Here is a 142,868-nt window from a genome sequence, read left to right as displayed (position 1 = left end):
GGGCTCCTGCTTCCAGTTACTGCAACTTTGCTATTACATCCTGGTTTGCGGACTGATACCTCTCATGGGGGTGGTGCTATATTATAGTGTAACTAGGTTTTCAGCTTGATTCTATTCTACTTCTAACAGATTCAGAAGTTAAATTGTAAGAACCCCAAGAACATAGTCTTTCTTGAGTAAAATGAAGAAATTACATGTGAAAATGTATTCGGTTCAGTTCAGTCACTCAGTTGTGTCCGATTCTTTGCGACCCCATGAACTGCAGCATGGCAGGCCTCCCTGTCCATCACCAAATCCTGGAGTCCACCCAAACCCATGTCCATTGAGTGGATGATGCAATCCAACCATCTCATCCTCTGTCATCCTCTTCTCCTCCTGCCCTCAATCTTTCTCAGCATCGGGGTCTTTTCCAATGAGTCAACTCTTCGCATCAGGTGGCCAAAGTATTGGAGTTTCAGCTTCAGCATCAGTCCTTCCAATGAACACCCAGGACTGATCTCCTTTAGGATGGACTGGTTGGATCTCCTTGCTGTCCAAGAGACCCTCAAGAGTCTTCTCCAACACCACAGTTCAAAAGCATCAATTCTTTGGTGCTCAGCTTTCTTCACAGTCCAACTCTCACATCCATACATGACCACTGGAAAAACCATAGCCTTGACTAGACGGACCTTTGCTGGCAAAGTAATGTCTCTGCTTTTTAATATGCTGTCTAGTTTGGTCATAACTTTCCTTCCAGCAAGTAAGCGTCTTTTCATTTCATGGCTGCAATCACCATCTGCAGTGATTTTGGAGCTCAGAAAAATAAAGTCAGCCACTGTTTCCACTGTTTCCCCATCTATTTGCCATGCAGTGATGGGACTGGATGCCATGATCCTAGTTTTCTGAATGTTGAGCTTTAAGCCAACTTTCTCACTCTCCTTTTTCACTTTCATCAAGAGGCTCTTTAGTTCTTTACTTTTCATTAAATCTGGGGATAATTTCCTGAACTCTTGTATGTACTGGAGGAGGGCATGGCAACCCTCTCCAGCATTCTTGCCTGGAAAATCCCATGGACAGAGAAGCCTGGTGGGCTACAGTCCATAGGGTCACAAAGAGTTGGACATGACTGAAGCAAGTTAGTGTGCATGCACACACACACGCAACTGTGCCCCATAGACATTAGAATCAGACTGCTGTGGTTTATTCTCACTGAACTGGGAGATCAGTGGCACCATCTGATTTCCTAAGGGAAAATCACGTTGTAGACTAAAACCTATGGAAAAATTGACACAGTCATCAGCATTATCATAATGGAATTCAGGTTTTGCTTTTCCCTTTATTGTCAACCTCTGGGTCATATAGCATAAATAGATCCTTACTTGCATCCAAGTTGGAAGTCATAAGGCTTCCATTTCTTTAGTCATTTTATGAGCCATAGTTTGAATAGATACCTATTAAATCTTTTTATCATCAAGCTTTCTAAAGATGATTGTTCTGGTCACTGCCTCTGACTGTTCTTTTTGGGATCCTGGGTAAGTCATTCCTCTTATTTGGGCTTCAGTTTCTCTATCTAGAATCTTGCTGAAGCCATGACCAGCCCCAGGTCATTCTACAGTGGGTCATTTCTTTGCCTCAGTGCTGCAGAGCTTTGGATTTTTAAAGTAATTTCTTCTTTTACTTCAAATCTGAGTCATTTAGCGTTTATACATTGATGAGAGAACTTTTACATTGAAGGATTGAAATTTTGGGCTTAGAAAATGATGCTATGTTAAGGCAAGGCCTTAGAGTGGTAGAGAAACAAAGAGACTATTCCAAGGATTCTTAACCTGGCATCCAGGATAGAATACATTGGGTCCTGAGTGTGGATTGGGGAAAATCACATCTTTATTTTCACTAATTCATAATTGAAATAATTTAGTCTGAATGAAACAAAACCATAGCAGTATTAGCAGTACTGTACTTGTGACAGTCACTGATAGAAATCACAGGTAATTTCATAACAACACTGCAATTGCTGCAGACATGCTGATACAGTTTGTATTCATTACTAGGAGATCTTGTTATTTAATGTGTTAATAAAGAGATACATTCAAAATAAAAGAAATACATTCATTACTGTGTCATACATTTTTAAAATTTGGGAGACTTCTCTTGCAGTCTAATGGTTAAGACTTCAGACTCCCAGTGGAGGGGACATGGGTTTGATCCCTGGTTGGGGAATTAAGATCCCACAAGCTACCAAAAAAGTTTTTATAATTATTTCAGTATAATAGGTTTCCTCTGTAAACCAATGTCATATCCTCTATAGTTATTTTATGCATTTAAAAGCATTATTCTGAGAAAGGATCTATAGGTTTTTCCACACTGCTAAAGGAGTCCTTGGTACAATGAAAGATTAAGAACTTCTGCTTTAATCAAAAATAAATACTGTTAGTGGTGGGGTTTTTTGTTGTTGTTGTTGTTCTTTTTAACTTATTTATTTTTTAATTGAAGGATAATTGCTTTACAGAATTTTGTTGGTTTCTGCCAAACATCAACTAGTGGGCTTTAAACCATTGAATAAAATAAGACTCCATGAGTCCACACTGATATAAATAAGTAAATGAATCATTACATAAATGTAGCAGAAGTGAAAGTTTTTCTATCAGTAGTTGGACAATGAATAAATATGAATGCTAAAACCAGTGAGTGGAAGTTTGTTGAGTAGCAGGATATTTACCAGGCAAAGTATCTTTCCATAAACTATTTAACAGTTACAAAGAAAGTGGAGGAACCTCATTAACACCACATTAACCAAGTCATCAAACCTACATCACTGATATTGGAACAAATTGACTGCAGGTACCTCTTAATAAGAAGCACTGGGGACATAATATCACTTCAGTGGTAATCCTGACAAAATGCACAAACTGAATCTAATAGTGAGGAAATGTCAGACAAACCCAAATTGAGGGCCATTTTATAAAATAACTGGCCTGTACTCTACAAAAATGTCAAGGTCAGGAAACAAAAAGAAAGGCTGAGGAACTGATCCAGATTAAAAGAGACAAAAGAGACATGACAAGTAAATGCAGTGTATGACCCTTAGATTTAATCCCAAACCCAGAAAAACACATAGCTCTACATAGTATTTTTAGGACAATTGACAAAATTGTCCATGGACTGTAAATTGGATAATAGTATTGTATCAGCATTAAATGTTCTCATTTTTATACATACACACTGGTTACATAAGAGAATGACTTTGTTCCTAATAAATAACACACTGATGTATATAGGGGTAAAAGTGTGTATTTCTAAGTCTCAAATGGTTTAGGAAAAAATACATGTATTTATAAGTCTATATGTAAAGAGAGACTAATACAGTAAGTGGAAAAAATAGAAACAATTTTAAAATTTAGATAAAGGACTTAAGGGAGTTCCTTCTACTATACTTGAAATTTTTCTTCAAGTTTGAAATTACATTGCTTTATAACAATTGTCCCACCCTCACTTTGAAGAGGTGAAAACAGATTTTGGAAGAAGACTGCTCAAGGTCACACAATAAGTTAGTGATAGAGTTAGGGCCAAAACTCAGATATCCAGATGTCAGTCCTCTTTTTACACCAACTGAATTGTTTGGTATTTGTGTTGGATGACAAAGGTTGAACCACCCCCTTTTTTACTTCTCTTTTTAGTTTCTTGGTTCCTTAGAGCTAGTTCCTTCTACTAGAGAACCAAAGTAACATAACTAAATGCCTCTTTCAGTTCCTTCATGATTAGGCAAGGATCAATCTGAAGTTTTTGAGCTGGGTTATCTCTCCTCTTGTAGGTTTAATATCTTTCTTATTGCCAACCATTTTCTGTACATGGTAGGCTTCTTTTATGTGGTATTATTTGAATCCCCCTCCTCCACAACAGAGTGAGGGTGTTTTATTGTTTAAATTTATTGTTTGATTGTTTAAGCGGCCCTTTCCATAGGCCGCTCCATTTTAAAGTTCTCTTTAATATTGATGGTGGTGGTTTAGTTGCTAAGCTGTGTCCCACTCTTGCAACCCTGTAGACTGTAGTCCACCAGGCTTCTCTGTCCTTGGGCTTTTCCAGGCAAGAATACCGAAGTGGTTTGCCATTTCCTTCTCCAAGGGATCTTCCTGACTCAAGGAACCCAAGTCTCCTGTATTGCAGGTGGATTCTTTACCAACTGAGCCACCAAGGAAGCCCTCTTTAAATCTTGTGTTTTCATTTCTGTTGTTCTAAGACTCAGTTTCCTTAATTGGTGGAGAGTTAAGACAAAATATGCTAAAAAAGGGGGGAATATTGCATTCAGAATTATAAAATACAGAGATTAATCACAATTATAGATGGTGGAGGCCATTTACCAGTCTTGCTAGTTATTGAGTAAATCAGCTTTATCAAAAAATTAAGAAACCAGATCTATCATTTTCCATGTAAATCAGTGTAAATCAGCTATTTGTCATCAGTTTGGGGATGCCTTGTCTCCAAGTGAGATAATGGAAAATATTAATTAACAATTAAATGTCAACAGTTTCATATGGCTCAACCTGATGGCAAGTGTATTATTAAGGGAGTGGTGTGTTTTCCCTTCTCTTAGGGAACTGGTAGAAAAATGGAGATAGTTCATGTGGTATCTGCTCTTGAATCTGTAACTTCTCACTTACTTTTCCTACCCTGGCTGTCCCTCTGTCCTGTCACTCTGTGAGATTCCTGCTAGTCTTCAGGTTCCCCCAGATTTCCATCTTGGCTTATATTAGCTTCTGCCACCTGAGGTCCATCCAGTAGTTCATAGAGTTGAAATATCAGAAGCAGTTGGTTCAGTCTCCTTATACTTGAGATGAGGAAACAGAGCTAATATCATAAAGCTGATATCTCAGAAGTATGGCATGAATGCAATATCCTGACTCTCAAGACAGTGGTCTTTCTATCTCAATATCCATGTTCTACCTTTTATTTTCTACAGCCCAGTTTTTGGACGTAGGCCCGTCAATCTCTCCCTCAGTTTCTCCTCCCCTTATTTTTTTCTTAGCTCTCAATTCTTGTCAGTCACCTGGATCTTCTTTATTTCCTCGTTTTTGCCTTTTTATCATTCAAGAGAAACTTTAGCTTGTGCATTCTATCTTTCTCTTTCCATTTTTGCCATTGATGAATGGTGAAAAAATAATTGTATTTTCTTAATTTTTACTTCCTGGAGTGATACCATGGGGAGTAGCTGGGACAGTTTTAAGATAATGAAAGATATCCTTGTGTATTTGTGTGTCTAATGTGTATTATTTTATACTTATGAAATATTTTTAAAGTAATTTAAGAAAAACTGTGGTTGATAATACCTTTCTTTACAATAAAAATTACCATAGCCCAATGAAACAATCAAAAGGACTTAGAATATTATTTTTTTTTAATGAATGTGTGATGTTTTGTTAAGTTTCACAGAGTAGAGTTTGAATTGCCTTTTGATTCTGCTGAAAATGTACCCTATCTTTTTTCCTAAAATTTTGAATTCTTTATTTGAAAAGACCTTTGGGAATCATGTTCAAGGAAACAGAGTAAAATATCAAGGAAAGAATTATTTAGCATGAGGGAAGGTAGAAGACTTCAGGGTAAGAATAAGACTTCGGGTCCTAAGAATACTGTAGCAATTTTTAAAGAGCAGAGCAGACTCAGTTGCTTTCTTATAATTCATATATTTTTAAGACAGTTCAGCTAGAGACTCAGCCAATAAGTAGAAAAACTTGGGAGTGAATGTTTGGTATGTGAATCTGGTACATTAAGGAGTATCTCAGGTTTTCTCTACCTTTAAAGACTTAGTTGTGGGTAAGAAGTACGCTGTGAACACCTTAGCCAGCATCCGCATCTTACAGCCCAGAAATTTGGTTTTGTGTACTTTACCTACTTTGGGACAAATTGGCCTTCTATTGGTAGGTATGGGCTTCCCTTGTGGCTCAGCTGGTAAAGGATTCGCCTGCAATGCGGGAGACCTGGATTCGATCCTTGGCTTGGGAAGATTCCCTGGAGAAGGGAATGGCTACCCACTTCAGTATTCTGGCCTGGAGAATTCCATGGACTATCCATGGGGTCACAAAGAGTCAGACACGACTGAGTGACTTTCACTTTCACTTTTCATTGATAGGTATGCCTTATGTGAGATACTGTTTCATCCTAGAGACTGGATAAGCACTGACTGATAGATGTAAGACATCAATGGAAGCTTTACTCTCTTTTTTAAAAAACATTTTTATTTATTTATTAGTTTTTGGCTGTGCTGAGTCTGTGTTGCTGTGAGGGCTTCTCATTGCAGTGGCCCCTCTTGTTGCGGAGCATGGGCTCTAGGACACATGGGCTTTAGGAGTTGCAGTACTGGGGTTCAGTAGTTGTGGCTCCTGGGCTCTAGAGAGTATAAGGTCAGTAGTTGTGGTGCGTGAGCTTAGTTGCTCCACAGCATGTGGGATCTTCCTGAACCAGGGATTGAACCAGAGTCTCCTGTGTTGGCAGGCAGATTCTTTATCACTGAGCCACGAGGGAAACCCTGGAAGCTTTACTCTTAAAGAGAGAGGTGGGTGTTTACATTTTATTCCTTCTGCCTTGTAGCTTTTCTAGAAGTGATCTTTGGGTTTCTTTTATTAGTTAATTTCCTACTCCCACCCCCAACCCATCTTTTTATGTGTAAACTAGAGTACATCATGAGAAACACTGCGCTGGAAGAAGCACAAGCTGGAATCAAGATTGCCGGGAGAAATATCAATAACCTCAGATATGCAGATGACACCACGCTTATGGCAGAAAGTGAAGAGGAACTAAAGAGCCTCCTGATGAAAGTGAAAGAGGAGAGTGAGAAAGTTGGCTTAAAGCTCAACATTCAGAAAACTAAGATCATGGCATCTGGCCCCATCACTTCATGGGAAATAGATGGGGAAACAGTGAAAACAGTGTCAGACTTTATTTTTTGGGGCTCCAAAATCATGGCAGATGGTGACTGCAGCCATGTTATGAAAAGATGCTTACTCCTTGGAAGAAAAGTTATGACCAACCTAGATAGCATATTCAAAAGCAGAGACATTACTTTGCCAACAAAGGTCCATCTAGTCAAGGCTATGGTTTTTCCAGTAGTCATGTATGGATGTGAGAGTTGGACTGTGAAGAAGGCTGAGCGCCGAAGAATTGATGCTTTTGAACTGTGGTGTTGGAGAAGACTCTTGAGAGTCCCTTGGACTGCAAGGAGATCCAACCAGTCCATTCTGAAGGAGATCAGTCCTGGGTGTTCATTGGAAGGAATAATGCTAAAGCTGAAGCTCCCAATACTTTGGTCACCTCATGCAGAGTTGACTCATTGGAAAAGACTCTGATGCTGGGAGGGATTGGGGGCAGGAGGAGAAGGGGACGACAGAGGATGAGATGGCTGGATGGCATCACCAACTCGATGGACGTGAGTTTGAATGAACTCCGGGAGCTGGTGATGGACAGGGAGGCCTGGCGTGCTGCAATTCATGGGGTCACAAAGAGTCGGACGCAACTGAGCTACTGAACTGACTGACTGCCTGAAGTCTTTGTTGAAAGCAATTTATGTCAAAGTTGTACAATTTTCTTTGGAAAATAACGATGGGTATGTATCAGTGGTCTCTTTTCCTTTCATCGGCCTGTTATTTATATAGTTGGTAAAACATAGAAGAGAAAGACCTCTTAATCTGGAGCTAAGGAAGTTACAATCGATAACTGTGAGTGAGTTTTAGAGACTTAATGATTCTGTCTTAATAAAGTAACAACTCTAATTCCCTTATTTTATCCCTATGAACTTGCAGAGTTTTCTCCAACTATCAGCTGTTCGTATTGGATAGCCAGAACTGAAAAAATGAAGACTGATTCCAGGCTGTATTCACAATTATATAGTGAAGCTGAATGTGACACACACATTACCAAGTTTCTTATCAAATATAAAAGTCACTTTATCAAATATAAATCACTGCATTGAATATATTTTCAAATATAAAAGAGTCATGCTTATTACTCATGCCTCTGTTCTGCAAGTATTTCCTATAAATACAGTGGCCAATACATTAAAAATATTTCTCATTTTGGCCTTTTTTTATTAATAATTATTTTTTTTAGAAAGGCTAAAGTGAGAAAAAATTTTCTTTTATTTGTTGAATTTGCTCCAGGACTCCAGAAAAAAGAGTGTTACTGATAAACTTTAAAGTGACTCACCACTGACTACCCTTTCAGATTTCTTCTTGACTGAAGAGCTTGGTTGATGAGCTTGACTTAAAACCTACATCCATTCTACTTGGTCAGTACTTATCAGTCTCTTAAAATGTGTTTCAGATGCTCTTCTCTTCATAAAAATGTCCTAATAAGATGGCCAAGATGCTCTTGTTCTTCTCTTCTAGTCATCCGTGAACACACAAAACATATCAGTGTTTCCCAAGCCAGCCAGTTGCTTGAGATATTAGTAGGTGTTCTGGGTGAAATACACTTAATAAACACTGTATATTATATCCCTTACTTGGAGATGATTCATGTTATGAATAATTATGAATGAATATTAAAGTCTCTGAGAACATCTTCAGTAAAAGAAATCTGCTTAATTTTGTTTAGCCCATTGTACTCAGTAAATACTTTATGACTTGCAAGTTGTAATTCAAATGTTACTTTTCACATGAAGGCTTTCATGACTCCCACAGGCAGCAGCCAGTGTATCTACCACTGAATTCACATAGCTTGAAGTTATACTATAAAAATGCTGTAAAAATTTTGTTTCTCTTAATACTATAGGCTTCCCTGGTGGCTCAGAGGTTAAAGCGTCTGCTTCCAATGCGAGAGACCTGGGTTCAATCCCTTGGTCGGGAAGACCCCCTGGAGAAGGAAAATGGCAACCCACTCCAGTATTCTTGCCTGGAGAATCCCATGGATGGAGGAGCCTGGTAGGCTACAGTCCACGGGGTCGCAAATGATGTGATCTTTGTATTGTTAGCTTAAAGCTCATTCAGACTTAATTAAGGGAATTTACTAGTTATCAACTAATAAACCAAAGTTTGGTCCTCAGTGTTGAGGCTCAGTGATGTTACTAAAGACCTAGTTTCTTTCCATTTCTTCTTCTAAAATATTTGATTTTCCAAAGTTTCCTCTTTCATAATCTCAGTATGGATGTAGCGGTTTCTAAGAGGGCTGCATGTGCTTCCTTCATCTCTAGTGGGACGAGGACATCTCTTACGTAAGCTCCTTCAGAATAACAAGGAAGCATCTTTCCCAGAAGCCCCAGCAAAGGTTTTTCATATCTCACCGGCCTGAATCGAGATGACTTGTCCATCACTGAACTGATCAATGTCCATGGAGATAGCATGTGCTATGCTTAAGCCAAATAGGGTCTATCCTGGTTTTGAGTGTGAAGCTTCCTTTAGTGATTATATGTAAGAGAATATGGGCAACTCTTTCTAAGGGGAAGGAGGAGTAAGTACTGGGCAGTCAAAGCCAGTAAAAATCCATTACATGATGCTTAACATATTCCATTACTTCTCTATTAAGTTATACCTAATTAGTATAATCATTCTGTATTAACTTTGTTCACACAAACACTTGTACAGAAATGTTCATAGTATCAGTATTCATAATAACCAAAAATTAGAAAAAACCCAAGTGTCTGTTAGCTAATGAATGGATCAACAAATGTGGTATATCCATACAGTGGGATGATATTCAGAAATAAAAAAGAATGAAGTACCAGTACTAGCTACAACATGGATAAAACTTGAAAACATTATGATAAATTTAAGAAGCCAATCACAAAAGGCAACATAATGTATGATTCCATTTATATGAAATGTCTAGAATAAGCAGAACCATAGGGACAGAAAGTAGATTAATGGTCACCAGAGACCAGAGGAAGGGGGAAAAGGGAAATGGTTGCTAATAGGTACAAGAGTTCCTTTGGGGATGATGACAATGTTCTGGAATTAAATAGTGGTAATGCTTGCACAACATTGTGAATATATTCAAAAGCACCAAATTACACCGTTTACATTTAAACTGTCAATTTTTATGGTATGTGAATTATATAAATTAAAAATATGTTTTCATATATACCTTGAAGTTAGGAGCTCATTTTCCTATTTGTGTTTTCAATGACCACCCACTGCCAACCCCAGTGTCTTACACATAGCAGATACTCAAAAAATATTTGAATCGTCATTCAGTCACTTAGTTGCTCTGACTCCTTGTGACCCCATAGACTGGAGCACACCAGATTTCCCCGTCCTTCACCATCTCCCGGAGCTTGTTCAAACTCATGTCCATTGAATTGGTGATGTCATCCAACCATCTTATCTTCTGTCATCCCCTTCTCCTACCTTCAATCTTTCCCAGCATTAGGGTCTTTTGCAATGAGTTGGCTCTTCGCATCAGGTGGCCACAGTACTGGAGTTTCAGCTTTAGCATCAGTCCTTCCAATGAATATTCAAGGTTGATTTCCTTTAGGGATTGGCTGGTTTGGTCTCTGGGGTCCAAGGGACCCTCAAGAGTCTTCTCCAACACCACAGTTTGAAAGCATCAATTCTTCGGTGCTCAGCCTTCTTTATGGTCCAACTCTCACATCCATACATAACTACTAGAAAAACCATAGCTTTGACTATACAGACCTTTGTCAGCAAAGTGATGTCTCTGCTTTTTAATATGCTGTCTAGGTGTGTCATAGTTTTTCTTCCAAGGAGCAAGTGTCTTTTAATCACCATCCACAGTGATTTTGGGGCCCAAGAAAATAAAGTTGGTCACTGTTTCCGTTGTTTCCCCATCTATATGCCATGAAGTGATGGGACTAGATGCCATGATCCTAGTTTTTAGAATGTTGAGTTTTAAGCCAGCTTTTTCACTCTCCTCTTTCACCTTCATCAAGATGCTCTTTAGCTCCTCTTCATTTTCTACCATAAGGGTGGTGTTATTTGCATATCTGAGATTATTGCTATTTCTCCTGGCAATCTAGATTCTGGCTTGTGATTCATCCAGCCTGGCATTTCATATGATGTACTCTGCATATAAGTTAAATAAGCAGGGTGACAATATACAGCCTTGATGTTCTCCTTTCCCAATTTGGAACCAGTCCATTGTTCTATGTCCGGTTCTAACTGTTGCTTCTTGACCTCCATACAGGTTTCTCAGGAGGCAGGTTAGGTCATCTGGTATTCCCATCTCTCTAAGAATTTTCCAGTTTGTTGTGATACACACTGTAAAAGGCTTTAGGGTAGTCAATGAGGCAGAAGTAGATGTTTTTGTGGACCTCTCTTGCTTTTCTATGATCCAATGGATGTTGGCAATTTGATCTCTGGTTCCTCTGCCTTTTCTAAATTCAGCTTGAACATCTGGAAGTTCTCGGTTCATGTACTGTTGAAGCCTAGCTTGGAGGATTTTGAGCATTACCTTGCTAGCATGTGAAATGAGTGCAATTGTGCAGTAGTTTGAACATTCTTTGGCATCTCCCTTCTTTGGGATTGGAATGAAAACTGACCCTGAATAAGTGGAAAACTAAATTGAAATAACTGACTATGTTTTTATCTTTAGGCTCCAGAAAGTTGCTTCGTTCTCTCCGTAAATTAGCAATGCAGCTAGCATGAGTGCAGATCGACATCCTCACAATGAACAAGTATATTGTATTCAAAGATTTGTCTTCACTTTTGTTGCTTTATTTCATGATTTGTCACCTTTAACAGAGACTTTTCGGTTAAATACCATTACAGAACTGAGCTGGTTAGTCCATGTTCTCTTCACTTCCACAGTGTTTATTTTCCTGATTTACTTGTAAAAATTGCTTTCATTAACTTTCAGCTTTGAGAGCAAAGAATTTAACTGGGTCACTGAATTTGTTTTGTCTGAATATGGTTTATAATATTTATATTGCTTTTCAAAACCATTACCTTGAGTTTGTTTCCTCCTCAGAGGGCTTTAATCATATTAGCACCATTCAAGTTAATCGTCTTTGTACTTGACTCCATAAAGGTGGAATGTGGAGGAACCCATATGTACAGGTGGAATTATTTCTTCAGATCATGAACCTGAAGATAGGGAATATCACAAACAAATTTATTTCCAAGGTTCTTTCTGGTTTTACTTAAACTAGCTGCTCTACCTTTTCTGTCTCATCCCAGGTTATGTGATATATGGAGCCTGTTTATCTCTGCCATTTAGAAGCATTAATTTTCATAGCCCTTTCGTCTTGAGGGTTCGGTGGAGGATATTAGCCAGCAGATTTTGCTGGTTTTGAAGATTTCCAAGAAGCGTTCTGAAATAACTGTCCTTCTACCTGTGAATATTGCTTTTAAAAACTGACAGCCCCATGGCCAGTAAATGTCTCCTTTTTTTTTTTTTTCTTATTTAGCTAGAGAAGTACACTTTTATCATTTTCTCCAAATTTCTTTTTTTTTTTTTTACAAATTTCAATTCCATATAAAAATGGAAAGAATAGTACAACATCCATGCCATCATTTAAATTTATGAATTGATAACATTAATATTTGTTTTATTTGCTAAGATGTGTATATATGCATATATCTTAAAAATATATACATCCATACCTTAAAAAATATGATTTTATGATCCTTTCAGAAGTAAGTTGCACATTGTAGACATCATGGCATTTTCTTAATTTTATTTCTTAAGTTTATTTATTTGGCTGTGTCACCTTCTAGCTGCGGCTCATAGCTCTCAGGCTCAGTAGCTGTGGCGCTCAGGTTTAGTTGCCCCACAACTTCTGGGATCTTAGTTTCTAGACTAAGGGGCACACCTGCAGTCCCCTGCATTGGAAGGCAGATTTTTAACCCCTGAACCACCAGGAAACTCGAGCGTTTTTCATTTCTTTATTTCCCTTTATTCTAGAACAATTCCCCACCCTTTTTTTTTCTTTATGACATTGCCATTTTTGGAGAGGTAAGGTCTCAATTTGGATTATTCAGATTATTTCTTTATGACTAAAGTTAAACATTTTCAGCAAAAGTACTACATAAGTAGCCAGCGTTCTTTAAGAATCAGTGTGCTCAAGACGTGATCCAGCACTTGCCCCATCCTGTTTTCCTTCCTACCTCTTCTTCCGTAGCCATTAGCTCATTCACAAGCATTTACTGAAACAGCCTGGTCTACTCCGTCTTGTCTTTAGTCCTTCCCCAACTTAATTTTTTTTCCTCCTGTATACAGAAATAAAATTACTGGAGTGGAAAGGTTAGATTCTTGAACATAATAGACTGAAAATTCCCATGTAGACCTTAGGAAATTATATTAAAGCCATCATTTCACTAATGATTCTGAGGCCTGGAAGCCACAACTATTGAAATGAAGGCTTTCAAGAGATCAAAGCAGTGGCTCAAGTTATCAGTACCTATGGAATACCAGAAGTTTCACACTGTTATTAAATAAGCATATTTTAGGAGGGAAAAAAAAACCTAGCTAATCTACTTGGTGATTCATTTTTGGGGTAAAATTTTATTATTTTTATTTTGTTTCTTCTTTGGTTTTGGGCTACAGATGCTTTTCTAAACACAGTAGATGTCTTATCATTAGAGTTGAAGCAAGTTTTAATATTTTTTTTTTCTTTCCTCCTTCCTGCTTTGTATAATTGGTCATACTTCAACCTCTCTTTTTATTCCTCCACAAAGAGCTACTATTAGTGGTCTGTTTTCTTCCTACTCTCTTCTTTTTGGGGAATATGGTTGAGCGATGCTTTCTGGTTTCTTGATGAAGATGAAGGTGATTGGTGCTTGATAGCCTGTTTGGCCTCCCTGTCCTCCTTATCTTTCTTAAAAATATCTGCAAAAGATGGGTCCTTAGTTCTCAAAACATTTTGCCATTTCTCCCCTGGAGTGAAATTGGTTGCATTGGTTGATACGGGAATCCCTGAGGAATGCTCTGAATTTGTTAGTAACTGCTTTGATTCCTCATTCTCTAATTTTCATAGAAAACATAGAATCCAAAGACACATAAATGAAAAGATAATTCCTATCTTGAAGGACAGAATGATTGCTCTTAAAAGGTTTTGCACATTACAAAGAGCATACAGATGAACAATGTCTGTCTTTGCACTTTTGTTTATTTTTTTGTTTTCTTGTTTTTGAGATGAGGCAACAATTTGTTGTTCAGTCACTAAGACTCTACAATCCCATGAATTATAGCACACTGGGCTTCCTTGTCCTTCACTATCTCCCTCAGTTTTCTCAGACTCATGTCCTTTGAGTCCATAATGCCATCCAACCATCTCATCCTCTGTTACCCCCTTCTCCTCCTGCCCTCAATCTTTCCCAGCATCAGGGTCTTTTCCAATGAGTCAGTTCTTCGCATCAGGTGGCCAAAGTATTGGCGCCTCAGTTTCAGCATATTCCAGTGAATATTCAGGGTTGATTTCCTTTAGGATTGACTGGTTTGATCCCCTTGCTGTTCAAGGAACTGTCAAGATACTTGAAAAGAAATGGTAGTTTGGTCACTAGAATAGGAGGGGATGAAATCCTGACTAAGGGATAGCATATGAAAAGGCACAGGAATGTAACATAAGAGCATATATTTAGAGAACAGTGAATAATCCTCTTTGGAGGAAAATGTCATCATTGGCCTCAGGCTATTTATCTACACTTTTTGGGGGGGCTGCAGAGCATGGGGGGTCTTAATTCCCCTGTGCCACACTGTGCTGTGCTTAGTTACTCAGTCATGCCTGACTCTCTGTGATTCCCATAGGCTGTACCTCACCGGGCTCTTCTGTCCATGGAGATTCTCCAGGCAAGAGTACTGGAATGGGTTGCCATGCCCTCCTCCAGGGGATCTTCTCAACCCCAGGATTGAACTCAGGTATCCCAAAGTGCAGGTGGATTCTCTACCATCTGAGGTGCCAGGGAAGCCCCTTAATTCCCCTGAAGTGAAGTGAAAGTCACTTAGCCGTGTCTGACTCTTTGTGACCCTGTGGACTATACAGTCCATGGAATTCTCTAAGCCAGAATACTGGAGTGGGTTGCCATTTCCTTCTCCAGGGGATCTTCCCAACCGAGGGATCGAACCCAGGTCTCTCACATTGCAGGCAGATTCTTTACCAGCTGAGCCACAAGGGAAGCCCCTTAATTCCTCTACCAGGGATTAAGTCTGTGCCCCTGGCTCATGCCACCTACAGTAGAAGCATGGCATAGAGTCCTAACCACTGAATCACTAGGGAATTCCCAATTTTTTTTTTTTTCCAATACAGTGGCCAGCACAAAGATAACCAGGCACATGAGGAGAAAAGATACTATGAGGAAGGAGAGAAATAATAGATAATAGAAACAGACCCAAAGGAACTCTGATGTTACAATGAGTGGGCAGACAACTATAAAACAACTCTGTTTACTATGTTCCAGAAGATAAAAGTTATACTTGAACAATTTGGCAGAGAACTAGAAACTATAAAAAGTGACATTAGCAGATTTGTAAATGAACAAAGTAGAAACTCTAGACGGAGACATGGTGAGCACTTAAATTTGGAGGATCAGAGGGATTCAAGTCTGGTGACCTTGTTGGTTCTGTAAGTCCAAGAAGACATACAGAGAAAAAGAGAGAAGAGAAAGCATGTGACCCCAGGGAAACAAAGATGCATGGAGAGAAAGCTACCTATTTTCCAGTTTGACCTCTTCCCACTACAACTGATGCCACAATAAGTATCTTTGTACACGTACTTACTGGCATTTTTATGTACTGACATTTTTATTTCTATAAAAAAGATCCCATATACTGTGTTAAAAGGATATATTACATTTTAAAAGATACTGCCATATTAGTTTCCCAAATAGTCATAGTACTTGTTATTTCCCCCAGCAGTGTATGAGAGTTCCCATCTCCCCATATTCTTTCCAGTACTGAATGATATCAATGTTTTGATATATTACCAATCTGAGGAGTTAAAAATAGTATATTAAAAGTCTATTTTTTTTGTTGTTTTATAGTTTTTTGTTTTTTTTTTCCTTCGCCATGCAGCATGTGAGATCTTAGTTTTATGCACTTCCAGGGAAGTCCATAAAAGTCTATTTTCCATAAAGAAAAACATAATCAATGGAATAGAATAGAATCCAGAAATAAATCTTTGCATAGATGTTCAAAACGTTTTCAGTAAGGATGTCAAGATCTTTCAATGGAGAAAATGGTCTTTTCAACAAACAGTTTTAGGGAAACTGGATACCCTCGTGCAACACACTCTTACCTAATAACATATACAAAAATTAACTCAAAATGGATCAAAGACCTAAATGAAAGAACTAAAACTATAAAACTCTCAGGAGAAATAAGCAGAGGAAAAATTTCATGTCACTGGATTTGGTAACAATATCTTGGATATGATGAGAAAAGGGAACTCTATTATGCTGTTAATGGGAATGTAAATTGATACAGCCACTATGGAGAATGGTATGGAGATTTCTTTAAAAACTAAGAATAAAGCTGCTATATGACCCAGCAATCCCACTACTGGGCATCTACCCTGAGAAAACCACAATTCTGAAAGACACATGTACCCCAGTGTTCATTGCAGCACTATTTACAAGAGCCAGGACATGGAAGCAACCTAGATGTCCATAGACAGATGAATGGATAAAGAAGTTGTGGTACATATACACAATGGAATATTACTCAGTCATTAAAAGGAATGAATTCGAGTCAGTTCTAGCGAGGTGGATGAAACTAGACCCTGTTATACAGAGTGAGTTAAGTCAGAAAGAGAGAAACAAATATTGTATATTAATACACATATATATGGAATCTAGAAAGATGGTACTGATGAACCTATTTGTAGGGCAGCAGTAGAGACACCGGAGAAGGCAATGGCACCCCACTCCATTACTCTTGCCTGGAGAATCCCATGGACAGAGGAGCCTGGTGGGCTGCAGTCCATGGGGTCTCAAAGAGTCGAACACGACTGAGCAACTTCCCTTTCACTTTTCACTTTCATGCATTGGAGAAGGAAATGGCAACCCACTCCACTGTTCTTGCCTGGAGAATCCCAGGGACGGGGGAATCTGGTGGGCTTCCATCTATGGGGTCTCACAGAGTCGGACACGACTGAAGTGACTTAGCAGCAGCAGCAGCAGCAGTAGAGACACAGACAGATAAAACAGCCTTGACACAGCAGGGGAAGGAAAGTGAAAGTGAAGTCGCTCAGTCGTGTCCAACTCTTTGCCACCCCATAGACTGTAGCCTACTAGGCTCCTCTGTCCATGGGAGTTTCCAAGCAATAATACTGGAGTGGATTGCCATTTCCTTCTCCAGGGGATCTTCCAAACCTAGGGCTCGAACCCTGGTCTCCCGCAGGACAGGACAAATTGAGAAAGCACATGACCAAATATAAAATAGATAGCCAGTGGGAATTTGCTGTAAGACACTGGGAGCTGCTCAGTGTGGTCAAAATAATCATCATCATCATCATAATTTTTTAAAAATAAAATGAATCTATTTTGTTTTTCTCTGACTACGAGTAAAGTTGACCATCTTCTGTTTTTTGTTGTTGTTTCGTTTTTTAACATTTCCATTTCATCTTTAATAAACCACCTGTTCTTATTCTTTGCCCAGTTTTTTCCTGTTTATCATTTTGTTATTAATTCATAGGAGTTATTTTTAATTAATGACATTAACCTTCTGTCCAGGAGGATTTTCCTTCCATTTTATTTAGTTTGTGGTGTCTTTGGTATCCAAAAATCTCACAAAATGGTACCATGGCCCCACTACCAATATAAGGTGAATTTAGTATGGTGGGGCTTCCCTCATAGCTCAGTTGGTAAAGAATCTGCCTGCAATCCAAGAGACCCAGGTTTGACTCCTAGGTCGGGAAGATCCCCTGGAGAAGGAAATGGCAACCCACTCCAGTATTCTTGCCTAGAGAATCCCCATGGACAGAGGAGCCTGGCAGGCTACAGTCCATGGGATTGCAAGAGTCAGACACGACTTAGCAACTAACCCACCACTACCACAGTGTGGTGGGAGGTGGGGAAAACAGTTCACATAAAACATGATGCTGGCTAGAAAATTTAATGGGTGTCTACTGTATGAAATGTTATAAAGATATGGCCTTTCTAGCAAACAACTCGGAGAAGGCAATGGCACCCCACTCCAGTACTCTTGCCTGGAAAATTCCATGGATGGAGGAGCCTGGTAGGCTGCAGTCCATGGGGTGGCACAGAGTCAGACACGACTGAGCAACTTCACTTTCACTTTTCACTTTCATGCATTGGAGAAGGAAATGGCAACCCACTCCAGTGTTTTTGCCTGGAGAATCCCAGGGACGGGGGAGCCTGGTGTGCTGCTGTCTATGGGGTCGCACAGAGTCGGACACGACTAAAGTGACTTAGCAGCAGCAGCAGCAGCAAACAACTGCAAGGAAATGACAGAAGGCACTGGATATGGGTGCTGTTATTGACCTTAGTCATGGTTTACTTGTTACCATTCTCCATAGTTTCCTCTAATTGTTTATTTATTCAACAAATATTTATTAAGCAGCTATAATGTACCAAGCTCTGTATTATAACAGAATACAAAAAATAATTTAGATGTGGGTCCTGCTTTTGAGAGGCTCATGCTGTATTTGGGGAGGTGGAAATGTTAAATTACCAGTAGGTGCAAAAAAAATGTTAAATTACCATGAGCATCACACTAGAAAGACAATGATGCCTCAGGCTAACAAGCTGTAGACAGAAGAAATGAATGAGAGACTTCCCTGGTGGTCCAGTGGTTAAGAATCTGCCTTGCAATGCAGGCTCCGTGGGTTCAGTCCCTGGTCTGGGAAGATCCCACATGCTGTGGGGCAAAGCCTGTGCACCACAACTAAACAGTCCATGTGGCCAACAAAAGATCCCACATGACTCAAAGGAGATACCTTGTGCCAAAAAACAGTGAGTGGATCTGTGTTACATTTTAAAGGTAAAACTGAAAGAACTTATTGATCATTGGACATAGGTATCAGGAAAAGAGGGATCAGAGATGATCCTAGGTTTGGGGCCTGAATAATTGTGAATAATATCCAGGAGAGTCTTCATATGTATCAGTTCAGTTCAGTTCAGTCGCTCAGTTGTGTCCAACTCTTTGTGACCCAATGAATTGCAGCACGTCAGGCCTCCCTGTCCATCACCATCTCCCGGAGTTCACTCAAACTCACGTCCATGGAGTCCGTGATGCCATCCAGCCATCTCATCCTCTGTTGTCCCCTTCTCCTCCTGCCCCCAATCCCTCCCAGCATCACAGTCTTTTCCAATGAGTCAACTCTTCTCATGAGGTGACCAAAGTATTGGAGTTTCAGCTTTAGCATCAGTCCTTCCAATGAACACCCAGGGCTGATCTCCTTCAGAATGGACTGGTTGGATCTCCTTGCATTCCAAGGGACTCTCAAGAGTCTTCTCCAACACCACAGTTCAAAAGCATCAATTCTTCGGCACTCAGCTTTCTTCACAGTCCAACTCTCACATCCATACATGACTACTGGAAAAACCATAGCCTTGACTAGATGGACTTTGTTGGCAAAGTAATGTCTCTGTTTTTCAATATGCTATCTAGGCTGGTCATAACTTTTCTTCCAAGGAGTAAGCATCTTTTCATAATATGGCTGCAATCATCATCTGCCATGATTTTGGAGCCCCCAAAAATAAAGTCCGACATTGTTTCCACTGTTTCCCCATCTATTTCCCACGAAGTGATGGGACCAGATGCCATGATCTTCGTTTTCTGAATGTTGAGCTTTAAGCCAACTTTTTCACTCTCTACTTTCACCTTCATCAAGAGGCTTTTTAGTTCCTCTTCACTTTCTGCCATAAGGGTGGTGTCATCTGCATATCTGAGGTTATTGATATTTCTCCCAGCAATCTTGATTCCAGCTTGTGTTTCTTCCAGTCCAGTGTTTCTCATGATGTACTCTGCATAGAAGTTAAATAAGCAGGGTGACAATAGACAGCCTTGACGTACTCCTTTTCCTATTTGGAACCAATCTGTTGTTCCATGTCCAGTTCTAACTGTTGCTTCCTGTCCTGCATACAGATTTCTCAAGAGGCAAGTAAGGTGGTCTGGTATTTCCATCTCTTGAAGAATTTCCCACAGTTTATTGTGATCCACACAGTCAAAGGCTTTGGCATAGTCAATAAAGCAAAAATAGATGTTTTTCTGGAACTCTCTTGCTTTTCCCATATTTATTTATTACGTTTGGCTACGCTGGGGCCTTTGTTGCTGTGTGCAGGCTTTCTCCAGTTGTTGAGAGTGGGGGCCACTCTCTAGCTGGGGTGCTTGGCCTTCTGTTGCAGTGGCTTCTTTTATTGCCGAGCACAGGATCTATGGCACATGGGCTTAGTTGCCCCACGGCATGTGGAAGCATCCTGGACCTGGGATTGAACCAGTGTCCCCTGCATTGCAAGGCAGATTCTTAACCACTGGACCACCAGGGAAGCTCCCAGAAGAGTCTTATACTGAGTTGGAGGAGACTGAAGTAGATAGAGGTTTTAAGGAGAAGTGAAGAGTTCTTTTTTTTTGGCCACTCCAGGAACTTGAAGATGGAACCTGGCCCAGCAGTGAAAGCACCAACTCCTAACCACTGGACCAGCAGGGAAGTCCCAAGAGTTCTATTTTAGATATGTTAAATCTGAGATGTCTGCTAGACATCCAGTGAATTTTCAAGTGTATATTTAATATATGAACTGGAAGGTCGGGGAGACAGGCAAGACTGGATTATAAATCAAGTGGTAAATGGCAGTATTTAAAGCTATCAGACTGATAGGGCAGAGTATGTGTAGAGTAGAAAAGAGCCAAAGAGAGAACCAATCTTTAGAAGTTACAAAGAGGAAGAGGAGGACCCAACCAAGATGACTGAGGGGTGGCCATGGGGGCAAGAAGAAAACGAGGAGAATGAAGTGTCCTAGAAGTCAACAAAAGAAATTACTTCAAGCAGGGAGTAATTAGCAGTGTCGAACAGTGTTGAGAGGATAAGATGAAGGTAGAGATGGAGGTTATAATGACCTGCTTTAGTAGAATGGTGGGGATAAAACCTAGGTTTGAATGAATTGGAGAGAAAATAAAGATGAGAAAGTAAAGATAGCAAATAGAGACAAACCCTTTGAGTGGTTCTGTAAAGAATTAGGATAGCTGGGAGGGGAGGTAGGTCAGGGAAAACTTTGGAAAAAACAACAAAAAAAAGAATAGAAACAACTTTTGAATAGGTTGCATTAGGTACAAAATTATAAAGATGCAAAAGGGTAAACAGTGAAAAGTCTCACTCCCATACCTTTTCCCCAGCTCAGTGTTTCCCCTCCTCATTCCAATGTTTCCATTCTCTTTGGAATCCTTCTGGAGATATTCTGTGTTTGTACAAGCAAATATACATATATTCTTCCACTTTCCCTCCTTTTAAACAAATTCACAAATGGTAGCTCATTCTACACACTGTTTCTGTCTCTCACTATTCTATTTCTCAGCATATCTTGGAGATTGTTCCATTTAGGTACACAAAAAGGCCTTCCACTTACTTTGCTTGTGGTTGCATTGTGTTGTTTTACCATATTTATTCGTTCAACCCCCTAGTGATTCCTGTTGATGAATATTTAGATTGTTTTCAATCTTTTGCTATTACAAAACTGCAATGAATAATTTTATATATAAGTCTTTTCACATGTGTGGCAATATATCTATAGGGTAAAATTATTTAGAGGAATTGTTGAGTCAAAGGATAAGTACATTTGTGAGTTTGATAGATATGGTTCCAAAAGACTTCAATATAATTTGTACTGATATCTCTACCACCAGCAATGACAAGAGTATTTGTTTCCCTCTATCATGTTATTAATTTTTTTTATGTTTGCCAATCTAGTTAATGAAACATGGTTTTTTAGTGTATTTTAAATTTTCATTTATTTCTTTTAAGTGAGGTTGAATATAGTCTCAAAAAATTTAAAGCTATTTGTATTTCTTTTTCCTTGAATTGTCTCTTCTTATCCATTTTATCTTTTTTCATCTTTCTAAAGGATTATTGGTCTTATTGTCAGAGCTCTGAATATATTAGGCACATTAGCCTTCTCTTTGTGATATGAACTGCAAATATGTCTTTTCAATTTATGTTGATTTTTCTCTGAAGAAATTTTTTTTTACACAGTTGAATTTTTCTGAGTTTTGTGTCATACTTTGAAAACCATCCCCGCCCCCAAAGTTTTTGTTTCTTTTGTTTTAATTTCCCAGGAGAGTTTTTCAAGTATGGGAAAGGAGATTCTGGAGCGTGTTCACATGATTTCAATAGAAAGGTAGAAATTGATAATGCAGGAGAGATTAAGGAAAATTTCAGGAGCAAAGTCTATAACTAGGCTAAAGGAAACGTGAAACAACGCCTAAATGGGACGACTGGTCTTTAATAAGAACAGGACACCCCTGAGAATATGGGTGCTGATGCAGATATAGGTTGGTGGATTTGGTGGTGAGAGGATGAGAAGGTTCTTATCTGGTTGCCATGTTTTCCCAGTGGCATAAAGGCAAATTTATTAGCTAGGTGCAGAGCAGAAAAAGATGTTAGGGCTTGAGGGCAGTTGAATATTTAGAAGACTCAGAGGCCTTACTGGATTAGATGTTCTAGTTCGTGTTCATTTTCCCCACCTTGGAACAAAAGATAATTTATTTAAAATTTTTGTTGGTATAATGATTCAATCTGATGGAATGACTTTGTTTCCCTTTGAAACCTTTATGTTTGGAGAATGCTTCATATAATTACATTAGTATAATTAACTTGGCACCAATGTGTTACGCGTGGGTTCCTAGCAGTGTGGGCTTGTCTTCAAGAGGTGTTGGGGCTCATTCTTTGGACAACTGGAAACTCTTCACAAATAATTCATTTTCTATACTTACCACACAGCTGCTAAAAGCTTAACAGCTAGGGCTTGAGTTATTTGCCTTGTTTTGTTCACTTGGCATATGTCCCTAAAGAGATAATTTGATTGGATTGATCTGCCATTACTCAGGACTGAGTTGTGCGTTCTTGTTTTTTGTTTTTCGTTCTACCTCTGTTTATTGGAGAAGGAAATGGCAACACACTCCAGGATTCTTGCCTGGAGAATCCCAGGGACGGGGGAGCCTGGTGGGCTGCTGTTTATGGGGTCGCACAGAGTTGGACACGACTGAAGCGACTTAGCAGCAGCAGCAGCAGCAGCACCTCTGTTTATTGCTATCAACCCATCTCCCTCTACCAGCTCATGCTTGCATGCTCAGTGGTGTGACCCCATAAACTTCAGCTCACTAGGCTCTTCTGTCCATGGGATTTCCCAAGCAAGAATACTGGAGTGGGTTGCCGTTCCCGTCTCCAGTGAATTCTGCTTTTGAACGCTAAACTACTGCTACTGCCTCAGTGGCAATTGACTAGCCTGTATATAGCTGCCTTCGACTTGTGTCTTGGCCTCTGGTTAATCAGTTGTGATAGCAGAGTATATTTCATTCAAAACAGATTGTATGAGTCATATCATTTGAGCAGGAAAGGACAGTTTGGATCATTTTGCTTAGAAAGGGTCCAAGTACCTGGCAAGCCCAAATGGCTGCATGGACTCCTTCAGCCCTTCCAATAAATTGTTCAGATCCTTTGTTTCAGTAATTAATTCTACAAGGAATCTAACTTGAGAAAATAATCCTTAGCAGGCAGTATAGCGAAATGGTTAAGAGTCAGATAAACTTAGAATTGGATCACAAACAGTGATGAGTAAGCATCTCCTAGAGTTTTATTTCTGTGGCTCTCATCATCACTATGCAATTAAAAAACGAAAGAACCTGGGACTTCCCTGGTGGCCCAGGGAGTAAGAGTCTGCCTGCCAGTGCAGAGGACATGGGTTCGGTCCCTGGTCTGGGAAGATTCCAAATCTCGCAGAAGGACTAAGCCCGTGTGCTACAACTATTGAACCCGAGCTCTAGAGTCAGCAAATCACAACTACTGAACGTATGCTCCACAGCTACTGAAGCCTACATACTCTAGGGCCTGTGCTCCACGCCGAGAGAAGTCACCACAATGAGAAGCCCGAGCACTGCAACAGAGTCGTCCCTGCCCTCTGCAACGAGAGGAAGGCCTGCGCGCAGCAAAGACCTAGCACATCAAAAATAAATTAATAAGTAATTTCAAACACAAACAGAAAACCCAAAAAACCCTACCACATCTCCATGGGGATGTAATTCACATACCATAAAATTCACTCATTTAAAGTGTAAAATTTAATGATTTTAACATATTCACAGACTTGTGCAACAAGAAGCACTTTTGAAATATTCTCATCTTCCACAAAAGAACCTCCAGTCCATTTATCACTCCCATCCAATAAAACCCTGCTGCTGCTGCTGCTGCTGCTGCTAAGTCATTTCAGTCGTCTCCAACTCTGTGCCACCCCATAGATGGCAGCCCACCAGGCTCCCCCGTCCCTCGGATTCTCCAGGCAAGAACACTGGAGTGGGTTGCCATTTCCTTCTCCAATACATGAAAGTGAAAAGTGAAAGTGAAGTCACTCAGTCGTGTCCGACTCTTTGCAACCCCATGGACTGCATGCAGCCCACCAGGCTCCTTGTCCATGGGACTTTCCAGGCAAGAGTACTGGAGTGGGGTGCCATTGCCTTCTCCGAATAAAACCCTATACAATCACTAAATTTTTGTCTTTATGGACTTGTCTATTCTGGACTTTTCATATAGAGGAATTATGCTACGTGATCTTTTTTGACTGGATTCTCTCATTTAACACAATGTTTTGAAGTTCATCCAAGTTGTAGCATACACCAGTACTTGAGTCCTTTGAATTGCTCAATTATAATTCCATTGCTTGAATAAACCACTTTCACTGATCCACTTATCAGTTGATGAACATTTGAATTGTTTCCACTTTTTGGCTATTACGGATAATCCTGCTGTGAACATCCATGTACATTTCTTTTTATATAAGTATTTGTGTTCAGTTCAGTTCAGTTCAGTCGCTCCGTCATGTCCGACTCTTTGCGACCCCATGAATCGCAGCACGCCAGGCCTCCTTGTCCATCACCATTTCCCAGAGTTCACTCAGACTCACGTCCATCAAGTCCATGATGCCATCCAGCTGTCTCATCCTCGGTTGTCCCCTTCTCCTCCTGCCCCCAATCCCTCCCAGCATCAGAGTCTTTTCCAATGAGTCAACTCTTCGCATGAGGTGCCCAAAGTACTGGAGTTTCAGCTTTAGCATCATTCCTTCCAAAGAACATCCAGGACTGATCTCCTTTAGAATGGACTGGTTGGATCTCCTTGCAGTCCAAGGGACTCTCAAGAGTCTTCTCCAACACCACAGTTCAAAAGCATCAATTCTTCGGCACTCAGCTTTCTTCACAGTCCAACTCTCACATCCATACATGACCACTGGAAAAACCATAGCCTTGACTAGACGGACTTTAGTCGGCAAAGTAATGTTTCTGCTTTTGAATATGCTATCTAGGTTGGTCATAACTTTTCTTCCAAGGAGCAAGCGTCTTTTAATTTCATGGCTGCAGTCACCATCTGCAGTGATTTTGGAGCCCCCCAAAATAAAGTCTGACACTGTTTCCACTGTTTCCCCATCTATTTCCCATGAAGTGATAGGACCGGATGCCATGATCTTCGTTTTCTGAATGTTGAGCTTTAAGCCAACTTTTTCGCTCTCCTCTTTCACTTTCATCAAGAGGCTTTTTAGCTCCTCTTCACTTTCTGCCAGAAGGGGGGTGTCATCTGCATATCCGAGGTTATTGATACTTCTCCCAGCAATCTTGATTCCAGCTTGTGCTTCTTCCAGTCCAGCGTTTCTCATGATGTACTCTGCATAGAAGTTAAATAAGCAGGGTGACAATAGACAGCCTTGACGTACTCCTTTTCCTATTTGGAACCAATCTGTTGTTCCATGTCCAGTTCTAACTGTTGCTTCCTGACCTGCATACAGATTTCTCAAGAGGCAGGTCAGGTGGTCTGGTATTCCCATCTCTTTCAGAATTTTCCACAGTTTATTGTGATCCACACAGTCAAAGGCTTTGGCATAGTCAATAAAGCAGAAATAGATGTTTTTCTGGAACTCTCTTGCTTTTTCCATGATGATCCAGTGGATGTTGGCAATTTGATCTCTGGTTTCTCTGCCTTTTCTAAAACCAGCTTGAACATCAGGGGGTTCACGGTTCACGTATTCCTGAAGCCTGGCTTGGAGAATTTTGAGCATTACTTTACTAGCATGTGAGATGGGTGCAATTGTGCAGTAGTTTGAGCATTCTTTGGCATTGCCTTTCTTTGGGGTTGGAATGAAAACTGACCTTTTCCAGTCCTGTGGCCACTGCTGAGTTTTCCTAATTTGCTGGCATATTGAGTGCAGCACTTTCACAGCATCATCTTTCAGGATTTGAAACAGCTCAACTGGAATTCCATCACCTCGACTAGCTTTGTTCATAGTGATGCTTTCTAAGGCCCACTTGACTTCACATTCCAAGATGTCTGGCTCTAGATTACACATGATCACATCATCATGATTATCTGGGTCAGATATATTTTTGTTTCTCTTGGATATATCTTTGGAAGTGAAATGGCTAAGCTGTAGGTTATTCCTATGCTTGGCTTTTTGAAGAATTGCCAAACTGTTTTCCAAATTCTGAACCATTTTGTATTCCCGCCTGCAACATATGAGGGTTCCAATTTCTTCAACCCTCACCAACACTTGCAAATATTTGTCTTTTGTATTATATGCATGTTAGCGGGTATGAAGTAGTTTCTCACTGTGGTTTTGATTTGCATTTCTCTAATGACTAATGATTCTTGAGTACCTTTCTATGTTTTTTTAAATAAATTTTATTTATTTTTTAAAATTTATTTATTTTTTAATTGAAGGATAAATGCTTTACAGAATTTTTCTGTTTTCTGTCAAACCTCAACATGAATCAGCCATAGGTAATTTTATTTTGTTTTATTTTATAAATTTACTTATTTACTGGCTGCATGGCCCAGCATGTGGGATCCCCAACCAGGCATCAAACCAACATCCGCTGCATTGAAAGTGCAGAGCTTTAACCACTGAGCCATCAGGGAAGTCCCACCTTTTTACATTTTTACTGACCATTTACATATCTTCCTGGGAGAAATGACTATTCAAGTCCTCTGTCCATTTGGAAAACAATGAGCTTTTTTTTTTTTCACCATTGAGTTATAAAGCTTTTAAAAATATATATTCTAGATACAAGTCTCTTATCAGATTCATAAAAATTTTTCTCCCATATGGTAGGTTGTCTTTTTGTTTTCTTGATGGTATCATTTGCAGCTAAATGTTTTTAATTGTGATACAGTCCAATTTCTCTGTTTTTTTTCTTTTGTTGTTTGTCTTCTCAATATTTTGAATCCTCTCCTCTCAGTCTCTCTTGAACCTACTCCAAAACCAGGCTTTTGCCCTTACCACTCCACCAAAATTGCTCTTGGTCAGGCCACCTGTGACCTCCATGTTGTCAATCCAACAGTCAAGACTCAGACTTCATTCTTTATGACAAAGCTCTTGCCTCCTCCTTCTTGAAATACCTGTTTTATCCACTAGACTTCCAGGTCACTACACTCTCTTGGTTTTCTCCTACCGCACTCACTGACGGCTCCTTTCAGTCTAGGATTCAGACCTTCTCTATTTTTACTCTATTGGTGATTTCATCCAGCCTGATGGCTTCAAATATCATCTATATGCTGACAGCTCCTTGACTGGTATCTTTGTCCCAAACTCTCTGCCTAAAACATTCTTCCCGCAGGGAGCTCAGTTCGGTGCTCTGTGATGACCTAGAGGGGTCATCTGATGGGGGAGAAGGGGGGAGGGAGGCTCAAGAGGGAAGGGCTGCATGTACACACATAGATGATTCACTCTGGTGTACAGCAGAAATTAACACCACATTGTGAAGCAACTACGTGCTTGCTTCAGTCCAGCTCTTTGCGATCCTACAAACTGTAGCCCACCAGGCTCCTCTGTGCGTGGAATTCTCCAGGCAAGAATACTGGAGTAGGTTGCCATGCCTTCCTTCAGGAGATCTTCCCAACCTAGGGATCGAACTCAGTCTCCCCCATTGCAGGCAGATTCTTTACTGTCTGAGCCACCAGGGAGGTCTAAGAATACTCAAGTGGGTCGCTATCCCCTCTCCAGGAGATCTTCCTGACCCAGGAATTGAACTTGCATTGTAGGCAGACTCTTTACCAGCTGAGCTACCAGGGAAGCCCGAAGCAATTATACTCCAATTTAAAAACAAAACATCCTTCCCTCAGATATACACATTACTGATAACCTGCGATGGACTGAATTGTGTTGTCCCCCCAACCCGTATTTATATGTTGAAGCCCCAACCCCCAGTATACTATTTGGAGATAGGGCGTTAATGAAGGTAATTAAGGTTGAATGAGGTCATAAAGGTGGACCCCGATAAAACAAAGTTAATGTCCACATGAGAAGAGATACCTGAGCACCACCTCCCTCCCTCTCTCTCTCCTCCCCTCTCTGTCTCCTTGTGCACACAGAACAAGACGGCTACATTCCACAGGCCAGGAAGAACTCTCCTCAGAACTGGACCATGCTTATTCCCTGATCTCTGATTTCCAGCCTCCAGAATTCGAAAAAAATGAATGTCTATTGTTTAAGCCACCCAACCTATGGTGTTTTGTTATGGCAGCCTGAATTGATTAACACACACCACTTTCTCCAGGTTTTTGCTCAGATGTTGCTTTCTCAGTGAGGCATTTCCTCACCATCCTGTTTAAAGTTACAATCCCATCTATCCCCAGCTATCTTTCCCTCTTTCCTGCTTTATTTTTCTCCAATGAATCATTTGGCATATTATAACTATACTTTAATTATTTTTTATTGTCTAGCTCCCATCACTAAAATGTCAGTTTTTAACAGTAGAGACTTTTGTCCATTTTGTTCACCCCTGTTTCCTTAATACTAAAACTAGGGCCAGGCAAATCATAGCCTTTTAAAAAATAAATGAATGTTAAAAAAAGATACATGTCAAGACACTTAAAAAAAATGAAATAAAATCTTTTCTATCACCAAAATAAATGTGTAGTAAAATAAATACCTGATGAATGACCAAGGTGGGAAAATATGGATGAATGATTGCCATCGTAGTTTGAGAATATATAATGAAATTCAGTATATTAAATAGGGATAACATCAAATTGGCTACTTCTGTGAAAATTAGCATTCAGGCCTTCACGGTTATGTCTTCGGAACTGTTAATTAACAGCTTCATCAGTTAACAAAATTCCTTCCCTCATGACCCTTGCAAGCCAGAGTGGGAGCTGAGATGGTCTTTACACCAACGCTGTATAAACATAGCCCTCTCCTAGAACATTGCACTTTTATGTTTCATTAAACACCAAGTGTACATTGGTGGCTTTGTTGGGAGATCCTCTTCAAAGCTGTGTGAGCCATTGCTGGCATTACTGTGCCCTCCTGTTTTTTATTGAATATCCAAATGAAAATGTTTGAATATGGGAGTACCAGCTTAAATGTTCTCTTTGTTTTGTTTTGTTTTTCTTTTAGTCAAGATATCTATGTTTCATCTTGGTCATTATACTTCGGTGATATAAGATAGATTTCTTTTTGCTAATGCTTTATGGCAGTTCTTTGTATATGGGATGAGAAGGTCATCAACAGTTAGAAAGACCACCAGTGAAAGACATGACCGCATTATTCTGATGATGGAACTCTGCATGGACGCATTAGTATAAAGAAGTTATACTAGTAGTCATTGCAGTAGGAACTGTAAGTAACAGAAGAAAAGTAACTGATTCAACTCTCAGTCATTCCTAAATCAATGGATACTCTGGCTAACTTTCATCAGAGTGTATACTTATTACAGAATTTGTATAAGCCGCTTTGGTTGCAGTCAGATAGATCATGCTTGATACCTTCTAGGATAACATGGTACTTTATTTATATTTTTAAATTAGCTTTTATTGGATCATAGTTGTTTTACAATGTTGCATTAGTTTCTGTTGTACAGCAAAGTGAATCAGCAATAGGTATCTCCTCCTTTTGGATTATATAACATATATCTCCTCTTTTTTGGATTTCCTTCCCATTTAGGTCATTATACAGCATCAATTAGAGTTCCTTGTGCTATACAGCAAGTTCTAGTTAGTTATCTATTTTATACATAATAGTGTACATATGTCAACCCCATTCTTCCAAATCATGGTGGCCCCTCCCCCGCTCTATATCTTTACATTCATTCTTTATATCTGTGTCTCTACTTCTACTTTGCAAAAAAGTTAATCTATATCATTTTTCTAGATTCCACATATAAGTGAGATTATAGAGTATTTAACATAATATCTTAGATGTACTGTTTTCACCGAGAATGACTTTAACAGTTCTATTGTAAATTTCCACATAAGTCGCTTCAGTCGTGTCCGCCTCTGTGCGACCCCATAGATGGCAGCCCACCAGGCTCCCCCGTCCCTGGGCTTCTCCAGGCAAGTACACTGGAGTGGCTTGTCATTTCCTTCTCCAGTGCATGAAAGTAAAAAGTCAAAGTGAAGTCGCTCAGTCGTGTCCAACTCCTAGCGACCCCATGGACGGGAGCCCACCAGGCTCCTCCGCCCATGGGGTTTTCCAGGCAAGAGTACTGGAGTGGGGTGCCATTGCCTTCTCTGAAATTTCCACAGCAAGATAAAATAAAAATTTGTTTAAAAGAATCTGCTGACTTGTTGACATCATAATAATGGCATTTGTACCCATAGCCCTCTGAGTATTATATAAATACTATACAGTTTCAGGTATTTTGCTCTGGGTTTTACTATTCTATGTATCATGTATCACCCAATTCCTCTGTTATCACTTGGACTTTCTAATGTTTTGAATGACAATCTCTCTCAAGGGGACCCTCAAGTATTTATTTATTTATTTGCGGCTGCACGGGGTCTTCGTTGCTGTGCATGGGTTTTCTGTAGTTGCAGTGAGTGAGGGCTACTCTTTGTTGCAGCGTGTGGGCCTCTCATTGCAGCGGTTTCTCCTGTTGCAGAGCACAAATTTCAGAGCTCCCAGGCTTTGGTAGTTGTGAATGGAGTCTTCCCGGACCAGGGACCGAACTGGTGTCCTCTGGTTTGGCAGGCGGATTCTGAACCACTGGACCACCAGGGAAGGCCCAAGGGAGCCCTTCTAATTACAGAATCTGTACCTAGCATTCTTGGGTTTGCTGGTTCAGTATGAACATGAAGTGACTAGTCTATGGATCTACTTGTCTCATGGAATGTATATTTCCTGTGTTTTCCATCTGCCAAATTGAAGCAGCATTTGGACCAGAAGATGCTACTATCCTTCTTCTTGTTTACTGTCTTTCTGAGTAGAACCTCTTGTTTAAATTTGGTTTGGTCAATGGGCATTATTAGAAGGGTTTTTTTTAGAAGGTTTTTTTTTTTTTTTAATTCAGTATAACTGATGATTCCACAACAAAGAAAAGAATCCTCCGAACTGCAGAGAATGAGATGGCATACCTTCAAGTCTTGAATAGTAAGTGTCATGAGAAGTCCATCTTTAGTCATTCTGCAGATCGATCACTTCTCTGAATTTGTCACTCACTAGCATTTACTGAACACCTTTGTGGTGGCTACTTGCAAATGCTGGAAAGCCGAGTCAATAAGCTAAGATCCTTGCCCTCATGGAGCTCACGGAGTGCCAACTACTACTATGTGCGATAATGCTATAATAGAGGAACATATATGTTTTAATATTATGTGAAAAATGATTTAGGGAATGACATCACTATAATATTTTTAGAGATATAAAATGTTGGGAGCAAATCATTCTTGGGTTTAGGATTCTCCATTTTGTTTGTTATTAGATATTTACTAAAACATATTTTAACGCCTCTTGAATGCTAGGAGTTGTCCTTGAAGAAAAATTAGATGTGGTCTCTGCCTCCATTGAAGGAGACAGACAGACATTAAACAAATAGAGAATTAGTTATTTTCAAAACTAAGAAGAGAAGTTCAAGGTGTCTTGCAAAACTATAGGGAATTTAGATAAAAGGAAAGCCACTAAGTCTATTGTATGTTATCTATTGCTATATAACAAATAATTTCCAAAATTAGAAACTTCAGACAAAAATTAACATCTGTTATTCCACAGAATTTATGTGGGTGAGGAGCTCAGGAGTGTCTGAGTAGTGTGGCTCTGAGACTGCCACGAGTTTACAGGCAACATGTCAGTCAGAACTGCGGTTATCTGAGACTTAACTGAGGCAAAAAGAGCCAATTCCAAGATGGCTCGTTCAGCTGGTTGTTGGCAGGAGGCCTCAGTTCTTCGCCTCATGGACTACTTTATAGAGTTGCTCGTCTCCAAGACATAGCCATTAGTTTTTTTCTGGGAAGAGTGATCCAAGAGAGAGTAACGCAGAAGCTACAAATCTCTTATGACTTGCCTCAGAAATCCTATACCTTTATTTCCACACTATCCTACTGGTTCCAGAGGTCATCCCTGTCAGCGTGGGAGGGGGCATGACTACCAGGAGGTAAGACTATTGAAGATCATCATGGAGGCTGACTGCCCCCTGTATGAATCTCCAAATGCAAGGTTGCTGAAATCAGACTTTCAGAAGAACCCAGTGTAACCATTTTATAAACAGCCTCTGTTTGTTTTACTCGAGTAAGGTCTTACACAACTGCATGTCAGTAGAGGACTAGCATGCTCCTGCTCCCTACCTTCCCTGGTGGGTCATACAGTAAAGATTCTGCCTGCGATGCGGGAGACCCGGGTTCGATCCCTGAGTGGGGAAGATCCCCTGGAGAAGGAAATGGCAACCCACTCCAGTATTCTTGCCTAGGAAGTTCCATGGACAGAGGACCCTGGTGGGCTACAGTCCATGGGTTCGCAAAGAGTTGGACACACCTAAGCAACTAACACACACCTCTTCCTACCTTTCTGCCCCACTATCTTCCAGAAATGTTCATAGAGTACCTACCATCACTAGAAGCTCAGTTTTGTGCAGTTCAGAAAGATATAAAGACAGAATATTTACTCTCAAGATACTCATGTTCTAGTGGAAGGAAACTCATAGTACAAATGTGATAATGGAAGCGTGAACAATTAGGTTGAAAAATAAATATCTGAGTCAGGACTTCCCTGGTGGTCCAGTGGTTAGGACACCATGCTCTCCCAGTGCAGGGGACCCAGGTTCAATCCCTGCTCAAGAAACTATATCCATCATGTCACAACTAAGACCTGATGCAGCCAAATAAAAAATAAATGTTAAAAGAATATGTATCTGAGTAGAATAGGGGTCAACAAACCATGCACTTAATTTAATCTATTGCCTTTTTTTGTAAGTAAAATTTTGTTGCAAGACAACCCATCCCATTTGTCTCTTGTTTATGGTTGCTTCTACACTGCAATAGTAGGGTTGTTTCTTTGGGACAGAGACCTTATATAGCACTCTCTTTGCCCTTGGCCTGTAAAACCTAAAATATTTACTATCTGATTCTTTATAGAAAATATTTGCCAACCCTAGGTTAGAGAAATTAGAGGCTGCTTCCTAAGGAGGTGATATTTGAGATGAGGCTTGGGGGAGCCACAGGAGTCCTTCGGCTGAAGGGAGCAGCATGAAATAAGTTATGAAGGGATGTTTCCTAATACATTGGAGAGGAGTCTTTATTAGAGCAAGACCACACTAGGTTAACCCCTGTCTCAGTCACTGCAGCTTCCGACTATAGGAACGGAAGGAACAAAACACTGATGGGGAAACACAAGGCCCAACACTAAGGTGGCACTATAGCTTACAGCCTCACATGTCCCTCCTCCTCATGTACAAGCGTGAAGCAAAGTTTTAACGGTGAATTGTAGGCCTCTCTTTACTTTCAGTTAAACTGAGTTTTAATCACACTGAGTTTGGGCCCCAACTTAGACGGAATAGAGGGGTCTGAAGAAAGGAGAACCCCTAGAATCCCAATTTTGTTGACCACAATGAAGATGAGATGTTTCACATCTCCTAGGGAGAAAGACAGGAGGTATGTAGAAGGCAAAGAAGTGAAGAAGTGAAGTCAGTCAGTCGTGTCCAAATCTTTTCGACCCCATGGACTGTAGCCTACCGGGCTCCTCTGTCCATGGGGTTCTCCAGGCAAGAATACTGGAGTGGGTTGCCATTTCCTTCTCCAGAGGATCTTCCCGACCCAGGGATTGAGCCCGGATCTTACACATTGTAGTCAGATGCTTTACCATCTGAGCCACAAAGGAAGCCCCTGTAGAAGGCAAAGTAACAGACAAAACTATACATCTGAAAATCTGAAGGCAAAAAAGAGTCATGGGGCTTCCCTGGTGATCCAGTAGTTAAGAATCCTCCTGCCAATGAGGAAACATGAGTTTGATCTCTGGTCAGTTTGATCCCTAAGATCCCACATGCCACAGGACAACTAAGCCCATGAGCCGCAACTTGGTCTGCATGCCCCCGAGTCTGTGCTCCACCAAAGAGAGTCACCACCATGAGAAACCCTCACACCGCAACTAGAGAGTGGCCCCGATTGCCACAACTAGAGAGAACGTGACATAGATATAAATATATCTAGATATAAATACTGGAGAAGGCAATGGCACCCCACTCCAGTACTCTTGCCTGGAAAATTCCATGGACGGAGGAGCCTGGTAGGCTGCAGTCCATGGGGTCGTACAGAGTCGGACAGGACTGAGAGGCTTCACTTTCCCTTTTCATTTTCATGCATTGGAGAAGGAAATGGCAGCCCACTGCAGGGTTCTTGCCTAGAGAATCCCAGGGACGGGGGAGCCTGGTGGGCTGCCGTCTATGGGGTCGCACAGAGTCGGACACGACTGAAGCGACTTAGCAGCAGCAGATATAAATATATAAACAACTAATTAAAGCAGAAACAAAGTGGAAGAAAGAGCAAGAATTAATTGAGAGACACTAGAATTGGTGTTTATCACAATTAGAGGGGGAAAAGGGAAGAAAAGATAAAGAATTAAACACTTTAAAAGTTGCTGTAAATATTAAGTGAGAACTCAGAAAAGCACAGTTCTCACCATCATTCATTCATTAGGGGACTATGCCACTGCCTGAACAAAGCTTGTAAGTGGCGCCTATGATTCAAATCATCCCAGGCCATCACAGAAGACCTTGTCTCTTTTAAGGAAGGTTGACCCCTCTGTATATCTCTCAATAACAGGTGTTTTAGAAAATTGCCTAAGATTTCCTCTTACTGAACTATGCCTGTGCGCATTCTCACCAAAGTCTCAATGCTATACTATCTTAATTCAACATTTGCCTTTGCACTCTGGATGGGGCGTTCATACCCCTTGTTGTTGTTCAGTTGCTCAGTCATGTCCGACTCCTTGAGACCCTATGGACTGCGGCACGCCAGGCTTCCCTGTCCTTCTCCATCTCCCAGAGTTTGCTCAAATTCATGTCCACTGAGTCGGGATATTCATATCCCAGATTGCCTAGTATTTGGCCATTTGGCTTTCATCAGATGGCCTTAGACCTGCTCTTTTAGGTCTGCTCTTACGGAACCCAATCCTAGCCTTTAAGCCAGCTGGCCTTTGGCCCTGACCCCTCCCTCAGAAGGAGAGTCTAGCAACTGGGAAGAACCACTTCCACTTTATCTTCTAATGATAACTGCCAATTACAAACACAGCTGATTTGTTACATTTATTACTAGTAGGTCCATGGGCAAGTTGGTGTCAATTATACTGCTGAAAACATGCTGAACATTCTTTTATTACCTCTCAGCAATAGTAGAAGGAAGACAACTTGACTTAATAGAACGCATGCAGACTTTGAGAGTAGCTTTCTAGGTCTGGGTACCAGAGAGAGGGAGATGGGTGGAGGTGGGGAGATGGGCAACCCCCGTCCTTAAGACTCCTTACTTATCCAGGGCACCCAGACTCCCTCACCCTCTTCTCCCTCAACATACAGGACTTGAAGGGTCCCTTACCCACTCCAGTCTGACCTCCACCATTCCAGAGCAAGCTGGACCAGATGTGCCTGTGAGTGAGCTCTGATCATGCAACGGAGGTGATATCCTTAAGAGAGGGCAAGCAACAACAGGAAAGGAACCCGTCTCTGTTCCTCTGGGACAGCAAAGCTGCCTGCTGTTCAGCATCTTCCAGATTGCTACTTGAGAAATAAACTTCTTTTTTCTGTTTTTTTAAAAGAGAAAAGAACGTAGACTCTTGATTTAGGGTGGAATTTGAATATTAGCTCTTACATTTAATACTCCTGTGAACTGATTAAATCCCTTTAATGTCTATTAGCTTCATAAGTGTAAAGTAAGATTGTTATATACTTCACAGCACTGTTCTAAGTAAAGAAACTAGGTATACTTGGCATATAGTGGACAATCAATTTTAAATAATAGCCATTATGTTTCTAAAATTGAATACATTGGTTTTAAATTAAAATTACAACTTGGGCCTTTTTCCTGTCACACACACATGCGCACACACACACATACACACACAAATCCCAAACCAAAACTGTGTTTAGAGCATTCCCTGTGATCTCTAAGATCAGGTTTCTAAGTTACTGAGGTTTTCTTTATGCCCGTATTGGAGAGACTAACAGTTTGAAATCAGAAGAACTAAAAAGAAAAGAAATAAAGAACTTTTGATGGGAAAAAGCATATCTGGCTGAATTGTGTTAACAGAAAATTACTAAGGTAATTCAGTTTTCAACGAAGATAATTTATCCAACAATTTAGGACATCTGTAGGGAAACTGAGGATACTGGAGATAGTGAAAAGGAATATTGAACTGTCTTTAAAAAGCCAATACAACTCACTTCCAGGAAAAACCCTCAGATTAACCTATTTGCTCCTACTTTACACACAATGCTAATAAACATAGTTATCTGGTTTCCTAGGACACAGATTAGGAAAAGGACTGTCAAAGCCAGGAGCCTAGGAAGTAGCAAGAGGTACTATCTAACAATTTAACAAAGGAAGGGGGAGAAGCCAGAAAGAAAATTATTAGAAGTACATCAAAGAACACAAAGACACGCCAGCCTTGGGTAACTTGGGGTAGAGCAAAGAGCCTGGCGTTTTTTAATATTTCCCAAGACCGCTCAGTGGTAAAGAATCCACCTGCCAATACAGAAGAAGCAAGAGATGTGGGTTTGACCAGTGCGGGAGGAGGAAGTGGCAACACACTCCAGTATTCTTGCCTGGAGAATTCCACCCAGAGGAGCCTGGTGGGCTGCTGTCCATGGGGCTGCACAGAGTCGGACCCGACCGAGCACAGTAGCACAAGATGCGTTACTGCAAACTCTGCTTCTTAATGCCAGTGGAGACCACGAGAAGAGCTTGGAGTGTATCTGCTGTGTGTTTCAGGAAGGCAAGCATCTATTTTATTTAAAATAATATTTTATTAAAGGCAGATTTTTTAACATCTTGTACTTAAAAGGATTCATTTAGTTAATTAATTTATTCAGAAAACTAATTCAGAATTTTCACATTCTCTAAAGGTGTTAGAGAAATGAAGCTTTTCTAAATTGTAACAGCAGGGCTTCCCTATTGGCTCAGTGGTAAAGAATCTGTCTGCCAGTGCAGGAGACACAGCTTTGATCCCTCATCTGGGAAGATTCCACATGCCTTGGAGCAACTAAGTCCATACACCGCAACTACTGAACCTGTTCTCTTTGGAGCCTGAGCGCCACAACTACTGAAGCCCACGCGCCCTAGAGCCCATGCTCTGCCACAGAAGCCACCACAGTGAGAAACCCGCTGGCCACACTAGACAGTGCTGCCCACCACGGCTGGAGCAAAGCCTGCACGGCAGTGAAGACCCAGCACAGCCCAATATAAATAAATTTAAAAAAATTTTTTTAACTGTTAAAAAAATACACTGTAATAGCAAAGTGAGAGTAAATACACATCTGTTTACATTGACAGGTCTTCTAAATGTGTCTTTAGATCTGGTTGGTTGCTTTGACCCTCCCCCTCCCCCCAAGCAAGAGAGAATAAATAATGCATTCCTCTAGAAGCTGACTAACAGTAAAAGTGTAACAAGTTCCCATTGGTATGCCCAGCCCTGTAGAAGAGAAAAAGAGTAGAAAATAGGAAAGTTATGAGACACCAAGTTCTGAGTTCCCAAGGATTAAAGGATGATCATACAAACAAACCCACAATGTAAATTATTTGTACTGCTAAATAACATGAATCTATACAAATTAGCAAAGATTATATACAAGAACAATTTCTAAGCCTAATGTGGTTTAGTTGCTAGCTTGTGTCCGACTCTTGCGACCCCATGGACTGTAGCCCACCAGACTCCTTTGCTCATGGGATTTTCCGGACAAGAATACTGGAGTGGAATACTGGAATGGTTGCCATTTCCTTCTCCAGAGGATCTTCCCAATCCAGGGATCAAACCTGAGTCTCCTGCATTGCAGGCAATTTCTTTACCAACTGAGCCACCAGGGAAGCCCTCTAAACCTAATACATATAAGCTATTGCTTAAGAACCCAGTGACATTATGAAGTCCATCAATGCTCTTGTTCTCACCCTCTGAGATACCTCTGTGGCTCTTAGGGTTATTTGTTATTCAAGGCTCAAAGTAGGTTGAAAGCAGAAGGTTCTACAAGGCTACCAGGAACTCATGAGTATGTCCGCTTTTCTTCCTTGCTGTCCAAGACCTCAGGGTCTTTCTTTCCTGCTTCACTCAGTAAGAGCAGGACTCTTCCAGACACAGTGAAGGAATCACCCAAGCACATGGCAGGTCGGTCAGGGCTGCAGTCTGTTACCTGTCCTCCCTCCCACCTACTCCAGGGCAAACCCCCATGAGAGCTGGTACCTTGTGTGCCTTGCGTACAGCACTGGGCTGGCATGTAGTAATATCCAAGCATTTCTTGAATGAACATGATAGAGTGGCAAAGAGAGCTTAAGGTACTTGAAGCCTTCTTTTGGAAAGCTTTTCCCAGGAATAAGGACATGACCTGGGGACGTATAGGCTATTCAGGGAGTACTAAGCAATGTACAACAATCTGTAATGGAACTATACGCCCCCAAATGAACTCAGACAAGTTTCCAAATCCAGGAAAAGGCATCTAGGGAAAATGCTTTTGTTATCATGCTAGTTTTTCTTTGGGACTGATCATTTACGTTTCATAACAAAAATTTGGCTTTGGGCAGCTTCATTCATTAAAGAAGAACATCTTGATTTTGGAGAACAGAAAACCGTTTCCTTGTTTTGCTGTTCAGTAGGGCAGAATGTTTAGACTGGCTGTCTTTTTTATAGAAGTAACTTAGCATACCCAAATGTCTATGTACACAACTGTTATGCTGCTGGAAGTGACAAGAGAAAACAATCCAGGTAGAAATGAACAGGAAAAGATGTTTAGGTTCCCTATTCTGTGAAGAGTAACGTAGGGAAATGAAAGTGGACTGAGGAGAGGAAGAGAAATGGGAGCTGAAGAAACAGCCAAGAATCAGGAAGAGAGATTGCAAAACAGGCCCCCTTTAGCCCGAAGTGCATCTTGTATTTGCTTCTTTCTCTGGCTTTTGGCTGTTTGGAGGCGCCAGGCGTGCATGGCCACACAGCACACCCTCGACCTCTCCTGGTCACAGTCTGTCATGAGTCACACCCTGGAGCGCTGAGCAAAGAGCAAAGAGCTGGGCTCGGGGAGGAAGACAGTGCCTGACCCAGTGTCCACTACTTCAAGGAACGGGCATAAGGTGGCAGCACTGGTAGTGCCTGCAGGTGCTGTGGAGAGAAACTTGGCCTAGGGCCAGCTGGGCTTGAGCTGCTAAGTTCCAGGGAAAAGATGGAAAAGGGGAACTCTTTAAAAGGCCTCCGTAGCAGGGTAGTTAGCAATGGAAGCAAAAAGCCTTCTTCTAGGGGAGCGGTGGCACCCAGGAGCTCCCCGGGAAGGAATGGGGGAGGAGGTCACATTGCTTGACACCCGCACATCTGTAAAAAGAACAACTGCCATTTAAGAGGAAGGAGCAAGACGGATCGATGAACAACATGGATGGACCTTGCAAACATGGGAAGGGAAACAAGCCAATCATGAAAGACCTACATTGTACAGTTTCACCTATATGAAACGTCCAACATAGACAAATCTACAGAGACAGAAGGCAGATTAGTGGTTACCTAGGACCTGAGGCTGGGGGCAAAGAATGGTGCTGGTGGTTTAGTCACTAAGTCGTGTCTGACTCTTGTGACCCCATGGACTGTAGCCCGCCAGGCTCCTCTGTCCATGGGATTTCCCAGGCAAGAATACTGGAGTAGATTGCCATTTCCTTCTCCAGGGGATCTTCCCAACCCAGGGGTCCATCCTGGGTCTCCTGCACTGCAGGTGGTCTCTGGTATTATTGCAGGCAGGCAAAGAGGGGGTGACCGCTAAAGGGTATGGGATTTCTTCTTAGGGTGATGAAATGTTCTAAAATTGATTGTGGTGATGGTTGTGCAACTTTGAATAAGCTAAAAGCCATTGAATCGTGCACTTCAATGGATGAACTGTAATGAAACCTCAATAACGCTGTTACTAAAAAAAAAAGAAGAAGAAGAAGAAGACGATTTAGTTAAAAACCAGAGAGGACATCTGAGTGCATTCTTAACCATTCTCTCCCTCCCTGGTCTTTGAATATGGAAGACTTCAGTAGGGATGAGAGAAATTCCTTTACCTGGAATCCCCCATCTCTAAGTCAGTGCCTCTTAAACTTTAATTTGCATACAAATCACGTGGGGATCTTGTCAAAATGCAGATTCTGTTTCAGAAGGTCTGAAGTGGAGCCCAAGACTATGTATTTCTAAGAAGCGCCTAGGTATGCTGGCTTGGAATTACACTTTAAATCGTTGCTGTTGTTTTAGTCACCAAGTCCTTTGTAAGTCACCGTTTCCTTTTCCAGGGCATCTTCCCAACCCAGGGAAAAAACCCCCATCTCCTGCTGGCAGGCGGATTCTTTACCGCTGAGCCACCAGGGAAGCCCCACACTTTGAATAGAGAGACTCTAAGAGACTTCATGAAATTATATGTACTCTTTGATTGGGATCAGTGGTATGTCTGCTCTGTATGAAGTTAAAATGCCAGGTAAATTTTTTATTTTGACCTCATTTTTACTTGTTAGAGGCAAAATATATATATGATGCTTCTAACAACAGTTAATACAGGTATGTTGAATAAAGTACATTACTAACATTATGGGGTTTATTATCTTTTTCTTTATGGGCTTCCCTGGTGGCTCAGTGGTAAGTAACCCGCTTGTCAATGCAGGAGACACAGGGTAGACATGGATTTGATCCCTGGGTCAGGAAGATCCCCTGGAGAAGGAAATGGCAACCCACTCCAATATTCTTGCCTGGGAAATCAAGCATGATCTGTTTTTCATTGATAAGTTCAGGATTTGGAATTTGTAAGAGGGCTGGGTTTGAATCCTGGCTCTATCATTTATCAGTGTCATGGCCTTGAACTATCTGTGTTTCAGTTTATTTGTTTATAGAATGGAAATACTAATACCTATCTCAGCGCATTTTTGTGAGTCACTCTTGAGATAACCACTATTATTGTCATCAAATCTGTGTGAGGTGAGAGAGCTACCCCACTTTCCTTTTCACATCTGCACACTCTGTATTTTCTTTTAAATCTCCTAAATCTTGAAATTTTAGTTGTGTGGGAGATGCTTCTCTAAGATTATTTTTCTTCATCTGCTTGAAGAAGGTGTTGTTTAGAACTCTAGTAAAATCCATATGGAAAATAATTTTTAATACATAGATGTGTGTTTTCTTTTTTGTATGGGGAGATTATTGGTTCTGATATTAAGAGACCCAAAGTAAAAGTTCAGGATATTTAGTTTAATAAGGAATTTTGGTCTCCCCAATTCTCAAGTGCAAAGCTGAAATAATTCAACCACAATGGCTTTTGTTTTGGGGAAAAGGAATTTTCAAGCTGTTACTCAATTTCACTTTAGGGCTTCTGTTGTTTTCCTTTTCCTTTACAGGTACAGCAGGCAAGTTCTTCTAATGCCTGGTCCTCAGGGAAGCCTACAGAGAGAGGCAATTCGGGAAATCCTGCTTTAGAGCAGAGCTGCTTCTTAGTAGCTCCCTATGGAAGAGGGATTCTTGCAAATGACATGACATCACAGGCACACAACTTGGGCTAGAGTGAGGACTGCTGCTTCTCCCTCTTGTAGTACTCTGATCTGGGAGGTCCGTGGACTACAGTATTAGGTGAGCGCCCGGGTGCCTTGTTCTCCCATGTTATACTTGGGCTACTATCTGATTGTTAGTAGTAGGAGGCTCGGAGAAGGCAATGGCCACAGTACTCTTGCCTGGAAAATCCCTGCAGTCCATGGGGTCGCTAAGAGTCGGACACGACTGGGCGACTGAACAACAGCATAATCAACAGCACAACTGAGCGACTTCACTTTCACTCTTCACTTTCACGCATTGGAGAAGGAAATGGCAACCCACTCCAGTGTTCTTGCCTGGAGAATCCCAGGGATGGGGGGAGCCTGGTGGGCTGCCGTCTATGGGGTCGCACAGAGTCTGACACGACTGAAGTGACTTAGCAGCAGCAGCAGGAGGAGGCTGCCCAGTGAATTTGCTTTCTTTTGTTTTTATATTCTTTTGACTTTTAGGCTGACTTTATCTCCTGGATTTTCCTGGTTTTTGGAAGAATATGTAGCAAATACTAATTGTCACTGGAAAGTTCCTGGTATGCAACATTAGCGAAATTCATTCCTTAGTGATAAATAATTCTTTTTTTTTTTTTTTTTTTGTAAATTTAGCCTCTTGCCAACACCTACTATCACTGTGTACTCAGCATTACCTATATGAAGACCTAAGCAGTATGTAGACTTAAAAATATGTTTCCTTCTCTGTTTTTTCAATTATAGAAGACTCTAATGGTGTCAGCTGGTAAATGTTTAGAGTTTAAGGTAAACAGCACTCTAATTTTTGTAAATGCTGTAATAGAAAACTGGTTTTGGAGATGTGAAAAACAAATTAAAATTTTTGTTTTATGGAGAATTATGTTGAAAACATAGTTTCAAATTTGGAGAAGGAAACAAGGGGTTCTACCACTTCAGTGCAGCTTTGAATATTTAGGATTTCTTCTGTTAACTGTTCTGCTTTATGTCACTGTTGCATGAGGGGCTCAGAAAGGCTGAACTAGAAACACCAGCCCCCTGGAAGGGACAGTCACGTGTTCATGGAGTGAGGAAGTGCTAGCTGCTGGCTGGGGATTTCCCAGGTCACTAATTTTGAAAAACCCCCTAAACAGTGATCTTAATGACCAAATTCTTCTCTTCAATAGCAAGGATCAAAAGGTTGGAAATCTGCATCCTGTTTCCTCATCTAGCACCAGGGTTCTGGTGAAGAGTTACCCTGGGGTGGACTCTAAGTTGACCTGTTCTTTCCTTTCTCATCTGGCCAATTAAGGACATTATTTGGTTTGGTGCATCTTAGCCATTCATTTTGGTGGACAGTTGTTTCTCTTATTAAAGGCCAAAGACCATTCTAAACCCAGAGTCAGCCAAATAGGTAAAACAAATATCTCATAATTCCACATACATGCCTTAGGAGGACTGGACTCCAATCTATACAGGAATCACAGGCAAAAGCACTGTGACGTACAGGAGCCTGAGCTCTGAGTGCAGCCAGTGTGGCATAGATTGCGCCTTGTGGACATTTTTGTGCCGTTTAGTCCAAGTACAATTGCCCATTGTGAGAGTCTATGTGACCCTGAAACAAAAAGACAGAAGCAGAGGAGGAGCAGGAGGAGAGAAATTATCTCCATTCTCTTCTCCTCTGGGGGAAAAATGACTAAAATATAACCTGAGTGTAAGAGCATTAGTAATATTAATATCTTTGATAATTAGGCCAGTGATCTCAAAGTACTTTTAAAATCCACTATTTTCTTTGTACTCACCAAAGTCTCTTTAAGGCCCCACAGAATGGGAATAACCATGTCTTAAGTTTCTCCCTGTTTCTCTTTATTCATCAACGTTCTTGCAAAATGAGGGATTTTGCTCTGAGTGTTAGAAACTCATAAATTTTGAAGGAAAAAGGTATATACTATTTTGGAGGTAGATAATATCTTTCCTGTTAGAGATCATCCTACACGGTGTTTACGGGATGAACAAAAGTAGTGTATATTACAGTGTTGTACATCACAGCAGGGTAACTGTCAGAGAACCTTCCACTTACTGTAAACTGAATGAGAGGATTGGCATCCAAAATAAAAAAAGTGGAAACTTCCAGACTGGTTTCAAAGCATCACAGTGAAAAGACAGTCATTTGACTCATGGAAAACCTGTGCCCTGATGCTTCAGAGTGTACAGGGTCCACATGATTAGATTTTGTGAGTCTGAAATCTTGATCATTGCCGTCTATAAATGGATACAGCCTTTTGGAAATCTGACTTAGAATGAAAGTCTGGACCTTTATCTCCAATGATGAGATACTCTCAAACTGTAGGTAGGCTCTTTGCCTTGAATATTAGGTAGTTTGTTCTCCTTTAACTTTTTGTCTTCCCTTTCCACCCCCAATCACTCCTAAGAATTACACTTCTAAGAGAGTTTTTGTTGTCTTTGTAGTACCTCATTCCTGTAAATTCCTTCTTATCCATGTTTTTGTTCTGTTTCAAGTAGTTTGGGAAATGGCAGTGTAGAATGTATTTGATATAACCCTAGTCCTGATCAGGATTTGTGTATATATATGTTTATACAGGGAAAGACTAGGTTAGATAGTACAATGTATACAGTGGTGAAGTATTTACTAAATTAACTCATAATCAATTAGCAGATCACTCACAGGCAGTTAAAAAGTGATGTCAGTGAACAGTTATGGCTCACCATGTTTGCTTGTTTGCTATTGCTTTAGTCCTAGCACCATTGCTATGGCAGGGCTCTCCTCTGAATTTTATTGTGGGACTTTAGAAATGTCTCCTGCCAACGATAGCATTCATAAGTATTCTAGGAGATAGTTAAAGCAAGGAACAAGTTACTTAGTGTGGTTTAAAATATGGTTTTATACTGACATTATTGGCAATAGTCATAATATTAATTTCTAGTTGAAAAAATAAAACGCTTACAGGAATTTGGAGCCTAAATAGAGGACCCTTTTGGGTGGAAATTGGGTCAGAACAGCACATGCAACTCAAGGATTGCTGAAGAAGGGCAAGCACATAGAGTGAAGTTGCTTCATCATGAAAGGTGAATATTCATTTTATAGACTGTGTGTCCTTGGTGAAGTTTATAAAATGGTTTCTACCTAAACTCCCTGTAATAGTTACCACTTGTGCTCATAATGGATTACTAAAAATTTCAGTAGCCAATCAGGTTGTGACCTCCTTAGCTCTAAGCGTCTTCCTAGAAAATATCTTTCTTTAAAAAATAATTGGATTTATTTACTTATTTATTTTTGGTTGCGCTGGGTCTTCATTGCTGCGCATGGACTTTCTCTAGTTGTGGCAAGCAGGGGTTACTCTTTGGTGCAGTGCATGGGCTTCTCTTCTCGGTGGCTTTTCTTGTGGCTGAGCACAGGCTCCAGGCTCGGGGCTTCAGTAGTTGCAGGACATGGGCTCAGTAATTGTGGTACATGGGCTTAGTTGCTCTGTGGCTTGTGGAATATTCAAAGACTTGCATTGGCAGGTGGATTCTTATCCACTGCACCACTAGGGAAGTCCTAGAGAATATCTTAGGAAGGTTATGTAGTATCTGAGTTCTCCTATGTTTTCATCGTGAAAACATGGCTGTAGTCATAAAAAACCAGAGTACGTGAGAGTCGACTAGAATCCTTCTTTTCTAGCTATGTTGGACTTCCAACTTTAGCTGGACTAAAGCAGAACAACATCAGTCATGAACTCCCAAGTTTTGTAGAACGGACTGCCATATTTTTAGGTAACTGTCATTGCCTGGGGGAAAAAATACTTAAATGAGTTCTTGGACTTTGTTCTGAGGTCAAAAGTGACCTCACATTAAAAAATGGGTATTTTATATCATGATCTCGGTGTCTGGGGCAAAAATCGTACCTAATGTTGTGTGATATAATGTACTCTTTTGCTTGAACAGAGTTTGTGGATGGATTCTATTAAACAAAATACATTGTGGTGGAGAGGAGCGTGCGTGAGTGTGTGTGTGTGTGTGTGTCTCATTATTTCAGTTTTTAAATGGCCTTTTGGGTAGGCTTGGTGCAGTGTGTCAGGTTGTTTTACTTTTGTCTCCTGTTCTCTCTATAGCAAGACTGGAAGAACAACACCACACTCATACCCGAGCCAATTGGAACCAACCTGCTCGTCTCCACCCCCAGCCCCTCTGTAGCTTTATTTCAATGTTGTTAAATTTCAGGGCAGAAAGTGATAATTTGGAAAAGTGCCAAAACTGACTGTAATTTTTCCTGGCAGCTTTCCCTTGGTGTCACTGGTAAGTTCTGCATTTCACTGGAGTACCACACCACTGCTACTACAATACTCCACAGCAGACTTTCTCAATTGGTCCACTCTCATCTTCGGAAGAAGCCATTTTTCGGTAGGGATAGATGGATTTACACTCTCTTAAAGCTAGTTGGAATGCTTTCCCTTAAGGGCCATTCACTTCCTGCCTTATGCCTTGTAAGTTCTTTTGGCTTTTCCTTGATGCTTACATAAAAAGCCTGGGATGATCATGCTGGAGTATTCTCTCGAGGTGGCTGAGTTGCACACTTGCTGCTCTAGCCTCCCCTCATGTTTCAAAGGACTGTATGCCCTGCCTCATTCCATTTTGTCCGTGCTCACTGGGTTTTTCCTTTACTTTCCACCTCTCTTCTACAGATTTGTGTCGGAGCAAAAGACTCCATTCCAGATCCATTCCAGAGTTGCTATGAGAAACTTCCCCACTCTCTGACTTTTTTTTTCTCCTATCTCAGTAAAATGGCAGTGTAAGAAAGCTCTGTGCAATCAGGGTTGAAATAAATACCCACCTAGAATATTTGATTTTCTTTCTGATATTCTTCTCCATTCTCAACTTTCAAAAATTTCCCTTACAATCATTTTACATGTGTGAAATATTCTAGACTGGTTTTTAAAGAATAAAGCAGAACAAAAGCAGCCTGTATTGGTTTAATATGGGAAGTCAAAGAAAACAGACTTTTCCTGTTCCTGAGCAATGCCTTCAGTATTAAAACTGGTGACCTTATCTTTCTTTGGTAGTGTTGTGAGTGTGTTGTTAGTGTGTTGTTTAGTTCTCCAAATCTAAAAACAGCTTTGTGTAATAGGTGCTAAATACAAAACTGTCCTGTGTCTTCTGATGGACTATAAAGTGGCTTTCAAACTTCTTTGTAAGTAGGTTTTTCGTATATGCACTGTTTCTGTGTCAACCTTCAAGGAGGCTCAGCAGAAATGCCCAAATTCCTGATATGCTTAGTGGTTTTATAAAACTCCAGTCTGCAATGGTTTGTCTTAAATTAGTATTAATACTTTTGCACTATCTTCTGCAAAAGAATCGTCAGCAAGCTCACCAATGAGACAGGTGGATAAGGAGAATGAATATATTAGTCTGAGAGAATTGGTGCCTTTCTCCTCATGTTAGATTGACTTTGAGTCTTTGCTTTGTTTGAAATCTACCACAATCCAGATCAGCCTGGACCTTTATTTTATCTTATTTTACATTTCAGTTTTGGGGTAGGTGATGGTGAGGCTAATTCTTTTTTATAGTGGTACAAAAAAAGCAAGTTGACTTATACTTAAGGTTTTTCTTTTTTTTTTTTTTTGCAGGGCTCCTCTTCTGGTGAAAAAAAAGACTCATTCAGAAATTAACATTTCTCCAAATGTGTTCTTTCTTATTGTGAAAGATAAATTCCTTCAAGTTGTTTATTTTAAAAGTTTAAAATGAATGGCAAAAGGATCGAGACAAGCAGTTGCTGAGCCACGACCATGCTTGATACCTCTGGACTTGCTCCTTTGGAATTCTAGGTGCTGGGCAAGGGCAATTTTACCAGGGTCTGTTGAGAGCGCCACTCGGACTCCGTTCCATTTTTCTCGGTGGCGATCCAGTTCGTATCTTACAGCTCCCGCCTGGAAGCCGGCAATATAATGAATTGCCTTGACTCTTGCTTCAATCCACTTTCCTCGCTTAATATGCAGCCCAAAGTTTTGCAGCTCGCTGTCAGATGGTAGTGCTAGACTTTCACACTGCTTCCAAAGCCTCCACTGGGGCTGTTTCGGAACACGGAGTTACAAACTTTAAGAAACAGACCGCTCCAGACGGAAATCCACGCCAGGCTTTGAGCTCTGCTTCTGGCTTCCGTCAACTGACATAGTTGCCCTTTTGCTCAAACTCGCAGCTCCAGTTCTCACTCGGGAGAGCTCTGCTGGGTGTCTGCTTGCTTCGCCGCGACGGAGACGCGTGCAGGGCCACCACCCGGCGCTCCATCCGATTTCCCCGCGTCTTAGTTCAGAACCTAGACAAACCCTCACTTGGTCCCTGGACTTAAACGTTTTCCTTCAAAAAAAAAAAATTGTAGAAAAGAAAGAGCCGGGCCCAATCTTTTGTTTATTGAATTTTGTATTTCGGACACTTAGGGGAAGCAAATAGCCAGAAAGGAAAGGCGGTCCACCTTGCAAACGCTTCCATCTCTTAGCAAAGCCTCCAGGCCTGGGTTCCACATTTTGCAGTTGAGTGCGTGGATTTTAATAGGTTGCTCCCTTACTCTCAGGCCCAATCCATGCACACCATGCAGCCAGATTAAATGAGAGCACATCCTCTGCCATTTTCAGTCGGTTTGTCCTGGCAGCCCTGCCCCCTTCCCTGGCTGCGGCAGCAGCGGGAGTTAATGCTGCGCGCAGAAAACTCCGCCTTATCCTCCGGGCCGGAGATCCAGTCCACGTTTGCCAAGTGCCGTGCGGTCGGGGACGGCGATAAGAACTCTCTCGTGAGGGAGCCAGCGAGACTTTAGTCCGGTTTCCATGTCAACGATTCAGTCCATATTTGCCATCAGGCTGTTGGTGGCACTGGAGCTTTCGTGCGGGTAGCGCTGTCCTAGTCCTAGTTCTCCAATCTGCGCCGGGATTCCTGAGCTGCCAGGGTGTGGGGTTAAAAGGCAGGGACCGTGGGGGAGAAAACTCCACCAACTGGAGGACCCACAGTCCCAAACCAGGGTCTTGGAGCTCGGGCCAGCCACGTGCCCAGCTCCTCCCCTCCCCCCCTTTCCCGCTGCCATTGCCCCTCGGGAAAGCTAATGGGCCAGTTTCTAAGAAAGTTCCCGTCCACTCGGCTGTCCCTGGGACAGTGATGTGGGCTCTAGAGGTAGCCGTGGAAGTGAATCCTAAAGGATTTGAAATTTAAAAAAAGAAAAAAAAAGGTGGGAAAGGGGAAATCCTAAATTACCTCCTTCAACCCAAGTAGATAGATTTTTGTGCACTTTATTGCTAGATAAAGATGGTGGCTGTTTTCAAAACAGCGTGCCCACGTGTCAGAAAGGGATTTTGGCATTTTCCAAATTTCACAGCCATTGAAGAAGGGGGATGAGGGCTTCCTCTGGAGGCAAATTCATTCTGGCTTCCAGATTTTCACTGGGCTCCAGGTTTCTCATTACACTCCAGCTCTGAGGGAAATGGCAGGGTAATTGCATATAAAAAATTCTTCATTTGTGTGCAGGACTCAGGACTGTTTGCCAGCTCAGAGGCAGTTGATTAAATAGCCAAGCTCCATTTCTGAGGCAGCCTATAATTTGGTTTCTAGGACCTGATGCACCAGGAGAGTTGTTGCCCCTGAGGACTGTGAATGAAAGGAGGGCACTGGTCCATTCCAGTCAGTCAGATTCTGGTAGGCTGGTTTGGTTCTTGGCTTGAGGGGAAGAAAACACCACTCTTAGAGTCTTAAGAAGTTTGTGCCTTTTTAGTGTAAGATGATATTAGGTTTTCTGGGGGTTAAGAATGAGTTCAGGTTTGGGGAATTATTCAGTGACCAGTGAGTGGCACAGCCAAAAAAACTCCAGGGGCCTGTGGAATCTGGAAATTCTAAGGTAATGGTTCTGTGGCCATGAAGCATCTATTTACAGTATTTAAGTGGGGATGAAGCCCTGGTGTCTAATGACTAGCTGACCTAGCATCTCTCAAGGCAGCCCTGGGCTTCGTGAGGAGCCGGTATCCCCTCTGGCCTGTGTAGCTGGTCATGTCAGAGCATTCTAAGTCAGTCAGAGGAGGACAAGGCTGCTGCTGAGATGTGGTGGAGCCTGTGAATCTAGAATTTTCTGTGTATACCTCCAGTTCACTCAGCATCTCTTGGAATGTAACAGTAAACTTTAATGATTCCTTACAATGAAGGACAGAAAAACAAATTTAGGCTGCATCTGTTTTCTGAGTGAGGTGTTAGACTGCACCTTTTCTCTCTTTTTAAGGAGAAAACGGTTCCCTCTATTTGGTCATCCCTCTTCGGCAGGGGTTCCTTTGAACACTCGGGTTCCACCAGTCCCTGGAGTCTCTTCTGTGGTCTGTTACAGTCTTACGGGTACTGTTTTTGGAGACTGGGGATCTTGGTCATTGTGGGCAAAGGTGGGGCTTGTGTCTTCCTCCAAGAAGGCGGTCATATGTCCCCAAAATATCTTCAGGGGTGACCATTTTATATCAGTTGAGATGACCAGCTTTGATCTCAAACCCATTCTGATGTTCTGATCCCACTGTTGTATATGGCACCACTTTTCTTTTTATTACTATTATTTCTAACGCTAAGTAGACAAGGGCAGCACTGGGGACTCTACTACTTTTTAGTCACCCTCCACTGCCCTTGTCTTTGTGATAGGCTAAGTGACAGGCCAGTCCCCTACGCTGTCTTATAACTCTGTAAAATGGGGACAATGGACTTCATGCTCCTAGTAAGTGATAGGCTAAGTGATAGGCCGGTCCCCTTCGCTGTCTTATGAGTCTGTAAAATGGGGATCAGGAACTTCATGCCCCCAGGGCCTGTGAGAACCGGCTAATGAGGGCAGAGAGTGGGAAAACGGAAAGTCTGAAACAATGATCTGTCATTCCACGCAGCTTGCAAAGAGGATACAACGTAAAGCTCAGCTGGGTCTTTGGAGCAGGTCCGCAAAAGGCTTTGAAGAAGGAAAAGTGCCGCGGAGATGCTAAGTAGCGGCCAAGAGACCAGGCCCGCTGCCAGGGGGGGTCAGGCCTGGGCCGAGGCGGCCGCGGTCTCGGGCTCTGGCCAATTTTGCAGCCGCGAGTAAAGTTCACGCTGCCCGCGGCGCGAAGGGGACCGACCTGGATAGGGAGGCCAGGAGGGAGGCGGCGCGCAGGCTCCGGAGAGGCTCGAGCTCCGGGCCGGGTTTTCCCCGAAGCCTTCGGCGGCGGCGCTGCCGAGCGAGAGCGGCAGAGCGCTTGCCGCCGCCGCCGCCGCCGCCGCGGCTGGTTCTCTCCCCTCCTCCTTTGTGAGGGGAAGGGAGCGAGTCCGTTCCACGGCCTGCGCCCCGCTCCGCGCTCCGTTCCGGGTTTGCCAGGCGGCCGCGACGGCGCTGGGTAAAATGGCAGTGCTGAGCCTCGTGTCGGAGTGAGGGGGACTCGGAGGAGAGTGGGGCGCTCTAGCCGCTCAGTCCGGCCGCCCGCCCGCTCGCCCGCTCGCCGCCGCGCAGCAGCCTCGGCCCGGCGCCGCGGCCGGGGAGGGGAGGCAGGGCGCCCGGCCCGGCCCACGCTCCGACTCTGCCTGCCGGCGCCCGGGCTGCTGCCGCGCGCCCTCCAGCCCGCCCGTCCCGGGTCCCCCTCCCCCCGCTCCCTCCCTCCCTCCCTCCCCGCCCCCTCCCCCTCGCCTCCCTCCCTCCCCTCCCTCCCTCCCTCCTTTCTCCGGCAGCAGAAAGCGGAGAGTCACAGCGGGGCCAGGCCCTGGGGAGCGGAGCCTCCACCGCCCCCCTCATTCCCAGGCAAGGGCTTGGGGGGGAATGAGCCGGGAGAGCCGGGTCCCGAGCTTACAGAGCCGGGAGCAGCTGAGCCGCCGGCGCCTCGGCCGCCGCCGCCGCCTCCTCCTCCTCCGCCGCCGCCGCCAGCCCGGAGCCTGAGCCGGCGGGGCGGGGGGGAGAGGAGCGAGCGAGCGAGCGAGCGAGCGCAGCGCAAAAGCCGCGGAGCCCCGCGAGGCCCGCCCGGGCGGGTGGGGAGGGAAGCCCGGGGGGACTCGGCCCCGGGGCGGGGTGGGGTGGGAGGGGGGTGAGAGAAGACGAAGACAGGGCCGGGTCTCTCCGCGGACGAGACAGCGGGGATCATGGCCGCGCAGGTCGCCCCCGCCGCCGCCAGCAGCCTGGGCAACCCGCCGCCGCCGCCCTCGGAGCTGAAGAAAGCGGAGCAGCAGCAGCAGCAGCAGCGGGAGGAGGCGGGGGGCGAGGCGGCGGCGGCGGTCGCGGCGGAGCGCGGGGAAATGAAGGCAGCCGCCGGGCAGGAAAGCGAGGGCCCCGCCGTGGGGCCGCCGCAGCCACTGGGAAAGGAGCTGCAGGACGGGGCCGAGAGCAATGGGGGTGGCGGCGGCGGCGGAGCCGGCGGGCCCGGCGCGGAGCCGGACCTGAAGAACTCGAACGGGAACGCGGGCCCTAGGCCCGCCCTGAACAATAACCTCACGGAGCCGCCCGGCGGCGGTGGCGGCGGCAGCAGCGACGGGGTGGGGGCGCCTCCTCACTCAGCCGCGGCCGCCTTGCCGCCCCCAGCCTACGGCTTCGGGCAACCCTACGGCCGGAGCCCGTCTGCCGTCGCCGCCGCCGCGGCCGCCGTCTTCCACCAACAACATGGCGGACAACAAAGCCCTGGCCTGGCAGCGCTGCAGAGCGGCGGCGGCGGCGGGGGCCTGGAGCCCTACGCGGGGCCCCAGCAGAACTCGCACGACCACGGCTTCCCCAACCACCAGTACAACTCCTACTACCCCAACCGCAGCGCCTACCCCCCGCCCCCCCAGGCCTACGCGCTGAGCTCCCCGAGAGGTGGCACTCCGGGCTCCGGCGCGGCGGCGGCGGCGGCCGCCGGCTCCAAGCCGCCTCCCTCCTCCAGCGCCTCCGCCTCCTCGTCGTCTTCGTCCTTCGCTCAGCAGCGCTTCGGGGCCATGGGGGGAGGCGGCCCCTCAGCGGCCGCAGGGGGAACCCCCCAGCCCACCGCCACCCCCACCCTCAACCAACTGCTCACGTCGCCCAGCTCGGCCCGGGGCTACCAGGGCTACCCCGGGGGCGACTACGGCGGCGGGCCCCAGGACGGGGGCGCCGGCAAGGGCCCGGCGGACATGGCCTCTCAGTGCTGGGGGGCTGCTGCTGCTGCGGCGGCGGCGGCCGCGGCCGCCTCGGGAGGGGCCCAACAAAGGAGCCACCACGCGCCCATGAGCCCTGGGAGCAGCGGCGGCGGGGGGCAGCCGCTCGCCCGGACCCCGCAGGTAACACGCTGGTGGGGTAGGGGGGGCTGTGGCGAGTGGGGCGGGGGGGTCCTGGGAGTGGATGGCGGCGGCGGGGAGCGGGCCACGGCCGTGGGCTACCCCCAGTCTGGGGCCCCCACTGCTGGGGAGCTGCCATTGTCTCGCTCTTTCTCTCTTAAAATGGCTGCCCGTCTGCCTTCCTCTCTTTCCCTCCTTCAGCCTTTGTGTGGGGCTTTCCTTGAGGTGTCTGCTCCCCTCCTCCTCCTCCCCGGGTCCCTTCCAGCTCCGGGGGGTCTTCAGAGGGGTGCGGAGCCGGGTGTGCGGGAAAAGGGCCCGGCCCGGGGTGAGGGGGTGTTGGGGGCTCAGGTTAGGGGTGTAGGCAGCCCTCGGAGGTCGGGAGTTGAGTGGACAGTTCTTTGCTCACCTGCCGCTCCTCTCTGCCCTCCCTACCTTCCTCTAGGCCGGTCCCCATCTGTGCTTTCAAGGAGGGGGCCCCTCGGGCTCGGGGGAACCTCGAGGGAGGGCAGGGGCCTGCTTGGGAGCAGCTAGAGGCCGGCTTCGGTTCACCCTGGGCAGCCCGGGTCGTCTCCTGTCTTAGTCTCCGTCGGCCCAGTGGCCTGGGCTTCTCCCTGGAAGTGCTGGTAAACAGCTGAGTGATTGGAGTAGTAAGTGCAGATTGCTTTGGTTTGGGATTTGAATTATGGAGGTAAAATCCTTCTGTCAAAGCCAGGAGACAGTTGGTCTTAGGTTGACATCCTATCTGTGATCTGATTGGCTCCCCATCTCCTGCTCTTGGCCATTTATAATTGCCTCTGATGTAATGGTACAACAATCCTGATGAGCTCATAAACTTTTACACTCTGCTTTTCTGCCAGTGATAACCCAAACCATCGCTGCCACTATCTGCCTTTTATTCCAGAGCTGAAATTGGCTGTGACCTTGAGGAGGGAGATTTAAGCAGCAATACTGTATCAGCAGGAGCAGAGCCCCAGACAGGCTGCCCTTGTTACATTGTGCCCGGAACAAAAGAGGAGGCAGTGGGATTTTGCTTGTACCTTGGATTTATTTTGCTTGTTATGTTTTATGCAGCCTGAAATAGATTCTGTGTTGTCCGAACAGTAGCTGAGTTTTTCTCTACAATGGGTTTGCTGTTTGTTTTGGTTTTGTGACTTTCCTGATGGTATAAATGACTTCTTTGATGGCTCTGAAGATGCGTTTGTCTTGAGTAATTTTGACCCTGTTCGCTTTGCAGAATTGAAATTATTTTACTGAGCTTTTTATTGAGTGGCAAATGTGGGATCTTCATCAGAGGGGGTAAGAGAAAACTTTGAGAACTGGAGGCTTTCTGAGAGAGAATTTCACATTTAAGTGTTCTAAGGAAGGCTGGCGTCATTCTTTGTTTACATGTTAAATCTTGTTAACACTTTCTTTTGTTAATTAAACTTTGGGAGAGCAGCTCAATTTAAAGGGAAGGACATCTTTCATCTTTCGTGATCTTGAGAGGTACTGTTTCTTAAAGGCTTAGTTTGGTGAAATTTATCATGTGTTTCTGGAATATCAAAAAACCCAGTTTTCTGTTTTGTCATCATTTTACAGCTTGAAATACAGATCAGTTTTTTTCTCTGCATTTTAAGTTCCATTTATTTCTGTCTTCCAAGATAATAAAAATATGACCTACAATAATACTTAAGATTTGCTTAGAAATTACAACTTTTAGGTATGTTTCTGTGCATTCTGCTTTATTTTGCTCTTCTTCCTTCTTCATCGTGTTCTGTCTGTCTTCAGTGCTTTGGTCAGGAATATTGGGTATTCTATGGAGTCATCTTATCTTTTCAAAGCAAGGGGAAAAGGCCTGATGCTTTTTCATGTCTGCCCCTCTCTCAGCAGTACCCAGTTGTACCTTTGTCCTGTGAGATTTTATTCACATTTTTTTCACTTAGGCAGCCTAATTATATATATTTCCTCCCCATTCTAGAACTGCTTTTCCACTGTTACTTGGAGCTGGGATTTTTTTAAAAGTGGTTGTATCAGATAGCAGGTTTAGAGGTCTGTGCCTTGACTCCATGTCTTCCATGATGTCCTATATCTCGGCAAGAAATAGGGGAATTTTAAATTGGATTCCTAGTGTCTGGAGGATAAATTTTGTTTGAGAACATCCTCTTGTCTCTGGGTCATTCTGTAGTTTGTATCTCTTTGCCCTCATTCCCCCTTTATTTGTGGAGGAGGGGGAAAGAGGGCTGAGAAATTTACCTTTCTTAAACCATTGGAGGAAGAATTTGGGGTAAGTCAAGGCTCATTTAAAGACAGAAATTAATTTGAATTCTTTAAGTTTGGGGATATTCAGGCATTTTTTTTTTTAATTAACGTTTACCGTATAGCATTTTCTGCTTCTCAGTCATTAAATGTTTGAGCATGCTCTCTCTGTACTTGGTACTATGTTCTATGCTAGGTAAAAGGTGGGAAAGTAGATACAGTCCCGTTTAGAAGCTTGTCTGTGCTGCCTTTGGGCAGATTTTCTGACTCCCTTTCAACATTACCAGGCTTAGCACCTCACACAACATAGATTCCTGTTGGATTTCAGTTCGTTTGCCTGTTCTCCTGAGACCCACAGCCATGGGCTGGAGAGCATTCACTCTTAGGAGAGACAGTGCAACTTCCAGTTTTGTAGGTTGCTTCAGATACGTCATCCAGATGAAGGTTGTAGGTGGATAGATTTCGTACTGAATTCTTTTTTGCTACTTAAGGATAAATTTCTTGCCAGACCATGATGGCCTATTCTTAACGTTCTTAAATAATAAGATATTGCTCTGTTCTTTTCTTTCCCTCAGTCTTGAATTAACAGTTTTTTGTAGATACTTGATTAACGGATCTAAGATAGTGATGCTCTCCTTTGACTCTGCCTTTATGAAAGAAAGGTTAGATAAGTGTGGGTATTGTGGCTATGCCTTTTTCACAGGAGCTGGAAAGATCCCAGCAAACAGACTTTTCCTTTATGCCTTTCCATAAGTAAAATTGTATCTCAAAGAGTTGTATCCTGCTAGTAATGAAGTACTTTTCAGTCACCTATGTGGCTGACCCTCACTTAAAGCTTTTTACTTGGGATGCTTTTAGCTATAGTACCTTGAGAGTAGTACCAGCTCATCAAAGTAAAAAAAAAATCCAATAGACTATGTAGTCCAGGATCAAAGTGAATTTGATTGTAGAAGCTTGGCTGTTAGTTCCTGCTATGGAAATATCAAACGATACTTCCGAATCCTGGGAAACAAACACAGGAATCCTAGGCTTATTATGGGAATGCCTACTGGCAGAAATTCTGGGCTGGCTGAAACACAGGACTCTTGGAGTTCTCTCAAGTAGGAGGGATCACGGTAACCACATGAGACAGCGCTTAGTTGTAAGGGCTTCGTGTGTCTCTGCTCTCTATGAGAGAACTGGGGGTAATGGAGTGGAGTTGATGGTGAGAGAAGAGAGAAAGCCGTCAGGACCAAGGCTGGCTTGTTTGTGTTGGGCCCTGTGGGGACTTTTTAAGGTTCCTTCCTTTGTGTGTGACACAGAGTTACCATGACAAGTGGCACCTGCTGTAACAAGATGTCCTGGATTGCATTAAACATTCATATGTTAGATTGACTCCTGGAGCATGTGATGTCTCTAGCAGGCCTTTTACAAAGTTAGTGAACCTTTTTTGAAATGTGGAAATCAGTTAACAAAGTAATGGTCAGGGGCTTTTCCCATCCCCGTCCCTCAAAAGGTTGTACTGATTGGCTACAAATCCCCAAATTCTGGAAGGATCTGAAGCATGCAAATATGGTATTCAGGATAAATTGGCACTGAACAGTTCTCTTCTGTCTTTGAGCTGGAGTGATACCTCGATCTCCGATATAGAGTCCTAAATTTCCTTTGCTTTTATCTCTTGAGTTTTTCCCCGGTTAGACTGGTCGTTATCATTACTGTGGTACATCGAGTTGCGTGTGGCACAGTAGTGAGGGGTGACGAGCACAGGACTCGGGAAGAGGAGCTTTGGCTCCATATGTAGCCCTGGATTAAGCTGTGTGACTTTGGGCAGGGCATTTGCCTTCTCTGGTTCATTTTCTCTTCATCGGACTGCATGACCTCCTTCTCTGATGCTATGTATCTGTCTGTGCTTCCATACCAGGCTTGTTAGGAGGGCAGCCTCTTCCTATACCTTTTTTGAAAGGGATCCGGAGACCATCTTTCTTCCCCTGGGCTCATGGAACTCGAGGCTGTTTTTTCTTGAGGATTTACAGGATCAGGCTCTAAATAGTTGGGTACCACTGTGTCTGTGGCCCTTCGCAGAAAAGGCCCTACCAGACTCCTTTGCTTTGAGACTGTTAATCTGTTTGTCATTAGTCATTCCACCTGGCTTGTGGTATTAAAACACTAAGTAGTAATTGAAAAACCTAGGCAGACTTCATTAAAGCAAGACTTGAAAAATAGTTCCTTCAAAATCTCCACAAGACGATTTTGGAGGTAGATTAGGAATGGAGTGAGGAGTGGCTGTTCATAAATTGAATGTTAACACCGATTCTTTTCCGGAGCAGGATAGGAAGGTGGGGAGAGGCAGCATTAAGCTCTCCAGCTTCTTCTGGTGTTTGGGCAGGTCTAGGTCTGGTTTGGGCAGTTGGTTGTAATCTGAGTGCCTGAACTTGCCCTGTAAGTTTTGCTGAGAGAGGAGTAAAAGTTCCTGAGACTGGAACAGGAACAGGAAAAGCTTAGGTGTTTCAGGGTTAGCTTCGTGGGTGTACTGCTTTTTCTCATACCCCTGGTTTTGTTGTTGTCGTTGTTGGTTTTAAACCAGGTGGTGTGGCTTGCAGTTGCTCCTGGAAACGCTGTTCTTTCAGGTGTCCTCCAGCGCCCCTGAATTTCCAGTCTTTCTCCTCTTGGTTTAGTAGTTAAAAAGTGTAATTTAGGCATCTTAGAGGGGTGCTAGAAGGAAGCTTCCCTTTATGAATGAGGGAAAGGTGTTTGATAATTCTCTGCTTGACACAGCAGCTTCTTCTCTCTGAAGGAACCAAATGTTTCAGAGCTTTGTGTAAATACTTGCTGAGCTGTCAATATGTACCCAGGAGGTTTCTGTAGTAAGATGTAAGCGGCTCTATAGAATGTTTGACAGGCAAATTAATAAACAGTTTTCAAGCAAAGATAATGCTAGTTTCTTTTCACGTGGTGGAATAAAATAACATTGAAGAAAAAGACCTGGGGATAGGGAAGAGAGAGTGGGGTGAGGGTGAGGGCAGGGAGCATGGAGATAAGAGATGATCTAAAAGAATTTGAAGTGAAAAGATGATCCCATGGAAGAGAAGCCTCCTGGCTCCGTGCTAAGTTCAGGACACGTGGAGCCCTGTTTAAAATCGATTGCAGTTCAGAGTGAAAATAAATAGAAGTTTGGAAGGAAGGACCTAAGTTTCAGTCAGTGAATTAAGTGTGCTGCTTAAGCTTTGTTTATGGGACTGTGAGTTTTAAATTTAAAGCCTTATTCTTTCAGAAAGGTTTTGTAGTTTGGTGAGATGTTTTTAGGGCTGGGGTTTGGGTTTTTAGAATACTATAAAGAGAAAAAAAGATACTACAACTTGAGTGTTGTCTGTCCCAAGCCTGTGTTGTGCTTTGGCTCTCAGGATTATAAGCCCACTCCAAGGGCTGGGTTTATTTATGTAGTTTTCCTATGCATTGCTTATTTATATATGAAAATTAATGCCCAGGTTTCAGTACAGTGTTTGGGGACTCAACAAATCCTGCCTGAAGGGTTAATGTGGGTAGATTCAATTTTTGTTTTTAAAATTTCCATTTTAGGATTAAACACGTTTCTGGGTTCTTTTAGTGAAACATCCTTTTTATGGAGGAGGAAGTATTTTAGAATTGTTTGAACTGTCTTCTGATTGTAATCTCCCTTGGTGGTCTTGTGAGATGACTGGATTCACTTTCTCAAAGTCCCTTTTCAAACGTAATCCACTGGCTCTGACACCAGTTTTCTTCCCAAGAAGTGTTTTTTAGACCAGATTCCTGGAAGTGCCTTTTTGACCCAGCATAGTATCGATAGTAGGGAGTATGAATGTAATTATGGCTCTGACCATAATTTTTAGTTAGGTTCAGCTCACTTACCAAAGACTATCAGCTTGTTTTAAAACAAGATACAAAAACTTGGGTTGACACTGACAGTGGTTATCCAGGCCTTTCCCAGTATGGTGGTAGGGAGGGTCTTAGAACTTCAGGTTTCTTGCTAAGAGCCTGATTTCTAGCTCAGGGAGGTCTGGAGTTTCAGATGAGTGTGGGAAGGAGCTCTGTGTGAACGTATCTGCTAGATACTAGGGAGGGACTTGGAAGATAGAGGCAATATCTGCTTCAGAGGAATTTAGTTTTCCTGGGAAGCATGCTTATGTGCACACATTTGGAACACTTGCAGAGCGAGGTTTTATAAATGGATATAGACCAAACTAAGTGTATGGCCTGAAGGAATCTGGGAATGAGGAGCGATCAGATTTGGGCAGGGTAAACCTGGGACAACTTTTCAGAGGCAGTGATTTATGAAGTTAAACGACTAGAAAGGGGAAAGTTAAATTACTAATTTGCTTTTTCATAGTGCTACTCTGAGTTTCACGGGCTTTACAGAATCCAAATTACACATCCATCCCCAGACCTGTAGTTGTCTCATTCTGGTGACTTTGGGAAATTTGGACTGTAACCAGTTCCATGAAAGAGAGTGGTTTCAGGGTCTTAGTGGTTCCTGTGGTTATGTGGGGCCTTTAGTACAACCTGCCAAGTTCTTGGCCAGTTCAGGGCCTCTTTTGTAGTAATTTTGGGTTTGGAAGGTTGTGTCATCTTCAGAGTTGTGTGCCCTGGACGCTTCAGTGTCAGTGGTTCAACTTTGGTTAGAGAGCCTGAGTTCTTTCCTTTTTGGCAGAGCTAATTGACCTTTCTTAAAACAGGAGCCATGAAGTACCTGTCCAGATCTTAGACTCCTGCTGTTTTTGAAGATTTGGGAGCCATGCTCAAGCTGAGTTGCTTGGATCAGACCTTATATTGAGGGTTGTTGGACGGGTAAACCTGCGCGTATGCAGTTTGCCCATCTGTTCACAGAAATGGCCTTCAATATTGTTTTTGACTAGATTGGCTGTGGCCAAGAAGCTCCTAAATGCTGCAAACACATGCTTATTCCTTATAGGAGCCTCTTTAATGTAGTAATTTTGGTTTCTCTTTACCTGCTGGTCCATGTGTGATTGGATCACAAGCAATTTTTGGCACTTCTCAGAGGGCTCTAAGTAGATGCTTAACAGCAAAAGGTGCATGGAGGATCCAGTGCCAGGTTACTACAGGGCTTCCACCTGGAGGAGGAGGGTGGGTTATGCTGTTCCCATGTAAAGTTGTGTGGAGTCTTGAATACAGATTCTAGTTTGGAAATATCTCTTTCACCACCTTTTCCTAGCCATTCTGGCATTTTGCAAAAGTGAGTTTCCAGCAACTCAGAAATGGGCACGGTGGTTCAGCAGCAAGTTTGTAGGGGCTGAGATGAACTCCTCAGTCAATCTAGGTTTTAGAAGAATCCAAGTTAGGGTGAATATTGGCTTAACTGTCCTAAGTATTCTTCCCTGAACTCACTCTTCCCCCTGTTTAAATGGATGGCATTAGTTTTTTATTGAATTTGAAGGGACATCTGAGTGAACTTTTGTTTATTTTTGTTAGTCATTTGTGCATACTAGAAGATGGTCTTGGGACAGGTTGAATCTTTATTTCCCAGTGGCGTCTGCATTTTCTAAGGGTGGACTGCAGTGGGAAGAAGTCTGATGCCAAGAATGCATTCCAACATGCAGCCGAGTAGGAAATTTGATCCCTGAAATGTTGACTTAGTGTTGGTTATGGTACATATTAGAAATCACTCAGTAATCCAGGACAGATTTTTGTCGCCCTCCAGGAAGTTAATGTTGATATGAAATACTAAGGGGCTTTTGGGCACTGGGCTGTGTGCTCTTCAGGCCCAGAGTTGCTGCTTGAATATGAAGAAGAAATGTGCCATGTGCTTTTTTTTTCCTCCTCCTCTCTTGCATTTGGGCTTCCTCATGGCTTCATTGCTTCTGGGTTCCCTAGTCTGCAGTGTTAGATATTAGACTTCCTCTTCCCTTGGCACTGGCGCATTCATGATTTTTTTGTGGCTCTTTACCAGCAGCCAAGAATTTTGTATGCGTTTCCCTCTTAAACTTGTTAACTTTCAGCTTGCTTGTTTATAGACGCCTCTGTTAAAAGGAACTCCCCCTTCAAGATGTAGCAGCAGCATGACAGCAGCAGGGGAGATTAGGGACTGGTGTGATATCAGTCATTTGAAAACCCATTTGCTGCGTGCTTAGTGTTTTTTATTTTGCCTCCTGTTTTCCTTGAGGTCACAACTTGCATGAGTGCATCTGGATCCAGCTGTTTATTCTCAACTGACTGGTGCCTGGTGTACTTTGACTTTAAGAAGAGTGTGAGTTCAGCCACGTGGTAGAGGATTAAAGGCTACATCGTGCTGGGTGCTTCCTTTTAGAGGAAACAGATATGTCTTTGGGCTCTTCTTGCCCAGTGATTTCCCCTCTCCCTTGGGTAGACCTTATTACTGCTTTCTGCTGTTCCTAAAGAAGTCACCTGAGCAGAAATGCTGGAAATAGGTTACTGTTTGTTACTGCACCTTCTCTGGTGAATACAGATGGCATTCTCTCTTGCATTTTGGACAAGATTCTGTTCTGGCCACAAAGTGATGGAGTTTCATGACCATTAGCCTGCCTTTTGTTTCTAGACTTCTAACTTTTTTACTTGTTTAGGAATCTGGGCTGCCAAAGATATTATAAAATATTTGGGGATGACTTCTATAGTTAATGTGTCCACAGTTTTGCCCTGGGCCAGGGATAGACCAGGGACCTCACTGAGTTCCCAGTTTTCAACCGATGGCATGTCGGAGGTGACTGTTAATGGCAATTACCATGTCTTTGAGTACTTACTATGTGCCAAGCGCTGTGCTTGTGTCTCTCCATGAATTTCTTCATTTAATCTTCAGAACCCTGAAAGGCGGGTTCTAGTGTTTCGCCTCCCACTTCACAGATGAGAAAGTCGAGTAAAAATGAGAAGTTTGCCCTAGGGCAAAAAAAAACTAGTAAAAGGTAGAGTTCAGATTTGAATCTAGGTTTGTCTGATTCTCCAGAGCTATGTAACATTATAAAATACTAAGTTTGCTTATCCAAAATAAATTACTCAAACACTGGAGCTTGTTGGGACATTATTTTTGCAATAGTCTAAAACTCTTAAATGGGGGGTGAAAGACTGAAAAGCCTTTAGTTACAGTTGACATTATGCCAACATTTCTGTCCCATCCATCTCTTCCATTTAGATTTTTGTTTAAGTTTCTGATGAATGGCTGTATGATACCAGTGGTAAGAATTGGCAGCATTTGGTCCTGAGGCCCTGTTCTCTTTGACAGTGGGGGTGGAGGTAGGATTCAGACTCAAAGATAGAACCCTTCACTTTGATCTAAGTGAACATAACTTGCATTATGAAAATGTTTGCTGAGTGATTTTACTTTCTAGAACTTGGAGCACTCACTGGAGAGATGAGGATTTTTGTCTTAATTTTCTACTTCAAGAGAGTGAACACATAAAGGTTAAGTGCCTCATAGTTTCATGTTAGAGTCAGTTCTGAAATTGAGGTTTAAAGTTCCCCTAGGCTGTGTGACTTTATGCAGGTCACTTAACTTCCCTGAATCTGTATCCTCAACTGTGTAAGGAGGAAAACCAACTGCCTTGCAACTGTAGTCAATGTTAAATAACATATATGAAAGTATTATCTTTTATCAATTGAAATTCGAACACAACTCCTAGTTGGTAGAGGCCTCTGCTTGAGAAGGGGATAGAATTGAGTGCTTAAACACAGCATTAGTCTTTGCTAAATTAAAAGCTGTCCTGTAGTATTTAGCTACATCTGAGTTGTATTAATGCTAAAACAACAAAACCGCAACAAATTTTGTTAAGCATCTGTTCTAGTTTGAGAGCTACATTAGTGCAGTGGTTCTGTGTCATCCCTGCCCATCCGCCATCACCCAGCACTGCCTGGGTCCTGTTTAGAAGTGCAGAGACTCATCCGGACCTGCCGAGTCTGCAGCTGTGGCAGTGTGCTTCAGTGAGGCCTCCAGGCCACTGTCCACTGAAGTGCATACTCAAGCTTGAGAACTGGATTTATGCTCATCTAGGCTACAGAGTGTATCTGAATTACCTGAGGGGCTTCTTCCAAATTGTACCAAAGGCGAAAATGTTTCAGATGTATCTGCCCGAGACATTGTGTTCAAAGTGTGTTATTAGTTAGAGAAAAGTTTAAAAGTGCTTGGAGCTGGGGGAGAAGAAAGGAAATACTTTTTTTTTTTTTCCCCAAGAAAATACTTTTGATATACATAGTATATTTTCTACTATGCAATAATGACAAACTCTGTTTATAGGACCTGGGGACTCCCTGCCTTCCATTTCTTTCTCTTCTAGCTCTTTGGTGGCATAGCATGAGGATAATCTGAACCTGTGGTCTGGTCGGTTGATGAAGGTGGAAAAGCTCATTTTAGGATGGTGACCTATGGTGGTCTCCAAGTATGACCAGTTAAGAAAACTGCCCAAAAACTGATGCTTGAAAATGCTGCTCAGAGGCTAGTATGGGAGCTGTAATTAAATGCTATGATAACCTTTCAGCTTGATGGCCAGCTGATCTGAGAATCTGGTGGTCCCTGAGCAGATCATTCTTAATAACTTCCCTCTATCTCTCATCCCTGCCCCATTGTCCCGTGGCCATCTTGAGTTTTGTTGCTTTTCCTTTCCTTGTGTCACCTGTTGGCAAGTCCTAGTAAATAAACCCTCTAAGAAAACTCCTGACAAGTTACCCTGTCTCTGAAGTGGATGAGGTCTTTTTGAGTAATGGACATTTGAGCCAAGACCTGTCCCTCATTGTATGTCCTAAGAAGGATTGTGCTTGGCACAGAAATGGTCAGATGATAAACATTAATAATGGAAAGACCAAGAGGAGAACCAGTGTTCTAGTTCATGTGGGCTTTCTGAAAACCCTATGTGGTTTCTGAATCCTTCCCATTAAAAATAAGTTTCCTGTACCAGACCACTTTTCCCTCCTGCCTGAGTAGGGAAACTGATTGCTGCCACCCGGCTGCGATGAAGGCAGAGGCTTCCAGGAGGCAGTATGTCGACAGTTTGGTCTATGAGTTGATGTCTGTATGTGCAGGTGAATAGTCTGGCAGGGAGTCACGTACTCCGTGTGTGTTTCCGTGTTCTAGACTCACTGGATCATCCCTCTGCCATTTAGCTTTATTTTCTCTCTGTTCTTCCTTGCTTTTTCATTCTCTCCTTTGGTGTCTAACTCTGTTAGTAGAATGCAGAGCACCTGGAGACATCAGTAACTTTAACACACCAGAGCTGGTAAAACGTCTTAAAAGAACTGGAGAGGCAATTTATACCACTCTCAGGTCAGCATCGTTTCAGTGAAGATTCCTGTTGTCTGCTCACCTCTGTTGGAATGGCCTGGCTAACTAGAGGCAGGATGTGCCTTTGTCTAATTAGCTAATAAACCAGAGTTCCCTAGGTGATTTCTGCCTCTTCTCCTTTCCTACTTTATTTCCTTTGGTCTGGGGATTGTTTCTCAGCCCTCCTTAGTCTGTTTTGGGGGTTCTGTTGGTCTAGGACAGATTTGTAACATTCTTGTTTTTCTTTCTAGTCTGTGATTTCAATCTTCTGCTTTCCCAGTGCAGCTTTGAATTGGCTTCTTTAAAACCCCTACATAAAACCTCAAGTGACCAATATGTGGTCTCATTATGGTATTTTGGGTTAAAATAAAATGAGATTGAGATAGCTGTGTTCACCCACCCAGACACATTTACCAAAGGGAAATTCTGTGTGCCTTGAATAAGACAGTCTCAAAAGAGTCTGTGAGCCAAAACAGACTTGGGGGTGGGGGTATGGATAAATGTTAGCTAGATTTCCATAGCTTAGCATGCCAAGTATCCATCCCAATTTGATTATACTGGCCAGAGATAGCAAGAAAGACAACTGGTATCTTTGGTCTGTTCTTGTGTATTTCTGGTGTAAATGATGAAGCTAGGCTCTTTACACATTTGTGTGGACAGTGGTGTAGAGGAGGTTGGTACCCAGGTACTTTCGGAGCTCTCAAGAGAGAGAATTGGAGAATCTATAGGAAGGACTCTCTGGTTTTTCATTTGGGGAACTAATGACCTTAAAAAAAAGCCTGATTTGGAAGCATCTCAGAGAATGAGATGGCTGGATGGCATCACCGATACAATGGACATGAACTTGGGCAAACTTCGGGAGATGGTGAGGGACAGGGAGGCCCGGCGTGCTGCAGTCCATGGGGTCGCAGAGTCGGACACGACTGGGCAACTGAACAACAGCATAATCTTAAGGCTGGCTGTTACCTCAGCCATTCTCTGACTTATTTTATTGTACCTGTTATAGTCCCAGTGGACGTAGGGGGACCAAGGGAAAGGCTGGCATTTTTGGAGAGTGGTCCAAGGCAGCCCTAGGAATTAATGAATAGTGATATGGCTGCCTTTTGTCAGTATCTTCATCAAAAATATACTACTTGGTTGGATTGATGACAGTCAAAGCATGATGACAAACAGAATCCCCTACTGCATGTAAGTCACGTTCCTACAGCTAAGTGATGTATCACAGATATCTTTTTTAGTAAAGAAGAAAAAACTGGCAGAATGTAGAACTGTGCACTCAAGAGTTTAGGATCTTTTTATATAACCCATGCAAGATCAGTCCAACTTTGGAGATAAAAGGAATGGGGGATAGGAAAGGGGGAAGAGAGCTTTTTAAAAGACAGGGCAAGGAGACCTTAAAGTTTTTTGGTTAAGAACAGTTTTTACCTTTTTTCTTTGTTTCGGAGCAGTTACCTGCAGAGCAATTTAATACATGGAAGAAAGAGTAGTATTTTAGAAACCAGGTCAAAAGAACTAGGTGTGATTTAGAAGTGTTGTCCTTACTGAAAAGTTGATAGGTACTCTCCTGGATAAAGCTCCGTTTATAAGGTTATGTGACCCTTGTCTCTCCAGGTGTCCCTTAAGTGTACTGTATCAATTCATGATGAATGACAAATAGATAGGGAAGAAAATGTCTTAAAAAACTGCCCCTCTTGTTTGGGCTTGTGGTCCATCCACACTAAGGTCCTTTTCTGAGTAGAAGCACCAAAGGATGGCTTGCAGGAGGAAATAACATTTTTTCTGATTTCTACCCATAACAGTGTGGGTAGCAAGATCTGTACATTAAGTTTTTAATTATTAAGCATGTACGGGGGATACAGTATACCAATCTGTCTTCCTTGTATATCATCAAGATTTCTTAGGCTTTGATCATGCTTCATTTCTCAAGAATTTTCAGGATAAGAACTTTTTTTTAGCTCATTTAATTGTCCAGTCCTGTTACTGAAATATTGTCTCATTTAAAGCATACAATAGTTGGGACTTGCCAGTGTAAGAAGTCTTGTGGCAAAACTTTTTTTGAAAAACCTGTATCTACCTGCCATTCAGCAGTTGCTTACAGTAATGCAGCAAATATTTAATGAGCTTCTACAGTGTGAGATAGCTGGATGGCATCACCGACTTGATGGACGTGAGTTTGAGTGAACTCCGGGAGTTGGTGATGGACAGGGAGGCCTGGCGTGCTGCAATTCATGGGGTCGCAAAGAGTCGGACCCGACTGAGTGACTGAACTGAACTGAACAGTGTATCAGGCACCAGGATTCTAATGCCATGGAGTACTATATAATTGTGATTTACACACTGGGAAAGTACTACCTTCAATAAATTATCTTCCAACTATTTCATAAAGTAAATATTTAATTTATGATGATCTTGACTAGTGAGTGACTTTGTACTTGGGATGGGTACCAGTCAGTTCTGATTCCCTTTCCCTCCACTGCTCCCGAGTCAAGTGTTGCAGGAAATTCTCCATCTCAGATGCGGCTTGTAATGGGCTAGAGTCCATTGTTTCTGAGAGGCTCTTCTTTGTGTGGTGATGCATTGCAGGGCATCTGACATCCCGCTCCCCAGGTAACAAGTGCCAGGAACTCTACAGAACCGCTGTGATAACCAGAAAGGCACTTTCATACATTTGTTTCCAAACACTTCTCAGGGGCTCATATTGTCCTGGTTGAAAACTGTTGGACTTTACTGTCAGGATTCTTGGAAGGAGCTATTGAGCAAATTCCTTTGGAACAACACACTGAAAGTAGTTGGAGCTTGAGAATTGGACTGGTCAACCCTTTTGGTGTCTGTGTGTGCTTTTGTTTTTTAAATAGGTATTTTGAAACCACTTGCAGTTCCATTCTGCTTTTTCTCCTGTTGAGGGTGTAGAGAGGGAAGTAATTTGTTAACTTCTAGTTGACCACTTTGGGTTTCTGGTCTTGAGTGTGTGGGACCGGACCTTAACTATTCTGGTTTCTAAGCTTTATTGCTAGAAATTTGGGATTTGTGTAGATGATAATAGCTAACATTTTAAGTTCTGGAGGATACAGCAATCATTTAAACACAGATACATGCTTTGTATTCTAGCCTTGTAGCTTACATATTCTAGTCTAGGGTATAGACAATAAACAAGATGAATAAGTAAACTTTAGCATATAGTATGCTTAGTGATACGTGCTCAGAAGCAAAGTTAATCAGGGGTCAGCTGTGAGAAGTGTGCTGGATTGAAATTGTGAATAGGTGCACCAGGGGAGGTCAGTTTGAAGTGATATTTTCCGTGAGAGAGCTGTCCTAATACCTGGAAGGAGAAAGAATATTCCAAGTGGAGATCAGTGAGTACAAAGACTCTGAGGCTGGAGATTGTGCAGCTGGTTTAAAGAACAGTGTCTTGTGTTGTTTTGTTTTACTAACTTATTTCATTCAACCCTGAGGGTGCTACTACTGTCATCTCTATTCTGTTGATGTAGAAGTTGGAGGCAGAGCTCTTAGGACTGACCATGTTTAGCCAGAGCATTTCCTCTCAACATGAATGCTGGTAGGAATTGCCAGGACCTACAGAATCCCACTTTCTCTTTCACAGTCTCCTTTCTTTCCCTCTTAAAGTAGGTAAGTGTGTTTTACATACAGATGTCTTATGTTCCTTCCCAGAGCTTATGTTCTACTCTAGGGTATAGACAGTGAACAAGATAAATACGTAAAGCTTATAGTAACGGTTAGTAATAGGTGCTTAGGTGGACAAGACAGTCAGGGATTGAGTATTAACAATTTGGGGAAATCTTAGCTTTGAGAGTGCTGCTTACTTGGGAATCTGAGTTCCATTCCTGGTTTTGCTCGATTGGCCGGGCACTGCCCTCTTCAGATCGTTGTTTGGCTAAGGAAAACTGAACGTGCATCTGAGTTCTCCAGTTGCTCTGTGCTGGAGATGGAGATTTGGAGGGAGGCCATGGAGCCCAAATGCTTCCAGACTGGCCCTGAGACTCGCCTGAGGAGATTCCTGGCCCCTTCCCAGAGCTGCTGATTCAGAAGCTGGAGGGCAGCTGATGAGGTTAAGGTGTGACCTGGCTAGCACCTGCCCCTCTCGCCCCAGTTGGTCAGAGAGCTGGGATGGAAACCCAGTCGTTCTCTGTCTGGTGTACTCTTTTCACCACGTTGTACTGCTCCCTCACTCTTCAGATTAAAAGGTTGTAAAGAAGGGGATGTTTAATTTTATCAAATGGCATTTCATTCTTGTTTAGTTACTGTCTTGGGGCCTTGCTTGTGTGCCTACATGCTCAGTCGTGTCTGACTCTTTGTGACCCTATGGATTGTAGCCCACCAGGCTCTTCTCTCCGTGGGATTTTCCAGGCGAGGACACTGGAGTGGGTTGCCGTTTCCTCCTCCCGGGGATCTTCCCAACCCAACCCAACCCAGGGATCTAGACGCGTAACTCCTGAGTCTCTTGCATTGGAGGTGGATTCTTTACCACTGAGCCATCAGGGAAGTCTTGTCTTGGGGCCTCACTGTTTTATATATTTTATTTGTATGTTTTAATAGTACCTTTCTCAAGAAGGTGTGTGTCTTTCTTAGAGGTTTTTGTAATTCACTGGAAATTGGGAGAATTTGGTTTGCTAAGTTTGGTCTTTCAAAAAAGTGATCATCATTTTTGGAAGACCACTTTCTCTGTGAAAGGTAGCTAATAAAAGTGCTCGGAATGAGAAGAACTTTATCATTTGTTGGGGAATTTATTACTCTGATGCTCTAGCTGCTTTATTTGAAGGCCCTTTCAGGAACCAGCGAAGAAATAAAGATATATCAGCCACCTGGTTGTGGTTTTTCTGTCATATGCCTGTTTTGGATGGACAGCTGTGAGGTGGTTATTACAGTTGGCTCTCATAATCTGAAGACTCAATGACTTTCCCCCTCTGGTCTCTGTTTTCTGCCTTTAGTGAGGGTGTTGCTTTTAACCCCCTGATCTTCTGGTTTGGAAGGATGGAGCACAGCAGCCTAAATACCTCTGAGCCTGGACAAGCGAAGGCTTCTATCTTGTTCTCTGTCACTTTTGAGACAGTGTGGGTTGGAAGGTCCTGAGTCTGTTGTCTGGTTGCAGCCCCTCCTAGGGGTTCCTTGAGGTTGATGCTTCAGGCGATGTCTTTGAAATGAGCTCTTACTTAAGGCTGCAAAGAGTAATGTTCCCTGATCTTCAGGAATCACTTCCGTAAACAGAATGGGGGTAGGTAGAACTTTTCATTGACTTTGGATTTTTTATTTATATTCAGTGTGAACACGTACAGAACTTTGAAAGAATTTTTTTTTTTGACTGTCTCTTTGGAGTAGTAGTTGTAAACTAGTGGTTGGTAATTCCTCTCACACCACAGGCGTTTGACCAGTTTGTTGAGAACCTGAATGAACTAGAACTAAACTGAAAGAATTTTCAGTCTTTTGTGAAGTAGGAAAATGGGGTGTGATTCTCAGGTTTTGAATGATAGGACATATAGGCTAAGTGGGTTGATTTCCTGGGTCAGGTATGGGTAGATTGGATGAGAGATTTTTATTATCAATTTAGATTCAGGAAATCATCAGTGAATGCCTCTGGTGAGACCAGATAGGAAGTAAAGAATCTCTTACTGCCCTGGGTCACATTATCAGTGGGGAAATGACTGCTTAACTGCAAGGCGAAACGAAAAGGAAGGAATCTCCTTATTGTTGGAGGCAGGATCTGGGATAGAACTAAATAAGCAGGTTTCTGGGCAATTTCTCTGTGATTGGGGTTGGGCCCCTAGACCAGTCTTCAAAGCCTTGAAACGTGCTGGAGGAGTGACAGAAGACTGGATGAGGATACAGATGTCTGTGTGGCTGGGGAGGGGAGCACAAGGAGAATGATTTATGCTGGTCAACACGTGTGTCTCGGGGTGCAAAGGGTGGTTCTGTTTATGGAAGTCTACTCTGCCCTTCCTTAGATCTGAGTGGGGCCACGTGGAGCTTGAGGGGAAGCCGAGAGACCTTAACTTTTTCTACTTGTCCCTGCCTGGAATGCTGCTCAGTAGGGGAGGGTCCCACCCGGGAACTGGATCAACAGCTGCGGCCCTTCCCTATAATCACAGGAAGCTGAGGCCGGGTGCCTTTGTATGGGAGCTCCGCAGCCAGACAATAGTTTGTGCTGGCGGGGCCATGTGGCGCGTCACGTGACCTGGGGCTGTTTTCTGCCGGGGTCCTTACCCATCTGTTCTCTCGGCTCTTTCTGGGTTATCAGGCGCCAGTCCAAGTCCTCCCAGGCAGCCAGCTTCATGGCCAGAGATTACGAGCACTAACCTTCCTGGCAGGGGCGGTATGGCTTCGCGTTTATGCAGATTAGCCATGTGTTTCTCACTTCAAGGCGTTCCACAGGAAAAGCCTTTTCCTGTGTTTGGCTCTCAGTGGGCGGTTCCCAGCTTACTGTACTGGGACTCAGCAAGCAGCAGGCGTGCACGAGAGGGATCACAGTACACTGGCCCCCTCCCATTCCACCTCCAGTGCTACGTCACCACAACACAACCACTCGCGCTCTCTTACTGTTGGTGTCATTCATTCGGTGCCAAGATTGCTTTAAAAAATTCCCTTGGCCCCAGTTCAAACAGGAGTACAGCTGGGATGTGTTAGATTTTAGGCAGTCTGCCCTCAATTTGAGATGAGTTATAAATAGCAGTGCCGACTTCCTTAACTACCGCTCTCTGAGGTAAAATGCAGGTTAATTACTGTGGGAATCAATTAGGGGGTTCTTTCGGTTAAAGAGCCAGGGATGCTTTTTTTTTTATTGTTATTATTAAAAGTCATACAACAAATCTGGCCAGGAATAAATTTGAAAGCACAAGGAGTAAGAAATGATATTCTAGGTTTCTGCTGGCCCCAACTAGTTGGCATTTAGGGTGCAGGGTTGAGTGGCAGTCAAAAGACTTCTGCTTGCTGATGGACGCATTTGTGGCAGCCCTGGGCCCATCCCTCTCTGATCACGTTCTTGCTGGTCCTTGGGTACTAAATCTAGCTCCTTTGGTTTTCTGCCTGGTCACTTCCTTTCTGCATCTTTGGACTGGGACTGAAACCTGGAGCTTTTCTCAGTATAGCTTTTATTTCAAGAAAATTAAGAAGTTTCTCTTTGCTTTTGCCCCTGCCATGTGGTATGGTGTGTTTTGATGAGTTGTATATCACTTGGTAGTTGGGTCCTTGGCCCTGCCCTCTCTACTCCCTTCTGAATCAGTCATGATCACAAGAGAATTTGGAAGTCAAGTGTGTTATATCTCAGCAACCCCTTAGGTTGTTAGGGCTTCCCTTGGTGCAATAAGAAGTTGTAAGGGATTCTGTTAGCCCTCTGATCTGGTGGGGCTTTTAATTCCGTTTGCTTAGAGCAGGGGGACTCTATGCAAGTGGTGAGTCTGTAAGTTGTTTGTTCTGAATATATTCAAAGGGTCCAGCCTGCCAGGCATCCTTTTCCTTTTGATGCCCCTAAACAGCATCTTTTGATGCACTTCATTTGGCAGGCAGTTTGTAACATGTCCAGTGATCTGGAAAGAGATAAATGGTGAATGGAGATGGGGGTTTTCTTATGGCTCTTTTCCTCTGTTTTATTTTTATTTTTATGAATGCAGGAGAGTATATAGCAGGGGGGCCCGACTTCCCTGATCAAGGGGGCAGCATTTTCCTCTCAATTATGTGTCTTTGTGGCAGAGCCTTTGCTTTTGAAGTGTAATCACAGTAATCTACCCCCGTGGTTTCCCATTGAAAGGATTTCCTCTCCGTCTCTCCCAGAGTGGAACCTCTGGCTCTTTGGTATTTCCCATCCTCTGCCTCTTCCTGGGTGCCTGCAGACTGCTGATACTGGTTTTTCTGTCTTGCATGTAGTAGGGATCTTTTTCTGGTCTGCAATTGCTACTTTCCAATAAAACTGATTAGTGAAGATTTAAGGTCCCCTTCTCTGTTAGGAAAGATTGGAAGATGACATTTCATCTATAACTGCAAGTCACAAATCTTTCACAATGGTTTTAAATGTCAGAAGTGTCAATTCAGTCCCTGCCCACCTCCCCTCCTAATATGAGCAGATGTTTAACTTTCACAGGAGACCAGAGTAATCTGATTGAACTGAATACATTTTAGTTTTCTAAGCTGCATATTCTGTTGAAGGGAGGGGGTCAGAAATCTCATGTCCAGGAAAGGGAAATGTCTTCATTTCATTTTTTTTTTAAGAGTAAGAATTTCTTTAACTTGCATTTATTTTTAGTCTGCAAGGAATTTCTTATTGGAAGAATCCTTGAACCCTTTATTAACTAGCCCCTTCATTAGTAGCTGTCCTTAATTGGGAGTGCAGTCTCCCTGATGTGAGAGAGGAAAAAGTAAGTTGCCTTTAGCCTTTTTGTTTTTTAAGCGGCGTGTTTGTGGATGCCTTTGTAGTTTGATGGCCTCTCTGGTTATAGGGTGGCACCCACGATTCTCCTCAGAAATGTGCTCATTCTCTTTGACTGCCTGTTCTCCCCTCCCCTCTGCTTTTTCAGTGCCATCCCCATTTTCTTCTGCCCTCAGAGTCGTAACCTGGTTTAGGGTTTAGCAGTGCCCCTGGTCCTTTGACTCGATGGTTTAATCTAGGCTTTCCACCCATGCTGTCCTCTACCACTTCCTAAAGTAAGACAGCCTGGCACATTGAAATTCCTGAACCCTAGTTCTGCAGATGGGGTCTTGGGGGGGAGCTTTGAAGATAAAATACCTGGTCTCTGACTTCCAAGAACTTAGCCTTGAGAGGTGCAGCCGGTGAGCTGGACAATGAAGTGCTGCAACCTGGGCTTCTGACTGATTTTACAGCAGAACCTTTGGAAACGTGAAAGAGCAAGAGTGTGCTAAAGAATTGGGAAGTGGCTTCATGTTGAACGGTTGAGTTTCTGCTGGTGGAAGCCATTGTGGGCAGGAGGGTGGGGCGGGGTACAGTTGCGTGGAGCTGAACAGCGGAAAGTTTGGCATGAGCCTGAAAAATGTGAAGAACTGGAGCACACTGTGGCGGACTTTAGAGCCAGGCAGAAGCACGATTTATCATTATTGATAATAGCTACTGTTCATTGGGCGTTTTAAGTACCAGGCACTGTGTGAAGTGTGTTATGTGCATTTTAGATAAAGAACTGATGTATTCAGGGTCAGACAGTGGTAGAGTTAGGATTTGAACTCGAGTCTGTCGATCTGCTGTGTTCTTTGCTCTTTCCGTTTGATACTGTACATGACGTAGTCTGTAGGAAGACTGGAGCTGCTGTTGAGCAGGGAGAGGTGCAAATGGTTTGTGAGTGCTGTTCTAGAGCTGTGCAGTCCGATAGGATAGCCACCAGCTACATGTGGTTCTTTGAATTTAATTAAAAGTAAATACAAATAATTCAGTTCCTCAGGCACTCTAGGCATATTTGAAGTACTTAATAGTTATATAACACAGAAAATTTTATTGGGCATGTTTCTCTAAATCACTGGTTCTCAGCTCGTAATATACTTTAGAACTGGCGGTCCAGTGATGAGGACTTGGTGCTTTCACTGATGTGGCCTGGGTCCAATCCCTGGTTAAGGAACTAAGACTAAAGTCACTCAAACTATGCATCTCAGCGTGCATGTGCAGTCCAATGTGCACACACTGGAATCATCCAGGCATCTTAGGGGGCTTGAGAGGAGGGAGCCCAAGGCTTTCTGGACCCACTAAGTTGAAATCTCTAGGGAGAGGCCCAGGCATTTGTGAAGCTTCACAGAAAACTCTGATCTGTAGCCCTGGTTAGTAGCTGCTGCTCTAGAAGCCCCATAGTAACCATGGTAGTGACTGCCCCTTGTGTGTTGAGGAGACCTAGACTGACAGAGATACCCAGAGTGGGCTGGTCTCTGTTCAGCCAATGTAGTTTCTTCGCCTGGGGGCCACATGGAAAGCAGCTGCAGTCTAGGATAAATGAGAATCTCCTTGTCATCTGCAGCATGATGTGGCTATGTAAGCCCCAGAGCTCCTTGTAAGAGAGAATGGTGATATTTTGGCTCCATTGCCAGATGTATCTGGGGAAGATCACATGATATTTATTACTCACTGTTGCAGTTGTTGAATTTGAACTTCCCAAAAGAATGCATGTAGCTCCAAAATTATGATCAAAAATGTTGGAGCTTCTGATACCAAGGCTGGACTGGGCAAAATTGTTCAGTTATGGTTGTTGGAAAGAGCACTTTAATAATACTGATATGTAATAGTGATTTGGGACATGGTTTTACTATGATTCTCATAGTTTCTAAACTATGAGGAGGGTATTCTCATGATTCGTGTTACCTTTAAGGCTGAGATTTGAGAGAGCTTTGCTTCTGCTTTTTCTCTGTTGATATTTAGAGGAATAGTCTCTGTGGCTTTTTAATCTTAGCCATTTTCTTCAAGACAGCTCAACTTCCTCTAACATAAAACACTTAGATGTAGTATGCCACCAAAAAAAAAAAGGGATATGTACAGAGAACCAATTACTTGAGTACCCCCCTCCCCTTATTTTGGAGGGCTTTTGTTTTTAAGGCTAAAGTAATATATTAATTAGAGAGTAATAGAACCAGAAGGGACCCTTGGTATAATCTCGGTCAGTGGTTCTTAAGTGTGGTAGTCCCTGGACCAGCAACATCAGCGTCACCTGAGCACTGTTAGAAATGCATATCCTAGGCCCAGCCCTGAACCTCCAGAATCAGACTCAGGGAGTAGGTTCCAGCAGTGTGCATTTTCACCAGCCTTCCAGGTGATTCTGGAGTATTCTAAAGTTTGAGAGCCTCTCAATTCCTTAATTTGAAGTTACTGATATGCAGGTCCATGGTATTACTATCTGCTCCCCACCCCCAATTTAAGATTCAGCTTTCAAGTTTTATGTCAGGTCCAGGCCTGCCCTGCAGCCAGGGTGTACCTAGTTAAGTGCTTAGAGACACTTCCTCCTCACCTCACCTTCAGTAGATATGGCTGGGTGTCTTGGGGAGGGGAAAATGTGCCAGGGCTCTGTTCTATGCAGCTCCAGTAAGATAGTTAGGTCAGAAAATGAATGAGTTGATTGATCATGTTGCACCGTAAAGAGCTGGAAGTTATGTTTGTAGCCAAATACCTATGAATTGAACTCTCATTATCGGTACCTCTGTATCTTCCTCTTTAAAGAGACATAAGTTCTACCCGCCTTGCCACTCTCAAGGAGGTGAACTTTTCAGTTGAGTTGTACAGGCTTTTAAGTAAACTCATGGTCACAATTCCTTCAACAACGGTAACTTAGCTATGTTACCCATTTGGAAGAAAGTATAAATTTAAGAGCTTGTGCCATAGTACAAATGGGCTACTGCTATGCAAGGAAATAAGATTTCACTATTTAAAGAATAAAAATACCTAGATGCTTATATATTTAAATTCCCAACCACAGTGTTGAAGCATCAGTTTTGGTATTACTGAACAGGATCATGGGAGAGTATAGTGACACCAAGCCCTCCCAACTAAAGCGCCTGTGGTCTTGCTTTCTGTATCACAGAGTCCATGTATTCATTGCTCCACACCTGATCTGTTCCTTCGGTCTCAAGCAGTACCCGAGTTATAAAGTAGAATATAGCTTACAAGATGCTTTCATAAATGGGTGGTGTTTCTCTTTTACATATGACAGAATCCAGTTCTGAAGAAGGTTAAATGACTTGTCCAAGGGTTAGTGGGTATATACCATTACTTTTTCATAGTAACTGTTTTCCTCTATGGCACACAGACTTGTATGCCTAGGTTGTGTTCATATAGGCCAGAAGCCATCAAAGCTTCAGGTTAATGAAATACTCTTTATTTTGTAGCCATCCAGTCCAATGGATCAGATGGGCAAGATGAGACCTCAGCCATATGGCGGGACTAACCCATACTCGCAACAACAGGGACCTCCATCAGGACCGCAGCAAGGACATGGGTACCCAGGGCAGCCATATGGGTCCCAGACCCCACAGCGGTACCCGATGACCATGCAGGGCCGAGCGCAGAGTACCATGGGCGGCCTCTCTTATGCACAGCAGGTAGATGGTGACTCCAATGGCCTTAATCCTTGTTGCTGTCCAAGATCTGGTCTTGAGCTGTAGGATCAGAATGTGTCTTTGGTTTCTAAACCCCTTGAAAGGGACATAGGCCAGCTGACTCAATTTCAGTGTGCTACGTACAAGGCCGAGGCCATCATAGCGTGTATACTTGAAGGAAAACTGCTCCCCGGCCACTGGCTATACATAGCTGTCTTCTGGCTGGCCTGCTTGTATCCACTGAGTGGTTATCTCTGAAGGAGGTAGAAAGAAAGAAAAGGGCAGTAGCTGAACACCAATCCACTGCTATCAAGAAAAACGACTCATACCATCTGTCCTGGGGAGAGAAGTGCAGTCGTGTCCAACTCTTTGCAACCCCATGGACTGTAGCCCCCCAGGCTCCTCTGTCCATGGAATTCTCCAGGCAAGAATACAGAGTGAGTTACCGTTTCCTCTCCAGGGGCTCTTCCTGATCCAGGGATCAAACCCAGGTCTCCTGCATTGCAGGCAGATTCTTTACCATCTGAGCCATCAGGGAAGCCCGAGGAGAAAAGAGGCCTTCAACATATAGCTGTCTGGTTTACAGCAAATAGGTAGAAGGGACTGGGAGCAGCAGGAAAAGGGAAGATTGAACAGTAAAGGTGCTAACGGTGCTATTACAGACGTTAAGATTTTACTCATCTCCTTTTGTCTGACCATCTGCACCATCTTTTTATTGCCATTCATTTTTTGTTTGTTTTGATAGCATTTTCTATAATTTATATATGTGATACTCATATTGAAAATGGTGTGAGGAATAGAATATTAAACCTAACTTTACTTCTAAGACTGTGAAGCAAAGTATGCCCTTAAATATAATTGCCTTCCCCCCACCTCCCCCCCCACTGAGAAATGGAGGAGATTTGGGGTGAATTTTATTGGTCTTTTTTCTTTCCTAGTTGGCCAAATGTATCCCTTGTGCCTAGAATAGTGCCTGGTACAAGTAAGCAAGTAGGCTCTCAGATACTTTATGAATAAAGACAAAGTGAAAAAGAGAACCAGAGTAGTTTAGTCATTGGCATACCATCTAGACTACTAAACCCTAGGTTTTCAGTAGACTGAGCCAGTGACTCTTCACTGTGGCTAGGATACAGATTCCTAGCGCTTATAAAAACCGTCTAGGCCATGATAAAAAAGAGTAGTCTCATTGGTGAAGACAGCTGTTCTTGAACTCTTGTAAGTTGCCCAGATTTTTATTAAACAGTGTAAATTTTCCATGGATGAATGTCATCCATCTGTAAACAAACCAACCTAGTAACCCAGCTTGGCTGACCCTCCTGGCTCAGTTTAACAGGGTTGGTAGAAAAACCCTGGGCCTTCCAAGTGTGAGGCTTGGCTTGCCTGCTTTCAGTACCCATCTTCAGGGCATAGCTTCTGAGAGAATACCTCACGTTTCTTCATTCAGAAGTGTCAGTGCTAAAAGTATCCTTTCCTTTTACAGATTCCTCCTTATGGACAGCAAGGCCCCAGCGGGTATGGTCAGCAGGGCCAGACTCCATATTACAACCAGCAAAGTCCTCACCCCCAGCAACAGCAGCCACCCTACTCCCAGCAGCCACCATCCCAGACCCCCCATGCCCAACCTTCGTATCAGCAGCAGCCTCAGTCTCAGCCACCGCAGCTCCAGTCCTCTCAGCCTCCGTACTCCCAGCAGCCGTCCCAGCCTCCCCATCAGCCGTCCCCGACTCCATACCCCTCCCAGCAGTCCAGCACCCAGCAGCACCCCCAGAGCCAGCCCCCCTACTCACAGCCGCAGGCACAGTCTCCTTACCAGCAGCAGCAACCTCAGCAGCCAGCATCCTCGACGCTTTCCCAGCAGGCTGCGTATCCTCAGCCCCAGTCTCAGCAGTCACAGCAAACTGCCTACTCCCAGCAGCGCTTCCCTCCACCACAGGTAAGATGCGCCCTCCCTCCACATGACCGCAGACTTTGGGGGTTGGTGTCACAAGAACTTTGCCACACGAATTGGTTCTGTAACTGAACTAGCTGCATAAAAACTTGTAGCTCCTTTTACTAATAGGGCAGTGGAAAGTTGCATAGACAGACAGGAAGAAAAGATAATGGACTAGTTTTTTTTTTTTTTTAACTGAGCATTCAGAACTTGAGCATCCAAGTGAGTTTGGTCTTTTTTAAAACAGTCACTTTGGGAGACTGTACTGTACTTCCATGCAATTGCCATTCTGTTCTGCTACTGCTCAAAATATTTTGGACCCCTTCATTTGAAATTGCTATCAGGGCTGATATAACATTCTTTAGAATATTCTTGGTGGTGAAAGTCAAAGTTGCTCAGTCGTGTCCAACTCTTTGCTATCCCATGGACTGTAGCCTGCCAGGCTCCTCTGTCCATGGAATTCTCCAGGCAAGAAAACGGGAATGGGTAGCCATTCCCTTCTCCAGGAGATCTTCCCAACCCAGGGATTGAACCTAGGTCTCCTGGCACATTGCAGGCAGATTCTTTACCAACTAAGCCACCAGGGAAGCCCATTCTCAGTTGTAGCAAATACTTTTTTTTTTTTTTTTGAGGATGGATTTTGGGAAATAGCTAAAATTCATTTGTAGCCACGTCTATGAACAAGTTAGGTGATAAAGCCTGAAAATAACAATTTGGGCTTTATTCTCTAAAGAACGAAAAGAGGAGAAATGACTGGATGATGACAAGTCCACTAGAGAGTGTGCGTTGGTGGCATTGTTGGAGTCTCATCCCAGGCCAGTGCCTTTAAAGGAAGCAGTACTCACCTTAATGCAGAGGTTCTAGTATGAGTTTTTCGTTGGTGTTTTGAAATCAGTTGGTCTCTTTCCTTGATAGATACCATTTGTAGTTAGCTAGATTTGAGCCTTCGTTCCCAAAGAACAGTTTTCTGTTGGTGATGATAAATGGTCAGTAGTGCCATCAGAGAGTCTTATGTCCACTGTTGACATTCTTAAGAGCCGCAGTTTGTATTTTTCTGCCTTTGAATAGTATTGTGTGTGAGTGGTCAGTCTCTCAAACCCAGTTTCCCCCTGTGTGATAGAGTCCCATAGCCCTTTTCACCATGAAGCACGCTGGCCTGGTTTATCAGTAACCAGGCTCTCACAGCTTTTGTTTCTCTTGTTTTAGGAGTTATCTCAAGATTCATTTGGGTCTCAGGCATCCTCAGCCCCCTCAATGACCTCCAGTAAGGGAGGGCAAGAAGATATGAACCTGAGTCTTCAGTCAAGACCTTCCAGCTTGCCTGTGAGTATTTCTGCCACACTCTGAAAGCTGATGGGGGCAGAGAGAAAAGCAGAGGAAGACCAGTTTCTGATTGGATGTTTTGGTGGTATTGAGCTAAATGAATGATGAACTATTCCTTAAATTCAAGCTCAGAATTCTGAATAGGCATTTGTGGACCGACTTTATAGAATGTCTGTTTTGGTTGCCTGCCCAGGGAAGAATATATTTGTGATCTCTGTTCAGAGATCCAAACATTGTTTAAATGGGTTTTTTTTTTGTTGTTTGTTTTAAATCTTGGGCTCTTAGGCACAGATGCAGCTGAGGGACAGAGAAGATGGAAATGATAGAAGCACTGTCTGCTCTCCATCAAAGCTGAGAAAAAGCTCAGTGTTTTTTGCTTTTTTCTATATCTTTTGAAAGCTAAATTTTTAGGTATTTGTCTTAACTTTTAGCTAGGAGGTAGAATCTGGAGTGTGTTCAGCATGGATTGTCACGTTTGAGCATGGAGGAGTAAAAGCAGGTTTTCTAGTTGTTTTATGTGAATAGGTGCTTGTGTCTAGTAGAGTTTTTGGTGCCAGATGCTTGATGCAGTGTTTATAGAATGGATGGACAGTATCCTGAAAAAGACAGTATGGTCTGCTGATGAAGAGCTTGGGCTCTAGAGCCCTGCATCTGCATTTTGATTCTGCCACTAACTGTAGCCTTGAGCAAGTCACTTAGTCTGTCCATGCCTTAGCTTTTGCATCTGTAAAATGAAACTAAAAGTACCCGCTTCAGAGAGGTTAATATTAAGTTAGTATAAAGAGAATGTTGGTGCTTGTAGGCCCTCCGTAAACATCGGCTCTAATGACCATCATCTTCAAGGAACTATACTCGATACTCAAAGGCAGGTAACACCAACTATTTAATAGTAGGCTGGTCCTGGGAGCATTTACCCTTGGTCTTAGCTCTGTCACTACATGTCAGCAAGTCCCGCAGGCTGGGCACAGGAATAAAATGGACTGTCCTGAGAAGATTGTAGGTAGCAAACCTTTCCTTACAAATCTGGCTTCAGTTAGGAAATGGAAATTCAGCCGCAGGTAAGAATAAGATTCTTTTGAAATTTTTATTCTACTTGGATTTGAAGCTTGTCTCTTCCGTTATTCTGACTTGTAAGAAAATGGTTTACTGGATCTTTAAGGTAGGAGATGGGAACTCACTTTATCATGAAGGCCCTATGGCTTCCCCTGAAGATCTCTAAGACATAACCTTAGTAGGACAAGGTCTGTGGAGTCCCTCAGCACCTGTAATTCAGGCATCCCAGGCCAGGATGAATCACCATTGTCAGCTAGGCCTTCTGAGACTGTTGACTATTACAGCTGAGGGGTTGGGGGAGGAAATGTCTGAATAAGGCAATCACTCTTGTTCCCTTCTCATTAACGTCTGTTACAATCCTGTTCTGCATCCTGAGCTTCACTGGAATGTGCTTTTTAACCTGATTCAGTCAGAACTGTGCAACCACTCCCTCATCACCTATCATCTGTGGCTAAATCCGGGTGAGGTACTACTGTAGCAGGAACCCAAATCGGTAGATTTCTGCCCATGCTGTAAGCTGTGCCTCATCAGAAAGTTTCTGCTTGTTTCTGGTGACATTTTAGTTGAACTACATTTGGTAGTTTTTAGTCCTGAGACACCTAGCATACAAACACGTTGTCTGTTAAGGCTTGAGAGCCTTATGCGGTTGAATCCAAGAGCTTGATTGGACCTACTGAAGTGAAGACACCAGTAGCCCGTAGCCTCTTGGACCCAGGAGAGAGCTGTTCCTGGGTATCCCATCACAAGGAGCATTCCCAGGTTCAGGCTTTTGCCCTGGGTTCATCCAAACAGGTCATTTGTTCTGTAGTAGTAGAAGCTCCATGTGGGAGGCGAACTGGCCGGGTTATTGGCATCTTGTTTGTTGAATTGCTTTTTATCCCTCTGCTACTTAGACAAAGAAACAAAAGGTGGTTTATTCTTTGAAATTTATGCTGGTTTGATGCCAGATTTGCCTAGCCAGGCTGGGGAAATAGTCACATCTGAAGAAAGGAGAAGGCAGGATTCCCTGCAAGGAGCCCGCTCCTTTCTTAAGCAGCTATGTTAAGGGAGCCCTAGGTTCACCAGTGTATCCCTCCACTCAGCACGTGTTTGTGTTTGGCTCCAGAGCAGATGCTCTGCTGACTGGAGGGCAGCCCCTTCAGTTTTTCACATCCCACTTTCCACTCAGGCACCCTTCCAGCTTAGCCCTAAAGGCATTATGATTGTGACTCTTGATTTAAAGACTCAGTATGGTTTCTGATCCTAATTATTACAAAAATTAGATTTTGAGGGAGTTTTGCTCAGCTATTAATGCCAAACCATTTAGTTACTGTTATCCTGATTATGTTATTTCTCTATTTAAAACCTCTCAATTATTTTTGATTAATTTAAGAATAAAATCCAAAATCCTTAATATTACCAAGGCTATCCCTACCTCCTCACCTCTTTCTGATTTAGTAAGAATTTGCATTTCTAGCACATTCTTGCTGCTGCTAGACCAAGAACATGGCACTCTGAGAACCTTTGTGTGTGTGCTTAGTCACTCAGTGGTGTCCGACACTTTGTGACCCCCATGGACTGTAGCCCCTCAGGCTCCTCTGTCTGTGGGGATTCTCCAAGCAAGAATACTGGAGTGGGTTTCCTTGCCCTCCTCCAAGGGATCTTCCCAACCCAAGGATCGAACCCAGGTCTCCCGCATTACAGGCGGATTCTTTACTGTCTGAGCCACCAGGGAAGCCCCTGAGAACCTCTGCTTCATCCTTTTTTTTTTTTTTGCTTTCTGCCTTCTCTCAGTTTCTGTAGGGCCCCATGCGTTTTCTGCTTCCAGCTCTTGCGCACAGTCTTCCCTTTGCCTAAGGTGCTTTTCCTTCTGACTTTCTCTGTTTATATTTCAGACTGTATCTTTAGAATCATTTCCTCAGAAAACCCCTTAAGCTTCAAAATTCAGTTTAAATAATTTCCATGTTGCCTTCACTGACTAAAGGCAGTTTTTATTTTTACTTTTTTAAAAGCCTGCAATATTTAAGATATATGAAAAGGTATAAAGAATAATTAGGTGCCTGAGCCAAACCTTGCTGCCACAGGTAAAAGCACCTTATATAATCCATTGGGATCACTTCCCCATCCTTGTGCCCAGAGAAGCGTTATGCTGGATCTGAGGGGTTTTTGCTCCATGTTGCTAGAGCATTTTGCTAATACCTCTGGGTTGTTGGGTCTTTCCCACTAGATAGAAAGCTCCTGGAGGGCAGACATTGTCTTACTGACCTCTGTACGCCAAACCGTGTCTCATTATACCCAAGACCAGTAGTTCTCTACCTTCCCTGCATGTTAGAATTACCTGGGGGAGCAAATGATTTTTAAAACCAATGGCCAGGGTTCACAGAATTCTGATTTGTTTGGTACAGGGTAAGGCTTGGGCTTTGGCATGCTAGAATCTATGCTGGGTGATTCTGGTTTACAGCCCTGGTAGAGATCCTCTCTAGTCCAAACTGTGTCAGGTTCCTTTACTACAATAGACTGTCTTAGCACCCATGCTTCTTGTCAGTGCTCATCTCAAGGATAATTTCTGTTACTTACTTCAAGCTCACTGAGGGTCAGACTTGCTCTGTCTTGCTCATTGCTATCATAGTGCTCGCCATATAATAGGTTCCAACTCATCGAATAGGTACACCTGAGCAGATTCATTGCTCATCCAAAAAGCGTATGGCTGACAGGGAACAACTTGACCATATTACCAAATTGTTGTTTTCCCTACTAGTGCAAGACAGTTATTACAGACTGTTATGGGACCGCCCAAACTTCATTTTAGAGGATGAATTAATTTATTTGTGCTTCCTGACAGTGGTCTAGGAAGAAGTGGGGTTAGGATTTGTTGTTATCTTGTAAAATAGTCTCACATCACCTTATGTTAAGAAGGTTCTTGGGACCTCCCTGCTGTAGCCCAGGGGTCTAGAATCCACACTTCCATTGCAGGGGGCACAGGTTCAGTCGCTGGTCAGGGAAACTAAGATCCCACATGCCACACAGTGTGGCTCCCCCACCCCCACCCCACCCCCAAAAAAAGTTCTTGTAAGGGGTAGGTGAGCAAATCTCATGGTGTTACATTAAGTCTTTAGTTTTCTTTATTTGGGGGTGAAATCTGTAAGGGACTTATCTGAAAATTGGTTTCTGACTTTTGATTATAGTCATTTCTGAGAATGACTTGGAATAGTTGCATCTTGAAAAGCTTCTATTTAAGTGACTCATTCAAGTGTATGTGGTTTCCTTAAGAGTAATGATGGCTTCCCGGGTTTTTCTTACTGAGGCACATTTGTAAATTTACATGTTAGTCTTGCAAGTGTACCTGGAATAGAGTTTCCATTCAGTGGTGCAAAATGGATATAGGATTAAAAGCTTTGATCTGGGGACGTTAGCTATATCACTGCTTCTCAAACTTAAGCATGCTTTAGGAATCATCTGGAGATTAATTAAAACACAGATTACTGACATCCACCCAGAGAGATTCTGATTCAGTAGTTGTGGGGTAGAACCCAAGAATTTGCATTTCTAACAAGCTCTCGGGTGGTGCTGTAGTTCTTAAGACCATACTTGAATGAATAGCAGTGAGCTTTGGTAGTCCTTTGAAAAGGGAAGAAAAAACTACTGGACTGGGAAGCCACAATGGCAACTTGAGTAATAGTGGTGACTTACGCTGTAGTTTGACTCTTGATGATCTGGAGGGAAGACTGGGTTGAAAATGGGTGAAGGAAGAGAGATCTGGGAGAGATAAACCCAGTTTATTCCTGGGTTAAGGCACCTCTTGTGTTGCCAGTTCCACCCTGGGAACTCTTCGCTCTCTGGCACTCATCACTGGATCCCTTGTCCTTCCTCATTGCCTTTCTGTCGGGCTCCCATTATCTCTTACCCGGTGTTTGTTTGCTACAGAGTCCTGAGCTGTTTCTTTTCCTTCCGAGTCCATCCTCAACATAATCACCAAGGGTGATCATCTTTAAAAAATCAAGCTTCACAAGTTACACTACCTCTGACTACTTGAATCCTATAGGTCTAAGCCCAAGTGTGACATACAGATTCCTTTGTGATCTGGAGGATTGAGGATATTTCAGAAAGAAAAGTAGGTAAACTCCCTGTCTCTGGAGTTAATTCTGGCACCCCATTTGCTCTGATTGTTGTATAGAAGGCCTAGACGCATCAGGGAAGGGTTGAACTCCGATGGCTTCTGAGGTAACCTGAACTCTTAGGTGGGTGATTCTGACTATGATATGTTGTAACCCTCAGGGATCCTCCTCCATTTCATTGGTAAAGTAGATAGAAGAATGTGTGCCTGAATGTTACAGTGAGTGCTGTCAGGGTTTGGGGAAGTCAGTGATCCTTTTATGTCTAAAGAGTAGAATGGGAGGGAGATTTAAGAGGGAGGGGACATATGTACACCTGTGGTTAATTCATGTTGATGTATGAAAGAAACCAATATTGTACAGTAATCATCAATCAATTTAAAATAAGCATAAAAAAATAAAGTCATAGAGGGGAGACATCATGCTGCTGCTGCTGCTGCTAAGTCGATTCAGTCGTGTCTGATTCTGTGTGACCTCATAGACGGCAGCCCACCAGGCTCCCCCTTCCCTGGGATTCTCCAGGGAAGGACACTGGAGTGGGTTGCCATTTCTTTCTCCAATGCATGAAAGTGAAAAGTGAAAGTGAAGTTGCTCAGTCGTGTTACTGCAGCCTACCAGGCTCCTCCGTCCATGGGACTTTCCAGGCAAGAGTACTGGAGTGGAGTGCCATTGCCTTCTCCAGAGACATCATGGCAGAGGTTTAATTAGAATGAACTAGATACGGATGTCTTGGGTGGGGTGGAAAGGAAAAGTGCTGGGCGGAGGCTCTGTGGGGGTGGGGTGCAGTGTGGATGACTTCTGGGGGGCTGGTCAGGATCAAGCTTCCTGAGGTGGGCAGGAACAGGAAGAAAAGCTAGATCACAGGGGCTGGAGCCCTGGTATGATAAGTAAGCCACTTGGATCTGATCTCATAGGCCTGCAGATACTTAATTAGGGCAATAACATGATGAAGTTAATGTTTTAACAAAAATGATCCACTGGTATGTAGTATGGTTTGGAAAGGGCGTAGTCTGCAAGCAAGGGGATGAGTTAAACTATTGAAATAATTCTAGCGTTCAGTGGAGTTCTACTCCTCAGGCTTATTTACATAGCTACCTTGTCTTAGTTGTGAGGTGCTCAGGAAAGAATCTATAGAACTGGGAATAAGTGGATTCTACTGGCTGGAAAATGTAACAATCTTGATGTCCCAGGTTTGGGGAGGGTGGGGCTCTCATTGACAGAAATAGAAGGTTAATAGGGAAACTCACCTTTGAGGAGAAGTTAAGTTCCATACAGTGAGATGTCTAAAAACGCATGCTTCATTACTAGTTGGAATTTAGGAGGCTGAAACTCGGGTAAGAGCTGAGTCTGGATAGAGTTTGAGAGCTGTCTGCATAGTGGTTAATAGTTAAACCTCCCAGGTCATGCAGCATGGAGTGAGGAGTCAGATGGCACGCTGGACTGTGCTTGGGGTCACTGAATAGAAGTGCCCAGCACATAACTGGAAAGGTTGGAGGGGGCCCAGGGTTGTGTCATATTTCTGGAAGCCAAGGAAAGGGACAAAGATGGTCTGCATCTAATGTATTTTCAAGGAATGTAAAGTTGAATTTGTCATGAAGCGGTTTATTGGGACCCTTCTAAAGGTAGGGAGAGGCCCTGATTTCTGAGGCTGGAGGGAAGGAAATGAGTAAGGGAAGGGTGTAAAGGTGAAGAGGACTCTTGAAAGGCATGTTAGGAGGAGTCGGCTGAATTGGCCCAAATTCCTCAGCTTCATTTCAAGATCCTTATGTGTATAAAGCAGATAGGGTACAAAGTGAAGTTGCTGCTGGAGTGTACAGTTCAGTCACTCAGTCATGACTGACTCTTTGAGACTCCATAGACTGTAGCACGCCGGGCTTCCCTGTCCATCACCAACTCCCGGAGCTTGCTCAAACTCATCTCCATTGGGTCAGTGATGCCATCCAACCATCTCATCCTCTGTCATCCCCTTCTCCTCTTGCCTTCAGTATTTCCCAGTATCAGGGTCTTTTCCAGTGAGTCATTTCTTCGCATCAGGTGGCCAAAGGATTGGAGCTTTAGCTACAGCATCTGTCCTTCCAATGAATATTCAGGACTGATTTCCTTTAGGATGGACTGGTTTGATCTCCTCGCAGTCCAAGGGACTCTCAAGAGTCTTCTCCAACACCACATCAAGAGCCTCTTGATGAAAGTGAAAGAGGAGAGTGAAATTGCTGGCTTAAAACTCAACATTCAGAAAACTAAGATCATGCCATCCGGTCCCATCACTTCATGGCAAATAGATGGGGAAACAATGGAAGCAGTGAGAGACTTCATTTTCTTGGGCTCCAAAACCACTGCAGATGGTGACTGCAGCCATGAAATTAAAAGACACTTGCTCCTTGGAAGAAAAGCTATGACAAACTTAGCATAATAAAAAGCAGAGATATTACTTCACTGACAAAGGTCCATATAGTCAAAGCTATGGTTTTTCCAGTAGTCATGTATGGATGTGAAAGTTGGACCATAAAGAAAGCTGAGTGCTCAAGAATTGATCCTTTTGAGCTGTGGTGTTGGAGAAGATTCTTCAGAGTCCCTTGGACAGCCAGAGTGTTAGGAAGATATAAACAGGCACATCCTCCAGGAGTTAACAAGAGAAGGGAATCAAGGGCACTGGGTTAGCTTAAAAGGGACACTATATCCTTGACTGAAAAAGCCTTAGAGGCTGCTATTGAAGATCTAGACCATACTTGCTTGCTCTGGTTGGACAGGAGTGAAAGTTGTTGATGCCAGGAGTGAAGTAAATAGAAATAGGATTTTTAATACCTGTTAAATTATCGAAAGGTATTCTTTTATAGCTTGAGTTTCCAAGCCCTCCTTTACATTTCTACTTAACAACAGGGTACCTATTCACACTCAAGCTTTACTACTGTGATGTTCTCAAATCTTGAGAGCTTGGGTTATAATGATCTGGAATGAGAAAATGGAAAGGAACTCTTACAGAATCTGAATCTGAAAGGGCAGGTGTGAGGCCAGGAAAAGATCTTCAGCCATAGTGAATCCTCCTGGAAGGGCAGGAATTGAAATGTACCAAGTTTAATAATCACTTCTATTTTACATAGGAAACTAAAGGTTGGAGTTAGAATTTGAATTCAGTTTTCTCTGATATTTCAGATGAAATATTTCCTTTAGCATCCCGCCCAGCAGAGGAAAGGCATGGACAGTCCGATTCTCTTTTAATATTTAGCCAAGTCTCAACCCTTTGTCATTTATCATTTGCTAGATTTGTCCTAAAAGGAGGAGTGTAAATGGACATCCATTTCCCTTTCTTCCCCCAGACCTCCTTGTGATGGAAGCATAGATGAGTTGTGAACTGAAGGGGCAGGGAAGACGTGGAAGAGGGAAGGTGGTTAAATCTATAGGTCAGGCCTGCTGAAGGAGCTCACCAAGCAGGGCATCAGCTCCAACAATGAAGAGTTGACGAGAATGGTTCTTTGGTTCCCTTGTGTTGTATGGGAGCAAGCCCTGTTCTGTGCCTTTTTTCTTAAACAGAGTTCTGATTAATGGTGAAACTTGAATCAGTCAGATCCTTGTCGCTGAGGAAAATGCGGTCCATTATCAAGCAGCACGGACATTACCTGGGGGCTTGTGAGAAATGCAGATTCTTGGGCCCTACACCAGCTTTATTGAATCCAACACTATTAACAAGGTCTTCAGGTGATTCATGTGTCTTATGGTTCTGGAGCAAGGAAGAGTTAGACCCTGAAAGCTGAGTAAAATTTGCAAGTGAAATATCTTGCCAGAAACTCTGTGTGTGTGTGTGTGTGTGTGTGTGTGTGTGCGCACCCACATGCAAGCGTGCAGTAAACTAGTTGTTTTGTGTGTGCTCTGGAAGCCCTGGCTCCCTGTACCTACAGCCCAGAACCTATTGTGGGGCCATCCACCACTCCCAGCATGCCTCTGCAGCCTCATCTCTGGCCACTCAGGGGTGCCTTTAAGCTCCTCACAACTCCTGGTCCTCACAAAGCCATTGTCCTTTGACTTAAGGTGTGTGTGTCATCTCTATTACTCCTCCCCTACCACCTTTTTTTCTTTTTCTTTTTTTAAATGTCCAGCAAAGTTCTACTTTGGCTTCAAAACCTATCTGTGAAATACCTTCTCTGGGACTTCTTCCCATTTTCTTCATGTTGCTGTAGCATTATGCTGGTACTTCTGCTTGAGCATTCAGACCTGTGTCTAATACCTGTGTTAGGCAAATCTTAGTAAACCTTTGTTGACTAGCCTGTAGGTTCTTACTACCTGCCTGAGCTTGGGGACCTGCTTGTCATTGTCTAGGTTTATTGGTGAGGGGTAGGAGAGGTGACAGAAATTCGCTAAAAGCTTAATAAACTGGAATGTTTGAAGGATTTAAGTTTTACACTATTGTTCCCTTTTGTTACATTTTGTGGTAAAAGGCAGGACCAACAGTTTTTGCCTAGGTTTTTGATGATTTATTTTTTTAAGGGATAACAGAAATGTCACTAGCAATTTTGGTACCCAGAGAAGCTGAGCCATTCTGAGGTCGGTGACCTGTTTTCTTTATATCTGACTGTGTATCTGTGCTCTGTCCCCTTGAATTGTAACCCAGGTGCTCTTACAAAGTCTCAAGGAAATCCCCACGCCCTCTGTCACATCTGCCCAGAGTGCTCAGAGCAGCACGCACCCTGTGCAGGTAGCCATCCTTTCTCTAAGCGCCTGTGCCCCGGCAGGACCAGCCAGTCTGCTTCTCCATCTTAGTCACGCTGCTTCGGCCCCGATGCTGCCTGGTGCCTGCTGGAGCCGGCGCTGCTTGCAAGCAGATTACTGTATGCTTGTTCCTGGGCCCGTTTCCTGTTTCTATTCTAGTTGCTGGTGGCTCAGCTCTGCTTCCTGCCTGTGTGTCTCACACAGATTCCTCTTGCTGGGACCTTTTGTTTTCTTCAGAAAACTTCATTCTGAAAACTAACCGAGCCTTACCTCTAGTGTGATGGCTCCTGGGCTTAGTTAGCATTACTGAGGACTCGTGGGAAATACCCCATTCCACCAAGCATGCCACTTGAATTTGACCTTGTTCTTTCCGTTTGTCCGCACTCCTGCTACAGGAAGCTGGTGGTTTGTTACTTCAACCAGAAATTGGTATAAGAAGATAAACTAGGATCTTGTATGGGCCAGTTGTGTCTTTGGTCATTAGCTGTGCAGGGCTGTGGCCTGGTTCTTTACCCCCTGGATTATGTAAACATATTTCCTGCTTCTGAGGAAGACAGTTGGTGCCCTCTCTAGCCAAGCCCAGAGAATCCTTATTTGGGGTTGGGCAGGTAATGCTACCCTCAGCAGAGTAAAAGCTTGCAGAGAATATAGGGATGGAAAGGAAAGCATGTGCTGACTCAGCCTTCCATCGTCTGTGAGCCGTTCAACTCCCCCCAGAGCTTAGAGTGGGAGGGAGAAAGTACAGGAAGATGGTAAAAAGGGAAGAAGTGAAGGAAGCTGTCCTGGACAAATGTATTTTGAAGTTATAGGCTTCCCCATCTTTCCCATTTTTCCTCAGAAGACTCTGACTTAGGGAATATGCTTTGTGAATAATTTCTTTTGTCTTCACAACTACTACTCTTGTCGTCTGACCAAATTATGTCAGAAAGAGTGGTTTCTACACTGAACCTAGGTCATACTAAACCCTAAGTAGTTTAATAGGGATGGATTTAATATAGTAAATAGGGCTTGAAGATTGGTTGACGCATTGAGGGAGCATGCCTCTAGGCTTGTCCTCCAGGAATCGGGATCTAGACCTAGATTTGACCCACCAAGGGAACTTCCGCTTGTGAGCCTCTATCAGCTTGAGTGCTCTCCAATCTGCTCTCCAGGGATCGGTAAGCTGGAATCAAGCAGCGGCGGCCGCAGCCACCAGAACTAGCACCAGTTAACTGGAAGACGAAACCAAATGCTCCTGTAGAAACAAGTGAAGGAGACAGAAGTGTGGTTGCTGACATACTTTGATCTAATCTTGAGTCTGATTCTAATTAGCAGAACCTGAATTATAGCCAAAAGCATCTGCAGGGGGATTCTGGGAAATGTAGTTTTTAGCTTTTTAACCTCTGCAATTAGGAAAAGAGTAGAATGGAGGCAGCATGAGCTACTCCACAGAATATTCACCACACTAACAAAAACACCATCGTCCCCCTTCACCCCACACTTTACATATACGAGAACCTAAGGCCCAGAAAGGGTAAAGGACATGCCCAAGGTCATTCAGTAACTGAGAACATGGGGTTCCCTGACTTCTAGCCCATTGCTTTTACTATTAGGACCAACTCCTGTAAAGGATCTGCAAAAAGCTCCTTTAAGAGAAGGAAGAATGCCATATTAAAAAGACAGACTTTGTCTTCCATATTTTCTTCTCTTTGGAGAAAGGGAAGGAGGTGGGATGGAGAGGTGTGAGATTGAGACTTCTAGGCAAAGGTAATGATAATATAGCTTCTGGGTTTGGGCCTGCTCCCCAGGAAGGTGTAGGAAGCATTTATTCTGGAAGGAAGAAACCTCAAAAGCTCAAATTTCTTGAATTTCCCAAGTCAACATATGGATGAACTCAGTTACCTTGGTGATAGTGGCTTTCCTCCATCTTTATCTCCTCTTCCTCTTCTCTCCTGTTGGTGCTTTTACAACCTTCTGCAAAGCTGTTTGGGAGATGACCTCAGTGAGGTACCTACCCTGGTTCTGCCATTGTCCTCCTTCAAGAACACCAACCAAAATCCAAAAGCTAGCTCCTCGGTGTGGGACTGCCAAGCTGTGTCTTGTCTTTCTGGGGAAGAGGTTGAGAAGCAGTGGAGGGTGAGGGGGTATCTTGGGGTTTTTGAACAAAGTTCGCCTAGCAGTGCTATCTTTACAGAAACCAGTGGGTCCCCCTGCAGCAGAGTGAGAATCTGGGCCTAGAGGGGAGGGCCCATAGGTGTGGAGCTATGTTAACATACCTGATAAATCAAGCATAGAATCAGCTCTGTTGTCTTTTTCTCATATTTCTAAGATACTTGGTGTTCTACCTGAAAGCTGTGATGAAACTGTTGTGTGATCCAGGGCTGTCCCTCTGGGGGCCACTGCTTCATCTCTTGTTCCGTCTACTTCGGTGGCCAGAACCTATTCCTCCTCCACACCTGCTGTCAGCATGGAATTGTCTGGTATTGTGACATAATCTCTGATTGCCCTGAGGCGGAGCTCACTTCCAAGCTGTTGGCTTGCTTCCCATTTGACTTTTCCCAAGGGAGCTAAGAAGCCTTGCCTTGTTGAAGGTGGGAACTGGGCATTGGAGGCTTAAGCTGACAGCGTATCTGTCCCTTCCTGAAGGCCAGCTTTGATGTGGGAAGAACCCTGAATGTTGTTTACCGAGATGTGAGCAGATGATTTCCTGATGGTTGGGGGAAAGGTAGGAGAGAAGTTCCGATAGAGGCAGAGGATCTGTGCTCAGAGGCACTGTTATCACGAATGTGTGTCCTCCCCTCCTTCCCTCCTTCTGCCTTTAGGACGTGTCTTTCCTTGTATATAGAGTTGGTGTTTTTGGTTTTAAAGGCCTTCAGGGTTGATGGCTGTCTTTTCTGGTGTAAGCTTCTATCCATTTCCCACTCAGATTTGTTTGTTCCACTCTTCCATCTAAATCTTTGGATTTTATCTAGACCTGTAGGTCATGGTAGGGAACACCACTGGCAGATGCACATTTAGAGCTTTAAATATCAAACCAAGGAGGCCCTCCAGCCCCCAGACCTTGGTCTGCACTGTGTTCAGCCCAGTGCCAACCTCACCTTCCTCTCTGGTGCACATCACATCCCCCTTGCTTTCTGGTTGCTGTATTTCCGAGGAGCAGCCAAAGGAGGTGGATGCTTAAGGTAGTACCCCTCCCCCTTAGACTTCTCAGACCCAGAATTCTACTGTGTTTTCTGTGTTATTTCCTGTCCCCCTTTTCCTAGTCTCCTTGCTCAAGTTCAAGGATCCAAGCTGATGACCATGAAGGAACATGGTCTGTGTGGTTGGCCTTCCTGATGGAATGCAGGACTTGGAGAAAGTAGGGAGTTCTTCACGTCTTTGCCTTCCCTAGCTTTACAGTGCTCTTTTCCTGCTGGGATTAGAATAGCCCTTTTCCATAAATATGCACCGGTCTTGACTGCTCTAACTCAGACCCACCTCTGCCCTAGTTTCTTTTTTTTTTTTTTCTTAATTTGAGTCTTAGCTAGTGACCCTTAGAACACGCTGTACATTTTTGGCCAAGAGGTGGTTTTTGACTAGAGAAGACATTCTCTATCCTGGCCTAAGTGAGAAACCCTGGTAGAGGGAGGGTTGTGTGTCAGAAGACTGTTCAGGTAGTAACGTGGGTATCATGCAGGCCTGGTGGGGTCTGTGACGAACCAGAAAGCAAGGTTTCAATCCATCAGCGCTCTCTGGGAGTTCTAGGATCTATTGTTCTCACAAGTTGGAAACCTGGATTTTTTTATGTAGAACGTCTACATCTTTAGAAAGATCTCTGTGGGGATGTTGGGCAGTGGATTAAAAGGCTCTCTGGGGTCTGTGGGTTGGCCCAGGCAGCGTCTTGTGGGTTGCCCATGTAGCTTTGGTTCCCTTGAACTGGTGTTTATAATTTTTCTGGGGGTGGGGTGTCTGTGGGGAGCACTCTCTCTCTCTCTCCAGCTTGCATTGTGTTTGGTGTTTGTTTTACTGGTTTGGGGAGGGGCCAGTGCAGAGAGATGTTGAGCAGAAGCGCTCGATGTGGTTCAGCCTCCAGCTGAGCAGATCTGTGGGAGCAGAGTATCGACCCCTGGAAAATCAATGGCTGCTGCAGCGGCTGAGCTGCCGTTTGAAGGGGTGCCCACTGTAGGAATGCCGGCAGCCCGCCCGTCTTTCTTCTCCCCTCTTTTCACCTCAGCGGCGCCCTCAACCTTCACTCAAAGGGTCAGACCTACCTGAAGAGATTCTGCTGCGGTGGATTAGGACAGCAGGTTCTTGTATTTTTGTAATTAGATGGAAGTTTCTCCAGTGACACAGAGACCCGCCTCCCGACAGCCTCCTCTCCAGTGCAATTCTGTCAAGAGTTCTTACCAGGTGGCCAAGGTTCTTTCAGCGTCGCACTTCTCAGTTTTAGTCAGGAAAGTCAGTTCCCTTGATGACAACACCCAAGAGTCCCTCCTTCAACTGTGGAGGTCTAGAGTGAAGGTACAGTGTTGTGGTGAGGGGAGGACTGTTAAAGAAGAGAGAGAGACTAATAGAGATTGGATCTAAAGAGGATGCTTTTGAGTAACACTTATCAAGCGTTCTGTCTTTCGTGGGCCTGGCATTAGTAGGAACATTGGAGGCTCTCGCCCCACGGGCTAGTGAGGATAGGGGCAGACTCAGCACAGTGCCACCAGTCCTGAACTTTGGGTCTGAGGGATCTTGAAGGGACTCTGGGCTTTGTGGAGGGAGGGGGATCAGGGAAGTTATACTGTGGTTGTGGAGGCTTTGCCCCCACGAAGCTGTTCTCATCTTTGAAGCTCCCAAGGCTGAAAACAGCTGTAGTCTGTAGTTGCTGCATGGATGGTGCAACTTCACACAACTGGTCTTCCCACCCGCTTCTCTTTGATGGCTGGGAAATGGGCTGCCTGGTACTGTCAAGGCGCATTCTGTCGCCCCATCGTTGGAGCATGGCTGTGGGCAGGGGGTTAGAGCTTGCTTGGCTCATGCCCCTGGAAAGGAGCTTTCCCATGTTGTAGTTTGGGGCTGCTCAGCAAGACCCAGTTGTCCTGCAGTTTGGAAGGGTGGCTACAGGGCCGGGTGAGGAAGAAAGTGTGAGGGTTTGAGATGATCCGAGATGAGGCCACCTGGAGGCCAGAAATGTGTTGACTTCTCTCTCTGAGCCCCACCCTTATGCCTGATAGCAGGATTAGGGCACAGAGCACAGGCAGAGATCACATACCTACTCTCATGGGACTTCTGCTTGTCTCCTCAGATTCCAAGTAATTCTCTTCCCCCCTCCATCCATTAAGTACCCTTCTGAGGACCCAGAGGTGAGGAAAAGCACTATACCCTTTAGTTTAGAAAAAGTAGGCTTAAATTAAGAAAGTTAAACGTGAAAGGGCTGACTTGAAATAACCATGAAAGAAAGTTTAGTAAGGAAGAGTGGCTAGGAAAGAGAGGGCCACACAGCATGGTAGACTGGGGGAGCTGAGTCGTCTAGTTTTGCTCTTTCCTTCTGCACAGAACTAAGTGATGCCGAGTGAGGTTAGCCTCTTAGAGTCATGTAGCTAAGCACCCAGCATGTCTGGAGACAGGCTGTTGCCTCATGTTGTGTGGAGCATGGAGCCCAGCCTTTGATGTTGGCAAGCTGCCACCTTATGGTGGGAAGAGTGCAGGCTTTGGAGTCAGAAATACGGGTTTAAACCCAGTTCTCCTGTTTAACAGTTTTCTGTCCTTGGGCAAGTCATTTAACTTCGGAGCTTCTTGCTTCTTTGCTAAAATGGGCATGATCCCTACCTCAGAAAATGATGTGAGAATGAAGTGTGAGCCAGCCATGTACCCTTGAGAGTCATGTATTCATGTCAGTTCTGAGTCCCTTCAAGAGGAAGATACGGAGGATCTTGCTTTACTCCTCTTTCTAACATTCTTTGAATTTGGAGATTTGGTCTCCCAGAGCTTTCTTTATGAAATTCAACATGTACATGTATGGGATTTCCTCTTGGAGGTGGGTGGGCCCTGAAAAGCATCCTGGAGACAGGAAGAGTCTGACCTTTTCTCTACCGTGCATTCCCCACCAGGCAGCCAGAAGGTACCGGGAAGAAATCATTCATTGTCCACAGAGTAATAACCTGTAGAAAAAGGGAAGAGGGAGTTTGGTGAGGGTTTTTTTGTTTTTTGGAAACTTGGGGTGGGGGGTAAGAAATAAGAGTTCTCTGAGCCTTTCCCAGAGTGGTTTCTGCTTTTCCACACAGTGAATGTAGTCCAGGCAGGATGATGGTCCCAAACTGTAGGGTAGTGCCAGTCTCCTTGTCTTTTCTTCTTCCTTGAAGTGTGAAAGTCGCTCAGTCGTGTCCGACTCTTTGTGACCCCATGGGCTACACAGTCCATGGAATTCTCCAGGCCAGAATACTGGAGTGGGTAGCCCTTCCCTTCTCCAGGGGATCTTCCCAACCCGGGGATTGAACCCTGGTCTCCTGCATTGCAGGCGGATTCTTTACCAGTTGAGCCACAAGGGAAGCCCGTTTCTTTCTTAGTGCCTGTTTAAACCCTGACTGGGGAGTAAGAGGCAGCCTCTTCTGTGTGTTGATTCGTTCCTGGCATTTCAGCCAGCAGTGCTCTCTAGGGAGGGTTGGCATTTAACCTCTTGGACAAAGACCCCTCATTGGAGCAACAGAGCAGCAGGCGTGTGACTCTGGAGCCCCTTCTAGTCTGGGTGGGTCAGATCACCCATCTTTCCATTTAGCAAAGACTGAAGGAGAGAAAGAGAATTACTGTACTGAAAATTTGGGGCGGGGGAGGTGTTTGATAGAGGTAGTCTCTTCTTCCTCTCATCCTTGACAAATAAATGTTGCTTTAAAGAAGGCTTTATGAAAAATCAGGCCTCCTCAAAACTTACTTGTCTTAAGTTATTCCTTAGTTTGTCAAAACTATTGCCTCCTTTCCTACCACCTGCCTTTCATCAAAGGTTAAGTTTCCCAGCCTCTTCTGTGCTCTTCAGGACTCCCTCCCATTCTCTAGCCTGGGGGCAGCCTCCTTCCGTGGCCGGGGGGCCGGTAGGCTAGGCTGGCAGAGTACCAGTGCAGATTTGGTCTCTTCAGTCTGTGCATTTGGGCTTTTTTCATCCGGGACTTGTCATCTAAGTGAGTATGGCTGAGCTGTGAAGTTCCTACCACATACACATGCACCCCATGCTCCCACACACACACATTTACTACAAGTGTGTGTGTAGCATTTACCTGGGGTGGGTGGTTTCCCTGCCAGTAGTCAGCACAACTTGGCAAAAGCTCTTCACAAGTGAAAGAGTATGAGAACTCCATCTGGGGGGGTAACAAAAGCTCCGTTTCTCAAGGATTCAGCCAAATTTCTGAGAAAACCCTGAACTGAACATTGCCATGGAACTTCCTTATTGATGTTGTTTAATCTGCTCAGCAAAATGCACTGATGTCATCCTTGTGAGTCTCTGTGGGGAGATTGTTTAACCCCCTTCTGTAACCCTGATCTGGTATCTTTCTGCTTGAAACTGTACTCAATCAGGCAGCCAATTCATGTTAGCACTAGCAAACCCCCGCCCCACACCCCCGATGAGGTATGGACTGTGTGATTTTCGGGCATGGTTTTGTTGTGGTGTGAAGAGAAGGTGTTAGCTGCTGAGTTCTGTTTGTCAGCAGAGCCTGACAAACTCATGCTGGCACTCGCTGGGGCTGGGCAACCAATCACAGCTGGAACGCTTATCGTCATGGAATCCCTATGGGCTTCCTCTATCAGGTCATATCCCAAAATAACATTGGGCAGTATTTCAAGTGAAGAAACGAAGGCTTTCGGGGCTGTAGCCAGCCTGGAGTGTGAGATTCTGTGTGAAATAGTTGGACCTGCTCCAGCGCTTTTGATCTGCATGGTAGATGAGCAATAAAATGCATGGAACACGTTGGAAACACGTGAGGAAATTCTCCCTGGCCCTGCTGCTTCCTTGGAACTGGCAGGGCACTGAGTGGGTTGATCCTCACCTCCTGTCTCTCAGCAGGATTGTGCTTGGAGGAAAACAGAGCTGGGAAAAGAGATCGTTCCACTTACAGGGCATTGCTGTAGTTCTTTCAGCAGTCCTCCTAGAAGGCACCTGTTGGGTGGACTTGGGAGAACTGAGACCCAGGGTCCTGAAATGCTAAAAGGTGGCCCCAGCAGAAAGAGCGAACAGGGGCTTGGATTGTTTGGACTTTGTGTGCTAAGTGTTGTAGAAAGTCGAACTCGTTAGGCACATTGAAGTCTGACTCAACGACCAGACATCCGGCTTTTTGTGGAACAAAAGACCTGAAAAACTGGCTTTTTGTAGGGTAGAAAGCAGAGGTGTGTCCTGTGCAATAAAAGGACACAGAGTTTAGAGCAGTGTCCATGTAGATGGAGCGGGGAGCCCTCTTTTGGAGTCTTCCGCCTTTACCTCTCCCTCTCATTTCCCAATAAAAACTTCTCCTGTGATTAGCTGCTGGGACTGATGGGTGTGTCTTACATCTTATACTGCCGCGTGTTGTTGTGTCTCTTATTCCAGGGTACTGCTGCTGGTATTGGATTTTCCATATGGCCCTGACCATGTGGTGCCAGTAGAGTTTCTTGCAAATGCCCCAGGGGCATCACAGACTCAGATTTGTCCAGTCATCTTGTCGTTTTAAGTGACAGAACTGAAGCCTAGCTTGTTGCTAGCTTGACCAAGGTCACAGCTGATAAGTACCAAGAGCTTTAGTCTCCTAACTCAAGGTTGTGATGCTTTTTCCTCAGTCTTTATGGCATCACAACATAATGGAGAGAGAGAGAACACAGGCTTTGGGGTTCAGCATATCTGGGTTCAAAGTCTTAATTTCTGTCACTTACTTGGTGGGTGGCTTGGGCATGTAACCTAGTCTCTCGGAACATCAACTTACTCCTGTTTAACATATTAGTGGTACTAGCACCTACATCTGAGAATTGTGGAAAATTAAGGAACTCCGTAGCGTGGCTCGGGTGGTAAAGAATCTGCCTGCAATGCAGGAGAGACCCGAGTTTGATCCCTGGATGGGGAAGATCCCCTGGAGGAGGGAATGGCCTCCCACTCCAGTATTCTTGCCTGGAGATTTCCATGGACAGAGGAGCCTGGTGGGCTACAGTCCATGGGGTCACAAAGAGTCAGAGTCAGACATGACTGAGTGACTAACACTTCCATTTCCATAAAATGTCCGAAGCATCATAGATGCTCAATGTTAATATAAATGCTCAGTTCTTTCCTGTGCTAACATTCTAGGGTTGTTTTTTTTTTTTTTTTTTTTTCAGTTTATTTATTTTGGTTGCACTGGGTCTTTGTTACTATGCGTGGGCTGTCTCTAGTTGCGGTGTGCAGGCTTCTCATTGCAGTGACTTCTCTTGCTGCAGAGCATGGGCTCTAGCCTGTGGGCTCAGTAGCTGTGGTGCTTGGGTTTAGTTGCTCTGCAGCATGTGGAATCTTCCTTGACCAGGGATCGAACCCGTGTCCCCTCCATCGGCCGGCGGATTCTCATCCCTATACCACCAGGGGAGTCCAACATTCTGATTCTTAAAAAATTTCTTTTTTTAATCAACTCCTCCTCCGACCAGTTGCCATCTGATGAAAAGGGTAGTTTTGAGGGACTGGCCTCATACCAATCAAATGAGAGAGATAAGAAGATTAATGCTGATTCTTTCCCTACTGTTATTCTCTGCCCAGGCATTCCAGTCCACGTGGGCTGCTGTTGACAAGTGGTTTATTTAGTACTTTTTCTCCAGAGGAGCCTCAGGGCACTTTACCAAAACTGACAGCTCTCCTCAGAGTGCCTCTGTGAAGGAAGCCACCACGTTGCCACCACAGGCCTCTAGGCCCCTGGGATCCCTCAGCTGGACTAGGACATTCGCCTGTGTGTCTCTGGAGAGCCTGATTTATACCACACTCTGTAACTGAAGGAGCATTTGCAGGCTTTACTCTGACCTTGTAGCTGTGGTTGGTGAGCTGGTAGGGTTTTTTCCTTTTATTTTTGTTTATTGAGATACAGTTGACTTACAACACAATACTAGTTTCAGGTGTATAACATGATTCAGTATATGCGTATACTACAAAACGAGTACTGCAGCGAGTCTAGTTAACATCATCTGTAAAGTTTACAGGGGCTTCCTGGTGGCTCAGATGGTAAAGAATGCCTGTAGTGCGGGAGACCCAGGTTCAATCCATGGGTTGGGAAGATCCTCTGGAGAAGGGAATGGCTACTCATTCCAGTATTCCTGCCTGGAAAATGCCATGGACTGAAGAGCTGTAGTCCATGGGATCGCAAAGAGTCGGACACCACTGGCTAACTAACCTATAGTTGCAGAATTTTTTTTCTTGTGATGAGAACTTTTGAAAGATGTCAGACATACAGTTTTATTACCTCTAGTCACCATGCTGTACATCACACCCCCTTGGCTTATTTATTTTATAACTGGAAGTTTGTACTGTTGACTCCCTTCTCATTTCTCCTTCCCCCTCTGGCAGCCAACCAATGTGAGCTGGCTTTGTTTTGTTTTAGATTCCACATGTAAGTAATATCATATGGTACTTATCTTTCTCTGACTTCTTTCATTTAGCATAATGCCCCCGAGGTCCATCCATGTGGTCACAGATGGCAAGACTTCATTCTTTTTTATGACTGAATATTCCTGTGTGTGTACACGCCACATTTTCTTTATTCATTCGTCTGTCAATGGGGTTAGGTTGCTTTCCTGCTTTGGCTGTTGGAAATAATGTTGCAATGCATGTGGTAGTATATGTATCTTTTCAGGTTATTGCTTTGGTTTACTTAGGATAAATATCCAGAAGCGAAATAGCTGGATCACTTGGTAGTTCTTTTTTTTTTTTTTTTTCATTTTTTTTAGGGACGTCCATACTGTTTTCTGTAGTGGCTGTACCAGTTTATATTCCCACCAACAGTGCCTAAGGGTTCCCTTTTTTCCACATCCTTGCCAAAATGGGTTTCTTTCTACTTTTTGTCAATAGCCATCCTAGTAGACGTGAGGCTCATTATGGTTTGGATTCCTTTTCCCTGACAGTTAGTGATGTTGAACATCCTTTATTTTTTTTCCCCTCCTTAGTTCCTCAGGTCTCCAAGGATATACACCAAATGGAATAGGGGTGCCTCTATTGAAAGCAGCCAAAAGAGAGCAGAGGGGGACTTTGAGTTTACTTGTACTATCTGAGCTATTTTTACCATGAAAATGTTCATGTTTTACTTGTTTAATTAAAGACAGAAATGTTTAAAACAATTTTTCAAGGCCATTGGAAGAGTTCTTGTCTTATGGCTGGACCACTGATTCTTGTTTTGTTCCAAAATATGCTGATTTCTTTTTCCTCTAAGCAAGTAGCTCTTATTCCTAGAAGCTGGTGGTTTGGTAAGGAATGGAGACAGTAGGAAGGAATGCGAGGGAAGCTCATGGTCCCTAAAACAGAGCATTGGGCTGTGGTTTCTGTTATAGACCAGGGCTTAACAAGTGGCTTTCGAGGCCTTTTCTGGCCGACACAGTTGGCTCCTCTTGTCATCTTGCTGCCACTTTGGGTTTACCCTTCTTGGTTCAGAAGCCAGGTGTCCTGGGACAGCTTAGCCCTCAACGTGGAAGGAATCCTCTGTTGGAATGAACCCAAGGCTCTTTAGAACTCCAGGTGCTTTAGTCCTTTGAAAAGAAAGAGGCCCTTCGGTGTTACCTAGAGGAGGGCTTCTTGAGTTCTCTTCCATGCTGGGACTAATTCTAATTGCATTTTTAAAGCATGCTATGGTGTACTGGGTCTGCTTCTTATAGAAAAGCTAGCATTTTCTGAAATCTCAGCTAACCCTGAGAGCTGAACACAGACACAAATGTACACCTACCTGCCTGCCTTGCCTTCAAGGCAAGCTTTGTTCCCACAAAACTCAGCAGAAATACTCCCAACCTAGTAAAGTAACCAACTGGTTTGCAAAAGGTCCAAGCAACCTGGACACTTGGGGAGAGCTTAAGAGGTACTCTTTGATATCCAGTGTTAGTGTCTGACTCTAGGGGCAGAATCCCCTCGAACTCAACTTTCCAAGGTGAGCTTGTTGTGGGAATAGGAATAGGCTCAAATCAGGCCATTTTGGATTCTTTTCCTCTTCAGATGTGTCTCTTTAAGAGAACTCTTTTCTTAACCATTTGAGTCTTAGGGTTTTCTTAGACCTGAGCCTGTTCCCAAAGCTCTCATCCTTTTCTTCAAGGTATAGTTAGTTCCCAGCTTGAAGTTAATGTATGATGTTGAGCCTGTGGTGTTGCCAGAGAGTGAAATTGGGCTGGGGTGGGGATGCATTTCCTGGGGTGAATATCTTCCTTTTTCTTTTTTGGCCAGGCCACATGGCATGCAGGATCTTGGTTCCCTGACCAGGGATCAAACCCATACCCCCTTTTGTGGAAGTGTGGAATCTTAACCACTGAACTGCTGGGGAAGTCCCTCTTTTATTTATTTATTTTTTTCTTTTTCCGAGTATTTTTTCATATTGAGGTCCTAATTGCTAACCTTGGGGTTTACTGACGTAGCATGAACTTTGTAAGAGTGAACTCTTTACAGTTTAATTCAAGACATAATCCCTAAGCACAACCCCCAAATAAACACCAAGTTCTCATTGAAACATAAAACTAAAAAAAAAAAAACACTTGGTTTGTTCAGTTGGCAAACATTTGTTCATCCCTGTTATTGGCCAGGTGTTAGGAATGTAGTCCCAGGCCTTCTTGGCAGTTAAGGAATTGTCTGTGTAATATATCCCTTTCTTACCTCCTACCCCTTATGTTTTAAAGTATGGCAACTTGGAGTGAGTTCTTGGTAAATGTAGGTTATAATAATCTGATGCAGAGGGGATCTGTGAATGTTGCCCAAACTTGTTAACATTTTCTTATAGCTCCTGGTGCCATGCTGGCAGTGTTGTAAGTTTCCCGGTTGGAAGAGAACTAAAGGCTCCCTGAAAGAGCTGCTCTCTTATGACTATAGAAGTTGGGGCTGGGAAAGAAGATGAAAGTACTCAATCTGCTTCTGGTGGATAGACCAGGGGTCAGCAAACAATAGCTTGTGGGCTAGCTACTTGTTTTTATAAATAATATTTTGCTAGGGCACAATCACATCCATTTGTTTACGAATTGTCTGTGACTACTTTTGTAGTCTTATGGCCTGAGTTGAACAGTTGTGACACAGACTGTACGGGCTGCGGAGTCTAAACTATTCTCTATCTAGCCCTTAATAGAGGGTTTGCTGTATGCAAGCTCTAGTATCATGAGTACATAAATGTGTGCCGTGTATTTACTTGGCTGTTTAAGGAAAATATTAATCATGTAATAGGATTGTTGAACAAAGAATCTTTCTGCCTCAAAATTGCTAATCCATATCCTTGTGTATATGTTCCAGGATCTGTCTGGTTCAATAGATGATCTCCCCATGGGGACAGAAGGAGCTCTGAGCCCTGGAGTGAGCACATCAGGGATTTCCAGCAGCCAAGGGGAGCAGAGTAACCCAGCTCAGTCTCCTTTCTCTCCCCACACCTCCCCTCACCTGCCTGGCATCCGAGGCCCCTCCCCGTCCCCAGTTGGCTCTCCTGCCAGTGTTGCCCAGTCTCGCTCAGGACCACTCTCGCCTGCTGCAGTGCCAGGTACCATCAAGTGCTGGCCTCTGGGGAAAGGGAAGGAGAACTGCCGTGACCCCCGCATGATATTAGGGAGTCCCAGCCTTCCACTGGCTGAGAGATTCCCTTCAGCGTTTGAAGAAAGGAGATGGGAGCCCCTTTGCTGGATTCTCCAGTGTATGGGATCCTGGGAGGTTCTTGGCCTTCCCAGAAGCCATTTCCACTTTGAACTTAACCTGCTGACTAGGATTTCCAGGTGTAGCCGTGACTGGCTTATTTCTTTCTCTCTGGAGCAGGCAACCAGATGCCACCTCGGCCACCCAGTGGCCAGTCGGACAGCATCATGCATCCTTCTATGAACCAATCAAGCATTGCCCAAGATCGAGGTGAGAGCCTGGGCTTCAAGGGAGAGGGGTAGAGGGCAGAGGCAGACCTTTGGTTGATTATCTCTGCAACAGCTTTTGGAGAACTATATGACCATGAGGCTTAGGACAATCTCAGCAGCAGGTTGTGAAGTTAGGATGGGCTTGGCCATCTTGGTGGCTCCAGAATTACATCTCCCCACAGCCATTTTTGTTGGTCATGTGTTTTGATGGATTACCCCTCCATTGTGCCCTATTTGGTCAGCAAATACTAAATACTCAGCATCAGATCTTTGCCTTGTAAATCCTACAGCATTTATCAGGGATTTGGGGCAGGGGTCATTGCCTTTTTTTTTTTTCCCCAAACCTCCATTTAGTAGAAACAGTTGGTATGCCCTGGGTTAATGACTGTGTCACTTTTGAGGGTGCCTAAAAGAACACATAATTATACAACAAATAAGAGACTTCCTGTAAGTATTTGCTAAAGAAAATGTAGATGGTGAAGTCCTAGGATAAGGGAGAGCATTCGTTCCCATGGTACTGCGATAATAACTATGTGGACACTACCCACAAATAGGTTACATGCAGAGGAACCCCCAGATGCCCCAGTACAGCTCCCCCCAGCCCGGGTCAGCCTTATCTCCACGTCAGCCTTCCGGAGGACAGATGCACACAGGCATGGGCTCCTACCAGCAGAACTCCATGGGGAGCTACGGTCCCCAGGGGAGTCAGTACGGCCCACAGGGTGAGTATTCGACCCGGGTAGGAGTACATGGGGTGAGACTAGAAAAGAGTTCCTTGGTTGATACGCTGCTATCTGGGTTATAAGAGTAGAACTACGTTTGCCTTAAATCTACCCAGGCCAGGCCTTAAAGTAGAGCAGGACTGCTGTCATGGGAAAGTCCTTGAATCTCTCTGAGCCTCTGTTTCATCTGTAAAGTGGGGATAAGGTAATTTAGCCCAAGACAGAGCACAGACACTTAGTAAGTGGTAATTACTGGTTATTTTTATTTTTTAGTAAATTAGTCCCAATGGAATAGATCTTTGCTCAGAATCAGCCCTAGATGGATCTCAAGCTGAATTTCTTAGACAGAGCATGGAAGATGAGTATGTAGAAAGGGAAGAATTCTGGGAGTTGAAGGACCTGGCTTAGCAGCCTAGCCAACCTTGCCTGCCAGCCAGCCTTGCCTGCCAGCCAGCCTTGCCCTGTGCTGTGCTGTCTTTAAGATGAGGGGCAACTGAGGCCTGGCTTTATACACTCCTGCCACACCCTCCTTACTTTTTTTTTTAATGGACTATGAGGTTTTGTTGTTCTTTTTTTTAAAGAGACCATGAAATTGGTCTCTTTCCAGACCAAATATTGAATGATTCCCATTGTTTATGTCTTTAGAGTTTTAGAGTTGAGCATTATTAATGAGTTGCCATTGAGTCACTAACCAAGTCTCTGCATCTTCTCTCCTTCCCCTCCCAGGAGGCTACCCCAGGCAGCCAAACTATAATGCCTTGCCCAATGCTAACTACCCCAGTGCAGGCATGGCTGGAAGCATGAACCCTATGGGTGCTGGAGGTCAGATGCATGGGCAGCCTGGCATCCCACCTTATGGCACACTCCCTCCCGGGAGGATGAGTCACGCCTCCATGGGCAACCGGCCTTACGGCCCTAACATGGCCAATATGCCACCTCAGGTTGGGTCAGGGATGTGTCCCCCTCCCGGGGGCATGAACCGGAAAACTCAAGAAACTGCTGTCGCCATGCATGTTGCTGCCAACTCTATCCAAAACAGGTAAGGCCTGGGAAGTGAAGGGGGACGGTAGTGCAAGGAGAGCATTTCATCTAATTGGGAAGCAAGCATTTAATCTAACTGCAGAGTCATTTAGGTCGTGGAGATACTTGTGGACCTAAACCATGTTGTCTTGGTAAATAGGCATTTTATTGAGAGCTCTTTAGAAAACCAGGTTTCTTTACAGTGAAAAAGAGCAGAAGTGCTGACTTGTAAGCATCTCAGATTGGTATCAGACATCATATGTAAAGAAATGTATAAAGTATACGTTCCTTTGATTAGTAGAATAGGTCTTGAGAGTTTATTTCTTCTGCCAGTCCAGCTTCTTGGTTTCCAAAAATGTTTTTAATGATGCACATGATTTGGGTCTGTGGCGTGGGAAATGGAGGATGGTGAGGTTGTGGTTTGCCATCTCTCTTACTCTTCTGTGTGGTCCTTTGTATTTGACTCTGGTGCAAAAGTGCAGAAGGCTCGTGTGATTTGGTTTATGACTCCAACATTCATCTCTTCCTTGGCCACTGGCTTCAGTGACTGTGATTCTGCTGTTTCTGAAGGCTCTGTCTGTGTACCCCATTGTTGATGCTGACAGTTCTTAAAGTGACTCTTACCTGGGATGTTGGTGAACAAAGGTAGACTAGGGTAACTGAATAAAGAGAGGTGGATTTGGTAGTGCTTTAGGATGATAGAAACACAAAGTTTGCAGTAGGCCCATCAAGGAGGAATACAAAGGGGTGTTCCCTGGTGGCCTAGTGGTTGGGATTCTGGCTTTCACTGCCATGGCTCAAGTTTAATACCTGGTCAGGGAACTGCGATCCCACAAGCTGTGCAGTGTGGCCAAAAAAATAAATAAAACTAAGGTTTGTTTTTTTTTTTTAGGCATAGTTAAAAATGCACAGCCCCTCCAGGTGCTATGTTGCGAGTTTGGTTGGGGTGACATGACAGAGTAATAAAACTGAGCATTTAGTCTAGGCCTTTTGCCATAGCGAGGGCCCCTAAATGGAAACACAGCTTGACTTTGGAGATGCCTTAAAGGGAAGTAGTATTTAAGAGACACAGTAAGACTCCATTCTTCAAGGAGTGCATCCTTTAAAATTGAGCGATGATTTCCTTTTGGGAGCTTAAACCCTCTTAGAACTTTCTGTGGGTGGTAGAAAATAAGAATATCTATGGCGTGGTTGTAGTTTGTGGGACCCATAAGACTTTCCCTTGTAAGCCTAACTAGGTGATCTTGGCTCACACAGCCCTGTTTATCTCAAGTCCTAATTTGAAAGCTTAGTGTCTCTAACTCTTGTCTCTCACACTCTGCATCTTCTTCCTTAGGCCACCCGGCTACCCCAATATGAATCAAGGGGGCATAATGGGAACTGGACCTCCCTATGGACAGGGGATTAATAGTATGGCTGGCATGATCAACCCTCAGGGACCCCCATATCCCATGGGTGGAACCATGGCCAACAATTCAGCAGGTAAGTCATAGGCATTGCTCACCCCAGGGATTTCTTCCAGAATGGTCTTTGTGTCACAAACCCATCGGACTTTTCTCTCCTGTTGTAGGAATGGCAGCCAGTCCAGAGATGATGGGTCTTGGGGATGTCAAGTTAACTCCAGCCTCCAAAATGAACAACAAGGCAGATGGGACACCCAAGACGGAATCTAAATCCAAGGTAATGGCTTATATCTTGACTCCTCAACTTTCTGTCCCATCCTTTCAGTGATAGGAAGGAAAAAGAAGAGAGGGTGATTAGACCTCCAGCCTTTTATATGACACCGACTAGATAATCTTGGCAAAGGCTGCTGTTACCTCTTCTTAACCATGAAGGGTCCCAGGATAATCGTTCATTGAATTAGGTTTGAGTTAGCCCAAGGGGTCCTAATGTAAATAACATAGCGTTTTCTCATGGCTGTCTGATACAGAGGAAATGCCAGACTGGCAGAGTAGAATTCTCTACGCTGTACTCTCTGAAACTGTGACCCCTGTCCTTATGTACTGATAGATGACGTATGTCATGGGTGACTGGTTGTTGTCTTCCTGGACCTTCCTGGACTCAGAACAGCAGGATTGGTTGGTGCCCTATGTTCCATAAAGGGGGAGAAGAGGCAGGTGGGCTTTGGGTCCTTGACCTCTCTCAGGTTGGTCCTGGGTGTGCTCTCTGTTGGGCTGTGTGGCATTCTGGGGATCTGCTCAGTATTTGAGTCATTTAAAATATTTCTGCCCTTCGTCATACCTCATTTTCCCTACCTTATAAAGTAGGGGAAATAACAATCATAACTGCCACCTCTTGTGGACGTTCACCTCTGGCTTCCAGACCCTTTTAGTCATCCTCATGTCTTGGATAGTCATCCAAAGCCATTCAAGCAGAACCCTTCCTTTCTTGAGAGGAGGAAAAGTTCCTTTTCATTTTAGTCTATTGTCTCAAGGTCATATTTTTGAGTTTCTTGAGTTCTCTGAAACGTCTGTTAAAGCGTGTCCAGGCTCCTGGGTAATGGTGTGGGTGTATTAGTGACACTGATGTCAGGTGGACAAGGGTTTGACTCTCAGTCCTGCTACTGAAACACTAGGAGATCTTAGGCATGGCCTCCTTGGTGCCTGCTGCCTTACCTTTTAAGAGAAGGATGATTTGTAATACCTAATGTGTAAAGGCCTCTGGCACAGCACTCAATACCTAATGTATAGGCAGGGTTAGCTTGCTTTCTTTACAGGAAGGTCTAGCTCCCTTTTGGTTTTTGTGAAGGCAGGGCAGATGTGAGTGACCACCCCAGAATGAGAAGCTTTACTACTGCCCTAATCAAGGGGCTTCTGAGACCCCTAGCATAGGCTTTGAATCTGACCAGTTCCTATGAATCTTGACCTGCCCCTTCCAGAAATCCAGTTCTTCTACTACAACCAATGAGAAGATCACCAAGTTGTATGAGCTGGGTGGTGAGCCTGAGAGGAAGATGTGGGTGGACCGTTATCTGGCCTTCACGGAGGAGAAGGCCATGGGCATGACAAATCTGCCTGCTGTGGGTAGGAAACCTCTGGACCTGTACCGCCTCTATGTGTCTGTGAAGGAAATTGGTGGATTGACTCAGGTGAGTGCCTGGCACTTGGCTCCCCCTGTGGTTTCAACAAGCCTTTCTGTAGGTACTCAGTGGCCTCACTGGTGCCACGCCTCCCACAGGCACATCACCCTCCCCTGCTCTCTGAGTCACATACTGACAGGCCAGGGAGCCCAGGCCTTCCAGAAGACAAGGCTGCAGGAGGAGGCTGAGGTCTCCATGGGTAGCGTGAAGTATTAGCATTATTTTACATGTTCCCAGAGTCCCCCTGAGTTGCAAATCAGGGCAAGTCTATGAGCATTCTGATTCCATGGCAGGCAGTTTGGAGTATGAGACAAGGGCAAGATTCAGAGAGGGGTCTGGTTTTGAATTCTTTCTTAGCCACTTACAACCTGAGTGATCAATCAAGAAGTATAACCACTCTGAGCCTTCATTTTTCTTACTTGTAATGTAGGGACAGTGTGTATCCTGCTAGACTCTTGAAAGCTGGAGATAATAATCAAATGAAACTTGGAGCAAGATTTGTGTCACGTACATTGGTCTGCAGGGTGGTACAAGGGAAGCCAGAATAGAAAGCTTCCCAGTGGAGACGGGACTTCAGGAGCTATTAAGTAGAAATAGTTTATGAAGGAAGTAGTAGGTGGGAAATTGTGTTTAGTTACTCTGTATGGGAGACTTAAATGAATGGATTAATCTCCACTGGAAACCCGAACTGAATACCACCCTGAGCCTTGCGCCTGCCCTGATAGCTTAAATCTTTATTTTATACTCAGCCCGAGAGTCAAACAGGTGAGGCAATCCTGGCAGACAGCCCATCGTGCCTTGCAAACTTTCTTCCTATGTATGTCCTGTAGTCATCATACCAGGAGCTTGCTATTGGATCTGAATGTGCAGCTGAGCTCAGGGGGATGCATAGTGGGAAGGGGTGGACTCCAAATCTTCTAAATCAGAAGAGGAAAACAGCTGTCACCAGCAGAAGAGAAAATGATTGGAATGAAGCCAACCAACAGTCAGTTATGAATTCCTTCTCCCTCAGGCTTTATTCCCCTCCCTCACAAAAGGAAAACAAAATAAAACAAGACACGTGCACACTGCCACATAACCAGCGTGGGAAGCAGAGCCCCAGCAGGCTTCTGAGGTGACCCTGGGTTCATTGCTGCCCTTCTCCCTGGTGTTGAGTTCTCATAGTCAGGGCACTCCTACGTGTAGAGAAAATGGGCATTGGGTTAGGTTTGGCATACTTTTTTATTGCATGGGCTTCTGGATTCACCGGACCTAAAATGAGGTATAGAGGGAATCCCAAAGCCCAGGGGTCTGACTTCCAGTTTCCAAAAGGTTGCCAGCCTTTTAGATGCTGTGATGTGATTGAACTCTAAAGACAGGTCAGAGAAGATAGAGTGGTGTTACGAGTTAGTTTGTGAAGGCTCCAAGAAGGCAAAAGATGAGTCCTGAGCTCTTCTGAAGGATTAACAGGGTCTGGGTCAAGGGAGGAGCTGTTCCAGTTGACTAGCCCTGATGGCATGAAGATGGGAAAGGGTCTGGAATATACCCTACCAATGCCACCTCCAGCCTTCCAAGTCTCAGCTCAGACATTGCCTGCTATAGGAAGTGTTCCTGGTCATTTCCCCTCCATCTAAACTGTTCCTTCCTTTGCTTCCTTATCACTCTTGTCTCTGGTGTCATAGGTACCATATCAGCAGGTGTCAAAACATTTGAATTCCCTGTGGATTGGGACTGGAAAGTTGGTGTTTGTAGCCCTTGAGAGACAGGCTTATCACATGGTGGACGAATAAATATAAGAATACCTCAAGGGGAATTCCCTGGTGGTCCAGTGGTTAGATCCTGCCACTGCAAGGGACACGGGGTCGTGCCCTGGTTGGGGAACTAAGATCCTGCATGTTGTGCAGCGCAGTCAAAAAACAATTACGTGAAGAAGGAATCCTGCCTGGCTAAAGCAGACAGACTAATTGTAGGGGTGGGAGACAGTGTGTTCTGAAGCTGAGGAAAGGAAGCAGAGCTCTAGACTGGTCCCTGGGAAGGTAAAAAAGAAGTCATGGGGCCTGAAGCATCTCCTGGACAGTTAGGACAGTGACTGCTGAGGGCAAGGGGCTTGCAGTCATACGTCACTGAGATGCGGGAGCAGGGACACAAGGATGTCAAATTTGCAAGAAGCCCCACACTGAGAGGAAAAAAAAAAATCAGATATGAAAACCCCCAGATTGACACAGTAAGTCAGGCAGGGTGGTTGTTGATATTGCCACACATCTCCATTTTATAAAATGTTAGTTTTTATCAGTGCATGTAAAGTATGATTTGGATCTGATGGTGCTTTGCACATCGTTTTTCAGCAGTACACTTGTGTAACGCAAAGCACATACCTTCTGAATTCTGATTTCTCTGACTAATAGTGATGTAGAGTTCGCCCTATTTTGAATAAGCGCTGTCTGACAGTTGCAGTGATCTGCTGAGGGTAGAGGGAAGCCATGGATTTCATGTTGGCTGTGTACTATCTACCAAGCAAGGGTAACTTCTGTGGTTAACTGAGAACTCTGCTTTTACAAGATGAATACCTGGTCAGTCGCCTGATGGGGTTCGGGGTATATGGGTAGGAAGGCCAGATGGAAGATGCACCCCGACTCTTGTGGTTGGTTGTACAGGTCAACAAGAACAAGAAGTGGCGGGAACTTGCGACCAACCTCAATGTCGGCACCTCAAGCAGTGCTGCCAGCTCCTTGAAAAAACAGTACATCCAGTGTCTCTATGCCTTTGAGTGCAAGATCGAACGGGGAGAAGACCCTCCCCCAGACATCTTTGCAGCTGCTGATTCCAAGAAGTCCCAGCCCAAGATCCAGCCTCCCTCACCTGGTAAGGATGGGGTGAGCAGCCTCACCAAGGCTCACCCTGCAGGGGTAGCATTCCAGGGCCTAGGCTCCTCATTCACCAGTGGCCACTGCCAGGGATGTGTGCTCTGTCCTGTCCTATGACTGAGCATAACAGGTTGGCAGGCTGAAGAGCGGGCAGTGGCACCTCCCTTGGGAGGTAGTTTGCAGCAACCCTTAAGTTTAAATTTTCATTGTGCACCTGGCGCCTTGCCAAATGTTTGTAAACTAGTGAGTGGGAGGGACACTGAACAAGTCGGGAAATCTGACAAATAGCAGTGAGGCAGGCCATCTGGGAGCCTTGGCCCACTGATGTCAGTGCCTTAGAATGCTGCTCAGACTAGAGCCCTGAATTCCCCAGGGAGTTGAGATGGCAGTGAATGGGAAGGAAATGGGAAGGAGGGCGTGGGGCGGGAATATGAATGGAGCACTCTGCCAGAGCGCCTCTGCCCACCCTCCTTTCTGAGAGGAGGATGGGGCCTGGACAGGCATGGTGAGGGAGGAAGGCCAGGGCTCCTGTAAGGTGGGTGTGAACACATGTGCCCTGGGGTTGACCTCCGAGGGTGTAAGCAGTGCCTGAGATGACTCATCAGCTGGGGAGGCCCAAGCCGCAGGGTATCTGCTGCTGAGAATGGTAACTAATGGAAGCGTTAATTACTGGTATTGTGCTCATCAGCTTCGGGGAACATTCGAACTGCTGGTGACATTGGGTTAGATGCTTGAGAACAGGAGTTCCTAGGTTCCTACAGTGCTCTGCAGGTTTGGGGTAAGAGGGAACCTCGCCAACCCAGCTTTCCAGGGCCTCTTAGGGCCCTGGCAGCTTGTGTACCAGCATTACAAGGTATAATAGGTTAGACAGGGTCCTTGGGAAAGTAAAGAAAAGGAGTTGGGAATCTTGACAGAGACTCACGTCATCACCAGCATGCTAATGGTCTCCAAACGTGAACAGCAGCGAGAAGAGATGGAGCCCTGAAATTCCCTTCTTTTTTACTGGCCTTGCAGATCTCCTGCTGAGAAGGGTGATTTAGGTTTTAAAGAACCCTAGTTCTAGCCTTTTTAGTGTTCCTCTTCAAAGAGATCCTAGGGCGTTTGTGTGTTTCTACGAGAGTTTTCCTGCTCATCCTGTATCATTGTCCACAGCGGGATCAGGGTCGATGCAGGGGCCACAGACACCTCAGTCAACCAGCAGCTCTATGGCAGAAGGAGGAGACCTGAAGCCACCAACTCCAGCATCCACACCGCACAGCCAGATCCCCCCCTTACCAGGCATGAGGTAAGGCCAGGAGCAGGGCCAGGCAGCCTGGGGGGCCTGGACAGGGTGCACGAGGTCCTGTGCAACCCAGGGTGTGACCCTGCTTCTCCAACCAGTGACTCCCATGTGACCTGCGGTATTGGAGGAATTGCTTTATTTAGGGTCTAATTGGCTCCCTTCACTCTTGAGTAGGAGCAATTCGGTTGGGATCCAGGATGCCTTTCCTGATGGAAGTGACCCCACATTCCAGAAGCGGAATTCCATGACTCCAAACCCTGGGTACCAGCCCAGTATGAATACCTCCGACATGATGGGGCGCATGTCCTATGAGCCAAATAAGGATCCTTACGGCAGCATGAGGAAAGGTGACCGACTGCTGTTGGCCTTCTGTCATTGAGGGCAGGGACAGGGCACGGGGGCGTTGGAGTGGCTTAAGGTTCTTGTTGCTCGTCACGCCATCCCCTTCATCCTCCTTTCTTGTCGTCTTCTCCTTGGGCTCACACATCATCCTTTACAAGTACATGTTCTTTGCTAGTTGGGGCCTTTCTAGATCTCTGTTTCAAACCGGTCAGGAAAACAGTTGGAACAAACCTGAGCTCTGAAGAGGGTCTGGGTCTTTGGGGCAGGCGAGGCAGACGTTGCTCGGCCTGCTGACCCACCAGTTTACTTACTGCCTTCCCTTTTGCTCTCAGCTCCGGGGAACGATCCCTTCATGTCCTCAGGTCAGGGCCCCAATGGCGGGATGGGGGACCCCTACAGTCGAGCTGCCGGCCCTGGGCTGGGAAATGTGGCAATGGGACCGCGACAGCACTATCCCTATGGAGGTCCTTATGACAGAGTGAGGTAAGCATGTCCCCCTACCCCCACCCCGTCCCACCCCCAACACCCCACAGCTATCATGGACTCAACCTGCTCTTCCGGTTTTGTTTAGGACGGAGCCTGGCATAGGACCCGAGGGAAACATGGGCACTGGGGCCCCGCAGCCGAATCTCATGCCTTCCAACCCAGACTCGGGGATGTATTCTCCCAGCCGTTACCCGCCGCAGCAGCAGCAGCAGCAGCGGTGAGTAAAGCCTGGTTGCCACGCTGCTGTGATTCAGGCTTCCCCACTCCCACCCTGATCGTCCACTTCTCTCCTGCCCACAGACATGATTCCTATGGCAATCAGTTCTCCGCTCAAGGCACCCCTTCCGGCAGCCCCTTCCCCAGCCAGCAGACCACAGTGTATCAGCAGCAGCAGGTGAGGAGGGCAGTGGGTGGGCTGACCCACAGGTTCCCCCAGGAGCCTTGTCAGCAGGCCAAGTTGAGGAGTCCCTTTAGATTCCTTGGCGTTCTTCTCCCACCCCGACAGCCAGTTTTGTGTGAAGAGCCAAGCCTTCAGTCTCTTCTTCCCCTGTTTGGGGTCCAGGCCCATCTCCAGTGCTCCACGAGGGTTAGGGTATTTTGTATTTTGATTTTTGAACCTTTCTACATTTTTCTGCGTAGAGCAAGGGAAAGCCAGAGGGAATAGAGAATGATTCTTGCTTTCAGAAGGAGCTTCAAAAGATTAACTCCGTAAAGGTGACTCCTTTGTTCCCGTGGAGTCTGTGTCCCCTCTCCTAGAGGGCCAGAAGTAAGCCCCAGCACGTGTCTGGTGTCTCATCTTAGCAGCTGTGGTCTTGCATCCCTGAATGCAGAGTGTTAACTTTCTCTCTGCTTCTGTCCCCGTGTTAGAATTACAAGCGGCCGATGGATGGCACCTACGGCCCTCCTGCCAAGCGGCACGAAGGGGAGATGTACAGCGTGCCGTACAGCGCGGGGCAGGGGCAGCCCCAGCAGCAGCAGCTGCCCCCCGCCCAGCCCCCGCCTGCCAACCAGCAGCAATCTGCTCAGCCTCCCCCTCAGCAGGACGTGTACAACCAGTACGGAAACGCCTATCCTGCCACTGCCGCCGCTGCTACTGAGCGCCGACCAGCAGGCGGCCCCCAGAACCAGTTTCCATTCCAGTTTGGCCGGGACCGTGTCTCAGCACCCCCTGGCTCCAATGCCCAGCAGAACATGCCACCACAGATGATGGGCGGCCCCATACAGGCATCGGCTGAGGTTGCCCAGCAAGGCACCATGTGGCAGGGGCGCAATGACATGACCTACAACTACGCCAACAGGCAGAGCACGGGCTCGGCCCCGCAAGGCCCCGCCTATCATGGCGTGAACCGAACAGATGAAATGCTGCACACGGATCAGAGGGCCAACCATGAAGGCCCGTGGCCTTCCCATGGCACACGCCAGCCCCCCTATGGTCCTTCTGCCCCCGTGCCCCCCATGACAAGGCCCCCTCCAGCCAACTACCAGCCCCCACCAAGCATGCAGAATCACATTCCTCAGGTATCCAGCCCCGCTCCCCTGCCCCGGCCAATGGAGAACCGCACCTCTCCGAGCAAGTCTCCATTCCTGCACTCTGGGATGAAGATGCAGAAGGCAGGGCCCCCAGTACCCGCCTCGCACATAGCACCTGCTCCTGTGCAGCCCCCTATGATTCGGCGGGACATCACCTTCCCACCTGGCTCTGTTGAAGCCACACAGCCTGTGTTGAAGCAGAGGAGGCGGCTCACAATGAAAGACATTGGTAAGGAGACCTCCTTGATTGGGTTGCTTAATCTGCCTCTTTACATCTGGTTCAGTGTTCTCTCTCCATCCTGATGTTCTGGATGAGTTAAAATCTGGTCCAGTGTTGACTAAAATAGAGCCAAAGAACTTTGAGTAAGGAAGAAATCAGCCGATGTCAGGCTTTACTAAAGGAATTGCCACGCAGTGATGTCCTAAGCGAGCCTAGAAGCCACGAGGGGCAGATGGGAAGTGCCTCTCACCATGTGTTCTCTTCAGAGTAGCCTGACTAATGAGCCAGCTCTGGGGTGGGGGGCCTCCTGCCAACCTGGGCGTGGTGGATGGACGACGTGGAGGTTTATTTCAGGAACCCCGGAGGCATGGCGGGTAATGATGTCCCTCAAGTCTGGGCTGCTGGCAGAGAGCACGTGGGCATTAGACACCATTAACATCCTGCTGTACGATGACAACAGCATCATGACTTTCAGCCTCAGTCAGGTGAGTCCAGGTGCTGGAGGAACACCGGGAGGGCCTGGGATCTTCTTAAGGTAGATGGTGCTAAGTGACCAGGGAATTACACCCTCCCTGGCCAACATGGTTGCCTTTATTTCACTTGTTGTTTTGATACCTTCTGTGCCAATACTTTGCCACTGGCCATAGGCCTGATAATTTGTGTTAGTCGATCAGGACTGACTTCAAAGGGAATTTGGGAGAAGCTTCTTGGTATTGGTAAGAAGGGCAGATTCTGCCAATGAGGACGGCATATTTTCTAGACCAAAAAGAACCCGGGGTCTCTATCCATGAACCTGTGGTCTCTGTCCGTGAGCAGAGCAGTTTCTTTATTTTCCCTTTCTTTCTTCACCCATGCTGAATAGATGAAGTCTTTATTGACACCCATTTTTCCTGAGATGTAGAATGAAAAGTGTGAAGAAATGTACATTGTGGGGCAGTGGGAGAGGTTAACACAGAGGTGGCTTTCCAAATTCCAAACCTTCTCTCCAGAGACATGTAGCTGGAGTTTTCTCAGCTAGGAAGAGGTTCTTCTGCACCATCCTACTCTGTCTTTTGATCATCCTCAGTACCTCCCAGCTCATCTGTCAAGGAATTGACTGGCGGGGCAATGTTATTAATAGTTCCATTTACCATGCCCTCACTTCGTGCTAGGTCTTTTGTGTCATCTTCACTGTAGCCATCTGAGCAGGTGTGGCCGCTTAGAGATGAGTAAATAGGCTCAGAGTCTTATTTTTGCCCAGGTTCACACAGCTGTTAGCAGTCTTTCTGAATCCAAAGCCTGGTTCCCATGAGAAAGAAAGGAACAAATATTGATCGAGCAATTTCCATAAGCCAGGCACTTGACATATTGCATTTAAACCTCAGAACAACGCTATGAAATTTAGGAATTTGCATCATTTTCAGTGGAAAGATAGGAAAGCTACAGCTCAGTATTTTAAATCATACAGATAGTTCCTGGAAAAGCCAGAATTCAAACCTGGACCCCTTTTTAAATCTAAAGCCCTATTTTTTCCTTTCAGTTATACTCTTCAGCCAGAGATTAATCTGACTGGATTAATGTTTTCTGCTAGGGGTAGGAAATAGCCTGTACAGGATCTAAGCTGGAAAGTTGTACCAGCTTGGAGCAGTGTTTAGAGAGCATAAGCCTCATCCCATTTACTGTGTTACGTGATGCACAGAGGTCCAGCCTCCTGGAAAGCTGGGGAGCTTGGGGAAGAGTAGACAAACATGTGTCCAGCCTGCCTTGTGTTGGAAGGCATCATCCCAGCATGCCTAGCCTTGGGCTTCACTTGCACTGGAATGTAGAGTGGCCTCCTAGAGGGACAATGCCAGTGACTCAGTGGGTAGGGAACGGCCTGGTGAAGAAAAGCAGGAGTTGGTTGAGAAAGGCGAGGTGGGGAGGTGGGTGGCCCTGGTAGGTGAGGTACAGAGTTGCTGGTCAGCATGGCCATCTGCAGATGCAGGCTTCTGTGAAGATTGGGCTGAAGGAAGAACTTTGTGCTAGGCAGAGAAGAAATCAGTGACTTGCTTTGTGAACGGCCTTTGGGAAAGAACCCTGACTCTCCCAGTGATACAGATGTGTGATCTGGAAGGGAAGAGGTTAGAGAGAAGACCTTGGCAGGCCTCTCAAGTCAAGGATTCTCTTCTTAGCCACTTTTCTCCCTTAATTTAGTTCCTATTCTTTCTCTTTTAGCTCCCAGGGTTGCTCGAACTCCTTGTGGAATATTTCCGACGTTGCCTGATTGAGATCTTTGGCATTTTAAAGGAGTACGAGGTGGGTGACCCAGGACAGAGAACACTATTGGACCCTGGGAGATTCAGCAAAGCGTCTAGTCCAGCCCCTGTGGAGGGGGAGGAGGAGGAAGACCTGCTAGGTCCCAAACTAGAGGAGGAGGAAGAGGAGGAAGTAATTGAAAATGATGAGGAGATGGCCTTTTCGGGCAAGGACAAAGCAGCCTCAGAGAATAGTGAGGAGAAACTGATTAGTAAGTTTGACAAGCTTCCAGTAAAGATCGTGCAGAAGAATGACCCGTTTGTGGTGGACTGCTCAGATAAGCTTGGGCGCGTGCAGGAGTTTGACAGCGGCCTGCTGCACTGGCGGATTGGTGGGGGCGACACCACTGAGCATATCCAGACCCACTTTGAGAGCAAGACAGAGCTGCTGCCTTCCCGGCCTCACGTGCCCTGCCTACCAGTCCCTCGGAAGTATGTCACAGCAGTAGAGGGCACACCAGGGACAACAGAGCAGGAGGGCCCCCCGCCTGATGGCCCTCCAGAAAAACGGATCACGGCCACTATGGATGACATGTTGTCCACAAGGTCTAGCACACTGACCGAGGAGGGAGCTAAAAGTGTAGAGGCCACGAAGGAAAGCAGTAAGTTTCCATTCGGCATCAGCCCAGCGCAGAGCCATCGGAACATCAAAATCCTAGAGGATGAACCCCACAGTAAAGATGAGACCCCACTGTGTACCCTTCTGGACTGGCAGGATTCCCTTGCCAAACGCTGCATCTGTGTCTCCAACACCATCCGAAGCCTGTCATTTGTGCCAGGCAACGACTTTGAGATGTCCAAACACCCGGGGCTGCTGCTGATCCTGGGCAAGCTGATCCTTCTGCACCACAAGCACCCAGAACGGAAGCAGGCACCACTAACTTACGAGAAGGAGGAGGAGCAGGACCAAGGGGTGAGCTGCAACAAAGTGGAGTGGTGGTGGGACTGCTTGGAGATGCTTCGGGAAAACACCTTGGTCACGCTCGCCAACATCTCGGGGCAGTTGGACCTCTCCCCATACCCCGAGAGCATTTGCCTGCCTGTCCTGGACGGACTCCTACACTGGGCAGTCTGCCCTTCAGCTGAAGCCCAGGACCCCTTCTCCACCCTGGGCCCCAACGCCGTCCTTTCCCCCCAGAGACTGGTCTTGGAAACCCTCAGCAAACTCAGCATCCAGGACAACAATGTGGACCTGATCCTGGCCACGCCCCCTTTCAGCCGCCTGGAGAAGTTGTATAGCACCATGGTGCGCTTCCTCAGTGACCGAAAGAACCCAGTGTGCCGGGAGATGGCTGTAGTCCTGCTGGCCAACCTGGCACAGGGCGACAGCCTGGCAGCCCGTGCCATCGCAGTGCAGAAGGGCAGCATCGGCAACCTCCTGGGCTTCCTGGAGGACAGCCTTGCGGCCACACAGTTCCAGCAGAGCCAGGCCAGCCTGCTCCACATGCAGAACCCGCCCTTTGAGCCAACTAGTGTGGACATGATGCGACGGGCTGCCCGTGCGCTGCTGGCCCTGGCCAAGGTGGACGAGAACCACTCGGAGTTCACGCTGTATGAGTCACGGCTGTTGGACATCTCGGTGTCACCGTTGATGAACTCATTGGTTTCACAAGTCATTTGTGATGTACTGTTTTTGATTGGCCAGTCATGACAGCCGTGGGACACCTCCCTCCCCGTGTGTGTGTGCGTGTGTGGAGAACTTAGAAACTGACTGTTGCCCTTTATTTATGCAAAACCACCTCAGAATCCAGTTTACCCTGTGCTGTCCAGCTTCTCCCCGGGAAAAGAAGTCTCTTCCTATTTCCTCTTTCCTCCCCCTTCTCGTCCCTTCTTCACCCTCACCTTTCTATTCCCTGTCCTCACTTTACTCCCCTCAGGACCCTGCCCTATTTGAAAAGACAAAGCTCTGCCTACATAGAAGACTTTTTTTATTTTAACCAAAGTTACTGTTGTTTACAGTGAGTTTGGGGAAAAAAAATAAAAAATGGCTTTCCCGGTCCTTGCATCAAGGGGATGCCACATTTCATAACTGTTTTTAATGGTTAAAAAAAAAAAAAAAGGAAAAAAAAAAGTACAAAAAAAAACCCTGAAGGACAAAAAAGGTGACTGCTGAACTGTGTGTGGTTTATTGTTGTACATTCACCATCTTGCAGGAACCGAGAAGTTCGCAGTTGTGGACAGACCCTGTTCACTGGAGAGGCCTGTGCAGTAGAGTGTAGACCCTTTCATGTACTGTACTGTACACCTGATACTGTAAGCATACTGTAATAATAATGTCTCACATGGAAACAAGAGAAAACGCTGGGTCAGCAGCAAGCTGTAGTTTTTAAAAATGTTTTTAGTTAAACGTTGAGGAGAAAAAAAAAAAGGCTTTTCCCCCAAAGTATCATGTGTGAACCTACAACACCCTGACCTCTTTCTCTCCTCCTTGATTGTATGAATAACCCTGAGATCACCTCTTAGAACTGGTTTTAACCTTTAGCTGCAGCGGCTGCGCTGCCACGTGTGTATATATATGACGTTGTACATTGCACATACCCTTGGATCCCCACAGTTTGGTCCCCCTCCCAGGTACCCCTTTATAGTATGACGAGTTAACGAGTTCGTGACCTGCACAAAGCGAGACACAGCTATTTAATCTCTTGCCAGACATCGCCCCTCTTGGTGCGATGCTGTACAGGTCTCTGTAAAAAGTCCTTGCTGTCTCAGCAGCCAATCAACTTATAGTTTATTTTTTTCTGGGTTTTTGTTTTTGTTTTTGTTTTCTTTCTAATCGAGGTGTGAAAAAGTTCTAGGTTCAGTTGAAGTTCCTGATGAAGAAACACAATTGAGATTTTTTCAGTGATAAAATCTGCATATTTGTATTTCAAACAATGTAGCTAAAACTTGATGTAAATTCCTCCTTTTTTCCTTTTTTGGCTTAATGAATATCATTTATTCAGTATGAAATCTTTATACTATATGTTCCACGTGTTAAGAATAAATGTACATTAAATCTTGGTAAGACGTTTGTCAGGCTTTTTATTTTCAAACTGTTTAAAATCTTAACCTTTGGGGGGCTTGGGGGAACCCATCTTGTTCTTGCAAATCTCCCTTGGTATGTATGCTCTCTCGCTAAATGGTGACATCCTGGCCCCTGTCATTTCTGTACCATATTCCACTTGACCTTCCACAGTGTAAGTCTGAATTTAAGAAAGCTCTCTAGCCTACTAGGCTGCTCTGTCCACAGGATTTCCCAGGCAAGAATACTGGAGTGGGTTGCCATTTTCTTTTCCAGTGCATCTTCCTGACCTGGGGAATCAAACCTGCATCTCCTGCATTGGCAGGCGGATTCTTTACCACTGAACCACCAGAGAAACTAAAAAATCTTATTAGCCTTTTGAAATAAAGTGGGTTCAAGTAGCCAAAGAAAGTAATGATACTCCAGAAAAAGAAACCTTTTGGAAATAGTTGGCAAAGAGTATCTGTTTTGTTTTTTTTTAGAAATATTTCCCCAGACTAGCTCTCTTCCCTGATTCCAGATTAGAGCATTCAGCTGTCTTCTGGACATCTCTGCTTGGAAGTTCAATCTGAACATGCCTAAAAACCCCTGTCTTCCCCTAGAAGCCTCAGGAAATGGCAACTCCATCATTTGGCCAAAGACATCCTTGACTCCTTTCATCCGTTGGTATTCTTCAAAAAATAATCCTCAGTCCAGCTACTATCTCTGTAGTTCAAGAAACCATTGTGTCTTTCTTAAACTTTTAAAATATCCTCCAAACTGGCCTCCCTGCTTCTGCTTTGCCTGGTGTTTGAACCTATTCTCAACACAGCAACCAGAATGCTCCCATTAAAATCTAAGATCAAAATCTTTCAGTGCTTCAGCCTTAACTCCAGATCCTTATTATGACCTACATGGCCCTCAGTTATCTAGCTTGCTGTTACTTTTTGGTTTCCTCTTCTCTCTTCCCCATTGCACATTCCACTATATATAGAGTTGTTTCCACCTTGGGACCTTTGCACTTACTGTTCCCTCTGTCTAGAATACTGTTTTTGCCAGATAACTGTATAGCTAAAGTCCTCATCTCTTTTGGGTCTTTGTTCAAATATTGTCTCAGTGAGTCTTTCCCTGGCTACCTTATTTAAAATAGTAATTTGGGACATCCTTGGTGTTCCAGTGGTGAAGATTCTGCTTCCACTGCAAGGGGTATGGGTTTCCATCCCTGGTTGGGAAAGTTCCGCATGCCATGTGATATGACCCCAAAAAAGGGGGGAAAAAAGCAACCTGTTCCCCTGCCTCATTTCTCTTCTCTGCTGGATTTTTCTTTATGGCACTTGTTACCATCAGACTTGTTGTATATTGTACTTACCTACTGTCTTCCACTGTAATTAATGTAAGTTCTCTCAGCACAGGGAGTTTATTTAGTTCATTTCTATATTCCTGTGCTACAGAACAGCCTGGCACATTGTAGCCACTTACTAAGTAGTCCTTCAATGAAATGGTAGATGTTGGCCAGACACAGTTACTTTTATAAGGTTAATGTTGCAATATATAGTTTTTCCCTTCCTGACTTCCTTAGGGACACAATGGAGAAACCAAAAGCAGTAGCAGAAAATGCTACTATCATGGACATTTAAAGTGAAACTTGAAACAACAGCTTTCTATTGAGTATCTACTTGTGTACCAAACATAGTACTGCAAATAATTCCCCAACAGTTCTGTGCCTGTGAGGTAAGTATTCTGGCTCCCATTTTATAGTTGAGAAAAGGAGCTTCTTTGAGCTCATACACAAAGGACCATGACTCCAAGGCCCATGTTCTTAATACACACTCCACCTCCTTCCTGGCTTGGAGGACAACCAGGAGTAACTGGATCTAGTTGTGGAGCACAGCAGGCAAGGTTTGGTTTTTGTTGTGTTTAACATGAGGTGAAATTGTTCCATTGATTTCAATCAAGTGTTTGTCAAACTAAGTGTGGTTGTAAATATTTGGGTCAGGGACAGGAATGAATAGTTTGTATATTTCTCCATTGAGAGAGGGGGAAATAGAGACAACTGGCTAATGTTTGTCAACTAAGCTGCCTTACTAGAACTCTTGGGGGAAAAAAACTAAATGGCAAACTTTTCATATCTATATTTTGGCAAGTAATACTGCTAATGGGAATTTTTGCTCTGGGCCTCTGAAACTCCAGTTTCTAGTCAAGAAAGTGCATTTCTGGGCTATGTGTGGAACATTACCTAGGAGTTTGGTTTCCTGGGTTCCTTTCATCTGCTCTCCTGCAATGCAGGAGGAGCCTAGCCTGGTCTCCAGTTTCTGACTGGAGTTACCACATGCAGAAAGAACTGCTGGCCACTGAGCTGTGAGTAATTTGCTTTGGAGAAGTAAATAGAACCTAGCCAGTGGAGAACCCAGGGGTGTGGCCAGCAGTTCTTTTCCCAGGCTCCTCCCTCCCCACCCCCCAAATGACCTTAACCTTCTTTCATAACTGGAGAGCTGCCAAGTCCAGCCTAAACAATACTCTCAACCTCATTGGCTCTTTCGCCCTGCAGCCACTACCACCCCCAAGTGGCTAAGGACCTTCCCACTAGGCCTCTCTGTGGGGTCAAGGCTTTCTAACTACTGAAAGGCAAACACCAAAGAAAGGGTGGAAAATATCTAGTATCCATGGCCTTTAAAGGATCAGCATTTGACTGCTGAAACTGACAGGAGGGTGGGGTCTCTGTCGCAGGGTGGATGGGCATCCTCAAGTGATACATATGGCAAGGACAAAAAGGATGCTTCCGGTGGTGCCACCCCTAGTTTCAAGATGGATTTTAGCGTCATCCAGCATCCTTGAAAACTGCCAATGAATGCCCACAGAAAGAATCCACATGAAAAGCAGCAGCATAAAGTTCTGGTAAGGCACATCTGCCTGTCCTCACAGGCATTAGCACTGCCTGCTAACAGTTGGCAGATCAGAGGCCAGTGTGGTCACTTTTGTCCCATAATGGCATGCCCTCAAAACCAAGATCAGCATCAGCTACTCCATCCTTCCCACAGGATTGTGTTCTCAGGTACTCGGTCTTGTCCGACTCTGAAGGAAGTTTAGTAGTTCTCGTAGAGCACACGCTTCCTTGGAGCAACCTGACAACTTACTTCTCTAGCTACCTTGCTTTGCTCTGCCATCACATTTAGAGATGGCCTTGGCCGTCTCTCAGTAATTTTGTCTCTAGGCACTCCATGGTCCTAATCCTATGGAAACTACCAAACTTCCTTCACATCGTCAATGGGAAAATCACTTGCTCCCTTTTTTGTTCAGGGAGTTTTAATAGCCCAACTTTATCAAGCAATTTGTGCCAAGCGCTATAAAATCCTTGTAACAAATGATACCATCATGGATTATGATGTCTAGCTTCTTTGTGAATTGCATCATTTATCATTAAAAATAATTCACCTTTGGTTCATTTAAAGATTAATTTTAAAAGGATACCATCATCTCCAAGAGGACAAGGACTCTGTCTTGTTCAGTGTTATGTTCTCATCCTCATTACACAGTAGTCCTATTTTGTTGAGTAAATCAAAAGGTAAAATTGGAATTTAATGAAGGAAATAGTAGGTAGGAGCTGTTAAGACTTGGTGTGCCCTATGTAGAATTTTCAATATAGCCCATAAAGACCCATAGTTGAGTGAAAAAAGGAAGAGAGGGAAAGAGGTAAACCTGAGAAAGATTGAAAATAGCGTGGGGTGGTTAAAAAAAAAAGGGGGAGGTTTTTAATTCAAATCCCACCTCGGCCACTAGCTGTGTAACTTCAGAACTGTTCACTTTCACCCAAGCCTCAGTTTCCTCATCCATAAAGTGCAGGTTAAACAAACAGATGTATTCACTAGATCCTTACTGAGAACACACAATATACAAGGTACTAAGTGCTGGAAACACCTTGGTGAACAAGGCCCCCTTCCCCCCCATAGCACTTACATTCCTAAGAGGAAAACAAGACAATGAAACAAATACCTAATTCATGGACAGGACAACCAGGTGATCATAAATGCCATAAAGAGAGCAGAATTAGGGTGGTGGGAAGTACAGGGTGGTGATTGTGGTGAGGTAGACAGAGAAAGCTTCTCCAAGGAGGTGGCTTTTCAGCTGAGACCTGAAGTGGGTTGGCCAAAGGGCAGCCAGTCGGCAGTGAAGCATTTCAAGCAGAGGAAACAGCAAGAGCATAGCCAGGCAAGTTCAAGAAAGAGAAATGTTCTAACTTTCTTACATTCTAGGATTCTAGAAACGGTGGTGTGCTGCTTACATTGTTTTAGTCAGAGATCTGTATTATGAAACCGTTTCTTGGTGGTGTGGCATATTTACTTCTTTAGGGAAGTGGCTGAGTAGTGTAGAATCTTTTGGGAGCCCTGGGGTAAGGCTCTGTCTTCCGGGCTCTCCCACAGCGCTGGCCGCTCAGCTGGCTCCCTGTGTGGCTGCAGGCTCCATTTTAGCAGCAGACTAACAGCAGACTAGAGAGAGCTGCCTCCTCCACTACTTACAGCCCTGGAGGCCCAGAACCCCTCCCATCCCACCTAAGGCTTCCTCCATTCTGACAAGCCAGAGCCTTGTGAGCACAAGATTCAGCCTCCTTGTTTTCCAGTCGGAGCAGGAGCCAGAAAATGAAACAGGAAACAAAGCGGAAGAGGAGGGGGGTGGGTAGTAGAGAAGGAAGGGAAGGAGAAATTGCAAGAAAGTAGAGCTGAGGAGCTGGACAAAGTTCTACCTCTGAAGGGTGACAGTTGAGCTTTAAAAACAACATTCTGAATTGTCACAATAGACGCCTCTCCTTTTCACAAGTAGATTTTTGAGAGAATTTGGTGTGTGAACAGAGGGAATCTTAAGAATGCATGTCTTTTTCTATTGTGAATTCAGAAAGGAAGGAGAGTTGATTTCTCAGTTTTGTCCTTGCAGACACAGTACTGCTTGGAGCCTCAAAGACTTCTAGAGATTCAAGCAACAACCTTAGGCCCCAGTCACGAGTGTAACCCACAGCTTTGCCGACTCACTCACATGCCTCTGGAGCCGAGAACAAGGGTGTGTCAATGAGAAACCTAGGGTTCTAAGCTCCATTCCCCCCCCGGCACCCCCCCCCCCCCCCCCCCCCCCCCGTCTCCAGCACTCCACGACTACAACGTGATGGATCCACCTTACACACAACAAATATCTGAGGGCAGTTTAGGTCTCAGGGCCTGAAATGAGCTATAAAGAATCCAAAGATACAGTCGCTGGCCCCCACAGAAGTGCTGTGAGCTGCCTCTCTTTGCCTGGAGAGATAGCAACCACCTCTTTTGTTCCCACCCACAGGAGTAGCTGTGGCGGAAGATAAACCCCTCCCTCAGCCAGGGCTGTGGCCAGAGGCTAACCCAGACCCTAGCTTCGTTTGGAGGGCAGATAACTGAAACCACAAAGGGCTCTGGAATCCTGAGAAACGAGAAATCCACCAACGGAGAAGGATTTATTATCTATTTCCTCTAAGGAGGGTGCAAAGTTGTTCTAACAGTTTCCGTTACAGGGGTACCAACTGGCCGCTCCTCCCTAACAGACGGTTTTGTTGTTAGCTTTTTTCTTCTTTTTTGGCCCCACTTCCTACGAGAAAAACGGCTTCAGTGAAGGAGAAAGGAGTCGTGGCGGGCGTTCTCTTAAGTTTCCTTCACCACCCTCATTAGCCACCTGACTTGGGGCTGAGGACTGAGGCAGGACAGAAGGTCCCTAGTAGCCGGAGGAGGGGAAAGTCAGGGGGAACCCCCACTTTCTTCACACCCAAGACGCGGGGTGCCGCTGCTGGCCACAGAAACCCCAAGAAGGCTTTTCTTTCTACTCAAACTACAGCTATTGTGTGCCAGGCCCTGTGCTGAGCTGTTCTTGCCTGACAGCAGGGAAAATGCGGCTCTGGCTTCCGTGAAGGGGCCGCAGGGCAGCCCCCGACTCCGAGGGCCTCGGCCCTCAAGGGAACTTATGGATGTTTGAGGGGTGGTTCGAACTGGGCCAAGAGTACTGACGCTGAGACAGCAGCCCTGGAGGACTAACTGAAGGCGGGGGAAGGGGCTGGCGGAGCGGGGACTCCTCAGGTGTCACCAGGGCTGGCAGGGGTCAAGGCAGAGGGGCGCTGAGTCGCGGGGCTATACCGTCCCCGCCCCGCTCTCCCGGAGTCAACATGGCCGCTGCGGAGGGGGGCGGGGCAGCTCCGACTCCCGGCAGGAGCGGGGCGGGGCCGCCGTCCGCGGAGCAAGTGCGCAGGCGCGCCCGCTCGGAGCCCCGGATGGAGGAGCTAAGGTTCGGGCCCCGCCTGAGAGGTTGAGACCCGCCGGCGCTGGGGACCCGGCGTCAGCTTCGGAGCCTAGGAGTTTTGAGTTGGGTGGGGGGAGGGAAATCGTCAAACGGAGGCCGAGGGAAATGAGGCGGAGGCCGCCGAGAAGCGAAGAGCCCCGCCCCTCCGCCAGAGCGGCCTCCCAGTGCCGCCTCTTCCTTTACAGCCTCTCGCCCTCCCCTGCCTTCCGGTCGTAGGCCGGGCCAGGCGTCGCCGGCCCCCTCCGGAGTAACCCCTGAGCTGTGGCCCTTTGGGCAGAGGAGATGCCCAATCTCTGCTTGGGACTCTTGTCGAAAAGGAAACGGCTGGAACGGGCTTCGGACCAGGGTGGGAGGGCAGAAGGTGGCCCCTGAAGCCGGCGGCCAGCAAGGCCTCTGGTCCCGAGGACCCTGGGTCCGAACAACACCCCTTGCCCCCGAGGATGTTAGTCTTACCCAGGGCGTCCAGGGCTCCGATTCAGCAGGTTTTCCTGTCTGCTCAGATGGGACCCTCCCTGCCGTAAGCATACAACAGCATGCGCTGTCACCTGACAAGCACTGAGCTTGGGGTTGGGAAATCCTGACTCTGAAAGAGCGCATCCGCTTTGGCAGGAGTGAGGGCTGGTGGAAAGACTGATGTTTCGGACAGAAAAAAAAAAAAAAAAAAGATATTCTCCTTAAATATATCCTTGGGTGTGCCACTTGATACTTGTGAGCCTCAGTTTCCACATCTGTAAAATGGCGATGGTAATTACACAGGGTCTAATGAGCTCTCTGTGTAAAAACTCTGGAGAGTTTTTATTACTCACTTACCTGGGGCATATTTATCTCAAGGGAAAAGAGAGTAAAACTAGTTGCTCTGTAAGTGTCCTGCCAGTTCAGAGTCTGCTTTCGTAAAGGGGTTGTTGGGAAGTGAGGGCAATTAGCTGAGAGGGAGAGCTCACTGGCTTTATTCTTGTTTTCACTTGGTTTGCCTGCAAACTAAGTGTAGGCTACACGTCTTCTGTGGTCGCTGGGTCTAGAGCTTGAGTCTGGAGAGACGAAAGGAAGAATGGAAGCCTGGTGAAGAGGCAGAGGTGGGTTATGTGCTTTTCTGTTCCCGACTCTTCTGCATGTGGGTGGGAAGTGAAGGAAGGGAAAAAGTGAATTCATCCTAGGATAAAGAACCAGCGGCCGTGTAAGGTTGGCTGTTCTTGTTTCTACGATTCCTCTCGATTCAGCGAGTCAGATATTGGCAATGTTGGGTAGATTCACAAACTACCGCTGTTCTCTGGGGATTTCGAAAGCTTGCCTTTGAACTGAATTTTGATGAGCAAATCGGTGTGGCGTTGGTGGCCCCTCCCTTCCTCCAGGCCTCCTGGTGATGGAGTAATCAACAGGCGCCCCCTTGTGCTGAAGAAAGAGAACTGCTGCTTCTGGAGAAATTGTATTTTCCTGTGGCTTCTGTGACTTTGTTTTGCTCTCAACGTGAGACATGGTGGGAGGAGTACTTGGAGCAGAGATTTTGTATCCAGAGCCAGTGAACTGGTGAAGCCATATCCAGTTCCTGCCACTTCCACTAAATCAGAACACAGGTTTAATGCGAGGCCCTGGAAGGATAGTTGGGAACAAGATAGACAAAGCCCCTGCTCTCATAAACAAATAAACAGTAACTATAAAGACAAGGAAGAGGGTAATGAGAGCATATCACATAGTCTAGTGAGGGTCACCGAATTCCAGAAACAAGTGATACTTAAAGGTTTGATTGGTGTTAAGAAAGGAAAGTCTTCCAGCCCTCCCTCTTAATTTTTCTGTTTAAGTACAGTATTTTTCCTTTAGGGTTAGTTCTTCACCCCAAGTTGATGAGCTGCCTGTGATGCTCCTGCCCTCCCTTCTGATTCCTGACTGGTTCTGTAAGAGCCATTGCTACTTCTGTGAACCCAAGGAATTGTGTTTAAAAAAAAAAGAAAGAAAGCCGTAGAGTGCATTCCTTCCCTCAGAATGGCTTTGCAGTTGTTTATACATTGCTGCCATTCCAATGAAGAGATGGGAAATAACAGTTTCTCCATCTGTAGTAGTCGACTTTGTCGTCCCTCTCAGTTTGTTTTAGCAATATGAGCTGGCTGAAGTCCTGCTGAGTGGTGGTTTTCTTTTCCTTCTCCACTTAACAGACCAACTGAACACACATCAGAGAGCTTAACTAGAGTGTATAGTCATTATGGTCTTCCAGTTCAGTTCTATGCCCCACTTTTGGGACTCTGGTTTGGGACCTAGTTTATTATTCTGGGCAAGAGGGAAAGGGCACACACCAAATAATAGCAACCGCAGTGTAGATTTGGTAGTACTTTTTTCACACTTCAGTCCATTTCGCCATCATGACAATTTCATGAGACAGACAAAAAGAGTCCAATCTCACTTACACCTAGAAAACTGAGGCTGAGAAGAACAAAATGAAAACGTATGAATGAGAAAGTCAGGACTTGAACCCAGGCCTTTAGTTCCCACACAGGGGCTCTCAACAGGCGCTTAAAGGTTTTCTGTGAGCTTAGCTTTCCAGCTTCCTGCCTAGAGGAAGTGTGGAACTTCCCTTATAAGAATACAGTGCTTCAGAGTGACGGGAGGCAGTCCCATGTGCCTTTAAGATGCTTTTTCTTCATCTAGGAGGTTAGGTGGTTAAGTTTGCCATAATAATGCTGAAGCAGGAGGGTGTTTCTATGAAGAATGCTTTCAAGAATTGACTTTCTGCCCATGTGTAACATTTCCTCCTTGGATTTTGGTGTTTAGAAGCCTGAGGGAGCTCAGCCCTGGCAGCAGGCCCCCTGAGTTCCTGGTGGTGAGAGGATGTGGCCCCTGGACCCATCCCGGAAAGAGGTCCTGGGGTTTGCAGTCAGCTGCCGTGTCCTGACTCTGGCGCTGCAGGTCAGTCTCTGATCTTTTGTCCCGAACATGCCGTTGCCACATGACTGAGCTATTTGCTAAGAATAGGCCTCATCTTTCGGTTTCCCAGATGTGCCCCTCCACGTGGGGCACAACTCTAGAGACCCAGACCACACAGCTGGAAAGTGGACAGGACTCTTAGAAGTGATCTGTTAATCTCTTATGTTACACATGAAATGGCTGAGGCCCAGAAAGGTTCAATGGCTTCCTTAAAGTCACAAGACAAGTTAGAAAAGGGCCAGAATCATACCCCAGGTTTCCTTACCCCTGGCCTAGTGATCTTTCCACCAGACCACATTCTGTAACCTTTTGCCTTTAGGGTATGACAGCTCAAAGCATTACCCTGGGTCCCCAACCAGGAGGCTGAGCACAGTATCAATCAGTTGAGTGAAAGAGAGGGGCACTGTCCTAAGACCATCTGTGTTTATCTGTTTAGTCATGTGTCTTCTACTCTTTCCCTAGCTGTGTTCCCTTCCTGTCTCACCCACACACAACCTCCAGTGCATTTTGCAACTCCCTTTCCCTTCCACGACTGCCCTTGATAGATATTTTAATCCGATTTCAGGTATATATGAACTATATATGGTGCCTAGCACAGAACCCACTGCTTGTAGGTCCACAGTATCTATTATTGTTGAATGTACGTCAGCAGCCTAGGGATGTTCTGTCAACATATTCTGTGTGCCTGTCATCATAAGCACATTCTCTCTGAGGCTCATAGCTGGTTCCTTTGTGGAAAACTCCTTTCCGCTCTCCTCCCCAAGTATATGCGGCATAACAGGCTCTGCTAGGTCCCAGGTTTAGTTAAAAGGGTCTTCAGCTTGAAGCCTAGGACTGTTCCCTGTGACTGTCAGTCCTGTCCCACTTGTTTTCTGTGTTCAAAGTGGCCTAGTAAAGAAATTGACCAAAAAAGGAAAGAGCCTTAAAAATGAGGTTGTACTCCTGTGGCCAGGCTTTGGAAAACTGACTTGATGATGACTTTGAACCAGCATCAGCTGAGTGATTGGCAGAACTAAGGAAGCAGTGCTGTGACTGGATGGCACCTGGGATAGAGTACCAGGAAGCAGGGGTTCTAATTCAGGTGGTGATTTGGAAACAAGCGTGTTTCCTCTGTGCTGTTCACTCAGCCACCAAATTTTATTAAGTTCCTGCTCTGTTCAAAGAATTGCTAGGTGGGAGTATAAGAAGTCACGATCTCTTTTCCCTTAAGTAGCTGACAATCTAATGGGGAAAAACACATTTAATAATAATGCTATTTCATTGTCCTCCCCTCCCCCACTGGCAGCTTTAAAACTCCTGCCATCAGGTTATATCCCCAGTTAACCCTCATTGTTTCTGTCATCTCTGCTAGTGACAGCTCATTCTTCCTCATTCCTTGAAGGTTTTAGCTCCTAATTCACTCTTGCTCTTTCCAGCATTACTGTATATTTCTTGGTGGTTTCAATATTAATAAAGCTGATACATCTAACCACTATCTCCTATCTTTGCAGTTTACTCCCTCAGGACTTAGCCATTGATTCTAGCTCTGTTTCCCTGTCCCTCACTCACCTTGTGGCTTCAGCTCCGCTTCTTACCCAGCTTATAGTCCATGGTCCACCATGCATACATGTACAACTCACTTGCTCCCTTCTTCCTGTCTTAATCACAAGACAAAAGCCCAGCCTTGATTAAATTCAATTCCATGTGTACTCTGCGCCTGCATCTGCTCAGAGAAAAGCATACGACTCTATTTAACTAGTCTCTTTTTATTCAATACCATTAACCGGAGTGAGTCCTTAGTGCTGCCTGGCAATCTTAGTGTATTTCCCTGGTCTAGTCCCTACGTATTCTCTAAATTTTTCTGCCTATCAGAATCACCTGGGAGGGCTAAAAACAACCTAAATGCCCAGGCTGTCGGAGAAGGCAGTGGCACCCCACTCCAGTACTCTTGCCTGGAAAATTCCATGGACAGAGGAGCCTGGTGGGTTGCAGTCCATGGGGTCGCTAAGAGTCAGACACGACTGAGCAACTTCACTTTCACTTTTTACTTTCCTGCATTGGAAAAGGAAATGGCCACCCACTCCAGTGTTCTTGCCTGGAGAATCCCAGGGACGGGAGAGCCTGGTGGGCTGCCGTCTCTGGGGTCGCACAGAGTCGGACACAACTGAAGTGACTTAGCAGCAGCAGCAGCAGCCCAGGCTGTACCCCATACTGGTTAAATCATTAATGTTGTGGAGCAGAGGAGAAACCCAGGCATCTTGTATTTGAAAATCTAGTGCACAGGCTATTTTGAGAGCTAGGGTCAGAAATTACTTTACACATTTTTTTTACTTCCTCAGGTCTCTAGCACCTTTTCTCTAGCTTGTTTTCCTGAATGAGAATTCAGGAAAATAGAAGCAATGAGAAGCAACCTTCTGAATTCTTCCTCCACAGCCATCCACAAACCTACATCGGCACCTCTGCACCTTCACTGCTGAAGGCGGCATGAGCTGTCTCTCCTCTCTAAACTAAGGTCAGCTCCTCTGCTTCCGTAGCAGATTCCATCCTCTTTTGCTTGCTCCATCAACCCTTCCCTTTCTCACTCGTGTACACAGTGGTTTCCGTTCTGCTGGATTATTCCCGTTGGCAAACAAACACCTCCCACTTAAAAGAAAAAGATTTCTCTTGATCCCACAATATCGTTCACCTACTACCCCATCTCTGCTCCCCTTTACAGCAAAAATCCTCCAAATAGTTGTCTGTATCTACTGTTTCCCTTCTCCCTTTCTCTGTTGAACCCAGTCTAGGCAGTCTTCTCTCTCCTCCACTTCAGTGAAATAGCTCTCGTCATAGTCACTGGTGACCTTCACGGGATTGCTAAATCCAGTGGTCAGTTTCAGTTCCCATCTTACTTGGCCTGTCAACCACATTTAACAGAGCCGATCACTCCTTTGCTTTGCTTGGTTCTGTGACACTGTGCTCTCCTGTTTCCTCCCTACCTCACTGACCCTTCCTCCTTTACCATTAGTGCTGGATCCTCACTCTCTTTGGGCCTCTAAATGTTGGCATGTCCAGGACCCAGTCCTCAGAGCTCTTCTTTTCTCTATCTGCACTTCTTCCCTGGGTGATCTCTTTCAGTCTCATACCTTTTAGTACTATCCATCCACTTATGACTTCCAAATTTATATCTCCACCCCTGATGGTTCTCCTCACCCTCAAGATTCATATGTCTCCCTGCCTCATTGACCTCTGCGCTGGAACATCTACTTCACACTGAACTCATGATTCTTCCCCCAACGTGTCTTTTCTTCCTCATTTTATTAAATGGTAGTTCTTCCACTTGCTCAACCAAAGTACTAGTTCTTCTTCATCTGACAGGCTCTCTTCAACGCCATCATCCCAGACCATCGTGCAGAAGCCTTCTCTCCTCCTCGCCTCGGCCCCTCTGGCTCTGCAGACCAACTCGTGGAAGGTCTTCTGGGTGGCCTGTCTCACTGGGACGCTGAACACTTCCTGTTCATTGCCGAGCACGGCTACCTGTATGAGCACAACTTTGCCTTCTTCCCTGGTTTCCCCCTGGTCCTGTTGCTGGGGGCTGAATTGCTGAGACCCCTGTGGGGGTTGCTGAACCTACGGAGTTGCTTGCTCATCTCAGTAGCTCTGCTCAATTCCTTGTTTTCCGCGCTGGCTGCACTTGCACTTCATGACCTGGGCTGTTTGGTTTTGCACTGTCCCCGCCAGGCCTTTTATGGAGCGCTGCTCTTCTGCCTCAGCCCCGCCAATGTCTTCCTGACTGCTGGCTACTCAGAAGCTCTATTTGCTCTCCTGACATTCAGCGCCATGGGGCAGCTGGAAAGGGGCCGAAGCTGGACTAGTGGACTCTTTTTCGCCCTTGCCACTGGTGTACGCTCCAATGGGCTAGTCAACATTGGCTTCCTCATACATTCTCAGTGCCAAGGCTTTTTCTCATCTCTCACGGTGCAGAATGCTCTGAGACAGCTCTTGAAGCTGATGGGCTCTGTGTTCCTATCAGTGTTCACACTCGGCCTTCCCTTTGCCCTCTTTCAGTATTACGCCTATACCCAGTTCTGTCTGCCAGGCTCAGCCCACCCCATTCCTCAGCCCTTGCTGCAACTAGCTGTAGACCAGGGCTACCGAACTGCGGAGGGAAACAAGCCACCTTGGTGCTCCTGGGAACTTCCCCTAATATACAGCTACATCCAGGATGTCTATTGGAATGTTGGCTTTTTGAGATACTATGAACTCAAGCAGGTGCCCAATTTTCTACTGGCTGCACCGATGGCTATATTGGTTGCCTGGGCAACTTGGACATATGTGACCACCCACCCTTGGCTCTTCCTTACACTTGGGATGCAAAGGAGCAAGAACAAAAGGACCCTAGAGAAGCCTGAACCTGGATTCCTCAGTCCTCGGGTGTTTGTGTACCTGGTCCACGCTGCAGCGCTGCTGCTGTTTGGCAGTCTATGCATGCATGTTCAGGTGAGGTGGACTCCTGGCTGGGAAAAGGTGTGAACAGAGGCCAAACCCGCTGGTCAGGAACAGGCAAGACAGCTAACTTCTTCCATTTGAGTGACCTGTACCTAATTTATTCATTCAGCTACTGTTTGGGGGTGTTTTTATTGTGAGTCCCTGGGTCAGACCACTGAGAATAGAACATGAATAAGATAAGATTGCTGCCCTAGTGGGTCTTGCGGTCAAAATGGAGAGGCAGACATTTAACAAGTAAAAGGTAAAACTACAGTATAGCGGAATGGAAGAGGAGATCCTTTTGAGATAAAGTATTGTGGAAGCATGGAGGAAACAGTAGTCAACTGTCAAGGAGTCGAGAAGGGCATCATATGTCGGCTGGGTCCTGAAGAGTAAGAAGGAATTCTGTTTAAGAAGCAGAGGATGAGCACTCTGGTAGATGGAAGGGCATGGGTGAAGACACGAGCGTCCTAAAAGGACCTGATCTGACTGAGTTACAGGGATGAGCACAGAGGATGTCTCTGGGACCTTCCCCTAACATAACCACTGTACCTGGAATGTCTCCTTGAATGCCAGCTTTCTGGGGTACTCTGAGCTCTGGCAGGGGCTCTGTTTTCAGAGGGGCCGTCTTGTGCGGTATTCGGTCAGTGGTGAGGATGGAGGGAGGTGGGAAGGGTTTGGTTGTATATCCAATTGGTTTGGTTCCTGGTTGTGGCCTCAGGTCAGCATGACTGCGGGGAAGTCTTTGGTCTCCACACTGGTCATTCCTCAGCAGTTTCTGCCTCTCGGAGGTGCACACTGGCTGTCTCTAAAGTTCTCCGAGCTATATGAATAAGAGGCACGGGGAAATAGAAAGTAGCATTCTGTGTTTGCAGCCAGATTAGCTACTGGAGTGAATGCCAGCAAAGCTTAGAGTTTCCAGAGATGAGGGAGACCATTTGGAGACCTGGCTTTGGACTCCCCCAGAGGGGCCGTGTTGAACCACAGGATCCCCTGCCGCTTTGCTCCTGCTTTACCATCTGCTTCAGGTTCCCAGAGCCCCAGGGGCAGCCTAGAGCTTAATATTTATTTATTTATTTGGCTGCATCAGGTGTGAGTTGCGGCACTTGGGATCTTTAGTTGTGGCGTGTGGGATCTAGTTCCCCAACTAGGGACCGAACCCAGGCGCCCTGCATTTGAAGCACTGAGTCTTAACCACTGGACCACCAGGGACGTCCCCAGCCTAGAGTTTAGAGTCCTGGTCCTGGGCTAAAAATGGACCCCATGGAGTTTTGAGTATTGATTGGCCCATTATTGTGGTAATTAGTCTGTAGCTGTGTTTACTTATAACATTGCAGTCACCTGGCTGGTGTTATACACAGCTTTATAAGGCAGATCCTAAGCTCTGCTGAATGAATATCTTTTCCAGCATAATGCATTCCTAGTCTGGGAGCTATAGTTTACCCAGAAGCAGGGAAGTCCCAGGCTCATCCCATCTGAGGCAGTGACATTCCAATAAATGTGTGGATTTCCTCCTTTTATGATTTCAGGTTCTCACCAGGTTTTTATGCTCCTCCACTCCTATTGTGTACTGGTTTTCAGCTCACTTGCTTCTGGATCAAGAACCGCTGCTGAGATCCCTAGAGGCTGTGCCTGGGAAGCCTCCTGCAGGGCATCCCCCACCAGGACAAAAGGTCCCCAGAAACTCTATGATGGGACTGTTGTACAACTGGAAAACTTGTTCTCTGGTCACACGATGCATCCTAGGCTACTTCGTGACTTACTGGCTCTTGGGACTACTCCTCCATTGCAACTGGCTGCCTTGGACATAACCTGGAGACCTAGGGGACAGGCCTGAAGCAGACGTAACCAGGGTCTGAAAGTACAAATACACTCTGGGGCTGCCTGTGCTCCCTGGAATCCTTACTCTGTCCATTAGAACCTCTCTCTCTAGCTGAACATTGGTTAGGAATGGAAGAAGTGAAAGCCTCTAGAGAGCCCTTTCTGGTCCTTGCTGTGGTTAATTTTAAAGTAGTAACTGGTTTCTCTATAAAGGAAGAAATCTTATTCCAGATCTGTGTTGTCAGTCAATCTTAGCAGAGATAGTCTTAAGCTTACCACCTACCCACGTGTAAATTTAAATATAAATTTCATCAAAGGCTCTAGCTGACAAGCTGGTCATAGTCCACACAGTGATGATGATGGACGCCTGAACAGTGTAGCAGCAATAGTAAGTAAAATGGGACCATCTTTTCCAAATGGGATGTTGTTTCTGATGAGTTTTTTCATGATTTGTTCACTTATTTATATGAAAGATATGCAAATTAAACAACTTTTGTTTATATCTGTAATGAATTACCTTTTTATTTTTATTGCTGTACTGGCTTGCAGGACCTTAGTTCCCCAAGCAGGGATTAAACCCGGGCTCCTGCAGTGAGAGCACTAAACTGGACTACCGGGGAAATCCCATAAATTATCTTTCAAAAAAAATAATACAGGACTTCCCCGGTGGTGCAATGATTAAGAATTCGCCTGCCAATGTAGGGGGACACAGGTTTGATCCCTGGCCAGGGAAGATTCCCACATGCCATGGGTCAGCTGAGCCCGTGAACCACAACTGCTAAGCCCACATGCAGCAACTACTGAAGGCCTGTGCAACCTGAGCAGCCACCACAGTGAGAAGCTGTGCACCACCATGAAGAGTAGCCCCTGCTCACTGCAACAAGAGCAAGCCCACAGATAGCACCGAAGACCCAGTGCAGCCAAAAATAATTTAAAAAATAAAGATTTACAAAATAATATAAATTAAGGGCTGAGACCCTGCCACATACTCTGCATCAAGTTATTTGCGGGAGAAAGTCATGGTAAGAACACTGCATGAGGAGGCAGAAGGCCTAGATTCTGGTCCCCCAGGAAACCCCACTTAGCAGCTGTGCCCTAGGAAGAGCTTCCCGAGCCTCAGTTACCTCTCTGAAACTAAGGGGAAACTGTATTAGCCTACTGGAGAAAAATACCCAGTTCTCCTATTTTCAGCACTTAGAAGAAACTCTCCGTCTTCTCAGGTGCAACTCTGAGGAGTAACTTCAGTGACCTTTCCTTTGAATGAGGAAAAGCACTGACATTGGCAACTAAGGCTCCTGTTGTGTGTTAGTAAACCTGCCCAAGGCAACTAGATGTTCAGCTCGGTGAGCGGTGACTGGTTTTCCTTCCCTTCCAGAGTGCCTGTGCTTGCTTTATTAGTAGACAAGGATCAGAGGAACCGTCACAGCAGCAGGCGTTGATAAATCGTAGGTAAGTCCATGGTTGAATGAAATGGTATCTTCTGGCCCCCGTTTGGTTATGGGCCTGTCTGTATAGTTGTAAAAACCTTGATCCCTGCTGAGCTACTTTTTCTCAATTCTTTGAGCCAGGTAAGAGGTTCTGCATCATCACAACTCGTTCCCCATTTGAACCAAAAATTCCAGCAAGCAGAAACTTCAAAATAGATGGATAAGCAGCTTCTGGAGAGCCCTGTGAGAGTTAGAATTATGACACACTCCCTCTGACCATGGCTGAAAGCTCAACTTGCCAGCTGAAGGGACGCTCCTGGCTGAGCCCCAGCACCCTCTGTTGGAGCTCCTAGTCAGCCTGGCCAATAAGCATTTCCCATCCATCGGCCCAGCTTTAGCACAGCTGAGAGAATTTGGTCCAGAGTCAAGTGCTTCTGAAAATGTACACACAGATCGGGACAGCCCTCTGCCTTCTGCCAAGACACCCGAGTGCCCTTGGCAAAAGATGATCACCGCTGCCCTAGTGTCCCTCCAGTTGGCAGAAACTGCTCCCTCTCTCCTCAGCAACAGCTGCAAGTCTGGGGCCTTCCACCTTGTGTGCAGGAAGAGTTGAGGTACTGAGTCAGCTCTTCACTGCAGAGGGAGGGGCACTAGGCGGATTGCCCTCATGGATGCACCTCGCTGCCGCTTTTGGCGGGTAATCAGGACCGATTATTCCCCTACTGGAAGAGGTGACTCAGACTCCATAGTTTAGGGGGTGATTTCACTGCTTTGGCAGCCTCAGCTTAACCTTCACACTGTATCTCATCACCCCGGAAACAAATGATTTCAAGGACCAGAAACCCTTATAAATTGGAACCTCTCCTTCTCAACTAATGTCAAGGAATTAAATCACTCTGGTATTTTGCAAAGACCAATCTAGTTACAGTTGATCGTAGAGGAGATAACTGAGAACCCCAGCTAGGTGGACACACCTGGTGTGACCTGGGACAGACACCGTTTTCCCTCTGACCTTGGAGGGATATGGTTGCTGTTCTCTAAGGAACTAAGGAATGGGCTGATTTTATGGCCAGCAGCTGTCTTTTTACTATCCTATTAACAGTCTTTAATAGTCTGGGAGAGGGACATGAAGGGCCCAAGTCAGGAAGCTTCCTGTTTACCCTGAGGTCTAACAATGCTGCAGCTGGGTTGGGCTTCTACAATTTCAGAGAAAAGTCATTTCCTTCTGAGACCCAGCTAAAACAGAAACCAGACCCTTCATGTACCTAGAAGTAGATGCTTTTTTGTTCTTTAATGAAGGTGGGAGGAGAAGGGAGTGTTTGACATGTCTTTACCAGCCTCCCTGGAAAAAAAAATCACTTTTCTTGACCCAGCCCTCTCACTTTCATCTAAAACATGTAGTGTGTGTAGGCTTAGGGGATTTGAAACTGATTCTTTGAGCAATTGTTTAGTAATGCCTATTTTAGGGGAATAAGACTGGCGTGCCTCTTGTCCTCAAATAGCTATTTGATAGAGTTTCTAGCAGAAACACAGGACCGTTAATCAAGGGAAAAACTGATAAATTCTGGGGAATGAAGAGACACTTAAAAACTTCTTGCTCTGTATTTCTCTACTTGAACTTACCTGTGATGAGGATGAATTTTACTTAGGAAAGAGTAAGTGTGATATAAGAATTGGTGGTATTTTAATCACTCAGTCGTGTCTGACTGTTGCGACCCCATGGACTGTAGCCCGCCAGGCTCCTCTGTCCATGGGATTCTCCAAGCAAGAGTACTGGAGTGCCTAGCCATTCCCTTCTCCAGGGGATCTTCCCGACCCAAGGATCGAACCCACATCTTCTGCATTGCAGGCAGATTCTTTACTGCTGAGCCACCAGGGAGGACCCCACATTACAGAGTTAGTACACTGTAAATTCACACAAGATGGAAGTCCCTCCCAGCTTGAAATACTTGAAAAGACTTCACAAGGGATAGACTTTGAAAGTTAAGGCCAGAGAATGAGTATAAGAAACAGGAAACAGAACAGAACAAGGAGGGCTCAGTTTGAGTGGAACTTGAGGTGTGTTGTTGTTGAGATCTAAGCCTTGAAAGCCACAAGCTCAGCTCCACTGCGTACTAGCTGTGTAAAGGTGAGCAAGGCACTGAATCTCTAGGCCTCTGTGTGCTCATCTGTAAAACGTGGATAACACGATCTACCTCATAGATATGAACAATGACATTGTTTGTCTCATAGGGTTGTTGTGCAAATGAAAAGGACTAACCAAGGAATAGCTGCATTTCGGACATGTTGAGTGTACAGTGCCATCAGCACGTTCATATGCCAGGAAAGGTGGAACTGGAGACAAAGGGGGGGGGTCGGGGAGCTATCCACACTGACAGGATAATTACAGCAGCCACGATATTGGATGGGACGTCTCTAGAATGGGGGTGATATCACTTACCGTACGGAGTAGTTACGAAGATTCAATGAGAAGCCTGATAAAGCACTAGCGCAGCACCTAGCGCATGGGAGGAACTTCATGAACGGTAGCTATTTTTTATTGTCATTATCATCATCATCATTGTCATTGTCACTGAAAGACCAGGAACAAATAGTATCAGGTGGAAAAGAGAGTTTCAAGAAGAAAGAAATGGGGATTTCCCTGGAGGTCCAACTAAGACTTGTTTGATCACTGGTCAAGGAACTAAGATCCCACATGCTGCTGCATGGCCAGAAAAAGAAGAAGAAAGAAACGGTTACCAGGCTCATACGCTGTTAGGGAAAGGATGAGAAAAGCTATTGAATTTAGGGATTAGGGATATTAATCAGGGTAGGCTAACTGCAGTAACAACTCCCCAAACTCAGTGGTTTAATAATAAAAGACTTTTCTTGCTCACATCATAGTCTAGTAGAGATTTGGGGAGGGATGCCTGCTCCACCAGGTCATTTGGGACCCAGGCTGCTTCCGTTTCCTGACCCTGCCGTCCTTCAGATAGATGCTCAGAGTCCTCTGCTTGCAGAGAAGTTTTCAGGGTCCAGAGCTGGGAGAGTTGTACGTCACTTTCACTGTCATTCCATTGACTGGAACTCGGCCATATGGCCACATCTAACTCCCAAGGGAGGTTGGGAAGTAGAGCTGCCAGATAAAATATAGGATGCTCAGTTAAATTTCAGGTAAATGACATATTTTTTCAGTATAATTATGTTCCAAATATTGTAGGAGACATGTAAGAAGTTCTTCATTGTTTATCTGAAATTCAAATTTAATTGGGTATACTGTATTTTTATTTGCTAAATTGGCAACCCTAGTGGGAAGTGAAGTGGCTATGAGTTTAGGACAAAGAGAACACAGATATTTGTGTGTCACAGTATGCCTCTGTCTGTGTTTCTGAATCAAATGCCTGTTTCTGCCCTTCCCACAGAAAGAACAGTTACCCTTCCCAAGGGAGATTCTCCCACATCCCATCTAGTTACCCTATTCAGCTCCAGATCGCTCAGCCATCTTCTAATATGGTTCCTTACGGTGATTATGAACTAAAAAACCAAGTTATCCCTGGGTAAAGATTCTTAAAAAGAGTGGATATATGTATATATATAACTGATTCAGTTTGCTGTACACCTGAAATTAATACTGTACTGTAAATCAACTATGTTGTTGTTATTTAGCCACTAAGTTTGGTTCAACTCTTTGCGAGCCCATGGACTATAGCCCACCAGGCTCCTCTGTCCATGGGATTTCTCAGACAAGAATACTGCAGTTGGTTGCCAATTCCTTCTCCAAGGGATCTGCCCCAACCCAGGGGTCAAACCCACATCTGCTTGGCAGGCAGATTCTTTACCACTAAACCATCTGGGAAGCCCAAAATCAGCTATACTCAAAAAAAAAAAAAAAAAAAGTATACACACCCATAAGAAAAAGTTTGGTGGCATTCTCTTGTGAATCCATCTGCTCCTTTGTTGGGAGTTTTTATCCATACCCTACAAGAAAATATGCAATGATAGAGCAAAAATAGGGTAACCTCAGTGTAAGCTCCTATTCAGAAAAGGAGAGAATGGAAGATGTAAAACTGTCACTTCCAAAGCAGTTCTGAATCTCTAATGGTCAGACTTGTCAAAGCTCTCTTCCCTGGGCCTGGGGAGAGTTCCTTGGTTAACCCTGACTTGCTCTCGGAAAGACTTCTTTGTCTGTTGTTCTCCACCCTTCTCACAGCTCCTGGCTTGTTTATTCTTCGTGACCACACAGGAAATGGGCTTTGGGAAGTATGACCTCCTTGGTGAACGTTCAGCCACTTCTTGCTGGTACAAGCAATGGAGAGCCTAAAAGTTACTTTAAATCTTGGCTAGCCAAAAGCCTATGTATGTGTGTGGGGAGGAGGTAAGATATGCAAAACATAAAGTTCATCGTTTTAACCATTTTTAAGTATAAAGTTCAGTGGCATTAAGAATATTCACATTGTTGTGCAACCATCACCACTTCAAGGTTCATCCATATTATAGAAGGTGTGAAAATTTCCTTTTTTATATAGAATGGATAAACAAGTTCCTACTGTTTAGCACAGGGAACTATATTCATATCCTAGGATAAACCATAATGGAAATGAATATAAAAAAACATATAGGGAGTTCCCTGGTGGTCTAGTGGTTAGGATTCCAGGCTTTCATTGCCATGATCCAGGTTCAGTCGTTAGTCGGGGAACTGAGATCCTACAAGCTCTGCAGTGCTGCCAAAAAAAGAGAAAAAAAAATGTAAAGAATGTATGTATATGTATAACTGAGTCACTTTGCTGTGCAGCAGAAATTAACTTTGAAAATCAATTATGCTTCAATAAAAAATAGATTTAAAAATACTTCCATTCTTTTTAAGGCTAAATGACATTCCATTGTAGGTGTGTTATTATTGTTCAGTTGTTCAGTCATATCTGACTCTTTGCAACCCCATGGACTACAGCACGCCAGGCTTCCCTGTCCTTTACCAACTCCCAGATTTCTCTGAAACTCATGTCCATTGAGTCAGGGATGCCATCTCACCATCTCATCCTCTGTCGTCCCCTTTTCCCCCTGCCTTCAATCTTTCCTAGCATCAGGGTCTTTTCCAGTGAGTCAGTTCTTCGCATCAGGTAGCCAAAGTATTGAAGTTTCAGCTTCAGCATCAGTCGTTCCAATGAATATTGAGGACTGATTTCCTTTAGGATGGACTGGTTGGATCTCCTTGCAGTCCAAGGGACTCTCAAGAGTCTTCCCCAACACAGTTCAAAAGTGTCAGTTCTTCGGTGCTCAGTTTTCTTTATGGTCCAAATCTCACATCCATACATGACTACTGGAAAAACCATAGCTTTGACTAGACGGACCTTTGTTGGCAAAGTAATGTCTCTGCTTTTTAATATGTTGTCTAGGTTGGTC

General features: G+C 44.8%; 2 protein-coding genes across 6 annotated transcripts; both read left to right on the top strand.

Moving 5' to 3' along the window:
- The first annotated feature begins 52,093 nt into the window (after window positions 1–52,093).
- On the top strand, window positions 52,094–120,593 carry ARID1A (AT-rich interaction domain 1A). Of its 2 annotated transcripts, none has more exons than XM_052662238.1 (20): window positions 52,094–53,239; window positions 76,515–76,727; window positions 78,205–78,657; window positions 79,861–79,977; window positions 103,204–103,444; window positions 103,714–103,803; window positions 104,357–104,524; window positions 105,251–105,563; window positions 106,881–107,026; window positions 107,115–107,224; window positions 108,423–108,632; window positions 111,257–111,464; window positions 112,619–112,751; window positions 112,920–113,095; window positions 113,423–113,573; window positions 113,662–113,793; window positions 113,877–113,970; window positions 114,444–115,335; window positions 115,681–115,811; window positions 117,520–120,593. In XM_052662238.1, exons 1-20 carry the CDS (start codon window positions 52,094–52,096, stop codon window positions 119,248–119,250), a joined length of 6,855 nt encoding a protein of 2,284 aa, XP_052518198.1. In that variant the 3' UTR covers window positions 119,251–120,593. The 2 variants fall into 2 exon arrangements, with proteins under 2 accessions (XP_052518198.1, XP_052518190.1); XM_052662230.1 differs by having other exon boundaries at window positions 103,711–103,803.
- A 6,237-nt stretch (window positions 120,594–126,830) lies between these two features.
- PIGV (phosphatidylinositol glycan anchor biosynthesis class V) lies at window positions 126,831–136,479 on the top strand. 4 transcript variants are annotated; one of them, XM_052662261.1, is made up of 5 exons: window positions 126,831–126,867; window positions 127,871–127,955; window positions 129,643–129,777; window positions 133,132–134,253; window positions 135,771–136,479. In XM_052662261.1, exons 3-5 carry the CDS (start codon window positions 129,700–129,702, stop codon window positions 136,050–136,052), a joined length of 1,482 nt encoding a protein of 493 aa, XP_052518221.1. In that variant the 5' UTR covers window positions 126,831–126,867; window positions 127,871–127,955; window positions 129,643–129,699; the 3' UTR covers window positions 136,053–136,479. The 4 variants fall into 4 exon arrangements, with proteins under 4 accessions (XP_052518221.1, XP_052518214.1, XP_052518208.1 ...); XM_052662254.1 differs by having other exon boundaries at window positions 126,853–127,399; XM_052662248.1 differs by having other exon boundaries at window positions 126,853–127,399; window positions 127,866–127,955.
- The last annotated feature ends 6,389 nt before the right edge of the window (window positions 136,480–142,868 follow it).

Source organism: Budorcas taxicolor, chromosome 2, assembly GCF_023091745.1.
Source record: "Budorcas taxicolor isolate Tak-1 chromosome 2, Takin1.1, whole genome shotgun sequence".
NCBI classification, from domain to species: domain Eukaryota; kingdom Metazoa; phylum Chordata; class Mammalia; order Artiodactyla; family Bovidae; genus Budorcas; species Budorcas taxicolor.
This window is presented reverse-complemented; position numbering and strand designations above follow the sequence as displayed.

What these genes read in the sequence shown, in the direction of transcription:
- ARID1A (XM_052662230.1), top strand. Translation starts at nt 52,094, where the DNA reads ATGGCCGCGCAGGTCGCCCCCGCCGCCGCCAGCAGCCTGGGCAACCCG. An exon ending in CAAGACCTTCCAGCTTGCCT is followed by an intron (nt 79,978 to 103,203) that starts GTGAGTATTTCT and finishes TATATGTTCCAG; the next exon opens with GATCTGTCTGGTTCAATAGA. An exon ending in CAGTGTATCAGCAGCAGCAG is followed by an intron (nt 113,971 to 114,443) that starts GTGAGGAGGGCA and finishes TCCCCGTGTTAG; the next exon opens with AATTACAAGCGGCCGATGGA.
- PIGV (XM_052662261.1), top strand. Translation starts at nt 129,700, where the DNA reads ATGTGGCCCCTGGACCCATCCCGGAAAGAGGTCCTGGGGTTTGCAGTC. An exon ending in TCCTGACTCTGGCGCTGCAG is followed by an intron (nt 129,778 to 133,131) that starts GTCAGTCTCTGA and finishes TTCATCTGACAG; the next exon opens with GCTCTCTTCAACGCCATCAT. An exon ending in GTCTATGCATGCATGTTCAG is followed by an intron (nt 134,254 to 135,770) that starts GTGAGGTGGACT and finishes TTATGATTTCAG; the next exon opens with GTTCTCACCAGGTTTTTATG.